Here is a 143541-nt window from a genome sequence, read left to right as displayed (position 1 = left end):
TGTTGCAAATTCACACCTGACCTCCAAGGACTGCAGTTGCAATGCATCACGTGTGGCTTCAGGTCTCTTTACTTGACCACTCCAATGTTCATGTCAGCAACCTTCCCTCCTCCTTCCTGCACGCACGTTCTACCCATCAAAACGTCTTCTTCCATACCACACCTCAAGTGTTTCGTTGTTATATTCTATTCCACACCTCCACGTGGCTTAGCATTTTCAATGAAATTCCTAGCATCGTCTGCATGAACATGATCTTTTTAAAATGCAAAGTATTTTCATTCATTTAACATTTTTAAATTGTTTTAATTGCACCGTAATTGCATTCTAATTGTTTTACAAAATGTACGCATTGAAATTGGTTGTTCTTCTTTACTTAATTAAGCCCTGGCATCTCTTGAAAGAAGAAGACTCCTGGTCTCAATGGACCCTTTCTTGCCTGGTTATATATCGAAGGCCATTTATCGATCGATCCCGATGTTATTTCCGCGTTGCTTTATGGAGGTCTCCTCCAGCAACAGCGTAAGTACGCTAAAGTTGGGACAAAAAAAATCGCGCTCTGCCGTGCCACGTACGCGCAATAGCATCGACGTACCGTGACAGGGACGCCGATGTCGGGCCACACCAACTCCTCGGAGGGCAGCTTGGGCGCATTCCAGACCACCACCACCTTGTTGAGGTAGGGCAGCCCGTTGAGACGTCGCACCGAGTCCATGAGCACCTCCTCGCGCTCGTACGTGAGCATCACCACCGTGAACTGCTCCCTCGGCAGGTTCCCGCCCAGCGCCTCCTGAAACTCCTTGCCCGTGCCGCCGGCGCCGCCGCCGATCGGCCGGAAGCCCGCGCCGGAGCCGAGGAACTGAGCCTCGGACGGCAAAACGGGGTCGAGCGGCGTGAAGGGGAACAGGTAGAAGGGTCCCGGCGGGGAGTTCCAGCTGCGGTCGGCGTCCAGCATGACGAGCGTGTAATTGCGCTTGTATCGCTCCGAGGCATAGGGCGGCTCGTTCTCCGCGGGCCCCAGCTCTAGGTCGCCCATCTCGGACGGCGGGTTGAGGCCGTCGGTGGGCACCCTGGCGGAGCGGTGCGGGATCTCGGGCGACGGCTCCTCGGGGACAGGTGCCGGCGGGATGTGGGCGCGCGCCCGCACGGTGGCCAGCGCGGCGCCCAGCGCGCTCTCGGCCGACGCCAGGTACGTCTCCCACAGGAAGCGGCCCTGGCGGCGCATGGCGAGCAGGTCGTTGTCGGGCACGCTGCGCAGCAGGAAGTGCAGCTCCGTGACGCGCGCCTTGGGCAGCAGCACGGCCGCGCGCTCCCAGCGAATCGTCTCGGCGAAGGGGAGGCGGGCGCGGTCGCCGCCCAGCACCACCGGTACGGCGCCGGCCTCCAGCGCCTCGTACACGCGCGTCGACGCGAGCTGCGACGCGGAGAGGCGCGGGTCGCCGGCGGCCACCACCAGCGCGAACGTGGAGCGGCGCAGCACCTCGATGCGCGACGTGTGGTCACCGCACAGCGCCCACTCCGATGGGGAGCCGCCGCCACCGGCTGCGGGGCCGTCGCACGTCAAGTCGACCAGAACGCTCTCCTGGCCGCCGGCGACGATCGCCTTGAGCACGGACACGATGTGGATGTCGTAGAGGTCGATTTTCCTGCCATCGCCGCCTCCTGAAAGGCGATTTAACAAAAAAAGAAGTGTTTTTCGTTTCCTCGGATCGCGCTGGAAATTGAAGCTTGTTTATTAAATACATGTGTGTATTTTTCTGAAAGAATTTTCACACTATATACTTGGCACGTAACAATGCATCAATTTAAATTATTTCTAATGCTCGCATCGATGTTCATACAAATTATTTTTCAATGTTAAAATTGGTTGAATATTCGCAAAGACTGTAAAATAAATCAATAACCATAAGATGACAAAGAGTAGAGAAAATTTTTGATTCAAGAATCCAATGGTAATCCTGATAGTCCATGGACCAGAACAGGAATTGGTACCGCTTTTAGTACCGAATTATTTCCATGGCTCAAAAGAGTAGATTATTTTATAACCCAGTAATGTCAAATGGTTAACTTTTAATAAACTGTTGTTAGCCACACAACGAAATTGGAACCACTCAAGCGATGCCATTTTGGGTGGTAGCAACAAGTGAAATATCTGGTCTGAGCTCATGAACTGTGAATAGTAAAACCCCTAACCAAAACAAATCATCAAATTGCTGGTGGCGTAAAGAATTAAGCCAACTGTGAAGTAGAAATACAGCACAGCCAACAATAGAGTGGGTATTAAATTCATACCCTTCCTATCCTTAACAACTTTAACACACGTGTTTTATGGAATTGTAAAAAAAATGTTGCAAAAAACGAACTCGCAAAGCACAAAACAACTTTACGAGGGACGGTAAAAGTTAATTGAGGCTATTCCATGCCGTTAATTCATCTGACTTTAATGTTCCTACCTCGACTCGGGTAGCATCGGAGTGGCCATTACAACACAATCAAACAACCGATAGGGCGCTTTGATGAGAAAAACGCGACACCACGCTAAAACTGCGCTCTAGATCAATGTCCCATTTAGTGCCCGCTCCTTCAAGATGGGCATTGATTCACACTTGGAAACAATCTCGTGGAACCTAGGGCAGCACCAGGGTTATAGTTCGAGTTCGAATTCAGGCGAGGGGTAAGTATCAGCGCCAGAGTTCGGCTTCAGTGTCCGCAAGACGATCGCTAACAACGGGGATGTATACGTTTTACCCCCTCTACGAATCGAAGCAATTCGGGGTCGCACTGCAATTCACGCACACATTCTATGTCTGCCATTGCGGTGCATGTAGAATGTACGGTGTTGTGAAGCTATAAAAGCTATATATCACAAGGACAGAAATAAATCCAAATATAATTATCGGGTCTCTATGGTGGGCTGCATTTGGTAGGACACCATAATCCATTTAACATGTAGGCTTTCGTGACCAATATCATCCATAATACAGGTTTTTTTGGGTTAGATCGTGTAAATATAAATGTATCGTTAAACCTGCCACCACCCGGCAGACAATTAGTAAGGTTTGTCTTAAACAGAACATGCCAATTCGTTACTAGTACAAATCTGGCTGTCGCCTGAGGAAACTAGTTGCAATTACTGGCGAAACGTCGTACTCAGATTGTAAATGTTTATGAGTTTACTCTCCAACACACCGGTGTGCTGTACTAGTAATGAATCGGCATGTTCTTTTTACGTGACAAACATTAATAATTGGCTGTGTCGGGTAGTGGCAGGTTTAACGACACCATTTATATTTACTCGAGCTAACCCAGAAAAATTCTATTATGGACAAAAATCCATCATTGTACATTACTTAGATGCCACATCTATGCACCTTACCTTCATTCACCAGCGTAGCAAATATACGTTCAAATAACCCTCAAGACCCGCACGACGTGGGGAGACCCTCATTCATTAGTGTATTGACAAATTGGCTGCACATACACAATCGAAAATAATAGATTCTTACATGCAAGTAGAATGGGTATAAAAATCCATCCGAAGCAATGAATAGATGAATTGTTGCATGCCTAGCTAATAAGGGTCTGCTTGGCATTTCATCGTGCGTTCATATTCAGCTAAGATGGAATCCAAAAAATCTCGTATTTTGGGTTGTCCAATACAAGCTTGCTATTATGGCGTGGAGCGGTAGCACAGTATGCTAACCCCTGTTTTAATGAACCCGGCAAATCTGACATCCTTTGCCAGCCACAGCTAACATCGTTGTGATATGTGAACGGGCTCCGAGCACCCCCTTTCACCAACCTGCGCTGAACAGCATGGTGAAATATGATCACACAACCCAAATGACCGGCACAGCATGCGGAGGCCTTCATCCAGTAGCGGATTAACAAAGGGCTGTATATCATAACAAGTCATTCGTATTATTATTGTAGTGACGACAATATATTTGAAATATACATCTCGGCGACTAAAAAAAAACCCTAGCAATTCAGCCCTGAAATACTCGACACTATTCCGGTGGTCGAGACTGGAAGACACGTACAGGGAGTAATGTATAGTTGCTCCCAAAAGATGAATTATTTATCCCTGTATATAAGATGCTAAATGTCTTGTATAAGGGTCGTGCAAAGAGACTGTAACACCTACATACCAAAGACATCTCACTGAGTCTCTTGGACCCAGCAAAACACAAATAGAATACCCACCACATAAAACACGTTTACATGCCATGCATCACAATGAAAAGTACATAGCCAGTCCCTTTGTTGGTTGAGGGCCTCCCCATGCCATACAGGTCGTGGGGGTGATTTGACCACTCTGAAGGCGGGGTAGTAATAGACGTGGTGCCATAGAAGTACAGTACAACGTGTTTCGCTGCACTGCCTTCTGCTGACCCCATTCCCGCGTTGTGGCTTCCCCCATACAAGCACTCTCGAGGATCGAGCCCGCTCCGCTTACGAGACCGTACAAAGGTCGGGCGCAGGCCGGAGCGCCGCGTGCGAAATCGGTCACCTGCTTCCTCGCCCTCTCCGCCCTCCTCGCCGACACGGCCCCGCGACACGCTCAGCTCGCTCTCGCCCTGGAAGCTGAACAGGTACTTGCGCTTGGCCGGAACCTGCGGCGGCAGCTGCAGGAAGTTGGGCTCGGCCATGGCGTTGACGAGCGGCGGCATGACGACGTCGAAGCCCGGCCGGTACTGCGCCTCGGCGAACACGGGCTGCGCCAGCATCGCCCGGCCCGTGCTCACGCCGTCCAGCAGGTTCCGCGTGGCGCTCGCCCGCCGCGACAGGCTCAGCAGCAGGTGGTTGCGTCCGTCCGACCGCCAGTGCGGCAGCGCGTGGAGGTGGCGCTCGAGGTCGGCGGCGGGCAGCGCCGACCCATCCTGCACGTCGCCGACCAGCACGACGTAGAGGCACGCCACCTTGGGGTCCTGCGTCGCGTACACGCTGGCCCGCAGCGCCGACTGCACGGCCTGCCGCACCAACGGGTCCAGCGCATCTCCCAGGAGACCCTCCGAGGGGTACAGGTAGACGGGAAAGCCCGACGTGAGCGGGCAGCGGGAGAAGTCGAAGCAGCTGTAAAAGCGGCACTGCTGCGCGGATTTCGGCAGCGGCAGCATGGGGTCCGAGTCGTCGGGGAGAAGGCGGATGGGCAGCGAGAGCTTGGGCTGGTTCTGCGCCAGCATCTCGCGGTAAGAGCGCTCCGTTTGGCTGATGGTGTTCTTCAGCTGCTGCAGCTCCTGCTTGGCACCTTCGACGCCGCGCCGCGCCACCTCCAGCCGCGCCCCCAGCTTCGCGATCTCCCCGTTCAGCTCTTGGCGCCGCGCCTCCAGCTGCAGCAGCTCCTCGCTCACCGATTCGCGGATCCGGCACAGGTCCTCCACGTGCCGGCCCTGGCAAAGGCTGGCGCCGCTCGCGCCAGGGTGCCAGGGCCCCACAGGTGGCCTGCCGGGGTCACGGTTCTGCACGTGGTTCCCCTTTCCGCCGGTGCTGTCCAGGTCGACGGCCAGGTAGTAGTGGGCCACCAGCGGGATCGTCACCAGGATGACGAGCAGCAGGCATATCAGCCGCGTCAGGCGCATGCCGTTGGTCCACCACTGGATACAACCAATGCATCCAGCGCGTGACATGGTAACGGTTCTGTTAGGCTTCCTCTCTGTGCTGCGGACAGTCGGCGACTGATTCCATTGCGAGGGCTCAATGCGCGACGAGTGACTCGATCAATACGCGTCCACGGGCATCTTTACAGGCAAATTATTGGGGATGCGGCGACGGCCGTCATTGATACGTCAACTTGACTGGCAGATCAATCGCCCGCGGCAATAAAAAGGGAGAATTTCATTTCCATTATCCAAAGCCGCACGTGGCTGCTGGAAATGATGAGGTCAAACCTCGCTCATAAATGTTTGCTTAGCCGTGGTTGAAAAACGCAATATTTATCGCCTGCCTGCATGACAAAACATTTCATCGGGACGTGGCAGGATGTGCAGCACCATTCATCTCAGTTCTTGGTGACATGCCGCTCTCCCATCAGGAAGCATTTTCACAGCCTGAAAAACAAGCAATTCAGTGTTGTTTAACAGACATAAATGAAATCGCTTAATGTCCAAAACATCTGTCAAGAAGACAATGTCAGAGCCCAACATATGGGTTCCACACCCGAGCATGAAGGCATACAAAATGCCAAGTGATTGTTTTACAATCCGACTGCAGTCGTGTGATATCAAAGTGCCCCTTCAGCAGTAAAAATTGCAGACTTGTAGCAAAAGTTCTATTTGGTTCACGACACTCGCCTGTTGTTTTCCTGTGTTATGCATGAGAGCGATTTTGGTAATTACTGTGGAACTACCGCAACAGATTGAAATCTCTTCCCACGAGGATGTCAAGAGATTGTTAACATGGCACTTTCATATGCATCCCCAAGTGAGTGCTGGAAAGCTGCCAAGTCTTAGAGGCAAGATGCAACCTGAAACCCTGAAGGTGCACATACTATTTATTCCAAAGCAGCATCTCAAAATAGCAGCATCAATGACTGCACAAAGGTGACCTCTCAATATGTGAAACCGTCAAGAGCACTGAGGCAGTACTGATAAAAATGTAAGTTTGAATATGGGGCTCAGTCACCCATGATTAAAACTGGGTTATCATGTGTAGTGAGTGAATGGTCTCAGCCCAGTTACCAATGATTGCACAAACGAAAGCATAATGTAAAATTTGGCATATTCCACCTCTAAGGATTAGGAATTGTGATTTTAATAACGTGCGGCAAACACTATTTGAAGGGGCAATGAAAGGTATTGCCTTTAGTGTGATAAAAAAAAAGCCTCTTGAAAAGAATTCAGAAGTTCTGGGACATCATTTACTGGCAAGGTGGTACACTTCTCACCTTGAGATCTCCGCATGTAAATGTCACAATCTAATGACAGCATGACACCTACGGCACAATTGGAATTCAACCCGGAGAAGAGGGGGAAAAAATACCCCAAAAAGGGTATTGTACATAACGACCCGTCGACTGGCAAATCAACAGATAAGCGACTTCAGATGGCGATAGTAAACGCTCGCCGCTCGGGTAGATTGAGCCATGGTGCTATCCAGGCGGTCGGGTTTGCGCTCCTGTGCGCGCATCTACTGGGACAGCTGAGCCACTGCCTCAAACGTTGGAGGCTTAGAGATTCATTTCCCAGACAGCGCGGCATTCCATGGCGCCCATCCATCACTGGGAGCATCTAACCCGCAGTGCCGCCTGTTATCGCTCCTGCCCCGCCATCGGCGACGTGCACCTTGATATTCAACTTTGCAAAGCACGCTCCAAAAATATTGCACCGTTGGCGTTTGTCAGTAAAACCACCGTGTATGTATGGCAATTCTGAAAAAATATTATATAGCTTGCCAAAACTTTAATATTCTCATTGCAACCACAAAGACTGACGTTTACAGGAGAGAATGGACAATTTCCTAAGGCAGATTGAAATAAAGATATTTCCTAGATTGCAATTGTGTAAAATCTACTTAAGGGTTTGCTTTATCCGGCTGTAAGCACAATAGAAAATAATTTCATCAAGTAATACTCCATGCGGTATTACATTTTTGATCAGCTTTTGCACACGTATAGCTTTTCGAATTTCAATTACTTATACGGATGGCAGAGTTCTAAAAAACGGATACACTGGCTGACTTAGGACAAAAGAAACAATGTAAATCCTAACTCTGTTAATAAGCTGAGCTCTCGCAATCAGAGGAGGAGCACACGCTGCACACACACAATGTGCTAAAAATGCATTTAGTTATTTGCACATTTGGTTTGCATTCAAAAACGACCGAGCACAAACTCACCCAATCGACGCAAATACATGCATACAAATTAAATTCGGCCCACACACAACAGGCGGGCAACATGAGATGACACAGACATAGACAGCAAACAGAACTGTCAGTCAGTCACAGCACAGACCCAACACTTTAAAATATCCCCCCCCCCATACCCCCTCGTTTTCTGCACAAACACTGGCCGGGGCGGGCGGCAAACAGGATTGCCACCCAAGTACGTGCCAGGAAATGCTCTTTCATCACAGACTCGTGCCAACTCGAGTGAAGAGGTCAAGCTCTGTGTGTAACCACCACCAAAAACCAGCAGCAGCACCGCCGTGCTCAAATGTCGTGCGAATCCAAGAAGAGCTACGCTAGTGCCACAAAGGCCTTACACACAGCTGCTAACTTCTGCACGATTTGTCTGTCGGAAGGAAAACGTAATCCCTTAGAACAAGAGAAGGACGTGGTTGAAATCCGAATGCATCCAAAAGCCTTGCCACCAAGCATTATAAGGCTACGTATAACAGAAGCCTTTAAAAAAACTATCAAAATAGCTGTTTAAGAACCATGCCAAAGCTATATTTTGACTGCCGATGGTGTAATGAAAATAATGCAAGGATTTTCCTGATGCTACGTTTACTAAGATAGCTTAGGTGTACTCAGCGGAGCCCTGCTGCGAATTCAAAATGCCACTCGATTCATTTTAAAGCTCCACGCTCGCAGGTTCGCGTTACTGTGTAATGCAACGTGTGAAAACGTAAAGGACATAGGAAAGTGGTTAGCACAATGCACACAATATGCCTGATAACCCAAGTTTGATTGCCAGCCACGGACGAACATCTGTGGCGACAGATAGATTCGAACCATTCCCGAGCCTCGCCCTCCGTTTGCCAAGTGACACAGGCTAGCATGGAAAAGCACGATCAAACCGCATGACCGTAACGGCATGGGAAGGGTGACCTTTATCCAGCAGTGAGTGAACAAAGGACCGTGAATTATTACTGTAATTACACAAAGGCCATCACTCGGAAAGATTTTGAACTTGCACTGGTAAATGCTGCCATGAGACCTTAAGTTCCTTTGGATGACATATGCAAGAGGTCAAGGCAGAGAGGCACACAGAACTGCCTTTATTTCTTTCCCACTACATTCAGGCGCTGGCCACTTATTTCAAGCCACAGGGAGACTTGTGGGGGGAGGGTGGGGGAGCCAATTGCTGCACATAAGAGTGTGGACTCAAACAGAGAACCCCAGGATAAGCCCAGAGCACACCATCTTCAATCACTTGCATAACGTACAACTATTGAATTCAATCCGGTAGCGGAACAAAAGGCAACAGGGGCAGCTCATTAACAAGCACGTACACACATCCTCACACCAAATTAAGCAGTGGGTATGTACAGTAGAGTAATACATGAGGTATTAATACAATCAGTGTGAAGACAAGATAATTGTTTTTTAATCACATCCACCAGCATACCTGCTAGAAAGAGGAAAGACCATTTAGGGCAATTAGTCAGTCCGAAGCATGGTCATCATTTTAGGTCGAGTCACAAATGGTGATGAAAGGACTTGAGCATGCAACCGTGTTAAAGCGACGACGCTGTCACCTGGCAAGACATCACACTTTGGCAATGACAGACGAGAAGTGCTCAGACATAATCTCATGCGGGCTTGGCTACGTCGAGCGGTAAAGAACGTGCACAAGATCAGTCTCTAATGTCCATGTTAAGCGGAACAGCCAAAAAATATATCTTGGAAAATGAACAAACATTTTTGGGCCATGGGCCATGGAACTTGTTCAGAATTGGACGATAACAACCAGGCCACGTGGACGTCATCCGTATCTGCAACTACAGACGGAGAATAAATGACAACGCACCTCTTGTAAATGCCATAAAAGGTGAATGCGTGTGCCGACTGCTGCAAGTGTGGGTTCCCACAAATGTACCCCACCACAACATATATTTTTGTTAAAATCCACATTTTGACCACACTACAAACCATTTCGTCGTGGGACCACCCGTGATCAAGAGTTTTGTAGAACATCGGATTCGTCCGGCGGAAAGATTCCGATGATGGGGGGCGCGCGTTGTTGGCTCGGTGGCAAGGACCCTGCACTACTGCCCCAGAGAATTCGTCGATTCACTGCTACGTCTAGAGAGCATCGGCGGTGTTATCTAAACACATGCTGGCTTGCCCCCCTTCACCAACCCTCACTGACCACTGCTGACCATCAACAACAACAAGAACCCGCCAAATTTAGATTTAAAGCTTTCGTGACTGCAGGGATTCATATTCTTGGTTCTTTCGGTAAAGTCACGTAGAAGGGAAATAATAAAATAATATAAATATAAAACAATAATAGATTCTCACGACGTTTCGACTGCAACACAAGCAATCATCATCAGGTGTGAAATCCACAGCAAGAAAATTTTCTTCCTGTGGAAATCCACAGCAAGAAAATTTCACAGCAAGAAAATTTCGTTCCTGTGGAATTTTCTTGCTGTGGATTTCACACCTGATGATGATTGCTTGTGTTGCAGTCGAAACGTCGTGAGAATTTTGTATTGTTTTATAGTTATATTATTTTATTATTTCCCTTCTACGTGACTTTACCGAAAGAACCAAGAATCAGAACCCGCCAGTGACAGGGCATGGGGGAAGAAAGCCTTGGTCCATCAGTGGACTTTGACGAAGGGCCTGCACGATTCATCATCACCGGGTTCACAAAGCAGTGGGTCTTACTTAGAATAAGGTCGCCAAATGTGTTTTTTGGCCACCACCTAATCTAGGAGTTAAGGTGGTTTCTCCTCTGTATCGGCAAAAGAGAACCCTTACATTATCATCTTAATTTTTATTATTTGGTTCTTTCGGTTACATTATCAACAAATACAGGGGTGTTTCTTCCTTTTCATTATTTTAACTATTTGTGGAAAATCTACCCTCGGCCTCGAGTCACTGGGCACAGATGCTTCCGTTCTGGATCGATACGAATTATTTTATATTTTACACACACAGACTGAGTAATGAACTTAACATCTGTTTTTAGACCTTGCGTGGTCATAAAAAAAACTGTGACTACACACACTGTACGGTCCTTCCTCCCCAGCTGCGCGTTAATAATTAACAGCTTATTAAAATTAGCTTATTAGAACATCAAAAGGACGACGCTGATACAAGCTGCTGAACTTTTAAACAACAAAATAAGCCACCGCTGAACTGTTTAGACGCTTAAAGCTGCGTGTCCAGGCCCTCATAATATAACAGCACCCATTAACTTCAACTTCCCAAGACGATATTTAGAATTTCATGAGGGAAAAAACCCCATATAGTTCAAACTCCAAAGTCTGTGGCACATTTCTCTGCACACTAAACATGAGTAACAGCAATCTCGTCAGTTTCATAATACATTTGGCAGAGTATGATACGACGGGTCACACACATTCCTGTAAACGTTGCCCGCCTTGTTCATGTGGATACCGAGCACTAGCAAATAATATACACAGTAGTGTACACACACAAATTCAACACACACACACGTGTGTGTGTGTTGAATTTCTTTCGCACCGTACGTAGGACAACAAACAAACAAGACACCAAAAATCAGTCTGAAATAGACAAATACACAGGGTAGTGGACAAAAACAGCAGAGTTATTGCATCAACACACACACACATTACGTTACACAACACAGCACACATAGTGGTGATAACACACAACACAGTGCATAAGAAGTGTGCACAATACATGTGTGCACAGCCGATGTAGTGGTGGTGAGTCTTATAAAATACTGAAACAGTATAAGCAATGCATCTTCCTCAATAACAGACGCGGTACAAATAAACCTCACGGTACAGAACACACCATGAAGTACACACAACACAGTACACACATCACAGTACAGACACACACACCTTGTCCGCTAACAAGTCGTGTATTCAGTCGTGGGAACTGGATATCTGTAAACAAAACAAACGCTTAGTAGCTCATCGGATTTCGTCAGGCTAAAGATTCCGATTTAAAGCAGGCACGTTTTTAGCGATGTAATATGTTGAACACGATTAATATGAAGCTGGTATATACACTCGCATAGCTATAAGCAAACACAGTACACACAGCAACATACACAAAGCAAGAGACAAACTCAACCACGAATGGCAAGTTGTGAATACGGTCGTGAGTGTACAGCAAGAATTACCTTCACAAAGTCACATTTTAACGCAAACTATTACACATTGGACACCGTGACAGGGACGTGTAGGCAGGCGAGGTGGCACACCACGATGCACTACAATTAATTTGCACAATTGCGTTAGTTTAATTGGTAAACATTAGAGGCTTTCGAAAGAAACCCACGTTGTAAAATGTGAGGGCTTGCAAGGCGCCACAGCGATTATCACACTCGAAAATATTTAATCTTAAAATCAAGCCACCGATTTAACACGTTGCACAACTTTTACTCAACGTCCTCAATCGTTTACCATAATCGCCCCCCGCGTTATCATCACAATCGAACGTTAAACAACCATCGATAGCAGGCAGCGAACACCGATAAAGACAAATTAACAGTGACCGCGAATCCGGTAGGCCGCAACCGGCGCGCACGAAGCCTAGCGGCTTTCCTGCAAGCCCTGCCGGCCAGGTCGCACCGGACACGGCAGCGGTGGTGCTATGGGGGGGGGGACGGGCGACATCCTCGACCGGTCCCGTCTTTTAGTCACCTGTGAACGAAACTAACACACACGCCTTGGTGTGAAGTCTTCTCTCCCACCTTGATGTGAAGTCTCCTCTCTCACCTGGTCGCCTCCAAGCTGTTTTTTCTCTCTCTCTCTCTTCGTTTTAACCCGAGAAGACGCGACTCAGCCGAAGGGCGGGAGGAGCGTGGCCACGATGATGGTCACCGCGGGGCGGAGCAACGCGCAATACGTGTTAACAGTCTAGAAATGCAGTCTATAAGTACATTGTTTTAATATTCTTTCGCGATTTTTAGTTCGTTTGTTAGCTACACACTTTCTATCGAACTCGACTGGATTTTTTTTACGGACTGCATTCTGTAGAAGTTGGTGGTCGCCCACCTCGCGTTAGCATTTAAAGTAGGTACGGCCTATGCATGCAGTAAGGGCCAAATGTTGTGTCTTGTGTTGTGTTTTGTGTGGTAAGTTAAATGCAGCCTTAGCTGAAATATGTTAACAGTTGTATAAATGCAAGAATGTGTAGTAGCACTGCGATGTTTAGTGGCGATAGAGGCTTGTAAAATTAAAAGCGCGGCCCTGCAATTTCCTACACACGCCACTTGCTGACGGTAGAGCCGTCCACAAGAGGGTGTTTTTGGCCTCCTCTTCCACACTGGACAAGACGTTTCAGACTATAAATGCAGTCTATACTGTATGGTAATGTTATTCCTTTGCGCACTGAAGTGTGGTCTAACTACAATGCTATACCTACTTGCTGTACTCCATGTATTATCTATTTAGTCCTTAAATGAAGTCTATGCTTTTCTGCACAGGTCTATATTGTTTAAGTATACTTTGGAGCACAGATGGCTAATGATGCCCTCGTGTATATAATCTATATACAGTACTATCACTACAATATATATTCCACTCCTTCCCACCTAGCATTCAAAATAAATATATATTTTACATACATATATAGCATCAGGATATATACCTGATTTGTATTCCCTGTGTATTACCATGCTTCATGTGGTTTTTTTTAGACCACTCAAATCATTCGAATAACCCTATCATTAAATCCACGTGAGATAGTGTTAAAGTGTCACCATCGCAGAGGCTGCGATTCAATGCATCTAATTGTCATCAATTCGCAGATATCAGATGCACAGAAAGGTCTACAATTAAACCCCAAAGATTGGGTTTAAAGTTCTGGGTGAATACATCATTATTACTTGAGTCTCAAGACAATTGTTGTACATTGGGAGGCGGCGTTGCTGTATGTAATCCAAATAGAGTCAAATTTTAAGGTAAAAATTGTCCAGATATTTGGGCCAATGCCAGTTACAGCTTATGGTAGGTTTTTTTAATATATGGGAGGAGGAAATCCAGACATTTCAGGGTGGGAGAACATTCACACTCCACAATTGAAAGGGGCCCGAATTGGGAATTGAACCCAGGTCTTTCTTGCTGTGATGCACTAGTGCAGTGGTTATTCTTCTTAGCCTGGGGGTGCACGCCCTGGGGGTGCAAGATGCCCTTTCTGGGGGTACAAGATGCCCTTTCTGGGGGTACAAGATGCCCTTTCTGGGGGTACAAGATGCCCTTTCTGGGGGTGCGAGACATGGCCAGATTTTTTTAGAAGGTAATACATCGAAAACACAAATTCAGCATGGGAACATAAATACAACTACTTTGTTTCATCAAACCTCTATGTATTTATTAACATACTTTTTTTATGATTAGAGAACCAAGGAACGGGGGTGCAAGGTCTGTAGTAAAGATTTAGAACCACTGCACAAGTGTCACCACTGCCACCACCTTGCCCACCCTATTCGCGATATGGTCATCATTTTCATTCTGAAATCTCACGTGTGACGTTAACTATCATCTGCCGGCCGCATGGAGCTTGTTAATGGTTGTATACTCTGTGGGCACCAATAAGTGTGGTGATTTAACGACGAGCGTAACATAGGGGACATTTTATTTTCGCCGTGTGCCTCATGGCTACACTTTTACTGGTTTCGCAGACAATATTCCCGCTCAGAAATTATGGTTTCAGCAAAACCATTGCCGCCTTCCGCCAATTCTACAAGAGTCATCATTTTTAGCTGCCTTTCGGTGGGATGCAAAATAAGCCCCTCCATAAACCGAATATTAACACAACAATATATAATTAACCATTAAAATACAGAACTCTTCCATTTGCAAATGGCAGCAATTGCTCAAACTATTACACGAATGGCTTTCTTTGTCTGTTTTTCAGGTGCAAAACAATCTGAGGCCGTAAGATTCGCAAAGGTGTGGAGAGACGTGCACTATTTCTTACACTAACATTAAACAAGAATAATGGCCCTTTGCTAATCTACAACTGGGTGAAGGCCTCACAATATGTATGTGAATTTTGATTTAAAGCTTTCGTGACTGCAGGGATTCATATTCTTGGTTCTTTCGGTAAAGTCACGTAGAAGGGAAATAATAAAATAAGAAAAATATAAAACAAAATTCTAACGACGTTTCGACTGCAACACAAGCAATCATCATCAGCTGTGGATTTCACACCTGTGGATTTCACACCTGATGATGATTGCTTGTGTTGTAGTCGAAACGTCGTGAGAATTTAATTGTTTGATATTTTTATTATTTTATTATTTCCCTTCTACGTGACTTTACCGAAAGAACCAAGAATATGAATATAATATGTATGTGATCGGGGTTCCTATATAGGATGGCCACCTTTTCCGCTGACAAAACATAAACACGTCTCAGCATAAGTATCAAAACGGCAGTACTCGCATAGTACGTATATGCCAGCAGTAGACGAGGCATAAATAATGCAGTGTGGTTAAATTGCAATGCCAGGAATTGCCGTTTTCATGTTAATCATCTGATGTGATGTACTCTGTGTTGCATTTCTCTGGCAGTAACACTCAAGCTTATCGCCAACGGAGAACAGCGGGGAGGGATCATGGAACTCGGCGAGATCGGCTCCGTTAGTGCTACATTTGAGAACATTCCTCTGCACCCAACTCTCAATCGGGCATTTCTTGCTGAGTTCGCGAAGCAAGAGACAGATCCTGCCGAGCAGAAGGTTAGGCGTTCACTCTGCGTGCTATGTAAACCATCACGCTGTACTCCGGTCATCTTCGCAGCGGCTTTTGGATAGCCATTGAACAAAGACGGTCACTGCATCGCGCGCTTTCTGGATGTGCTTCTGTGGCTATCTGGAACGATTTTTCTTCCGATATTAGAAAGCCACTGTAGCTATGCACTTTTAAATCTAGATTGAAAGCTAATTTCTTTAGAAATGCTTTTTGGGTTTAGTTTGTTGTCCTTCCCCGCACCTCCGATTAGCACGGTTGGCTACTTACGATGTGGTTGTGCTGTGTACATTTCTCTGATGTGTTTTCGGGCTGTGCCGCGTGTTGTTGGAGGAATAGGTAAACCCTGAGGAGGGAGAAGCTCCCCAGCACACGGATCGAAACGTCGGACTTTGTGCCGAACAACAACGCGACAAAACCTGAAAACACAACGGAGAGAGCCTCACAGCAGAGCTCCCTGGAATGTCCAACCACTCAAACCTGTCTTGACCAGAAGTGCAGTGGGCTGATGCAGTCAATCATCACCCTTGACAAAGGCATTTTATGATCTGCTGAAGCTCCCAGAATTGATGCTGGAAGGCAAACCCAATCGATGCCAGTTGACCGTCTGCTTTTATTGCAGTGAGCTGAGGTTGTGTAGACAGCTAATTCACTACAGCATGTGCTTTATTTAAATTGGCCCCCCTCCACCCATTACTAATTTAAGGACCTAAAGACTTGAAGGAGAAAAAAAACTGCTGCATTCGCCCAGACTCAGCAGTCCAATCTTGACACATTAAATAAAACATGAAGATGACGCGACTGACCCTCTTAACTAGAAATGCCACACTCTCCTGCTTACGCATCTAGAAAATAAGCAATAATATGAAATAATTTATACCGTGAGCCACCCGATATATACGAACACCCAGCGACACTGCCGCAATGGCTCTCCTTGTTTTCAATACAGGGCTCCGGTCCCGTATTGTTTTTTAAATAATATTTCACTGGACTGTGGGGAGTTGATGTGTCTATTAAAAAAGCTGTCAGAAATTATGAAAGTTGTATTTTACCCCTTTCGTTGACAAGTAATGTTTACTCTGTCCACACAGTTGCCCTGTTTGTTGTGCTTTTTTCGTGTAATTGCAACGTGCATGGATAATGAAATGCTGTAAACAGTTTAGTCATGTGCCGGCTGAACAAATGAATACTCACTCGGCCGCCTAGTCGTGACATTTCTGCTGTTGAAATAACCAATGTGTATTTTCCGTGATTAATTTCACATCGGTTTATTAAAAAGGGTCACTTCACTGTCTCTGAACGTGACGCTTATGCAATGCCAAGAATCTGACATTTTGTTTTAATCTTTTGTCAATAAAATGCAAGCAAAGGTTTCATCTTGACCATATGCGTGGATAATTAGTATTTTTCAGTGTTGTACTTGAAATCGAGATATTTCTTTTTAACAGTTGGATTTGCTCGCTCTTGAGAAAATGCTGGACGATGGAGCGGATATCAATTGCTCTCATGAACATGGTCAAACTGCATTGCATCAGGTTGGCAACACGCCATTCATTAACATTTAATATTGCAACATGACTTAAAATACGCACGTGTACAGTCATTTTGTCAATCCACTGCTGGATGAAGGCCTCCATATGTTCTGCGGGTCGTGGACTATCTTACCATACTTCACCATGCTGGTCAATGCAAGTTGGTTAAGGTGGGTGCGTAGATGTGGGAGCTCAGAGAACAACAGTGTGCTTTGCTGCATGACTGTCTGCTGCCCACAATGCAGGCCTCGCAGCAGCTGATAATACATGTACTTATGTATGGTAGTCGCCCAATCAAGCACTACCAAAGCCAAAAATCCTGCTTAGCTTCTGAGATCTGACGACATTGGAACATTCTTGGTGATTTGATCGTGCGCCACCTTACCCGACCTTAAATATTTTTACCAAACATCCTAAGCAGCACCCTCGTTAATAAGCCTGGAGTTTCGCTGAGAATGTCATGGTTAAAAAGGCCAAAGCATCACGATAAAACAAAATAGCATTGTGTTCACATTACCAACGGACATTGTTGCTAATCACGACAATTTGTTTTGACGTTTCCGTAGCTGACACGGCGATTATCATCATCATGGCCAACTCCCGTCTTGATTCCTCCCCTGCCAGGTCGCACTCATTCACAGCGCCAAGGTTGCTAAGTTTCTGCTGGCGAAGGGAGCGGACGCCAACGGGGTTGACGCTCTCGGCTGCACGCCACTGCACGTAGCGGCCACTGCCAACAGCGTCGAGGTGCTGCGAGTTCTGGTGCACAGCGGCGGTAGGTGGCTCGCAGCGGACCGCACAAACGTCACCGCTTTCGCTCAATCAAGAATTAGAAATGAGAATATTTATTTTATACTGGAGGAATTTGATGAGCTAGAAAGCTCTCTTTCACGGATGTCCACTCGGGTCACGGGGTCGGAACGTTACAACAAGAAACAATATGCAAACACGATAAGAGTGCAAAATAGTAATGCCATATGTTGCGATAACTTTTGTTGTTGTTTGTGCTTTTTTATTTTGGTGCCATTTCTTAATTTGTTTATTAATTTTAGATTTTGCTTGGTAGTAGGGTTTTCATTTACTTGGCTGTATATATAATTAATGGACAGCGTTACGGGATGCTATGAGCATGAATGACGCTGAGTATTATTATTTATCCATGATCATGACGGCAGAGATAAAAAAAAAAGAAAGAGCTGCGGTGCGACATCAACAGGGCCCAATCCTTCTCCCCAGAACCACCTGCCGTGTCTGCAATCGAGGCACGTGGGTCTCAAATCAGCCAGTTCGGCCATCTCCTGGCATATTGACGATTCCACCGACTGTGGAAGACATTCTGCCCTCATGCTCGAGGGACCACTGACAAATGCAGTCGTAATTTCCCGCCTTTTGTCAATCCACTGCTGGATTAAGGCCTCCCTACGCTGTGCCCATAATGGGAGTTGTTGGGTTGTAGTTCATAATTCTGTGCAGTGCACGTTGGTATTCAATGGACATAACTCGCACCTGAGTGATGTCAGGTTACCAGGTTTGTAGCTAAACACTCTAAAGCTATAAACAATCTTTTTGTTATTTTATCAGGTAAGGTCCACTGAGCTATACAGCTCTTTTTCAGAAGCGACCTGCCCACAAATTGCAGCCAAATACTCTAAAACGCATGTTTATAAATGTGGCGGGGGAAAACCGGAGGACCGGGAGAAAAATCCACGCGGCCACGGAGAGAACATGCAAGCTCTAAATATACAGGCATCAGGGTCGGGATCGAACACACGACCTCCTGTATACCAGGCGAGGTAGCTAACATCTGGCCACCATGGCACCAACTCTACCATAGCGCCACCCACTGTTGTAGCATTACACTGTGTAAGAAAAAAAATGTTCCTGGGTAGTAAGTGTTATTTCCTAATTGCTTATGCCTTAAAAGTACAGAAAATGTCTATTATTCCACACAAACTTTGCTTTTGTGACCAGGACAGTGATATTTTTTTATTTACCTATTTTCAATGAGAAAACGCGGTGTGCATTTGTGTCATTCCTTCACATGAAGTCCTGGTCACAAAAGCAAAGTTTGTAGGGAATAATAGCCATTTTCTATACTTTTTAGGCATAAGCAAATAAAAAATAACACTTACTACCCAGGGACAAAAATCGTGTTACATAGTGAATTATCATTTATATACCAGGGTAAAACGTCAGTTTGTGTCAAGACTCTTTTTTTTCAAGAGCGGCTTACATTTGGGATGTTTAGCTGTTTCCAATTTGAATGAGTACTTTGTATAACGGAGGACACCAGAGTACCCGGAGCAAACCCCCAACCTTTGAGGAAATATCACCAAAAGCTACGCGAACTCATTTACTGACACTGGATCTCCTTGGCCACCTTACAACCCAGAGAATTCTGGAGGTTCGCAAATCCACGTCATCCACCAAGCCTTTCCTTCAAAACTCTGGATTCCAGGCATCTGCCGCCGCAGCAGGTAAGATATTGGAATTAGAAATGTATTGCTATAGAAGGAAACTGCATCTAAACTGGACCCAGAGAGTGACCGACGTAGATCGTAAGAAAACGGTTGCACATAGAAGAAGACGACCTGATGATGATAATGATGTTGCAGGCAGTGATGAGAAGGAAACTGGCACGATTTGGACACCACATGTAGCACGGACAACAAGACGAATATTTAAAGCGTGTTGTTGTTGTTCAGATAAATGGAAGGAACCGGAAAGTGAGGAAGACTTCACAGAGAACGGCTTGACGACGACATCACGGGAGATTGGTGCCCGAAATATGTGGCCACTACTTGAGCTCATTAGCACAAGACAGAGAGGAAAGTGGAAACAACAAATGACTAAATGTGCAGAGGACACCTACCCCGGAATACCTGCCCATGTATCGTGATGATGATGATGATGCCACCACAGCCCCTGACAGTTTTTTTTTTTGCCAGAGGCAGCGCAGTGATAAGCAACGCCTCTGTAAACCCGTTGGCTCTGCTTTGTTGTACATACCACAGGGTCTGTTTTGTTTATTTATAAAATTGACGTGTGCGTCCCGAAGGCCTTACTGTATCTTTTTTTCCAAATATAAGTGTCATAGCCAGAAATCCAAATGTCTTAATCCTCCACAAAATTGTATTTTAAAGACTAAACCACAAGACAAGGAAGGGAACCCACGATACTGTCCTTACTGAAGCACACACAACGACTTTAAGCCAGGTCCAAATGACAATATCAGGTCGCACCATAATGAAAAGACGTTCTCTGTCCATGACAATACTTTTGTGCTTCCCCCCCACCTTTTCACCAACCCGCACTGACCGGCGTGATGTATAACCACGACGCGCCACGTGGCCTGGGTAGAGGCCCTCATCCAGCAGTGGATCGTCAGAATGGCCCCGTACGTTACGCGTTGTCATTATTGCTGCTGTTACTGAAGTCTCGAACGTCGTCATCGATGCAGCCAGCATGGAGGCGAGAACGACGGGAGAGCTGCAGACGCCCTTGCACCACGCGGCCAAGCACGGCGCGACCGCCGCGGTGAAGGCCATGGAATTGCACGGGGCGGACGTGCACGCCAGGGACCGCCAGGGCCGCACGCCTCTACACATAGCCGTGATGCATGGTATGAAATACACACACACACACTGCTGGTGAGGTTCACCTTGGTGTTGATTGGCTCATGGTCTCGTGGCATTGATGATCTCATGGTGTTGATGGTCTCATGGTGTTTAGGGCCATGGTGTTGAGGTGGTCTCGTAAGGTTAATGGTCTCAAGGTGTTTATGGTCATGGTGTTGGTTGTTAATACTGCACCTCCCATAAAGTACATTTGCAGACACCCTGCGGCATTCCAGCTATTTACCAAATAACACTACAGATATGATGACAATGTATCAACGATTCAAAAAATAAAATTAGTAGACAATACACCTCCTTCACGTATCCATCCCTGTATCTAAAAGTATATTTTACACATCCCACGAGCCAAACAGCCTTCTTGGAGCACGTCAACATTTCAGCAGCATTTTGTTCAACACAAAACTCTGGATCGGTTTTGACTTGTAGTGTCTCATCAGCAGAGTCAGGCTTGCTTCAACCAATCTCTGTTGAACTGCCTGATGTTTATAGGCAAGGACTCTGGAAAAAAAGGTTTGATTCTTCAACTGAATTACAATTCCAAATTGTGGCAATCCATTAAATCGCTGGGGAAATCATTGTTTTACTTGCCTGCCCATCACTACTCGGAAACAAAAAGCCACCACGAAGAATTGACATCTTCTGATTGCGTACAATGAACCACACCGCACCCCTCTTAATTCTCACTAAATGTGGTTATCCACCAAACGTTCACAAAGATAGCATCTTGGCACTTTGACATAACAGAATTTGTACAAAACAGACATGCTGACTGGGTGGAGAGTTACGGACGAATGCAATATCTTGTTACAAAAAAATGACACACGTCTGAAATAGATATTCATTTCAAGAACAGTGTTGGCAAAGAACACTGGTTTTCTTTTTTACCGAGAGTGTGTGGTACAACCCTCACAGCTTTGGAGGAAAAACTGCGAGCGTAAAAAAACCTGCCTGCGATAACATCATGCGATGTTGGCACAACTCATTCCTTGCACGCTCACCCATGGCCCGACTTCTCAGCTTTAATGAAATGGAATTCTGTCGATGGCTATTATGCGGCGCTCTTGTGCACGCATAATAAATAATACAGACGTACAACCCGTTGTCAATCTACTGCTTGAATGTATGTACGCGTGTTGAACTTCTTTCGCACCGTACGTAGCCAACCGTGCTAGTCGGAGGAGCGGGTGAACGACAACAATCTAAACACAAAAGGCAGTTCTCAAGAAACGTGTTTTCAAGCTAGATTTAATCTAGAATGAAGGCCACGTCGCTCATGGGGGTTGTTTGACCATATTTCACCACGCTGGTCAATGTGGGTTTAGGAAGTTGAGTCTATGATCGTTTCAGATATCAATCGCCACTGATGTTAGCCATTGACGGGAATCGAACTCGTGTCATCAAGTTCATGGCACAGTGCTTTCTAATCGCTGCACCACCGCTCCACCTTTATTGTCTTCATGCATGGCACATGCACATATACTGCACACGTGTAATAAATGGACTCAGACACTTCTTGCTGACTCCGTGTCCTTTATTTGGGGTTCGCGTTCTCCTTCCCACACGGCACTCCTCCTGAGACTCTCTCCCTGGCAGCCCCACATCTGCCTTCGCTCCCGTAGCCTTCCACGCTCCTGCAGCTCCGCTGCAGGCTCTTGGTACAGCCCTCTGGCTGCTCCCCCAGCAGCTCCATCTCTGCTCCCTGTTCCTCCGTGCGTGGCGATCTCGCCACCTCCCAATGTCAGCCCTTCGTGGCCTCTATGGCTATCTCGCCATTTCCTACCTCAGCCCTTCGTGGCCTCTGTGGCTATCTCGCCATTTCCTACCTCAGCCCTTCGTGGCCTCTGTGGCTATCTCGCCACTTCCTACCTCAATCCTCCACTCTCTCTTCCACCCCGCTGGCTGGCGCCGTCATGAGCCCCTCAGCCACCAGGCTGAGGCACGGCGACCACCCAACGTGTTCACCACCCTTCACTCCCCCGACTGACCCAGATAGCTTCCTGTCTCCCCGCTATAACTTCTCCCCCACGTCACCCTGACTCCTCCCTCTTGGATCGTCATATCCGCCCCGCCCATTTACGCCCGCATTACACACGTACAGTAGTGTATATTCAATAACAACCACGTTTAAAATAAACTCACAAGTCATCTTCTTGGTTCTTTCGGTAAAGTCACGTAGAAGGGAAGTAATAAAATAATAAAAATAAAACATAATAAAACAATTCTCATGACGTTTCGGCCACAACGCAAGCAGCCGTCCTCAGGTGAAAACCAGGTCCGTCGAGGCGACAGAGTCTGAATGAAACAGCACACGAGCTTGGAACATATATATAAGCTGGGCGCATTGACAAATGAATTTGCATATCAAAAGGAATTTAGCATATTTATGGGAAATCCCATAAATATGCTAAATATGCTAAATTCCTGTTGATATGCAAATTCCTTTGTCAATGCGCCCAGCTTATATATATGTTCCAAGCTCGTGTGCTGTTTCATTCAGACTCTGTCGCCTCGACGGACCTGGTTTTCACCTGAGGACGGCTGCTTGCGTTGTGGCCGAAACGTCGTGAGAATTGTTTTATTATGTTTTATTTTTATTATTTTATTACTTCCCTTCTACGTGACTTTACCGAAAGAACCAAGAAGATGAATCCCTGCAGTCACGAAAGCTTTAAATCGAAAAATTAAACTCACAAGGTTCGTCATTAACACTGCCTTTCAGCAGAAAGATATATAATGGGCTGACGTTTCAGGCAATGGATCTCATTCAGAATACAGCGATGGTATAGAGAGATTGAGTCACTTAAGGTTGAAGATTGCACTTTAAACTCTGTTGCCTTTACTGTGAATAATAATGCCGTTTGGTTCAACACGTAGGCTTTCGTGCCAATATTATCCGTGAGAGGTTTTTTTTTTGGGTAGATCAGGTAAATATAAATGTGTCGTTAAACCCGCCACCACCCGACACAGCCAATTAGTAAGGTTTGTGACGTAGGCAAAGCATGCCAATTAGTTACTAGTTCAGTACTAATCTGTTGTGCATTGGAGAGTAAACCCACTACAACGTTTACAATTTGAGACATTTCGTACGGTAATTACAACAACCAGCCTCATCAGGCAACAGCCAGATTTGTGGAGAAATCCTCTTGTTTCGTTCTTAAATAGAGGGATAATAATGGCCTTTATTTACCCAGGAAAGCCTTACTGGGTCTCAAGGATGTTTTTTTTTTCAGGAAGGGTTCCGTTCGTGAGTGTTTTGCGTGTGGAAGAAGACCAAAAAAATGTACCCAAAAAAAAAACCTTTTGCATTTTAGGGAACATGCGACGTTTCACACAGATGGTATTCGATATCATTATCCAGGGTCATCTCCTGGCCACGTAGCAGGCCGAGCCAACGTTCCACAGTAATCTCAGTCAGTCTCGCATCCGTGTACTCGCCAGGCTTAATCCGGCTTACCTTAAATAGTTTATAATTTGCATATTAGCTCATATAGTTGGTGGGTTTTGTTTAATATAGTGCTGTATTAATTGATCATCTTAATAAGACTCAGCAAATGGCAGATGTTCAAGTAATGTCAAATCATATACTTTCCTTTAAATATAGACATGTATATTATAATTTTTAACGATTGAAATAAATGAGAAACTCCTTGCTGATAATAAAGGCCTCACCGTTCTCATTACGATGATGTTCAGTGTGAAAAGGGAATTTCAGTGTTGAAAGGAACGGTGGCTGGGAGGCATTGAGTTGGCACCCATCTAATAATCGTTAAAAAACAGGGTCATGGTGAAGAACGTTAGACTATAAGTAATAACGTACATGTGTATATGTACAGTCCTTTGTCAATCCACTGCTGGATGAGGGCCTCCCCACGCCGTATGGGTTGTTGGGGTTAGGTGACGATGCTTCACAGTGCTGGTCTGTGTGGGTTGGTGAAGGCGGGGAGCATAGATGTGCGAGTATAGTACTAACCAACAATGTATTTTGCTGCACTTCCCTCTGCTGCTCACAGAGTAATACAATAAATGAATGTCCTTTGCCCAGAAAAGCTTCACATGACTCTCATGGCTCTTTACCAGGAGGGTCCTGCCATGTTTTCCACAGCAGGGCCGATGCCTTGCTCCGTAATTTAAGGGCAGTTTTTTCACAATGGGACCGAGTGTGTTACGGTTAATACACACCACGTGATAAACCAAGAGGGCTGGCGGCGGCCGTCGGAATTCGAACGGTGAACCTCTGCAACGAGTGTCGAACGGGCCGCGGCTTGGCGATGCCACCGTGGCGGGCCACGCCGCCGTGTGAAATGCACCGTGTGAAATGTGCCGTGTGCGAGTGGCCTGCTGCCCTCTCTCGTCCCTCCGTGCTCAGGCCACAGGGAAACGGCCCAGCTGCTTCTCGACCTGGGGGCCGACTCGAGTGCAGAGGATGACTTGGGCCAGTCGTGCCTCTCACTTATTCTGCTCAAGATGCCCCCCGTGGTGAGCTTTCTTCTGCAACCGTCTTGGTGTAGAGAAACAAAAAACATTGCATTTAATATTTTTCTCGTTTTCTCCCCAATTAGACGAAGTACCTATTTGGTTCTCTCAATGAGCAGTGCACCCCCCCCCCCCACCCAACCCCGTGTTTGAGAATGGCCCATGGAAGCAGACACCGCAGAGCTACCGCTGAGATCCCTTTAAGTTACCTTTGGTCCACAGGACTTTCCAACGTGCCCTATCGCACAGCGTAATATTTGTCGCATGCCACTCGAACTGATATTTTTAAGACTCGCAGAGCTGCAATTTAGCAGATTTTTGCAAAATTAAGAGCAGAACCAAATTTAATGTTTAGGGGTGTTTTTTTGTTTGCATCCATTGCTGTCTGGACTGAAGCCATCAACTTACTCCACTTGAGAACCCAGTTTAATTAAAAAAGACAGCTTGAGGACGTTTTCAAATTCCAGTTGATGAGTTAGGCCACATTAAACAACAGGACGGACCAAAGCCACGGGTGGAGTTTTCCCCCAAAATATATTGAACGGTCCGACACCGCGGTGTTTTTATGGCAGTCAAGTCGCTGACAATATTAGTTCCTTTGTTGTTACAGCGTTGATCCGATTGGCACTCAGGCTCCAGAAAGCTGGGGAGACGTTTCATCTCGTGGAGTCGTGACAAAATAAATCTGGGAGATGAACCCAATTGACCTTTGCTAGGGGGGAAAGGACGGGAGGGGGGGGGCTGAGATCCACAAAAAAAGAGAGAGACGTGCCAGAAAATACCCACGCACACACGGGCAACCCAGCGATCATACCCCCCTCCATACTCTTAGGTTTTTTCGGTAAAGTCACGTAGGTAAAAATAAATAATAAAAATCAAATAATAGAAATAATTATAGAAATAAAATAATAAATCACGACGTTTCGGAGGCAACACAAGTCTCCGTCATCAGGTGGGAGGGTCACAGCCAGATTTACTGTATCAAGTGACGGTGCCACCTGATGACGGAGACTTGTGTTGCCTCCGAAACGTCGTGATTTATTATTTTATTTCTATAATTTTTATCATTTATTTTTACCTACGTGACTTTACCAAAATAACCTAAGAGTATGAATCCTTGCAGTCACGAAAGCTTTAAATCTAAAATTAATACCCCCCTCCGTCGGTTGGATATCTCGCACGGCGGCATAAAATTTTAGTCACGGGAATATATTCGCCAACCGCCAAAAGACGTGCAATCCCCCGTGTGTGAACGCGAACCGTGAACGCTTACTTTAAGTCGAGCCCATGCGTTACGAAGCATGCCCGGGGTTTTTGTGATACACCGCGCGTGCACACTCATTCAATCTCCCCATCCCCGTCTCCCCGCTTCCAGGCTTATAAGGCTTTAGGTCGGTTCTACGACTGTGACCCCATTCGCCGGCACCAAAGCTTCAACCTGACATGCCTGGAGCCAAAGCCTAACGCAGGTATTGCTACAGAAGCCGATGTTGTCCTTGTGTTACAGTACTAAGCTTTGTATGTGTGTTGAACTTGATTTGAAGCTTTTGTCACTGCAGGAATCCATACTCTTTGGTTCTTTCGGTAAAGTCACATAGTTAGAAATAAATAAAATAAAGACGTGATTTGTTTCATTTAGAGTATGTGTTGAACTTCTTTCGCACCGCATGTAGCCAAGTGCTAATAGTGGTTACGTTTGTGACCGATAAACATTTTGGCCAACATGCACTACGCTGCAACTTTCACTCATTCAAAAACACCTGCCTTGGACCCTGGAGGCTCGCACTTACAACACCTGGCATGTATTGGTGGTCACCCATCCAATTGCGCCATGGTGGCTAGGAGATGTTAACTCCCAACGTCTGGTATGCAGGAGGTCGCGGGTTCGATCCCGACCCTGGCGCCTGTCCATTTGGAGTTTGCATATCTCTCTCCACGTGGTCGCGTGGATTTTACTCGGGGTCTTCTCGTTTTTCTCTCCACATTTAGAAACGGGCGTTTAGAGTATTTGGCTGCTATAAATTTCCACATGATAAGCCACTTCATTGAGATATCATTTGTGGCCAGGTCGCTTCTGAAAAAGGAACTACATAGCTCAGTGAGCCTTACCTGGTAAAATAAAAAAATAGCTTAGTTTTACCATTGGAACCTCATTTGCCAGTAGAAACATATGATAATTGTTTTTTTTATCCTTGTTATCTGGCAACAAAACTGACACTTTTTTTTTTACAAGGAGTCATGTTTGCATATACTACAATACCTGCAGTCGTAATGCAAACAAAAAACATAACCAGATGACGCCAAAAGGCGCTCAATTCAAATGAGGTTCCAATGGTGTAAATGCTTACCCCGAGCTCTCATACTCTGATGGTGCATTGTCTTTGAGTTGTGCGCCTTTTGGCGTCATCTGGTCCAACACCATGTGAGACTAGGCTTTAAGGAAAGCTGTCTCGGGTGTGGACCAATCAACTTCAAGGACGGTGCATACATTATCAGAGTTATGTTTTTTGTTTGCATTACGACTGCAGGTATTGTGGTCTATGCAAACATGACTCCTTGTAAAAAAGGTGTCAGTTTTGTTGCCAGATAAAAAGGGTAAAAAAACAATTATCAGCTGAGTTTTAGTTTAATTACTGATCAGGCTCGGCTCTGCTTAGCTTGCGAGAGCCGATGAGATGAGACACGGTAAGTCACTCTACACACATTGGCCTGTCCCATCCACCCTTCCCCCTCCCATCCTCTCTCTCCCACTCCGTCACCCTGAGAGCAATGCAACACCTGTTTGCATTGCTTGAAACGAGGAACATTTAATACGTTCAGGCATTCCACCGCGCTGTTGTGCGCACTGTACACGCTATTCAAACACCTCTAAATATAAACCCCTGGCAGTCGAGGAGAGTGTCACAATGCTCCGGGTCGTGGGACACGTTGATCCGCTGTGGGAATCTGTGAATACCGTGCACTGGGCGTGGATTATGAGAGCACCCTCCGATTATCACGGTTGGCTACGTGCGGTGCGAAACAGGTTCAACGTACACACCTACATTCGGAATTTAAATGAAGTCATTCAGATTTCGAAAAGTCCAATTTTATGGATAATAAACACAAAAGCGCACCGTGTCACTTATTTGTGTCGTCAGTAGCGCCGTGTGGTTGGCATGAACCCTGCCTCCTGGGTCCCTTCAGCCCACGGAACCCGGCGCAGTTGCACCGTCTGCACATTCCATAGTTGCACCGCTCGAACCTCACCCATTGTTCAGTGTTCAGTTAGAGGGGAAATCTGTAAGACTCTGTAATGGATCGATCGTTCTGTGCACTGGAATGGATTCTTGCTCAAAGACAATCTGCCTTTTGTACACATTTTTTTTCGTGGAATTATAGTATGCTTATTTTAGGAATTAAGTCTCATAGGGCCTTGAACTACATTTCTGTCCAGATTAATTTGTACAATGTTTCGTACAATTTTTTTAGATTGCCCACGGACGTTGATTGTCAGTTCCTAACAAAGTCCAGTCAAAAATTAAAAATTGTTTCTCTCTCTGCCTAAATGAGCAATGCAATGGCAGTTGCTGTATATCCAGTATTAATCCCGAATCAGTGGTGGAAATTCTGTATTCCCTCGACGGACCAGTGTATCCACGGGATGGCCATTGTATGTTGAATTACGTACGTTAAACCTCTTTCGCGCCATACGTTGTTGCCTTTCCACCGTGCGGTACTGATTTTATCGATCCCAAGGGATGACCCCTCAAAGTCTTTACCATTTGTGGAGGACTCCTTGTCAATCCACTGCTGGATGAGGGCCTCCCAACACCGTGTACGTAATGGGGGCAATTTAACCAAATTTCACAACACTGGTCGGTTTGGATTGGTGAAAGCTGGGATTATAGACATAGGAGCACAGAAGTACTGTACAATTACTGTGGATTTTGCTGAATCGCACCCTCTGCTGTCCACCGTGCAGCCCTGTAGTCTACAGCCGGCAACGCCTCTCATAAAACCGTGTACAGCTCTCGCGTGAGTGTTTTCGGGAAACTTGAATTCAGTTCCGGGGAGCAAATTTTGCCAAACGGCACGCAGACGACACATCGGAAATCTGCGCCACACAATCCGCGAAAAAAACGCCTGCGCGGTAATGCTCCCAAAACCGTTGGCAACGTTCCTGACATCTTTGCGTTTGTATTTTTTCAGAACACAAGGAGACGTACAGAACCCCGGTGAGCGGAGGCAGTAGTGACCACACTCTGACTCGGCATGTTAAATTTGACCTGAGGATCTGCGCCGTTTGAGAAATATGACATTGGCCTCGGTTGTGCGGACTTCTTTTTTGTCCCTTCTTTTCAGCTGAAGGTCATCGTCTCGAACCAACTGTTTGACGTCATTAAACATCCCTTGGTCAAGAAGTTCATCGACTTGAAGTGGAACAGCTATGGATAGTAAGAGCAATGCAAAGGCCCTGTTTCTAACAAAACACATGTTCTCATTTCCCCACCAACACACCCCCCCCCACCCCCTTGCTCTCAACCAAACTCGTCATTATTTTTAGATTTGTGGCGGCCACGATTGTGGGCCAAACTTTGCCGCGAGGGTAGGTGGGGCCCCTCCGGTGTTTCATCGCCGAGTTGAAACGTGACGGTAACGCGCGCCGTGCAGTCACCGTAGCGTTCATTGCGGCCGTGAAAGCAAAATCATTAATTCTGTCGGTCGATCTTCACGATCTGGCCGGGTGGACGCAGGTGCCGGAGCGTTGCAGATCGCGTTTGGAGCGTCGCGAGCTCAAATCCCCGGTCGCAGGTCGACTCGGCGTTACATCTCGCCGGGGGGAGGAGGGAGAGTTGTTAAAACTGAATGCCACTTTGTGGAGAGACTTGCCCCTGCCATAGGAATGTGGTATTTCCATACTTGGCTCAGTGCTAGTAAATAGATGAGCACCATCCCATGCATCCAATAATTGTGTTACATCATCCTGAAGTTATCTGTGTATATAAGAGCAGATGCAGCACATTGAGTGACCGCAGCCACTCCCTTGCCATGTGTTCATCTGATATTGCGTTCTGCGACACAGCTGCCATCTGCCAGCAAAAATATATTTATCTATAAAAATAATAAACAATTCCTACTCCCTTCTAAGATGTCTTTGTGCACGGCTTCTTATTGGCCCTTTGCCTTGAGACGTGGGCACATTTAGACACTTAAAAATATAATTAACTTTGTGTTGTGAAGTACCCGGCATCATGATGCTGATGCTTTTGGCGATGAACGTAGCCGTCTGGTACACGTAGTGTTCTTGACAATAACAATCTCGCAGCCCGGCAGTATCTGTTCAACAGGCCTGACTGCTGATGAGACCCTGACAGTCGACGCAGTCTTGAGAGTTTTCTTGTTAAACCGGATTTGCTGCTGGATATTTTTTGTCCAGAAAGCCAATCGGCTGACGGACTCATCGCATTTCATCTCCAAAGCGGGGGAGACGAACGACAGTGAAATACTTACTCATTCACCTTCATATTTCTTCACTCAAAACGCCGATGCTGTCGTCTCTGCCTTCCGGCACCGTGCCATCGTTTGATGTTGGCCGGTGCTTCACGCGAGCGCTCTATTTACCGGCTCGCCTCTGTCACCGCGCGCCTTTGTCGTCCTGTCTTGCAGTGCAGCGACCTGGTTCCACCTGGTGTTGGAGCTTGTTTACATCTCACTTTGGACCGTGCTCTGCCTGTCTCTTCCCCTGAGGAGCTCCCACATGGCTCCCAAGTCCAGAAAGGCGAGCTGTGACGCACGCCACTTCTCGACAACCCCGCCAGGGACAGAATGAGACACCACCGCAAGCCTGGCGAAACAGGATATCTTACTTAAGGAGATAGCAATGGATTAAATCTATCTACGCAGAGCTTTCAGTGTTATCCCACATATGAGTGGGTTATATTCAGATACTGTACTCCAGTTTCTATGCACACGCCATCAATAATTGAACTGGCCAAATATCTCAGTTGACCAAAATAACCCTCGTCTGGATGTGTTACATCTTTAGAAAAAAATATTCAGCATACTTGAAACATCTTTGAACAACATCCTTCGTAAGCGTGACGATCTTGTCGGGAGGTGGAGAGTTATTGACGAGAATTTCACCACAAACCACCACCACCACGTGGCCTAACCCACAAGACAAAAATTGATCTGTATTTGAACAGATTTGATGGAACCCATGTCGCCCTCGCTGCACCGTGGCGCCTAGTGGGCGGCGAGATGTTAACTACCTCGCCTGGTATGCAGCAGGTCATGGGTTCGATCCCGACCCTGATGCCTGTATATTTAGAGCTTGCATGTTCTCTCCGTGGTCGCATGGATTTTTGTCCCGGTCCTCCGGTTTTCCCCTGCCACATTAGAAACATGCGTTTTAGAGTATTTGGGCTGCTATACATTTCCACGTGCCAAGCCACTTTGTTGAGCTATCATTTGTGGCCAGATCGCTTCTGAAAAATAGCTTTATAGCTCAGTGGGCTTTACCTGCCAAAATAAAAAAAAGTTTAGTAGTTTAGTCTGTGTCTCAATGAGATTATTTCATCTCCTGGTCACGTAACTTTTTGTATGACCCCAGGTGAAACTTGGTATGGCTCATATAGGTCGTGGAATGATTCGCTATTGCAATTAAAAATGTGAATGGATTATAACTCCTTCCTGGTATCTAAACTCTTCCTATTGACCGTGTCACAGCACTGAGCCAGTACAACTGAGATCCTGAGTTTGAATCCAGCTTGCAGCTACCCATGAATAAACCACATTCTCACGTCTACTGAGATGATGATCTCAGCCTGACCTCAGCATTCACGATGACTGCACCGGATGATGTCTGCGTCCTGTTGGACTCGCAGGATGCGTGGAAGTGGGTGCTGCTGATGGTGTGCGGGGTGTGGCTGCTCTACAAGGTGGCGCGCGAAATCTTGGACTTCTTCAAGTCCCGGGCTCAGTTGGCTCGCTGGCGCTGCAAATACCAGCGCGCCCTGGAGGAAGATCTGAGCTTCTGCAACCCCAAGTGGCCCCAGGTCTGTCATGTTGCTGCTGTGGGTGTGACCAGGTACCGGATTAATAAGGCCCTCAGTTTTTCATAGGCCTTTGTTTCCACGTTGAAGGTACAGCGGAGCGACGGTGTTTCAGTTTCAGTTTATTTATTAGGTATAGCCCTGTGAGCCATTCGGCTCTTGAATCGGGTGCAACCGCAACAAACAAAAACGTGAACAAGAAAACATTCTAAAGTGACTACACGCAAACAGAAAAATCCTGGAAAAACAGCAAAGTCTTCCAGAAAAAGCCACCGCATTTCAACGCTGTGTGCAAAAATCCCGGTGGGATGCAAGTCAAACAATAACAACCATAAGACATTTTAGATTAAAGTTATCTGTCTAACTCTGTACTACAACAAACAAATATGGCAAAAGCAAAACGTTTTCGAAATCACCAAATTTAAGCTATAAAATCAATGTTACAGTGATCATAGGAATTGTGATTCAAATTTAACAATAAACGATATACATAACATATACGGTGGTGCAGCCATCGGAAAAAAGTTTGTCCTTGAATGACGATGACAGTGTTCGTGATGGCTAAAGCTGTAAAAAAAATTAGTTTGAAGCAATGAGTCTAGCGAGTGATTTATGTTTGTTGGGTTTACCTTGAGTTGTATAAATGTGTTAATTTTGCATCGGTAAATAAATACACTTTGGACGACTTAAAAAAAAGTTTTGCAATAATATGTAATATGTACTCCGGACCTTCACATCTCATTAGCATTAGGCCCCTCATGACCTGAATCTGGCCCTGGGTGTGACGTGTGTTCACCTGGTCAAAGGGAGAAGCAAAATAAACAATAAATGGCCCTTGTTGACTTCCTGCCACCAATTCACCAGAAATTCACCTGTGGTTTCCAAATCCTTCATCTCATTCCACCATGCCAGTGATAAACTATCGGAATAATTTGGTGGGAAAACATTTAAAAGCCGAGTTACAGGGTCCTCATACTCAATGAGCGTGCTTGTGTGCAGTGACCTGCAGCCAGAAGTGGAAATTCCACATTGCCTATGGCAGGGTCAAGTCGTTTCATAAGTCAATCACTGCTAACGTCTCACAAAGCGGGTACCTAATTTATCAATCCCGTGGGGATGATGGGCCAAATCAGATTATTGTGCAGCGTTTGACATTGTGCGTGTGTCTCTTTTTTCATTTTCAGGAAGTAGTTTACATCAGGAGGGAAATGGAAGAACTAAGTAATATGAAATCATATTATTTGAATGATTATTGGTATGTATCTTACACCGTTTGTGCTTTCAATTGTCTAGTGCCCAAGCGTCCCTGATTTACAATTCGTTCGTGGGATTTTTTGTTGTTGCCGTCAGCGAACATTGAGTTTGAGTGACAAATAACCAAAAAATCAATGTCCCTATTTATAACCACATCTAAACGCTGTCAGATACAATAAACGTCCTGGCATTAGTGACCATCTATTGGATCAATAGTGCAATCAATCTGCAATGCCTTGACATGTCTTAAATGTTGCCAAATGCAGTGGGTAATAGCTAAATCTTTGGTTTAGAATTTACACTTTCGTAAGACCCCCTGTCAACTCATTGTCTTTCTCTGACACTTTCCTGTTATCCTGTTGCAGGTACCAAAAATATCCACCACTGGCTTATGAACCACTAATAATAATTCACAACAAGTTTACTTATTTACCTATCCAGGAAAGCCACACTGAGTTGTAGGAATTCTTTTTGTCGGATGGGTCCTGCACTGGGTCGAATTTTGTATATTTATTTTTCAGCAAATGAACGATGAGTGTTCATTGTACACTTAGGAGGAAACCGCAGCGCCCGGGGAAAACCCAAACGAGCGAGGGGGGGGGGGGGGGAGAGCAACGCTCTATCCCCGTACAGATGGAAACAGATGGCTATTAGTCCACTCGCTATACTGCCTTCTGGCGAGCCAGGGTGCGGCACCTCCTCGACGTCCACGGGAAGGGAGTTTCGCACCGTCTGTGCGCTGTGTGTGCGGTGATCCACCAGCCCCTCGCTGCTGCCTCCACAGTGCTGGATTACAGGCGGCCACGTGCAGCAGCAGCAGCAGCGGCAGCGTAGCCACCACGAACAATGAGTGCCGCCCAACGCCTGTTGTAATGCAAAGGAACATACTCCTAAATTAAAGTGGCCCATAACATTTACAGTGACAATCTCTTCTGAGGTGGCCCCGCTGGCTCGGGTCACGGCACTAAGGTGGTACCACTGAGGCCCCTGGGTTTAAATCCAGGTCACAGCAGTCACCCGCGATTAAACCGAGTTCTCAAGTGCGGCGAGTTGCTGGTCGCAGGCCAGTCACCAGCGGCTGCGCAAGCGAATCACACAAACGTAGCTTCGCACCTCCGACTAGCACGGTTGGCTACGTACGGTGTGAAAGAAGTTCAGCATACATGAATAATTGAGCTAAATTCCAGCTCCATGCTGTGCTGTAAAGGGTTCTGTGTGCCTGAGTATGTGCATGTAAGCGTGTGCATGCGTGCGCGTTCAATTCCCGCTCACTCCTAACAGCGTCAAATATCTGACCCAATCCTGGGCTTCCCCCCTAGTTCGACTCGGCCTCAAATGAGTACCCGGTGCGGTTCGTAGACATCGCCACTGGGGAGACGAAGGCGGCCCGGGCGTTCCGCTGGCCACACCGCTCTCGGGTGCGCCGTGCCGGCCTTCACAGGTGCTCGCGAACACCACATGTAGGCTACCGGGGGGAGGATCTTTGTCTTTGTCTTCGCGTGCACGCTGGCAGGAACATACACGACTGGCTGGTGAACCTGCTGCTGCTGGCGCTGCTGGGGGTGCATGCGGTGCACGCGATCCGCCCGGGCGACGCGGTGGCGCTGCTGCACGTGCGTGTGGCTGCGGTCGCCCTCGTCCCACTTTGGCTGAGCAACCTCAAGCACATGCGTGCATTCAGGTCTCCAGCCTCTCCGCCGCCAAACCCATGCCCGCTTATCTGCCTGCCTAACTGCCTAACCACATACCGATATACCTGCCCATGCATCCACCTACCTACCCACCCCCCCATCCACCGGGCCCACTCATCCACCCACCTAACCAACAACCAACCACCCACCAACTCGCCAACCCACCTGCCTGCCCACTCACCCACCTGCCCACCCACACACCCACCCGCTCACCGAATCAACCAACCACCCACCAACTCACCAACCCATCTGCCTGCCCACTCACCCACCTGCGCACCCACACACCCACCCGCTCACTCACACACCCACCCGCTCACCCACACACCCACCCGCTCACCTAACCAACTAACCACCCGCCAACTCACCAACACACCCACCAGCCCACCTACCCACCTGCCCACACACCCACCAACCCGCCCACCCACCAACCCAATCACCTAACCACCCACCAACCCAATCACCTAACCACCCACCCTCTCGCCTACCCGTCCGCTCGCCCACTAATTGTGACTTTTTCCACTGCAGCTTCTTGGGCCCCTTCGTGGTGATGCTGGGCAAGATCGTGCGCTACACCTTCAAGTTCATCTTCCTCTCGGCGCAGTTCTTCATCCCCTTCTTCTTCTCCTTCTGGATCATCTTTGGCAGTGAGCGAGATCCCACGCGAGACGACAGCGAGCGGGCAGGGCTGCGTCACGTGCTCGCGCGCACGACGCGAGCTCTGCGCTTACAGCAAAGGGAGGTCCAAAGGCCAAGTGGTTATCCATGCCCGCGAGAAATACGGCGAGGCAGCTCATCTCATTCTTAAAGCCCTGAACCATTGATGCACATTCCTCCATATTCCTATGGGCTTTGTCTGGTAGGTTGGGGATGGTTGAGTGTTGTATTTGTACGTGTTTGTTTTATTGTTTGTTGTTGTAACGTTCTGACCCCGTGCCCCGACTTGAAATCTGTGAAAAAGAGCTTCATAGCTCATCGGATTCCTCCAGTAATAAATAAAGATTCTGATTCCATCGGACAATCGCCATTGACTTCCCACAACGTGGCACTTATTTTATCAACCCCCCCCCCGCCGCCCCCCAGAGGGATGATGGGCTGAGTTAATTGCTGACGATGAGTTGAATTCAACATTACTGACATATCCCCAGGCACATTACTAATACCTCCCATAACTTTTTCTTATTTTTCATACGTTGATACTGGCAAAAAAGGTCCCATAGATACTGCTCAACCTGAGCTATGAATGCTCTGATATGTGTGGCATTGTCTCTGTGCTGTTCGCCTTTTGGCGTTCTCTGGTCTGACACTGGTAGTGAGACGAGGCCCTAACGAAGGCTGTTGGCTCTGGTGTAGGCCAATCGGTTTCAAAGACAATGCATAAGTTATCAAAGCCACGTGTTCGTTCGCGTGTTTTGCCACAAGTACGTGTGGTTAATGCAGAATTGATTCCTTGCAAAAGTTTCTATCTGGTGTTTGAACATCTTAACTCCTGTTTTATTGCCAGAAAGGGTAAAACCTATTTTTATTTTTCATAAATATATTATTATTCCTACTTCAGGATGACCACGGACAATGTCGCCAGGTGTCTGGCCGGCGTGCAAGAGGTGAACAAATCACTCTCCAGAGCGCCTTTTAGCGGCGACTCTTCCGCCGGCAGTGGCGCGAGCGAGCGATTGCAGGGCTGCGCCTTTGCCCTCTTGCCCTAGACAACGAGAGCATACCCTGGATGCAGACGGTGGACACCATGCTGTTCACCATGTTCCGCATGAGTGTCATCGACCATTACCCCTACATGGAGATGTGCGCCGTCGACACGCCAATGACCTACATCCTGGTGGCCTCCTTCCTGCTCTTCACCGCCATCCTCTGCAACAACATCTTCATCGCTATGCTCAACTACGCCTTCGCCACGTAAGGGCACGCACGCACGCACGTGGGCACGCACGCACGTGGGCACGCACGCACGTGGGCACGCACGCACATGGGCACGCAGGCATGTAGGCAGGCACGCAGGTACACACACACGGCCGGTGGATTCCTCATCAACACCATAAGAGCCACCGGTGCCGATCTCAGCTTCAGTTCGAGCGACGCGTCTGAACACGAGCGTGCATTGATGAGTGCGACGGCTGTCCGTACGTGGGTGGCATTTCTGTCGTTGCCATGGTCGGATAGGAGCAGCAGCAGCAATAGAATCATCAGCAGATCCAACAATAGTAGAAATAACTCATCAGCAACAGAATGATCATCAGAAAATCCAACAGCGGCAGAAACAAAACTCATCAGCAGCAGCAACAGAATCATCATTCTTGGCTTTCTGCAGCATCATTGTGGTCATTATTATCATGAATCGACATCAGTAGATATAGATTTTGTACATGTATATGTACAGTGTGCATGCTCGATCTAGCCACTCACCAATCTAACACATGCCTGTCGACCCATACGGTGTACCCGTATTCTTGTACAGGGAAATTGAGTTTTCAGGTCCATACGTCATACAGCCGTTTCAATACGGGCAACAAAAATTGTGTCTATTTGTTTGTGTTTATCCCTTGTGATGGAACTTTGTAGGATGAACGTTGACCAATAAGGTCTGAATTGGTCTGTAATAAGGTAGGGCACTGACAAGGGGTTAACAGGTGATGGTAACATAATCTCCCTGATGACAGATTCCTCGTGGACACCAGCTGCTATTTGCCAGCAAGTGGCATAAACATCAGCACAAAACTCGTGCCAGGCTAGGTGCACTTTGAATGATGGAGGCTCTCTGGCAAGAGGCTGAAGGGACCTATCCAGTTCTGGACGCCACGGTGGCTTGATGTTAATTATCTCGCCGAGTATATAGGAGGTCGTGGGTTTGATCCCGACCCTGACGCCTGTTGTATATTTGGAGCTTGCATGTTCTCCCCATGCCACGGTGGCTTGATGTTAATTATGTCGCCGAGTATACAGGAGGTCGTGGGTTTGATCCCGACCCTGACACCTGCTGTATATTTGGAGCTTGCATGTTCTCCCCATGCCACGGTGGCTTGATGTTAATTATCTCACCGAGTATACAGGAGGTCGTGGGTTTGATCCCGACCCTGACGCCTGCTGTATATTTGGAGCTTGCGTGTTCTCTCCAGGCCACGGTGGCTTGATGTTAATTATCTCGCCGAGTATACAGGAGGTCGTGGGTTTGATCCCGACCCTGACGCCTGTTGTATATTTGGAGCTTCCGTGTTCTCCCCATGGACCGTGCTGTTCCTGACTCTTCCCCTGAGGAGCTCCCACATCGCTCCCGAGTCCAGCAAGGCGAGCTGTGACGCACGTCACTTCTCGACAACCCCGCCAGGGACAGAATGAGACACCACCGCAGGCCTGGCGAAACAGGATATCTTACTTAAGGAGATAGCAATGGATTAAATCTATCTACGCAGAGCTTTCAGTGTTATCCCACATATGAGTGGGTTATATTCAGATACTGTACTCCAGTTTCTACGCACACGCCATCAATAATTGAACTGGCCAAATATCTCAGTTGACCAAATAACCCTCGTCTGGATGTGTTACATCTTTAGAAAAAATTATTCAGCATACTTGAAACATCTTTGAACAACATCCTTCGTAAGCGTGACGATCTTGTCGGGAGGTGGAGGGTTATTGACGAGACTTTCACCACAAACCACCACCACCACCACGTGGCCTAACCCACAAGACAAAAGTGGATCTGTATTTAAACAGATTTGATGGATCCCATGTCGCCCTCGCTGCACCGTGGCGCCTAGTGGGCGCCAAGGTGACGAGATGTTAACTACCTCGCCTGGTATACAGGAGGTACTGGATTCGATCCCGACACTGATGCCTGTGTATTTGGAGTTTGCATATCTCTCTTCCCGTGGTCGTGTGGATTTTTTTTACCAGGTCCTCCGGTTTTTCCCTCCACATTTAGAATCAACATCACGCGTTTAGAGTATGGGGCTACTATGAAAGTCCACATAAATGGACTATCATTTGTGGCCAGGTTGCTTCTGAAAAAAAGCTATGCAGCTCAGCGGGCCTTACCTGGTAAAATAAAAATAGTAAAAGAAATTGTTCTAGGTCAAAATATATTTTTAGAATTCAATAAAGTACTATTTCAAGAGCCAACATGGTATCTTTCTTGCCAGTATCAAAGTATAAGAATAGGTTTTACCCTTTCTGGCAATAAAACAGTTGTGTTAAGATGTTCAAACACCAAAGAGAAAACCTTTGCAAGGAATTAAGTACTGCATTAACCGCACGTACCTGTGGTGAACATGCAAACAATAACATGCTCTGGTAATATTTGCATTGTCTTTGAAACTGATTGGTCTCCACCAGAGACAGCTTTCTTTAGGGCCTAGTCTCAGCCAGTGTTGTTCGCCTTTTGGCGTTCTCAGTTTCAAAGACAATGCATATATTACCAGAGCATGTTTTTGTTTGCATGTTCACCACGGGTACATGTGATTAATGTAGACATGATTCCTTGGAAAAGGTTTCTGTTTGATGTTTGAACATCTTAACACAGCTGTTTTATTGCCGGAAAGGGTAAAACCTATTGCTATATTTCAAGAACCGCAATTCCCGTGAATACGAGACGGTGGCCCTCGATAAATAACGTCACCAAGCGGTCCTTAGAGAAGAGCCAGCAAGCACCGCGGCTCCAGAGCCGCGGGTGGCCGACCCCTGTTGCTCAGGTTGAGAGACCGGAGTGACTGGCAGACGCGCCACCTACACCGCCTTCACGCACACTCACACACATTCACCCCCCTCGCTTTGGCGCAGGGTGTACCACGACATGGAGGGGAACGTGTACATGCAGCGTGCGAGCATCCTGCTGGAGACGGAGGACGAGGGGGCCCTGCGGGGGCTGCGTGAGAAGGCGCGTCGCCGCGTGCACGGGGAGGGGGCGGCACTGGTCACTCCGTGGGACCCCACGGCCACCGCCGCGGAAAAGGGTCGCGGGGCGGCGTTCGGGATCAAGGTGACCGCCGCCGCCACCATCTCCGCCACCGTCCTCATGTTGCCCTCATTGCGGTCGCCCTCATCGTCGCCTTCATCGCGATCGCCCTCATTGTCGTTTTCATTGCGATCGTCCTCGCCCTCATCGTCGTTTTCATCGCGATCGTCCTCGCCCTCATCATCGCCTTCATTGCGATCATCTTTGCCCTCATCGTCGTTTTCATCGCGATCGTCCTCGCCCTCATCATCGCCTTCATTGCGATCGTCCTCGCCCTCATCGTCGCTTTCATCGCGATCGTCATCGCCCTCATCATCGCCTTCATTGCGATCATCTTTGCCCTCATCGTCGTTTTCATCGCGATTGCCATCGCCCTCATCGTCGTTTTCATCACGATCGTCATCGCCCTCATCGTCGCCCTCATCACGATCGTCATCGCCCTCATCGTCGCCTTCATCGCGATCATCTTCACCCTCATCGTCGTTTTCATCACGATCGTCATCGCCCTCATCGTCGTTTTCATCGCGATCATCTTCGCCCTCATCATCGCCCTTGTCGCGATCGTCATCGCCCTCATCGAAGTTATCAGTGGTCGTAATTATCCTTGCCGATGACCAAAATGCCACGACCCGCACGGCACGGTGCGGGCCGTGGCTTGTTTTTTAATCCAAAGACCAAATCAATCGTGACGCAGCTGAGCTCGTCAGAAATTGTCATCTCTTTAAGCTAAGCAGGTATGAGCCTGGATAGTGCTTGGATGGGCGACCACCATGCATAAACAACAGGTGCAGTCGGGTACACGTTGGGCAGCGGATGGCAGTGCAGCAAGATATATTGTAGCACTGTGCTTCTATGCTTCCAACATCTGTGCTCCCAGCTTCATAAAGCCTCAGTGACAAAGCGTGGTGAAGTATGTTCAAACAACCCCCATCACCCAGCAGTGAATGGTTGCACGTGTACGTAATTATCTTAATTTGATTTGCGTTTGACATTTCTCAACGCTGGTAACGTAATTATCATCATCATATTTATCTTGTGTACACTGCCATCACCGGCGACAGCACCTGCGAACATCATCATCATATGATTATCAGCATCATCAATTCAAATCAGAGACGTTGGCGTAAGCGCTGCTTTCAATACGTATGAACGCTATAGTCATAATCATTATCATCATCGCCAATACGTGCGTAGCGGCAGTATCAATGCTGGTTAACATGTGCCAGACATGTGGTACCGTATCTGCAAATGCAGTTTAAAACCTCACGGTGGCACTACTTCCACGCTGCAGTGGCAAATTGAGCTCTCGCCTGCCTATGCCTAAAGTGCAAGGAATAATGAAAACGCGTGCGACTGTCCACTCGCTCGTGCCGTGTGTCCACTGGAAAGTGAGCCGGCTTGATTCACGAACTGAGCTAGCGGGCTCCACACGGATCCCCGCACAGCAGCCTCGCTATGCCGACCAACTCACCGCTTCCCCTTGCAAATAGTCAAGAGCTCAAGTTCAATTTCATAAAGAGACCAAGGTGGTCTCAAATTGCAAAGGGGACCTGGGTCAGTTGCAAGAGGGCCGGAGTGAACGACCTCCTGCCCATTGACCCCAGGCCACGTCCATGTGGAAGACTCGCGGTCGCTGAACTGAGGTGCCACGGCAGTGAGATGTCAACTGCCTCGCCTGGTATACAGGAGGTTGTGGGTTCGATCCCGACCCTGGCACCGCTATATTTTGAGTTTGCATGTCTCTCCCCGTGATCATGTAATTTTTCTCCGGGTCCTCCGGTTTTTCCCTCCACCTTTAGAAACGTGCGTTTAAGGGTACAGTAAAAACTTGGATTGCGAGTTACTTGGTCTGCGAGTGTTTTGCAAGACGAGCAAAATTTTTTAATAAATATTAATTTGATTAACGAGCGAGGTCTTGCAATACGAGTAGTACGTGTATACGCTTTGTCTGCCGAGCGTCACGTGATCACAACTGATATACGAGTGCTTTGGATTACAAACACGTTTCCGGAACGAATTATGCTCGCAATCCAGGGTTTTACTGTATTTGGCTGCTATAATTTCCACGTGATAAGCCACTTCGTTGAGCTATCATTTGTGGCCAGGTCGCTTCTGAAAAAGAGCTATACAGCTCAGTGGGCCTTACCTGTTAAAATAAAAATTGTTTAGTTCATAGTTTGAACTTGCATCTGTTCATCGCTCAGAAAAACCATAGCCCCTGTCGGGCCGTGGCTCAGCGGGCCACCCCAAGGGCCTTTTACTCTCCACATTAGGCCTGCAAGCTAAAAAAATAAAAAAACATCTGTTATAACCAAACGAATGTTTGATGCCAGGAGGAGCTGGACGACTTTCTCGATTCCGTGAGAGTCCGGGATGATCGCGAGCCGAGTCAGCCGGACGTCAAGAGCATCGGGCGGCCGCAGAAAAGGTAATGAGGGCACCTTAGAGTGCCATTCGATCAGAAACCCCGAACCCCGGTAATTAGGAGGTGTGTGATCGGTCGTAATTTGCGTCCCAGTTTGGCAGGGACTGGTTTCCTCTGGGGACAGTTTCCGCAAGAACAGGGCGCTCTGGGTTTGACGTGCGACTGAAAATTTCCATCCTTTACCCCACGCTTGATAAAAATATAGCTCTTACAAACAAATTTAGCCCAAGGGCTGTTGTCACCTGCAGTGACTCATATATTTCCTGGACGTTGACTGCCAGAAAACTCCACGATAAAATTCTGAAAAGCATCATTAAATGTGCGAACGTGCAGGTACGCACATGTGTGTACACAATTCTAAAGCAACGTTACACATTGCAGATTGTGTTTTGTTTATACTTCATGAGCTAGATTCACATCAATGTGACAAAATGACCGAAGCATATGGCCTTGGTGATTTGCCCCATTGCTGGTAAACATGCCTTAAACCTGGCCCTAAACACAAGCGCGTTCATATGTACCACCACCACATTCGCATATGCACGTACAAATATAACGATGTCATTTGTTTGTCTAGGAAAGCCTCACCGAGTCTCGAGACGCTTGCACGGAGGGTCATGCAATGGGATGTTCGGCAACACTAAAACTTACACATTCGGGCATGAACGTACAAACAGACACACACAATTGTGGTTTCCGTCCCACACACCGAGCACTCATGAATGGAATCGGCCAAACATCGCAATGCGTGGACCATCCTGACAGAGAGCCTTGAGACCCGGTCAGGGTTTACAGGGTAAATAAAGGGCATTACCAATATCAATGATTAGAACACTCTGTTCTTTAGATAATTACCTGCAATGCACTTTGATCAATAGAACGAAAGCTAAAACGTTCCTGTACAAGGGCAGAGATGCGTACGCTTGGAAACACTGAGAGACAGAGAAACACATGGCTTAGAGAACATCATCAACATCATCATCATCCATGGGCAGACAGCCCGCAGGTGTCCACTGCACATTTCGTCATTTGTTGTTTCCACTTTCTGTGTCTTGGTGCCGAAGAGCTCAAGTAGTGGCCACATATTTCTGGCACCAATCTCCCGTGATGTCGTCGTCATCGTCAAGCCGTTCTCTGTGAGGTCTTCCTCTCTTTCCAGTTCTTTACATTTTTCCGAACAACAACAACACGCTTTTAATATTCCTGTTGTTGTCCATGCTACGCGTGTCCAAATCGTGCCAGTTTCCTTCTCATCACTGCCTGCAACATCATCGTCATCAGGTCGTCTTCTCCTCTGTGCAACCTTCTTACTTTCTACGTCGGTCACCCATTGGGTCTAGTTTAGATGCAGCATCTTTCGTCAAGCCATTCTCTGTAAGGGAACATGCGCACGTCGAAGGCGTCACGTGAACTTTGAGAAAATCAAGTTGGTCCTGATAAGGACTCGTCGCGAGACGGGATGGGGTAGCCGATGCCCAAGCCTAAGCGACAGGGTGGCAGCCGAAAGGAGAAAACTCCGAGAGGGAAAACGATCGCCGCGGAGACGGAGCGGCGAAATCGGCGTGCGTGCAGGCGCCGCACGGACCGTCGCGGCGAGAGATCGTGGCCGTGGATAGTTCAGGACTGCTCATGATGTTTATGGGCATTCAGGGCATTTCGAACCTCCGATTAGCATGGTCATCTATGCACTGTGCGAAAGAAGTTCCGCGTACATGCGTTAACACGCTCGATCTGCCAGTACAGATGTGTGCACGTGCGTTGAACTTTTTTCGCACCGTCCGTAGCCAACCACGCTAATCGGAGGCGCGGGGGAAGGACCACAAATAAGCACAAAAAAGCAGTTCTCAAGAAATGAGTTTTCGATCCAGGTGATTTCAAAGTGCACAGCTCCAGTGCGGTTTCCTAACATCGGCAGGAGGACGATGCTGTCGTGACGCCCGCGCCGTGCTTCCCGCAGGGCCGTGTTGCGCTTCCGACGCGAACTCGAGATCCTGCGCCGGGAGGTGACCAAGCAGCGGCGGGCGCTGGACCGACACTTCCACCACGCGCACCTCGGCCTGCACTCGGCCGTCGACGCGCTGAAGCCGCCCCACGACGCCACGGCATGAAGGCGCAGTCGCCGTGGGTTGGCGTCGACGAGCGTGCTCGTCGCCCCGTCGTCCCCGTTGAGTGAGTCGCCCCCGTTTGGTGAGTCGTCCCCGTTGAGTGAGTCGCCCCCGTTGGGTGCGTCGCCCCCGTTAGGTGAGTCGCCCCCGTTGAGTTGCGTCGCTCCCGTTGAGTGAGTCAGCCCCGTTGGGTGAGTCGTCCCCGTTGGGTGAGTCGCCCCCGTTGAGTGAATCGCCCCCGTTGGGTGAGTCGCCCCCGTTGAGTGAGTCGCCCCCTTTGGGTGCGTCGCCCGTGCTCCAAGAGGGCTATGGAGCCGAGCGAGCTTGGCTGGCATGATGGGCCCTCGTGCAAGGAATGAAGTGGCCCACTCCCCGTCTCCACCCCCCATCCAAACTAGTCTCCAGGTTCCCATCTAATTATAGCCCGGCACCTGGATCCCTCTAACCGGTAGGCCGCCTGCTTAGTTGCACCGCCTGCACACTCGATAGCTACGCCACCGTCGTAACCGCTGCTTGCGTTTAGTTTGTCGTCCTTCCCCCCGCTCCTGCGATTAGCGCGGTTGGCTACGTACGGTGCGAAAGAAGTTCAACGTACATACACACAGACGTAATGGGCAATGATTGAACAGGCGTGGCCGAGATGTCACTCCCTTGGTAGAATGGTAGGGGTCCGCATCGCGAAATTTTGAGTTAAAATCCAGGCCAGGGTTTGGCTGAACCATCCATTGCCATGAGCACCGCCTGATGAACAATCGCTGCGTAAACGTCGACAGAGGTCGTCCCGTGAATGGAATGGTCCTGGTATTGTGCAACTTCATCACTGCCAACAGAGATGGGCACGAGGGACGTTTTTACAACCGGCATGGAACTTTCCTACTTCTACTCACAGTAAACGGTTAGATGCGGCACGCCCCGGTGCCTCGGGGTTGAGCGGTAGTGCTGCGGGTTGCACTATACACCTGGTGACCCGAGTTCAATTCCAGGCCCATGAATAACATCGGCGGTGAGCGATATCTAAGTCCTGGCCACGGCCCCTCACCACCAAGCCACACAACCCACCTGAGTGTGCTTGTTTTAATTGCACACTGCTGCCAACGCGGTGTTTTTGTTACGTGAACACACGCGGCTGTGCGTGTGTACATGTGCCGTACACACACGCAGTCGCGCTGGCGAGTATGCACGAGGTCGTGGGTTCGATCCGACCCTGACAATGCCTGCTGTGTATTTGGAGTCTGCATGTTCTCTCCGTGGTTGCGTGGATTTTTCTCCGGGTCCTCCGGTTTTCCCCTCTAGATTTAGAATCAACATCACGCGTTTTGAGAGTATTTTACTACTTTACATTTCCACGTGATAGGCCACATTGGTTGAGCGATAATTTGTAATTGCCAGGTCGCTGCTGAAAAAGAGCTATATAGCTCAGTGGGCCTTTATTTGGTAAAATAAAAAAATATTTGCATAGTTTATAGTACATATGTGTGCCATGTGGGGAGAGCAGCGGAGCAGCGGTAAGAGCACTGCACTACGAACTCCGCGAGTTACATTTTTGTGTGCACGGCTAACATCGGTGGTGGGTGATTTTCTGAACGAGTCTATGCTCTCACCACCCCCTTCACACCCACGCTGACCAGCATGGCGAGGTATGGCTCAAACAATCCCCACGTGGCCGAAACGGCGTGCGGGAGGGCTTTCAATCCAGAAGCGGATCGACGCAAAGGGGTGTAAATGATGAAGATCAAAGGGGGTGCTGCGGTGCGACTGCCCGCGCGAACGCAGAGGGAAGGCGGTGATGGCGCTGCAAATGCGGCCGTGCTGCAATTGCTTCAATATTAAAAAAGATCTCACTACTCGGAGGGTTAACGCTGGAGGCCAAATGTCCTAATTCCCCTTCATCGCCGTTAGCCGCTCGCGACGCGCGCGCTTGGTTCGAAACCCGCCGTTGTTGTTGTTGCTGCTGCTGTTTGAGCTAAAGAAATAAAACAGCTCTGTTGTTTATCCTCGCATGCCTGAAATCAAAGGGTGACCACCGTGAAAAGGATCGTTAATTCACCATCAACACGCACGCAACACACAACACTATCACGGACACCGCCCCCCCCGGTCAGCATTTAAAATATTTTAGCAACGCGCGCGTAACGGAATTGCTACCGATAAAAAACAACGCATTAAAACCCCGTTGCAGAAATCGACGGCGCGCTGTGCCCAGTTGCTGTGTACATTGCCAACAATGGCCTTACAAGTGGTGTTCGAGTGGACGGGGCGGGCGAGCGGCGCAGAAAAAAAACCTAAACATTAAATCGGCAATTCAAACAATGAAAAGTGCCTCTCCCCCCCCCCCTCTTTATCGGCTGGGTGCAAACGTGAACAAACCAAAGAACAACAAGCGGCTGATTAAAACCCCGCGGGGACAGCTGCCTCGTCTCCTCTCTCTTTCGCAACGTCGACATCGTCGTCCGCGCGCGTAACCAAAACAGAGAGACGTCCGTGCCGTCTCCACGCTGTGGCTTCACGGCGCGTGGTGGCCGTGCAGTGGCTGGTGAGCGTGCAGGCGGCATGCAACTGGCCCACTTGCTGGACTGGGGCCCAGGTGCTGAGCTGCGAAGAGGGATGATGTTGAAGGGGGCCCATGCCAACCCCCCACCGCCTACTGCTACTGAGACCCATATGCTTACATAATGACCCACTGATTTAGAAAGAGACTCATCGACTCGCATGTAGACCCATAGACTCGCATAGAGACCCATGGGACTTACGTAGAGACCCATTGGCCTAACATAGGACCCAGTGGCATAGCTATGGACCATGCAGGTGTTGCTACTGCACTGGGGTCTATGGGCCAGAGAGTCAAGCCACCAGGCTACAAAGAGAGAGGAAAATGAACAGGAGCGGGCCCATCTGATGCCTTGTATGTGTGTATGTTGAACTTAATGCCATGTATGTGTGTATGTTGAACTTAATGCCATGTATGTGTGTATGTTGAACTTATTTTTCACCGTACATAGCCAACTATTCTAATCGGCACCGGGTTCCAATGGCAAACACTCAACCTTGCAAGTGTCAGGGGCATGCTCAACCTTGCAAAATGTGAATACAAAATTTCCACCGCTGTGGTGGAGGACATTTAAGGGCGAGTACTGTACATGTGCGCATACACAAACTTTATTTCCAATCGAGTGTGGTCCCATTGAGAGAACAATCTCCTTCACAAAGGAGAGCTGGGGGTGTGAAGAACACAGAGTGCCGTGTTAAAAAACACACCGATCAACAAACAGAAAATACATTTCCAGGAAAAATAAATAGAAAAAATATGCAAAATGCAGTATAAACAGGCCTTCGTTTTTCAATGTTTCCTGGAAACCCAACCCTCCATCCCCTAACAGCATGGGCATAGGGGAAGGATTGGGCGGTGACAGGGATATATTTTCTGGAGCTCAGCCTTGGACAGCTCCTGCTGAAATGAAGCCCCGAGTATAAATGCTAGGAACAAACATTTTGGAGCTCTTAACATTTTACATAAAAGTCACGTAGGTATAAAATAAAATAAATCACGACGTTTCGGGCGCAACACAAGCGCCCATCATCAGGTGGGAAAGCATGGTCTGCTGCTGAGGCAGACTGAAAGAACCAAAGAGTATGGATTCCTGCAGTCACGAAAGCTTCAAATCAAGATTTTACATTAAACTTGCCACACGATAGGATGTTCTGACATTGCCACCAGCCACCCGGAGCCAATCGGCCACCCGAGTCGCCCAGTGTGCAGGCTGTGCAATTGCTCGGGGAACCACACGGGCCAGAGACGCACACACACACACACACCGTCGACTCGGGGATGTCATAGTCACAGATATTCAGCCTTCGAGGACTTTTAAAAAGTGGTGCGAAAAACAAGCATGTCGCATACACGTTTATATCACGATGGAGTATTTATATAAAGTCGTGCTTAACCTCTTTTGTGAGTGGCGATAATTGCACAGTTTAAAGTTAAATTGTTGCTGCTTTGGCGATCATACAACAGGTCAACAGATTTTAAATAAGTGCTTATGTTTGTATTCCTCAACGAGTAACTAGGCCGGCAGGATTGTTAATCACAATACAACAGACGCGTTATCGCTTTGTGCACCCCCCTTTTTTTTTGGAAAGCATCTACTACCACTGGATCGAGCGAGGGAATCCTGTATCAGCAGCTGCAATTCACCGTGTGGTGCTTGTGCCAGAACTGTGCCAAATCATTGACTTGTTTACCCAGGAATACTCCTTTTCACGAGGGTCCTGCTACATTTTGGGATTTTTCGCCAGCACCAATGACGCCACTATGTGTGTGTGTGTTTACCTATGGGAGGAAAACTGAAGAAACCCAGGAGAAATCCATGCAAAACAGGGGGAGAACACACAGACTCTACACACTTTACATGCTGCTTTCGACTGCGATAAATTCTCACAATTGCGATTGCATTGCGTCTCTCGTGAGTGTCGGCAGATATTTTAATCGGTTAATCGTTAAGTTGTTTGCTGCATGTGTAGAGGGATAGTAGCCAGTTGGCTGTAACAAGTACATATTGTTTCTGCTGAGCAAATTCCTTTCTAAATAATTTTTTATAATTGTGTGGTCATTAAAGCAGCAACTGCATACACACATACAATAAACCAATGATACACTTGCATGCAATTATAATCAGTTGTTTCCCAAAAAAAACAACTCCAATTGGCTTCGGACCGGATTTGTAGCTGGGGAAAAAACGCCGTCACGTAACTGAAGGTTCCAGATGTGAACTCGTGTTCGAGAGGTGGATGGTTTGATTCTCGACGGTCAACGTGCCAAATGGGCAATCGCCGAGATTCTCGGTTCGGATCTAGCTTTCAGCCACCTGCGATTGAACCGCGTTGATGCCTCCCAAAACGAGTGCGCAACAAACAAATACCCATCACGTGATTTGAAAAAAAAAATCATGACCGAAGAGGTTTTTAATTCGTAACTCGAGGTTAAAAGCACGACTTCCAATGGCTCATTCATTTCCACATTTTGCGAGTCCCTTTCACCAAATGAGCCCAGCCCCGCGGTTGTGTGTACGTATATATTCCGATGCATACTAACACGCGCAGCACGGCAAACGATCAAAACGTTTTGAGAACAAGATGTTGAAAGTAATGCATTGCACTTGCTATATTATTTCTCATTATACTATACATCAGCAAACTGTTGACGCCAATTTTCTTGGCCTATTGTACACTTGTTACGCGAAGGCTTCAGAATAAGCCGAACGTTAGAATCCCAGTAAAACACGAAACGTTGCGCCCAAAGTTGGTCCAGAATTTCCAATCGCATGCCAACGTGGGGGCCACCTTTACCATGTTTTTCCGGGTTTCTGCGACTTACTTTTTTTTTACAATCTCATTCGCAAAACCTTTCAACCCTCCCTCATATGTACAAGTACACGGATCTCAAGACATACATTTTTTGTTGTTGTATCTATTGCAGATAACAGTCGGCTCCGTTAAAAAAAACGCCACCGGCTCAGGGTGCAACAACGATTCACGGGCCTGGGCCACCCCACAATCTCCACGGCAAAATTTCGACGAATTTCCACGATTCAAGGTTTTGATTCGATTCCAACACCTTTTTTTATTTTTTTACAATCGTTGCGGTAAAGCGAAGCAGCCTCCAGCGATAACAGGGATCGCGCGAACCCATAACGTACAACATATGCGAATCAAAAGGCTTAGTCCGGCCAATCTAGATTTGAAGTTTTCGTGACTGCAAAATGTTTCTTGCTGTGGTTTTACCACCTGATGATTATTGTTTGTGTCGCGATCGAAACGTCGTGATTTAATAGATTTTATTTTATACCTACATGGCTTTACCGAAAGATACTCTTTGGTTTTTTCTGTAAAGTCACGTAGGTTAAAAGAAAACAAATAAATAAAATCACGACGTTTCGGAGGCAACACAAGCTTCCGTCTTCAGCAAAATTACTTGATACAGCAATTTTGCTGTGACGGTTTCACCTGAAGACGGAAGCTTGTGTTGCCTCCGAAACGTCGTGATTTAATTTATTTGTTTTCTTTTAACCTACATGACTTTACCGAAAAAACCAAAGAGCATGAATCCTTGCAGTCACGAAAGCTTCAAATCTAGAATTTACCGAAAGAACCAAAGAGTATTTAGTCCGGCCAGTTGTTCACTAGCGAGATGTAACAACGTCTTGCTCCCGTTCTCGTGTGACTTGCCTCACGAGCCTCCGCTGAGGCCCCGGGTTTATTGCGCTCGCCCATCGCCCATCGTCTCAATGGTTTATCGCAACGTTGCGACAAAACCGTGATCGGCCAGAGAGAGGAAGAGAGCGTTGATTCTCACAGCGCGCGATTCGGTGCACGCATAAAGAACTATTGATGGAGTTGGCCAAACATCCCAGTGTTGGACCACGGAGTTTGGTCATTTGTTGGGAGCGCTGCTTCTGGCTGCCTTCCCGCTCGTCTCCGCGGCGGCGTTCCCACGCGCCTCGGCGCGCGAGCTGTGCGCAACGCGCAATCCAACGGCGTTTTGAGAGCGCAACTTTTACGAACGACGATATGTGAAGGTAGAGAATGGATTTTAATCGGTGGACCGATGCATCGTCACACCCCTACTAATGGCGTTAAGGCAAAGGTGTTCAGCTTAGGCACTAGAGTAAAGCACTAACAGCAGACCAGGTGAGGCCCAATGGTTATTGGCGGTAATTGACAAGTGCGTGGGGTATTACTTGCAGTGTTGTTGGGATAACTGCACTTGGATAGAGCAGAGGTCGGAGATTGATTATACAAATGATTCAGCAATCGGCCGTCACTCAACAATATATATTGACACGAAGGGCCGTGCGTGTGCCCGTCGGATGAATTTGTCTGCGTCGAGAGATCGCGAGGGTTGGCGATGACTCGGGGAGGAGGCCTTCATCCCATTATGCAGCATAAACCATCATCACGCAAACTCCGGTCGTCATCTTCGCAGTGGCTCTTGGCTGACCATCGAACAAAGACGACGGTCATCGCATCGTGCTGCACTTCCTTCCAATATTCGGAAACCACTTTTTAATCGTCCAGAATGACAGACTCATTTCTTGAGAACTGCTTTTTGTGTTTAGTTTGTTGTCCTTCCCCCGCAACCTCCGATTAGCGCGGTTGGCTACGTACGGTGCGGAAGAAGGTCAACGTACACACGTACATCCCCACAGTGAATATACCATGGCTGATGCTGGTGGTGATGGTGATGATGGCGATGATGGCCACAATACAGGTTGTGCTGACGCTACCTCCCATAACAAATGTTTTTTTTTATAAATTTGACCGGACCAAGGCTCACTCTGCAGCCCTGCACTATTTATACTGCGTCATTAATACGGCTGCAGCAGTTTGCGTGCGCATTCGGCCAAGGAGCGACGACTTGCCACGCGTGCCCTAAGTCTAACTATGTTCTAAGTCGTAGATGAATGGTATAGAGCTCGGGGAAAGTCACAGACGGAGAAACACTGCTAAAACCCTGTACAGAAACACATATCGGACGTACGTACGTACATGTTCAAGTTCAGAATACATTATTACATTTGCTAGATTTGATCTATTAGATAAATTAATTCCTCTCGTATAATGTCGTTAGAATAATATACACATAATCAGCTGAGAGCCCGTTGAGCTAGAGTGCTTTTTGTAAAAGAGTGCAGATATGCCGCTGCCGTTGCGACGTCATTCTTGCCGGCAATGTAACGGTCGAAGTTTTGAGTGGGAAAAAATAAAACCTTTGAAACTGACGCGCGCTCTAAACGGCATGCAAATTGGGCACGTAACATTCCAAACGCAACTGCTGCCCTCCACGCCTACCGCGTCCGAAAGCCATCGCTCACGGACACCACGGAGAATGAAAGGCTCATATTCTTAGGTTTTTTTCGGTAAAGTCACGTAGGTAAAAATTAAAATTGATAAAGTAAAATAAAAAATCACGGAGGCAACACAAGCTTTCGTCTTCAGGTGGAACTGTCACAGCGCGATTGTTGTATCAAGTAAGAGTCACAGAAAGGGACTTGATACAGCAATCGTGCTGTGATGGTTCCACCTGAAGACGGAAGCTTGTGTTGCCTCCGAAACATCGTGATTTTTTATTTTACATTTATTAATTTTAATTTTTACCTACGTGACTTTACCGAAAAAACCTAAGAATATGAATCCTTGCAGTCACGAAAGCTTCAAATCTAGAATGAGAAAGGCTCTCTGGCAGTGCGTGCATGTGGATCCGTGGCCACCACCCGGAATAGAAACCGTGGCTGGAACTCAATTCCGCGATTCACAAATAAACCCGAAGGAGGAGGATGATGCGGAGGAGGAGGAGGCATCATCACCGGAGCGGTGATTCATCACTCCGCCGCTAACCCCTGGACGCAATCATCCGGCTCATCAACCGCCTCCGTGTAAAATTATAAAAAAATTGGGTTTTGCCCGTCCTGCGGCCGATGGGCGTCAAAGCGAAACCACCGCACTCGTTACAAAGGGGTCCGGACGCCAGCTCAATGGGGCTTCTCAGCAGCACGGGCGACCCACCCCCCCCGCGCACCGACGACCTAATTGGTTCCATGGACGACGATCGCATGCCGAGCCCGTCGTAAGTCGGGGGTCACCTGTACTTTTGTTTCTGTTGTGGTCAGCGGTGTGGGGGGGGGGGGGGGGCGGGGGGTTGAGGGGGGGGCTCTGGTGGGGGCTATGTACACGGGAGACGTCGGAACGCTGCGTGGAGTAAGGCACTACTACTACTACTACCGCCTTGTTGCACGGTCCACTGGAATAGACAGACTTCACCGGCAGCGAGTGCACTTAATACCTTCCTACCTTTCGTGCGTGGTGTGTCTCTGTGTGTGGGTGCGGGCGCAACCGCTGTGAGCTTAGCCGCCGGCGACCGTGTTGACGTTGCCGTGGCCGGCTGTCTGTGTTCCGCGCCGTAAGACTTAACAAATGAAAGCGGCATGATCTTGTTTCACCGGTTATTTTTTTTTAAACTTACGATCGCACTCCGTGGCGATCGTGAAGCGCTAGAAAGATTTCACTCCGAAGTATCCACGCGCACGTAGAGCGTGGGGAGCGGTCAGCGCACTGCCGTTACGAATCCGGCGACCCCGAGTTCAATTCACGCTCGTAACCAATAACAGCGGCGGGCATCTGAGCCGGTACAGCGTGAAGACTTAGTGATGTATCAGCAGCCGATCATCAATCATCCCCGCCCCGCATCTTCTGCTTTTAATTTAATATTCCCATATAAGCCTCAGCCAGGCGGCAATGACGGTAAAAAACAAAAAGCGATTAGGTTTCATCCTTGTCCAATTTATTATTATTATTAGATACCTCATCGTGTCCCGTACCCCCTGTAAATATTCTTGAGATATGGATGCATTCAGGCGTCACATGGATTAAATCGTTGTTATTGCTGCTGTGTGCAAGCACTTACTGCACGCAACGTGAAGATTAATTTACAAGTGCCTGACAGTCGTTTAAGGCTCCAGTTTTCCCACTCGCTCTCTGGGAAGCAGGCGAGGCAAGCCGTACGTGGTTCCCGCACCGCGGCGGTCATTCAAAAACGGGAATGTCGCGAGGCTCCACGCTCTAGCACATCGCGAGCGAGCGCAACGCGCCGGACAAATCTACGTCATTTATTTTCTTCCTTTCACGGTCATTGAGCACAGGCCCAAAGGTCCAAAGTGCCAACCGGCCAGCAACAAACGCCACGATTAACATTGTAACAGATCAAGAGTTAATACGTTTGTCGAAGCGAGCAAGGTTGTTTACGGGAACCTTGGTAAAACTGACGACGTGGAGGGAAATCCACAGCCGGGCAGTGCGGGGGAAGAAGCAGAAAAAAAAGCGCTGTGACCTGCCGTGTGGTGAGCGGGTGAGGTGGTGAGTGGGTGAGGTGGTGAGTGGGTGAGGTGGTGAGTGGGTGAGTGAGGGGGATGAGCGAGCGCGTTGTTGAGACCTGGAGAGCGGTGGTTCAGCGCAGTGAAGTTCACGGCAACCGTAACCGTGTTCGTAGCGACAGATGAGTGATAGGGAGGACCACCGACCATGGCTCAAGTTGGTGACGGGAGCGAATCGATGAGTGCTGGTTATAATCGGGTCCACGCGACAGTTTGCCCGACCGGCCCAACACGTGACCAAGCGCGCGGGCGACCTGGCGAGGGGACGTCAGTCGGCCGTGAACTCGAACACCTCCTCGCTGACCTGGTGGGGCAAACCGTTGGATGGCTTCTCCCGGCCCTTGAGGAAGTAGGTGATGAGTTCGCCCTTGCCCTTGACGAACACGGCGCCGCGGCGCACGAACCGGAAGCCGTAGTCCTTGAGGACCAGGTACGTCTCCTCCACCACCTGTCGACAGACGATACGAATACTTCACGTTCACCATGCCGGCCCGCTCGTTTGCTCGGCGATCGCAAACGCTCTTGGTCGAGAACGTCGCCACCTCTCCGACGATCCTGCGATGTGCCGCTCTCCGTATGGCTCGTCGGGCCCGTGCCGATTTCACCGCTCCCCCGTCGGTAGTCTCGACCGACACCCCTGCCGTCCCCTCGAGCGACGGGGCGTCTCCCGAGAGAACGCCCGACCGTGTCCACGGAAAAGAGGTCAAATCGGCTCGCGCGCTGGAGCCGGAGCTTTGCACATCGCTCAGCCGCAAGAGATGGCGATGGAGGCCTTCATCCAGCAGTGGATAGATCGCCGCGACGGTGGCTATGAGATGTTAACTATCTCGCCTGGTATGCAGGAGGTCGTGGGTTCGATCCAGACCCTCACGCCTGTAGATTTGGAGTTTGCGTGTCTCTCTCCCCGTGGCCGCGTGGATTTTTCTCCGGGCCCTCCGGTTTTTCCCCTCCACATTTAGAATCAACGTCACGCAATTAGAGTATTCGGGCTGCTATAAATTAACGTGTGATAATGATGACAAGCCAATTGGTTGAGCGATCGTTTGTGACAGCCAGGATCGCTTCTGATTAAAAAAAAAGCTACGTAGAGCTTAGCGGGGCATTTACCTGGTACAAATAAAACATTGTTTGATACTCTTTGGTTCTTTCGGTAAAGTCACGTAGTTAGAAATAAAACAAATCACGACGTTTCGATCGCAACACAAGCGGCCGTCATCAGGAAAAGGGGGGACACTGCTCTTGTCAAAGACGGCGGTCACCACATTGCGCGCTCGCGGGTGCGTTTCTGCGGCCGTCTGGAACGCGCTCCCTTCCGATATTTCTAACTACGTGACTTTACCGAAAGAACCAACGAGTATGGATTCCTGCAGTCACGAAAGCTTCAAATCAAGGTAGTTTAATCGTTTTTAGTTTTACTTGGAAAGCTTGCAGAGCAATGTGTCCCTGCGTGCAACAGAATGGCAGTGCTCGCACTTTCTCACATACTGTGCCGTGAGGTCGTCTCGTCAGGACATTCCGTCAAAAAACCGTCACGTTCCACTTTCCGAGATGAAATCTGGCCGAGCTAAGGCGAGGGTGCCGATGAGCGCAAACCTGCACGTTGCCCAGCTGTCCCGTGGACTCCATGCGGCTCGCCACGTTGACCGTGTTCCCCCAGATGTCGTAGTGAGGCTTGCGGGCGCCGATCACTCCGGCAAGCACCGGACCTTTGTTCAAACCTGCGCAGTCATCGACGCGAAAGAGGTGGTGGGGGCGGGGGGGCAGGCAATTGGGAGTTTATGAGACACGTGCTGATTCTACCACCTCCAACTCTTGCCATTCTGTGAGTACTTTACAAGCTGCATAAAAAAAAATGTTGACAACTCATTAGACGCACGACCATCAGGCAGAAGTGCCCAATCCCAGCAGCATTGGTTCAACACATGCAAACTCTTCAACCGGTTTCAACCTTCAGTGTCTCATCAGCAGTCAGGATTGCTTGCCATAGTTCTAGATTTGAAGCTTTCGTGACTGCAAGGATTCATATTCTTAAGTTTTTTCGGTAAAGTCACGTAGGTAAAAAATTAATAATCACTTGATACAGCTATCATGCTGTGACTGTTCCACCTGAAGACGGAGGCTTGTGTTGCCTCCGAAACGTCGTGATTTATTTTTATTTTTTTATTTTATTAATTTTAATTTTTTTCCTACGTGACTTTACCGAAAAAACCTAAGAATATGAATTGCTTGCCATAGTCTTGGCGAACTGCCCCAGACATTCAAAAGCAAAGCACTGTGACTCGACGGAAGATGCAAGGCGTTGTGACCCCATGCTGCCCATGCTGGCCGTTAACAAACGCGCGCGGGGGGAGGGCCTGCAGCGCTGCACGTTCACAAGAACTCTCGGCCTTATCCAGACCACCAGCTCGAAAGAACTGACCGCCGGCCCAACGGGCGTGTCATCAAAGCGAATGATTCCGCCGCAGCGGGGTTTCCCACGTCGTTCACGGGGCCGAAGGGCCGCGCTACCTATGCGCAGAATGAAGTTGTTGAAGGACTGGCAGTTGATGTTCATGAGCGTCATCTTGAGCGCCAGGCAGAAGTCCGCCAGGTCCGCCACGTGCTGCCACCGCACGCGGGTGCCTGGATCCTGCACGTGCGCACAAAGACAAAGATCCCCCGTACAGCCTGATCAGACTACTGGGCCAAGGGCTGTTACCGGCACGGTACAACGAAGGGGTGGGTGGCCAATCACCACGCCCAGCCTCATTTGTCTCCCGAGCGCTGTTTACACCAAGTGCTCATTTGAGGCTGAGTCGACCTAGGGGAGGCCCAGGACTGGTTCAGATAATCGTCACTGGCGTTGGCAGTAAGTGGCAATGGAGCTCGGGTCACCGGGGTTTGTAAGCGCCAGAGCGCTAACCGCTGCTCCAACGCTCCCCACGCACAGCAAGTTCCAGGCGTGAACTCAAGGCGCCAAAGCAGTCTCATTTGCAAGAGTGAGTGAATGGGTGAGCGGGTGAGTGAGTGAATGGGTGAGTGGGTGAGTGAATGAGTGAATGGGTGAGTGAGTGAATGAGTGAATGGGTGAGTGGGTGAGTGAGTGAATGAGTGAATGGGTGAGTGGGTGAGTGGGTGAGTGAGTGAGTGGGTGAGTGAGTGAATGAATGGGTGAATGGGTGAGTGAGTGAATGAGTGAATGGGTGAGTGGGTGAGTGAGTGAATGAGTGAATGGGTGAGTGGGTGAGTGAGTGAGTGAGTGGGTGAGTGAGTGAATGAATGGGTGAATGGGTGAGTGAGTGAATGAATGAGTGGGTGAGTGAATGAGTGAATGAGTAAGTGAGTGAATGAGTGAATAGGTGAGTGAGTGAATGGGTAAGTGGGTGAGTGAGTGAATGAGTGAATGGGTGAGTGAGTGAATGAATGGGTGAGTGGATGAGTGAGTGAATGAATGGGTGAGTGGGTGAGTGAGTGAATTGGTAAGTGGGTGAGTGAGTGAGTGGGTGAATGATTTGAGCAAGGAAATCACTTTGACTTTATTTGTGGCTGTCCGTGCACGCTGGCACGAAAATCCAGCAATGTCGAGAATCGTTTTTTTTTACGTGTGTACGTGCATGCGTGTGCACGTGCGTGTGTGTGTGCACGTGTGCCCGTGCGTGTGTGTGCGTGTGCCCGTGCGTGCGCGTGTGTGTGTGCATGTGTGTGCACGTGCGTGTGTGTGCGTGTGCCCGTGCGTGCACGTGTGTGTGTGCATGTGCCCGTGCGTGCGCGTGTGTGTGTGCGTGTGTGCGTGTGCACGTGCGTGTGTGTGTGCGTGTGTGTGTGCGTGTGCCCGTGCGTGCGCGTGTGTGTGCGCGTGTGTGCGTCAGCCCTCGCCTTCTCATTGCTGTTGTACTCCACGGTGTTTTCGTTCTCGTTGAGTCCAGACGCCGCCATGTAAGTGCTGCCGATCGTCTTGATCTTTGTGATGCAGCGGAAGCGAGTCTCATCCAGCAGCTGGACCGGCACGGTCCATCACACCCGGTCGGTGGGTGGGGGGGGAGGGTAGGAAGGAGGAGAAGAAGACCAAGGGTGAGGAACCCATCTCCTTACAGAAGGCCGAACTGGACTTTAAAATACCCTTGAAGGGGAGAAAAAACTAAGATGCCCCTTATACTCTTTATTTATTGGGTGCAATTGTGACCAATGGCCATATCCAGCATTAGTACATCAAATTGGCATAATCGCTGCAACTCAAACACTCAAAACGGTGAAGTTAGGAGATGCCCCATGGGTGCGAGCTCGGCACTTGAAGGCCTGAAGACGGGAATCGGTGATCTCACCCACGATGTGTTCATCAGGGAGGTGGCCCCACATGCGGACGGCAGAGTGAAGGAGGCAGCTCGTCTCCAGGGAGAAATGTTCTGGCAACTTTTAATAGGCTGTCGGGCCGAGTTCTGTTAGCGAGCACCTATTAAGGCCGGCGCAGCACACCAAGGGGTGGCCAGCACCCACGCCCGCCCGCCTTTATCTCCCCAATGCTGATGTTTATGCACTGCACCGGGGTACTCGTTTGAGGCTGAACCGACCTAGAGGAGGCCCGGGACCGGTTCAGATATTCGTCAACTGAATTCGCGACCCCGCTCCGCGCTCAGAGGCCCTGGCAGTGACAGAAGTGGCTGACACCCGAGATAAATAACAGAGAACATTGAAAAAAAAACTACGCGTGAAAAGAGACCGCCAAAGAGACTTACATTTAGACAGCCAGAGAGACATGTGGGTGGGCAGGAAGGGAGACAGACGGGCAGATAGAAAGACAGACTTGTGAAGAGCATGAATGGGGCAAGGCATATGGGCATACAGGCAGACGTAGACCCAGACAGACAGAGATAAAAACAGGCAGACAAAAGACAAGAATGCAGGCGGACAGACAAGCAGGGGCTGAAATCTGCCACGGAGACGCAGGCTGCAAGGTAGACAAACGATACAGGCACGCACGCCAAGAGAGACCCACGGGCACACGGGCAGACATGATGCCAGGCGGATACTGTAGATACACGTATGTGTGTGTGCGTATGTGTGTGCGCGAATGTGTGTGTGCGCATGTACGTGTGTATGAGTGTGTGTGCGTGTGTGTGGCCATGTGCGTGCGTGTATGTGTGTACGTGTGGCCGTGTGTGTGTGTGTGTACGTGTGTGAGTACGCGTGTGTACGTGTTTGTGTACTGTGTGTGTACGTGTGTGCGTTATGTATACGTGTGTGTGCGTGCGCGCGTGTGTGTACGTGTTTGTGTACGTGTGTGTGTACGTGTGTGAGTACGTGTGTGTGTGCGCGCGTGCTGGCAGGCCCCGTCGCACCGAGTCGAAGTCGGAGATGATCTCGTTGAGGAAGCGCAGGCACTCGATGCCCCCGTTGTTGATGCCCTCCTCCGTGTAGAAGTCGGAGAAGTTGGCGATGGAGGCGAACATGACGCCCACCTCATCGTACGACTGGCTGTACAGCTCCTGTGGGACAGCGCAAACGAAGCAAATGTCACTTTTAATTTTTCAAACGTCCTTAGGGGCCGTCCATAAATGACGTCACGCACCTAGGAGGTGGGGGGGGGTCAGACATTTGTGACGATGTGTGACGAGGTGGGGGAGGGTTGAGAAATGTGACGTCACGTAAAAATGCGCAATTTTAAATAAATAGACAACACGTTCTACTTAATTAAATAGGCTTTTTAATAAACGTTTTCTCCTGCAACATCAGAGTGCAGCGCCACATTAAATACGCACGACAATGACAATAGACAATAGTTTAAAGTGATTTGAAAGGACCAAGAAGATGAATCCCTGCAGTCACGAAAGCTTTAAATCGAGATTTGAAGCATGTTTTATTTTTTTTGGGGGGAGCAGAGCTTTGTGACGTCATATTTGAGGGGGGGGGGTCTGACATTTTGTGACGCCGTGTGACGATAGGGGTGGGTCAAAAATCGTCCAAAATCGCGTGACGTCATTTATGGACGGCCCCTTAACCGCGAGCCGGACCGTGACGGCACTGACCGAGGTCCGCTGGGCAGCGCGTGTGCATCACCCACGTGCGCACACGCAGCCCGTGACACGGTGGGTCCCATCGCGCTCCACGCAGCAGATTACGAAACAGGGGGATGAATGAGCTTTGTTGTACGGAGCAATGGTCAACAGAAGAAGCCGGACGCTGGAGTGAGAGGCGTCGGCGGCCGGGGAGACCTTCATCTAGCAGTGGATCGACCACGGCCGATGATGACGACGTTGCCACTCATAGACTCAACACTGCCACCCATAGACTCAACACTCCACCCATAGACTCAACACTCCACCCATAGACTCAACACTGCCCATAGACTCAACACTGCCACCCATAGACTCAACACTGCCACCCATAGACTCAACACTGCCCAAAGACTCAACACTGCCCATACACTCAACACTGCCACCCATAGACTCAACACTGCCACCCATAGACTCAACACTGCACCATAGACCCAACACTGCCACCCATAGACTCAACACTGCCACCCATAGACTCAACACTGCCCATAGACTCAACACTGCCACCCATAGACTCAACACTGCCCATCGACTCAACACTGCTATCCATAGACTCAACACTGCCCATAGACTCAACACTGCCACCCATAGACTCAACAATGCCCATAGACTCAACACTGCCCATAGACTCAATACTGCACATAAACTCAACACTGCCCATAGACTAAATACTGCCCATATACTCAACACTGCCCATAGACTCAACACTGCCCAAAGACTCAACACTGCCACCCATAGACTCAACACTGCCCATAGACTCAACACTGCTACCCATAGACTCAACACTGCCACCCATAGACTCAACACTGCCCAAAGACTCAACATTGCCACCCATAGACTCAACACTGCACCATCGACTCAACACTGCCCATAGACTCAACACTGCCCATGGACTCAACACTGCCACCCATAGACTCAACACTGCCACCCATAGACTCAACACTGCCCAAAGACTCAACACTGCCACCCAAAGACTCAACACTGCACCATAGACTCAACACTGCCCATAGACTCAACACTGCCCAAAGACTCAACACTGCCCAAAGACTCAACACTGCCACCCATAGATTCAACACTGCACCATAGACTCAACACTGCCCATAGACTCAACACTGCCCATAGATTCAACACTGCCCATAGACTCAACACTGCCCATAGACTCAACACTGCACCTCCGATTAGCACGGTCGGTGCGAGAGGGAAACTGTTGATGTACGTACACACCTCCTGCAGCCACGATGTGCCGCCGCAACCTGGCCCAGCGAGGCCTAACGAAGACGGTGACTAATTATAGAGAGGTGGGGGGGGGCAACGTCGGCACGGTAACGGTGCCCCCCCCCTCCCTTGGGGACGGGAGCGACAGCCGGGAGCCTCGGATGAGGCACGTGGCCAACCGATGAGCACGGTCGGCTACGCGCGGTGCGAAAAAAGTTCATCATCATTCGTATGTACGACAGCCGCGGGTCAAAGGTCAGGGGGCACGGTTGGCACCTGGCAGAAATTTCGTACGGGCTCAGCACCGACGACGAGACCCCGGCTGGCGCTGGGCAAGGGTTGTCGGTGCTGAGGCACACGCGGTATCCGCTCTCTCCTCCACGTTTCCCTTCCCCTTGGTCGCCAACCCCCCCCCCCCCCACCCGCTTTTACCCTCCTCTCGTTTTTTGTTTCATTTTTTTGCGGAGACCAAATCACACCGGCGATGCACGTGGTGAGATGTTAACTACCTCGCCTGGTATACAGGAGGTCGTGGGTTCTTTACCGACCGTGACGCCTGCTGTATATTTCGAGTCTGCATGTCTCTCTCTCTCTCCCCGTGGTCGCGTGGATTTTTTTTCCGGGTCCTCCAGTTTTTCCCTCCACATTTAGAATCAACATCACACGTTCAGAGTATTTGGCTGCAATACATTTCCACGTGAGAGATAAGCCACTTCGTTGGGCTATCACTTGTGGCCAGGTTGCTTCTGAAAAAGAGGTAAGCAGCTCAGTGGGCCTTACTTCGTAAACGAAAAAAATAGTTCACAGTTTAGTTTTATATGATTCAAAACGTTTGTTGCTGTTATTGTTGTTAATATCGCGATCATTATCTGTGCCCCCCCCCCTGGCCCCCCCGGCCCGGGTCCCGCAGTCCATTCTCACGTCGTCGCGCTTGTCGGGGCTGAGGAAGTGGGCGGCCACGTGGTCGGGCAGGATGTTGGCCACCAGGGCGTCGTTGTACCTCCTCATCGTCCCCACCTCCTCCTTCTGCGCCGCCAGGTCCAGCTTCCACAGGAAGAGAGTGCGGGCCGTCTGTTCGACCTAGGCGGAAAGCCAAATGGTCAGTTCGGTCAGATCGTCGGTCAGTCGGTTGGTCAATCGGAACAACCGTTCGGTCATTGAGCGAAAAAGTCAATCAAATAGTCGCCGAACCAGCAATTGGTCAATAGTTACATCAGTTATTAATGAAATGGTGAATTGACCAATCAAATGGTTAATTGACCAATCGGTCAATCAGTCAACGGGTAAATGAAATGGTCAATGAATCAGTCAATTGGGCAATGGGGCAATTAGTCAAGGACCGGTTCATGGTCAGGAAACCAAATCAGGTCACCGGATTGATAGCACAGTGCACTAATCGCTGCACCACCACTCCACCCCGTGCCAAATGCAATTAGCCTCGATACTAAATGCGAATTGCATTCGTGTGGAGTTTGTGCCTGGGGGAAGTGTTTTGCAGATGATCAATTGGGTTAACTCGCGAGCTAGTGAAGCATATGCTCAATTAATCAATCAATTTGCCAATCAGACAAAAGGTCAACTAGGTCAGAGAGCCAGTAAGTGAATGAAATGCAATCATCTCACCAGTCAATCGGTTGACTGGTCAATCGGTAAATATGTAAACAAGCTAATCCAGCGACTGACTTAACATTGTCGACATCGAATGCCCTTCAATTGTGACGAGGTGGGGGGGGGGCACGGATTCGGCGGCGTCTCAAAGGAGGCGCGGGGGGCACCAACGCCGGCGTTGTTGCACGCGACGGGAGGGGCGGCGAGGACTCGTCGAGACTCGCCACGTGTAGCGAGGGAAACCTCGGCGGCCAGTCACGTGGGAACGGTGTCAAAAAACAAGTAAAAGGTGCAGCCCTGCAATCGCTGGCTCAGGCCGCTGCAGGCTGTAGTTGGGCCTCCACTAGAGGGAGCTCTGGAGCGGCCCCGTCGAAGGGGGAATGTTGGCCTACTCTTTCACGCTGGCCTCACGTCTTGGAAGAGGTACCCACAATTTACTCCACCACCATACGCGACCTGCCAATCATAGACTGACTGTGATGACACCCATCTCCACTGCTGGAGTGGACAGTGGCGGTGGCGGTGTTTGAGACACTCGCACCGTTGTTTCAGCTCTGCCACGCCGGGAGATCAAACCGGCGGCCTCCGGATTGCAACTCCAGTGCGGCTGTGCACTGCACCACGGCGGCTATCGCTCTTGAAGTGCAGCCGTTCATTCATGACTCTTGACCGGTGACCAACGTTATTGACTTGCCCGGTTTACTGAACGTCGGCAGCGGCCACGTTTCGGTCTACGCAAGCGGCCCTCGAACCCACTGCACCGGCCCTGCGGGTGGCGGAGACAACCATAAGCACGGCGCTGCCGCCACGCCGCGGGGAGGGGGGTGTTTTGGAAAAGAAGAAACGCAATCGCCAGCGAAACGGCAATTAGCCGCGCGGGCAGCGCAGAGACGGGGAGGAGGAGACGTTCGAATCGCCGAAACCGTGAAGACATCAGTGCGACCGGCGCCTCTGGCTGCCCCCCTGCTGCGGAGTGAAATGTTTGTGAAAATGAATTTGGACGGATTCACGGGAACTTGCGGGCCTCTGGACGGGCCCCTGGATGGGCCCCCTGTACGGGCCCCCCAGACGGGCCTCCCGGACGGGCCGATCGAACTCCGGGGAGACGTCGTCACCAATCGGCGTGGCGCCGACACCCACTGCACGAAGCAACAGCTGCCGTTCTCTCCCCGGCTGAAGAGAAACTCCAACTACTTCGCGTGGGACGCAGGAGGTCGCGGGTTCGATCCCGACCCTGACACCCGTAGATTTGGAGTTTGCGGTGTCTCTCTCTCTCCACGCGGTCGCGTGGATTTTTCTCCGGGTCCTCCGGTTCTTCCTTCCACATTTTTAAACATGCATTTCGAGTGCTTGGCTACTATACATTTCCACGTGATAAGCCACTTTGTTGAGGTATCATTTGTGGCCAGGTCGTTTCTGAAAAAACAAGTTAATACCGTAGTGGGATTTGCCTGGTAGTATGGGGATGGTTTAGTTGTATTTGTTTGGGTGATATGTTTTCCTTTCCTGTACTTTGCACTGCTATCGTGTGTTTGTCTTGTTTGTTTTGGTAACGTTCTTACCCGCTCCTACGGGACATCTGAGAAAAAGAGCTTTGCAGCTCATCGGATTCCTCCGGTAAAAATATTCTTATTCTGAAAAAATATTGTCCAGGCAAAACAAAAAGTAACGCGCGCACTGGTATGATTTTTTTTGTTACAAAGTGTTATTATAAAATGTAATAAAAAAAATTAGGGGGTTAGAGGTCGGTTAGAGGTCACTTACGTGCCGGTTAAAGAAGTGAAAGCAGAGCAGCACGAGCAGCAGCGTGACGCACGACGAGTATTTGGTTGGGACCAAGTCGAGTCTGCACGGGCGGAAAAAACAACAAAAATACAGCCCACTGGCATCGATCAGGGAGAGTAATAATAACGATGTAACTTGTAGCTCTGTGTAACGACGACCGGCACACGTTCTCTTTACTTCGAGCCTCCGTAGTTGGACCCTTTGCTCCAACAGCTCCCAGGTCAACCAATGCTGATTCCCGCAACCCTGAACGTATGCTGGTGGTGGTGGGTGAATGAAGATAAAGCCCCGAGCCTGTCTCAAAACCCGCCCGCCAGCCCGTCGGAGCTCACCGGTCACGCTCGCTGTCGTGCGCGTCGAACAGCGAGCCCCACGCGGCGAGGTGCAGGGCGGTCCAGCTCCCCGTGGCGGCCACCATGAGCGCCAGCTTGAGCAGGTGGTCGGCCTGCACCAGCATGGCGGCCGCCACCAGCGCCAGCACGCCGGCCGTGGTGTGGTAGGCCGGCTGCCCGCCGCAGCTCAGGTAGCCCTGCGTCACCCACGACGCGTTGCCCGTGCCCGCGTAGCAGGACAGCTGTCCCGGGGGTGGGCGGGGGGGTAGACGGTGGGTGGATAGATATTAAACATCCTGCAGTGGATCGGGCGTGGCTGATGATGGCGGTGGCTGGTACATCAACATTCAGCACAGATTTTGACATCCTGCAATGGATCAAGCGTGGTTGATGATGGTGGTGGCTGGTACATCAACACTCGGCACAGATTTTGACATCCTGCAATGGATCAAGCGTGGTTGATGATGGTGGTGGCTGGTACATCAACACTCGGCACAGATTTTGACATCCTGCAATGGATCAAGCGTGGTTGATGATGGTGGTGGCTGGTACATCAACACTCGGGACAGATTTTGACATCCTGCAATGGATCAAGCGTGGTTGATGATGGTGGTGGCTGGTACATCAACACTCGGCACAGATTTTGACATCCTGCAGTGGATCAAGCGTGGTTGATGATGGTGGTGGCTGGTACATCAACACTCGGCACAGATTTTGACATCCTGCAATGGATCAAGCGTGGCTGATGATGGTGGTGGCTGGTACATCAACACTCAGCACAGATTTTGACATCCTGCAATGGATCAAGCGTGGTTGATGATGGTGGTGGCTGGTACATCAACACTCAGCACAGATTTTTACATCCTGCAATGGATCAAGCGTGGTTGAGGATGGTGGTGGCTGGTACATCAACACTCAGTACACATTTGACAACCAGCAGTGGATCAAGCATAGCTGATGGTGGATAGTACATGAACACTCAGCACGCGTTGTTATGAATTCTAACAGTATCACAGCCCGAGTCAAACCGCAACCATCAATATGAAATAAAACATTATAATCATTATCCATTTAACTAGTATCATTATAACCACCGCGGTTAAGATAATAATTACGATAAATCGGCTTCCACGTTGATAATAACTCAACGACTGCCATCATAAATCGGTGTCAAATCCCTGAATCACTCCACGAGTGAAATTTTCAACGTTGCTTGGCAGCGCTGCCATTAAGCAGCGTCAATTAAAAAAAACACACCGCTGCAGCCACCTTCAGATTGTACAACTCTTAGATTCCAAAAACCAAAAAAACCCCCAACACTTCAGTGGCACAAGCAACGAGCGCCAAGACAAACAACAACCGCCACCACACCTGCGATCATTCGGAAGCGACAACTGTACAGAACGGGGGCAAATCAATCCCTGTTTAGCGTCGATTTTTGGCTCTCTGTGGCTCATTAGCGGGAGCGCTAATGAGCACCCAGGCGGCCTCATTTAATATCCAGTCGAGGGGAATGGGAGGGGGCCTTGTGGAAGGTTCTGTCTCGTCGGAAGGTGAATGGCCTCGGTCTCTGGGACGACCAAGCGGCCAATCGGAGCAAAGTTTTCAAGGCCACGCCTGCCGGCATTTTGACGTCATTGACGTCCGCAGGGTGCACCCCGCCCCCCCAACTCAGTCGGTTAAAATGGCCGCCTCCGTTTTTTTGGCGGCGGCGTCGAAATAACGACGGTGGCAGGCGGCAAGGACAACGACGACGACAACGTTGGTGGCGATGACTACGACGATGGTGGTCGCGGAATTCGTAGGCCGGGGGTGCTTAACACCGCGCCGTAATCCAATTCAAGTTCAAGTTCATTTATTCATTGCGGAGTAACAAGCGTGAGCGCTTAAGTGGCTTACGTTGGGCAATAGTCACATGACCCCGGTGATTTGATCATTATAATCTGGTAAAGTGCACGTGCCGTTGTGTACGTGCGTACGTAGCGGTTCGCGCTACGCTGCACCCAGAACCCGGTAACACCGGTGACGATTATCTGACCCGGTCCTGGGCATCCACTAAGTCGACTCAGCCTCAAATGAGTACCTGGTGCGGTGTGTAAACATCGCCACTGGGGAGACAAAGGCGGCCGGGCGTGGTGCTGGCCACCCACCCCCTCGTGTGCCCTGCCGGCTTTCATAGGTGCTGCTCGTTAACAGCATTTGCCCTATAGCCTGTCGGGGATCTTGCATGCCTCCGATCCCACCGCTTTGCATGAGACTGTTTGGTGGATCACGGAAATTTGTCACATTCTCAAACCTCTTGGGCTGAGAGGTGGCCAGATGATGGCAGAGCGGCGAGTGGGTTCACAGAACCCATCTCCACCGGCCCTTGAGTGTAAATCCCCATTCATGCGTGGGATCTCTCACGTTACTCCGCTGTGCTTCCACGCAATGCAAAACGCTCCCAAGACACGAACTGGCCGGTCATTCCGATTGAAGACCCGACTGAAAAAGAGCCTTCGAACATTATCGCCGAGGTGCGCAGTGCAGTTGCACGGGCCTGCGCCCTCCGCAATTCGACAGCCACGCCACCACGAGGCCCAACAACTGTCACGATAAAACAAAATTCCAGCCATTACCCGAACGAGCGAGGACCTTTAACACCCCACCACCATCACTACCACCATCATCATCCCCCTTGCCCCCAAGAGCCGTCAAATTAAAACGTCACGGCCGGAGAGTTGAGAGTTTGACACGGCCGTCACCACTGCGGAGGCGAGACGCGTAGCCTGACGCAGGGCGCCCCCCCCCCCTCACCCCCCCCCCCGCGCTCTCCCCCACGGCGGACTCGTAAAAATAGCGAGCTCGCCCCGGCGTTCGCCGTCGAGTGTGCAGGCGGTGCAACCAACTGCACGCGGAAGTCAGCCTACAAACGAAGAGAGGGTAACTGGACGGGGCGGGCGGGGGGGGGGGGTTACACCGGAGCCCACGCCACGCACGCTACGCCACTGCCTAAGTAGCCCGGTGGCTTGGCGGACTGAGTCGCCGCTGCTGAGGTCGTGGGTTCAAATCCAGGTTTCGGGCGCCCATGATGAACACCGGGGTTTCGAGTGTCACGAGTTAATGCTTGCGGCCCGGTCGCTAAATGGCTGAATTTGTTGGGCACTTAAATTGGCAAAATTTCAGCTCTGAAAGTGAAAAAACATCGGCCCGACTGTCACGTGGCGAGCATCGCTCCGAGTGGGTGGGAACGTGCTGCCCCCCTTCTGTGTGGACCACAGACCCCTTGAAGGCATCTCAGATGTAGCTCTGTGATGTCCGCTTCTGTGTAGAAATAAACTAAACTATAAACTAAACATTTTTTATTTTACCGGATATAAGGCCACACTGAGCTATGTAGCTCCTTTTCAGAAGCGACCTGGCCACAGATGATAGCTCAGCTAAGTGGCTTATCATGTAGACATTTATAGCAGCCAAATACTCGAAACGCGTGATGTTGATTCTGAATGTGGAGCGAAAAGCCGGAGGATGCAGCCACGCGGAGAACACGCACACTCCAAATATACAGCAGGCGTCAAGGTGAGGATCGAACCCACGACATCCTGTATAGCAGGCGAGGTAGTTAACATTTCGCCACCGCGGCACCCGAAGCTTAATAGGTCGGAAGGGTTGCACTGATCTGCGAGAAATCCCATGACATGGCATCGATGGCACAACAACAGCTTAACATCGGGGAAGAAGATAAATATATTATTTAAGTCCGTTACGTTTGGCACAACATTGTGGGGAAAACAAGATCACGCTAAGCCGCCGGAGATGAAGGGGAAATTATTCGGTTGAGCGGGCGCGATGAGACGGAGCCAGGAGGCCTCGCTAATGAAACGGTGCGAACTTAACCGCTGGGCGTTGGCTCCGGGTCGTTAGCGAGGTTTGATTTTTTTTCCCCCGTAAGAAATACAAGCGGGTGAGCACGGGCGATATCGATCGCGGTCTCAGCTGGCGAGCGTCGCGGATCGTTGCGCGATACCGGCCATGCGAGAGCTTAGATAACGATGGCGGCAAAGTGTTACTCACGGACACAAGATCACCCGGGTTTCCAGTTCACAGTTTTATCCAAATAAAATCCAATTTATCGGCACGACGGTTCTTTCGACGGCTCTTCCGGTCGAACCGCTCGCTGTTCTTCGGCAAGACGTCCGACGTCTCGCCCCATGCACGCCGGGAGCTCCCTCGTCGGGAAACTGAAGGAGCCGCTTCCGGCACGTGGGAGCCAAACGTCGGACATTTGGGAGCCGTCGGAGGAGTAGCAGAACGTTACCGACGCTCGCCTGTAGCTTTATAACGTGACCGTTGAAAAGCCGACAGGGCAGCGGCCGTGAGAGTTTACCGCGTGCGACGAATCGGCGTGTTGGGGGCGAGGGGGTGGGATGTGACGCACGCACGCACTCACCATGTTCGCGATCTCCACCACGATGAGCACCAGCACGGCGGTGACGGCGCACGAGTTGCGCGCCCACCGCGTCGAGTCGACCCACGCCGACAGCCGCGCCAGCTTCCTCTTGAAGAGCTGCGCACTCGCGCGGGGGGGACGGGGGCGGGGGGGGGACAGGCGGAATGAGGGGGGGCAGAACAGGTGGAACGAGCGGATTGGGGGGACGGGCAGAATGGGGGGACGGGTGGACGCGCGTCAACGCGGTGCAAGACAACCGTCGGTTCTCAAATTCAGCGGTTCGCGTCCGGTCGTGCGTGCTCGAGGTGGCCGTGTGGCTCGTCAGGGGTCAGAGGGCAGCGGAGTCCTCGAGATGACGTGGTGGCGGAGGTTACCCTGTTCAGCATACAACGGGGATGTTTTTTGGAGGAGCCCCTGAACATTTCAAAGTTGTGAAGATTTGGAAATCGCACTCTGGAAGCTCAAGAAATGGAACAGTGTGCGGAGTTCTAGTTCATTTATTAGGTATAGCCGTGTGAGCCACTCGGCTCTTTAATCGGATGCAACCGCAACAAACAGAAAACAAAAACATGAACAAGAAAACATCGTAAAGTGACTAAGTGCAAACAGAAAATCCAAGAAAAGACAGCAAAATATTGCAGAAAAAGCACCGTACACCAACACTGTGTGCAAAAATCCCAGTGGGATGGAAGTCAAACAACAACAACCACAAGACAACTTAGATTAAGGCCATCAGTCTAACTCTGTACTACAACAAACAAACATGGCCAAACCAAAAAACTTTTCGAAAATCACCAAAATAAAGCCATGAAAGCTATGAAACAGTGAGCAGCCTAGGACCTAATATACAATCATCGCTGATGTTAGCCATGGCCAGGAACCAAACTCGGGACACCAGGTTCGTAGTGCAGTGCAATAACGACGACGCGAACACCACAGAAAATAAGCAGACATTTACGCCTACACATGCACCACCCACAACAAATACAAAGATCCCCGTGTAGACTTCACAGACTGTTGGGGCAAGTGCTGTTAGCGAGTAGCGCCTATGAAGGCTGGCACGGCACACGGGGGGGGGGGGGGGGGGAGAGTGGCCAGCAACACGCCCGACCGCCTTTGTCTCCCCAGTGGAGATGTTTACACACCGCACCAGGTACTCATTTGAAGCTGACTCGACCTAGGGGAGGCCCAGGGCCGGTTCAGATAATCGCCACTGATTTTGACCGTGAGCGGGTATTGAACCCGCGTCACCAGCTTCGTAGCGCAGCACGCTAACCGCTCCACTACCGCTCCCCATCCATACACACACGCACACACGTACACACGCACCACCCAGACACACAAGAACAAAGATCCCCCGTATAACGTTCACAGATTATCAGGGCAAGTGCCGTTCGCGGGCACCTATGAAGGCCGGCACGTCGCACGGGGGAGTGGGTGGCCACCACAATGCCCATCCGCCGTTTGCATACAAGGCTGAGTCGACCTAGGGGAAGCCCAGGACTGGTTCAGACATTCACCACTATTTTTGGTCGGGCGAGGGAATCCAACTCAGGTCATGGGGGTTCACAGCACAGTGAGCCAACCACTGTACCACCACTCTCCATAGCCACACACACGTACACGAACACACACACGTGCTAAATATAAAGCGATGCAGGGAGGCGTTATACACAGGCAAGGCGCTCGACACATCGTCCCAGCGGTGCCTCGCGTCTGTACACACATTTTCCATCGGTCCTCAACTGAAAAGACGCCTCCGCTGGGAGGGCAGAGCGGACCGAGGGACACCGAGAGCTACCACGCTAAACCCACCTTTCCCAGATTTCGTATTAACAATGATAATGATAAGCAAGTCATCATTTGTTGTTGTATCGGGCGCCCAATCCGCTGGCGGCGTCCTCAGTGCGCTTGACACGTGACGCGCGGCACGCAGCAGCGCCCCCATCTCAAAGGGCCCCCCCCGCCCCCCAGTGGCAGCTGTCTCTGCGCGGCACGAGGCAGGTTCACCGGGCGCTGCGGCTCGCGTAGCGGAGGACACCAGATCGGCGGCTCCAAACCGACACTTGGGGGGTGGGGGGGTGGCAAGCTGCTCACCTTGGGAAAGACGGCGGCGAGTAGCAGCGCCGTCAGCGACACCAGCACCGTCTCCCCCAGCACGAAGGTGCACGTAGTTGGCGATCAGCCTTCAAACGTACGGGGGGGGGGGGGTCATCGGAGGTGAGGGAGAGGCTGCGTGTGTGCGCCGTACGTAGCCAACCTCGCTAATCGGCGGTGCAGTGGGGGGGGGGGGGGGAGGGAAGGACAACAAACTAAACACAAAAGAGCAGTTCTAAAGAAATTAGTTTTCAAAGTAGATTCAAAAGCGCACGGCTCCAGTGGCTCTCCTAAGGGTGCTCCGGACGGCCGCGGAAGTGCATCTGGCAGCAGTGCGATGCGGTGACCGTCTTTGATTGGGGATAGGCAGGTAGGCAGGGGCCCCCAAGGGTGAGGTCACCCGGTTTTTAGGCCAAATAAATGTCAATTTAACACGTAGCAGGCTTTCGCGACCAATATTATTCATAATATAGGGTTTTGGGTCAGATCGCGTTATTTATAAATGTGTCGTAACCCTCCACCACCCGACACGGCCAAACAGTAAAAAATAAATGTGTCTGAGAGTCCGTGGAAGATGAAAGATACAAGCCACAGTCGTGTGATTGTGACTATGCCTCCCAAGCTACGGGGACATATAGTAAAGCCATAGACACATACAGAGACTAATCTAGATACACAGAGACCCATGGAGATGCACTAAACAGAAGCCACAGTGCAACTGTGGCCATTCAACCCAAGCCACGAACCGCACAGTAAACCCACCGTGGGTCTGTTCTCCTTCAACAGAGGAGGAGGAACAGCGACACGACACGAACTCGCTCTCTCTGCTGCTGAAGCCCTCTCGTTGTGGCAGGCAGCAGACCTCGGCATTAGCATCGAGCTGCTGAAGAACGCATTGCTGCTGCTGCCATCACGGGACAGTGCTGGCAGATCCCCCGCCCCTTGAGACCCCGAACATTGTTCAGGTTTTTATATTTACCCCCAATTTTATTATTATTATTAATTACTGTAGGACCATGGTTGAAAGTCTTAAAATTTTGGGATGGGCCCCCTCCCTCCCTCCACCCCCCCGACCCCCTCCCGACCCCCTCCCCCAACCCCCTTTCTTTGGGAAGTTTCTAAATCTGCCTCTCCGCCTCTCTGTGTCCGAAGGCACAAAGCCAGAACGCAGCACCTGGAACGGAGCGGTGCGATCGAGGCGGCCGGGTCACGTGCGCGGTCCCCCGCTCCGGCAAGGCAGCGTTTACGGTTAATTTAGAGCGCGATTGCTAATTATTATCGGTGACATTAACTAAGCCGTGTTCTTAATGTGCGCATGCTTCCTGGAGCGTGCTCGCGTAATGGCCTAATGATTTTAATTCTCTCTGCGGATGTCGCTATTACGGCCCACACCACATTGTCGGTTAATTCGGATTTTTTAATGTTTTATTTGACTCCCAATCAATATTTTTTTTTGTTACCAAAACATTGAAACGAACCACGCACTCCAAGGGCACAACCGGCGGAAGACGCGAACAGACATTAGAAACGTTCATTCGGACGCATTGCGTCGTCAATGTAAATGCTAATCTCGGAACGGAGGAGGCAAGGGGAGCGAGTAAATTGTGGGAATTATCTGCGAAGAGTCGACGGGGTGAAGCCAACGGAGCGAGTCGATAGAAAAACTTCATCCGCGAGTTCAAACTCCGCGCCCGACTTTGGCAGAAGCGCGACAAAATTCCCCTCTCGCGTCTCAGTCGCCAACGTCAAGGCAAAGCGCCAGGGACGGTGAGCCTCGGCCAGACCTGAATCTCCCTTGGAGATGCGAATCTTAAAGATGTGAATCTCTCTCTCTCTAGCCGGGGCGCGTGATTATTCGCGCGACGCGGAGCGAGTGGATTGCTCGCTCGCTTGCTCGCCATCGGAGGTGAGCAGACCGTGAGTGGTCGTGTCCGTCCCTCTCCTTCGCTCATTGCCCCCCGTGATTTATCAGCAGTGAGGGGGGTGGAGTGGGGGGTGGGCGGTGTAGTCAGGAGGGGGCACACTGGGGGGCTGGATGCTCATTAGCCCGCAGGATGGAGCCGAGGAGGAGGTGAGTGGGTTGTGGCTGGGTCGGTGAGCGACTCTCCTGGGTGAGGTGGGAGGGAGGGCGAGGGAGGGAGAGGGAAGGGGGGAGGGGGGGAGGGAGGGCGAGGGGGGGAGGGAGGGGGAGGGCGGTCACAGGGGAAGGTGCGGTTGACATCATCACGGGCTGCAGCGAGAGCGGCGAGCAACCTTGGAGCAGAGGCCCCCCACTCGTACCTCGTTGCGTAGCGACGCTCTTCCCTCACGTTCCTGCACTGCCGGCGAGTGGCCACTGCACAGCGCTCTGTGCAGTGCACGGGCCATGGCAAGCAACAACCACCGGGGCAGTAAACACTGCAGGCGGTTGACCCACCACCCACCGCTCGCTTCAAGTGGCTATCGCCTGAGTCGCTTCGTCGTGAAATTGGCACCGTTAGAAGGACGACGTCGCCCCGGGTGGTGCCAACGGGTGGAATATCTGGCCTGGGCTCATGGACGAATGCCAGTCTTCTCCTTCTTTGTGACGGCGTGCTGTACTAGTGACGAATTGGCACGTTCTGTTTACGTGACAAACCTTACTAATTGGCTGTGTCGGCTGGTGGCGGGTTTTAATGCCACATTTATAAATAACGCGATCTAACCCAAAAAGGTTTACTATGAATAATATTGGTCGCGAAAGCCTAGGTGCTAAAGCAGTTCAACATACACACATACGTACATTTAGTTCCAGGACAAAAACATGGAATTTTGGTTCGGCTCTTCCGTTCTCGACTCAACAAAGAAAGCGGTTCGTTCTGGTGTCCGGTTTGGTCAGACCCCTGCGATGACGTGGCCAGGCCCGGACAGGCCACAGAGGGCAGCAGTGCGGAGGGCAAATGCCCGGTGGGGTCGGCCCATTCCGAGGGCCGGTGGGCCACGTCTGTGTGGGGAAATTGCTAGATGTGATCAGAGTGACATTTTTTTTTCAACCAAATATTTTATTACCTTTAATGTGTACGCTTAATTGCTTATTTACGCTCTCAGTTGCCATTAAGTCCCAATATTCTGCAGCCCCAAAGATCCTTCCTCACCGGCGCACATTTTTTTTTGGTACCAGCACCAAATGGGGCCTCGGTGTGTGTTCACAAAATCCTGGGGCCGATTTCCAGTCCCGGTCCGCGCGGGGTTACTCACTGCGGCGGGGTTACTCACTGCGGCGGGGTTACTCACTGCGGCGGGGTTACTCACTTGCGGCGGGGTTACTCACTGCGGCGGGGTTACTCACTGCGGCGGGGTTACTCACTGCGCCGGGGTTACTCACTGCGGCGGGGTTACTCACTGCGGCGGGGTTACTCACTGCGGCGGGGTTACTCACTGCGCCGGGGTTACTCACTGCGGCGGGGTTACTCACTGCGGCGGGGTTACTCACTGCGGCGGGGTTACTCACTGCGGCGGGGTTACTCACTGCGGCGGGGTTACTCACTGCGGCGGGGTTACTCACTGCGCCGGGGTTACTCACTGCGGCGGGGTTACTCACTGCGCCGGGGTTACTCACTGCGGCGGGGTTACTCACTGCGGTGGGGTTACTCACTGCGGCGGGGTTACTCACTGCGGCGGGGTTACTCACTGTGGCGGGGTTACTCACTGCGGCGGGGTTACTCACCGCGGCGGGGTTACTCACTGCGGCGGGGTTACTCACTGCGGCGGGGTTACTCACTGTGGCGGGGTTACTCACCGCGGCGGGGTTACTCACCGCGGCGGGGTTACTCACTGCGGCGGGGTTACTCACCGCGGCGGGGTTACTCACCGCGGCGGGGTTACTCACTGCGCCGGGGTTACTCACTGCGGCGGGGTTACTCACTGCGCCGGGGTTACTCACTGCGGCGGGGTTACTCACTGCGGTGGGGTTACTCACTGCGGCGGGGTTACTCACTGCGGCGGGGTTACTCACCGCGGCGGGGTTACTCACCGCGGCGGGGTTACTCACCGCGGCGGGGTTACTCACTGCGGCGGGGTTACTCACTGCGGCGGGGTTACTCACTGCGGCGGGGTTACTCACTGCGGCGGGGTTACTCACCGCGGCGGGGTTACTCACCGCGGCGGGGTTACTCACCGCGGCGGGGTTACTCACCGCGGCGGGGTTACTCACCGCGGCGGGGTTACTCACCGCGGCGGGGTTACTCACCGCGGCGGGGTTACTCACCGCGGCGGGGTTACTCACCGCGGCGGGGTTACTCACTGCGGCGGGGTTACTCACTGCGGCGGGGTTACTCACTGCGGCGGGGTTACTCACTGCGGCGGGGTTACTCACTGCGGCGGGGTTACTCACTGCGGCGGGGTTACTCACTGCGGCGGGGTTACTCACTGCGGCGGGGTTACTCACTGCGGCGAGATGAGGATGTTGGCGAGGAAGGTGAGCAGGAGGATGAGCACCGAGCATCCCACGGCCACTCCGCTCTGTGGCTCCCGCTCGCACGCGAAGCGAGACTCCAGCTCCGAGTCCACGAAGCGCAGGGTCACCTTGCTCGTCTGCCGCCCCTCCGCCCTGCGGGACAAGCCGGAGGTTTAGACGCCGCACGTCCACACGCGTTTGCCTTGGCACCGCCCGTACACCCCGTGGTAAAAGTCACCGGGAATCAGAATATTTATTGACGCTGGAGGAATTCTGTGAGCTATGAAGTTTTTTTTCCACAGATGGTCCGCTCGTCCAGTAGAATACGCTCGCTCTCATCGCCCTGTTTCTCGCGTTACGATCGCGGGAAGGAGAGAGACAAGAACGGACCGGGTACACTCAGATGCAGGGTTGAGCCTGGATAACGCTTGCATGGGCAACGTATATCGCTGTACCACTGCTGTTGTGTGAAACACGAGCGGGCACGGTGCCGGAGTGCGTGGGGCCATCTCCTCCTCGTGTGCTGTGCCGGCCTTCACAGGTGCTGCTGCTGCTGGCTAACAGCACTTGCCCCAACGGCGTGTGAAGGCTACACGAGGGGTGGGTGGACCTTTGTCTTTGTGCTGTACGTACGTCCTGGCCGTCTCTCTGGCCGCCAGGGCCGCGTCGAGGAGGCCGCTCAGGTCGGGCTCCACTGACGAGGAGGAGGCGGGCGCAGCGTCGGGGCCCGGGCCCTCGGGGTGAACGCGGCCGCGACGGTTCAGCACCAGCGCGTCGGCGCCCTGCGGCGCACGGGGACAGCACGGGGAGAACACAAAGACAAAGATCCCCCGTATAGCGTTAACAGACTGTTGGGGCAGGTGCGGTTAGCGAGCTGCACCTGTGAAGGCCGGCGCTGTGGCACACGAGGTGGTGGGTGGACAGCACCACTCCCCAGTAGCGATGTTTTTTTTTTTACACATCACACTAGGCATTAATTTGAGGCTGAGTCGACCTAGGGGAGGCCCAGGACCGGGTTCAGATAACCATCACAGGTGTTGGAGTCAGTGAGCGGGAATCAAATTTGGCCCGCCGGGTTCACAGCCCAGCGCGCTAACCGCTGCACTACCACTCCGGATGGCACGCACACACGCACACACGCACGCACACACACACGTACCTACACACACGCACGCACACACACACGTACACACACGCATACATGCACACGCACACACACACACGCACACACACACACACGCACACACACACACACACACACGCACACGCACACACACACACGTACACACACGCACACATGCACACGCACACACACACACGCGCACACACACACACGCACACACACGCACGCACACACATGCACACACACACACGTAGTTACAGTGCTTGCAAGATGTGGTGCGTCGGGTGGCAACATTTGACCGGCTGGTATTTAAAGACTCTCGCGCGCGCGTGGGGGGATGAGTGGGGAGAGTGACGAGACGGCAATACGTGGGGGGGGGGGGGGGGGACGTGGAACGGACGGGGGGTGGGGGGGTACACGCAGGTAAACATGACGGGGATTCTGGATGAAACGACAGGAGGTGTGCGGGGTGGATGGGAATGTATCACAGGGGCATGTAAATAGGGAACTCGGGAATGGAGGCTGTACGGGGGACGCAAAGACGACGACTGATTGGGGAACACGCTGGGGAAGCAACACGGCTGACGTGACCCCGCTCGCGACGCCACCGCCAAGTTCAACCGGGAAAGAGAAACCGGCGATGGCATCGGCGAATGAGTCGACGCGATCCGAGTGGCCGCTGCGTTCGCATTAACAAGACGCACGTGTCAGTGTCGCCTCCTCCTATGATGGTGTTACAGCCCTCCCCCCCCCCCCAATCTGTGTATGCCCCCCACTGTTTGCCTATGCAGGAGGGCTGGCTAGGAGCGACGGACCGCGACACCCGGAGGACGAACTACCGATTCAATGAGGTCACCCGACAGGGCTTCACGTAGGAACTCGCGGCCATCAGCCAGAACGTCAGCTGTCCACGTGCTCATTTATTGACGTTCGTTATGAAGACTGCAGCATGTGTGTACGTTGAACTTCTTTCGCACCGTACGTAGCCAACCGGCGGCACGACTAGAGGCGCGCGGTTCGAATCGGGTCAGTCGCTCTGACCGCAGGGCCCAGCGTTTTCTGTTCGCGACAAACGCGGCACTGCGACGGACAGCGGTTGCGAAACAGCGGACACAACTGGCGTTGAACTGAGCGAAGGGTTTTTTCAGGAACGTGCCAAGGGAGACGGTTGCGGGCAAGGGGAAGCTTCGGAGGCAAACGGCGCAAGGACAACGGGGAGGAGGAGGATAAATCTTGCGTCCTGCGATGGGACGGCTTTGAACGCGGCTCGAGAACACGGTTTGAGCGAGAGAAAAAAATGGTAAATCTCGTCTGGCGACTCCTTTTGGGAGGGCGTTTGAAAGCGTCAAATCGGTGGTGATAAATGTCCGCGACAGTAGCGATAAATGAGCGGCGAGCAAGTGACTGGCCAGTGATGAGAGAGTTGGGGGGGGGGGGGTGGTGAATCAATACGTGATGAACAAATCAATCAACCGATCCCCCATACTGCTTTAAGTGATTTTGTACTGTTGTAACTTTCTGACCCTCCCCTCCTGGACATCTGTGAACTAAGAGCTTCATAGCTCATCGGATTTCTCACAGGATAAAAACAAAGATTATGATTCCGATTGGCTTCTATCGATCCGAGTCAGGAAGCCATCATCCCCGCTGGAGTTGAGATTGGTCTAACACTTATGCTTTCGCGACCAATATCATCCACAATAGAGGTTTTTTGGGTTAGATCACGTAAACAAATACGTGTCAGTAAAACTCGCCACCACCCGACACAGCCAACGAGTAAGGGTTGTGACGTAAACAGAACGTGGCCAATTCGTCACTCGTACAGCAACACCGGTGTGTTGGAGAGCCAAGCCACAACTTTCACAATCTGAGTACGACGTTTCGCCAGTAATTACAACCAGCTTCATCAGGCGACAGCCAGATTTGTGGCGAGGTTGGTCATCTGGTGCACCTTAACAGCGCCCCTCACGGGCGCGGCCACCACGAAATCTCCTAGCTCTGTCTGGTGGCCCATTCCCTGAGCCTGGCCTCTTTGTCTCAGCGATCCGGTGGATTCACCCCTTGGCCTGCAGCGGAAGGGGTTGCAGCGCGGGGTCCAGGCGGTCCGTCCCGGGTTTTGATGAGCTCCGATGACTTGTCACTGAGGGTCGTGATCTGTGTCTCCTGCGTGTTAAAGGACAAAGATCCTCGCTCATTGCTTCGTAACAGACGTTTGGGGCATGTGCTGTCACAGCAAGCACCTCCTGTGTACAAAGACAGACACGTAAAGACAAAGATCCCCCGTATAGCCTGATTATACTGCTGGGGCAAGTGCTGTTAGCGAGCACCTATGAAGGCCGGCGCGGCGCACGAGGGGGTGGGTGGCCAGCGCCACGCCCGAAACGCCTTTGTCTTCCCAGTGGCGATGTTTACACACCACACCAGATACCGTACTCATTTGAGGCTGAGTCGACCTAGGGGAGGCCCAGGACCGGTTCAGATAATGGGCACTGCTGTTGGCCGTGAGCGGGAATCGAACTCGGGTCCCCGGGTTTGTAGCGCTAACCGCTGCACCACCGCTCCCCGCTACGGCGAAGACATCCACACAGACACACGCACAGCGCGACAGATGCACACGCGAACGCAATGAAACCCAGCAATGATTCAATACTATAGCTGTACAGGGAAGTGACTGCACAATTGTTTTTCGAGCACCCATTAAGGCTGGCACGGCGCAACGAGGGCTCGGTGTGGCTAACACCACACCTGGCTGCCTTGTCTCATTGCTGATGTTAACCAACTCGGCAGTCAGCCACTAGTACTAACTAACTAGGCAGTCAGCCACTCATACTAACCAACTCGCCAGCCACGAGTGCTCACCCTTCCATTGACCGGTCACTTCCCCTACGCCTCCGCTCGAGGACTGCCCAGACGCTCTTGGGAGGCCCGGCACAGAATACCCAGCCCCCCAACCCCCCCAGCACCCCCAGCCCCCTAATTCTACCATCCACGAGCCCCCCGTTATGGGGGGGCCCTCTTTTGTGCGAGACCCCCCGCGGGAAAATTACCACTTTACCCCCTCCAAACCCCCCACCCCCCCCCCCTCTCGCCACCCTCACCCCCTCGGCCGGAGGCACCACGAGGTAGGTGATGATGGACTTGTTGCGGAGGTAGTCGCTCCGCTCGCCGCCGTTGCCGACCTCCAGGGCGAACTCCCCGTGCAGGCACTGGCACGTGGACTGGGAGATGTGCACGCGCCTACGGGGGGGCAGTGCGGTCACGAGCAACGCAGGCACATGCACTTTCAAATCTATATTGAAAACTAATTTTTTTAAGAATTGCTTTTTGTGGTGTTTAGCACAGTTGGCTACGTACGGCGCGAAGGAAGTTGAACGCAGATACGCACGGATGCGGAGGGAAGGACAACAAACTAAACACTGGAAGCAGTGATAAATTAAATACGTTTTCAATCTAGAACTCGATCCCGTACAGATTTACACACATACATCGACTTCGAGATGTCATGATACAAAGCTTAGAGGCCACACTAGGCACTGTGCCTAGAGCCTACTCACCCATACACTTACCCAGCCACTCATTCACCCACTCACTCACTCACCCATTCACTCACTCACCCACTCACTCACCCAGCCACTCATTTACCCACTCACTCACTCACCCATTCACTCACTCACCCATTCACTCACTCACCCACTCACTCACCCATTCACTCACTCATCCACTTACTCACCAACTCATCGACTCACTCACTCACCCACTCACTCATTCACCCACTCACTCATTAATCCACTCATTCACCCACCCACTCATCCATTCACTCACCCAGCCACTCATTCACCCACTCACCCACTTACTCACCAACTCATCGACTCACTCACCTACTCACTCATTCACCCACTCACTCATTAATCCACTCATTCACCCACCCACTCATCCATTCACTCATTCAATCACTCATTCACCCACCCACTTACCCACCCACTCACTCACCCACCCACCAGGGCCGTATTATCCAAAAGGCCACAGTTGCCACCGTGCCTAGGGCAAACGAGAACCAAAGTGTGAGCTCACACGAGAGAGTTGAAATTAAAACGTTCAGGAGGTTCCTAACCCTGGGATTCCGGCCGATTCCATCTTGTTGGCGAGCGTCACATCCGTGGACCAGACGTCGTACTGCCAGTTCTTCTGGCCCAGCACTCCGCCCAGCACGCAGCCCGTGTGGATGCCCACTCGCATGTTCACGTCCGTGTTGGTCATCTTGCGCACGTAGCTGTAATGACAGGGGAGTCAGCCTGCGGTGCGAATGGACTGGTGGCCACGGGAGGTAATGACAGGGGAGTCAGCCTGCAGTGCGAATGGACTGGTGGCCACGGGAGGTAATGACAGGGGAGTCAGCCTGCGGTGCGAGTGGACTGGTGGCCACGGGAGGTAATGACAGGGGAGTCAGCCTGCGGTGCGAATGGACTGGTGGCTACGGGAGGTAATGACAGGGGAGTCAGCCTGCGGTGCGAATGGACTGGTGGCTACGGGAGGTAATGACAGGGGAGTCAGCCTGCAGTGCGAATGGACTGGTGGCTACGGGAGGTAATGACAGGGGAGTCAGCCTGCGGTGCGAATGGAGTGGTGGCCACGGGAGGTAATGACAGGGGAATGCCGTGATTTATTATTTTATTTATATAAATATTTATTTATTTTTATTATTTATTTTAATTTTTTACCTACGTGACTTTACCGAAAAAACCTAAGAGTAGTGATTCAACAAACTAACCGTTTTAAGTGAGATGATGACATTGCAGAACGTCGCTTCTAGTCGTTCTGTTTTAATGCAAAGCACTTGGCGAGTTAATTCTAAGTCCAGTGGGTGGCCAGCTTCAGCCAATTAGGGAGCACAAAGGTTAATGAACCAATTGAGACTGCACCTTGCAAAGTAATCAAATGCGCAACGCCATTTTTATAATGCGCCCATATTCAGAATACCGTTGAGTCTGAGACCTTAATGAGTAATTACGGCGCTAATGAATCGTCGCGTATGCACCTGGGTGCAAGTGCAAATCCGTGACGTTATTAATTGGTTTTCACTGCTTCCTTGTGCCTGCCTGCTCTGTTTCTCTGCCTTCTCGTCTCTGAGCCTAACCGCCACCTCTATGCCATGGCAGTCCTTGCTTGTCAAATAACACTGCTCAACACACTTTTTCTGGCATAAGGTATTCCAACGGTTTTAAAGTAATTTTGGGGTGCTGATTCCAAATCTGTCTATCACATCAGGTTTTTGAGATATCAAATATTGCATTTTCAATAAAAACTGCAGAAGAAAAATATTAAATGAATGTTGATATCTACATAAAAAGATATTATAAACACACTATCCTAAAAATACAGCACCATATTTTAACACTAAAGCAGTCACTGACTCGCAACAACTTGCAATCATAAGTGACAGAGTTAATTTCGGGTAAAATCAATGAAAATGGGGTATGCCGATAGCATAAAAATGAGATGTGATAGAGCAAATCTGAGATCAGATTTGGAATCAGCACCCTGACATTAGTCTAAAACAGCTGTAAAAGTCCAGGCCAGAAAAAAAAGTTTTTTTTTGTTGACCAGTGTAATCATCTGCCTACCTGCATGCCTCTCTTCTTTGTCTGCCTTTCTGCTTTCGTATCTGCCTTCCTGTGCCTGCGACTTCAATGTCTTCCCTCGAATCGCATCCTGCGTCTGTGCCTCTGTGCTTTCTTCCCTTCACATCTGCCTCTCTTGCTTGTCTGCCTTGTTCCCTTCTTGTCTGCCTCTCGCTCTATCCCTCTGCGTTCCTCTCTGCCCGTGTCTCTCTGCCTTTCCATCTGTCTCTCCCCTCTTGTCTGCCTCTCTCGCTTTCTCTCTGCCTCTCTCTCTCTCTGTGTCTGTCCCTCTGCCCCATCCCCTCCCTCCCCTTGTCTGTCTGTCTGTGTGTATCTCACGAGATCGCCTCCACCATGTCGAGGCCCATCTTGATGCAGCACACCGCGTGGTCCGGGATGAATTCGGGCACTCCGCACACGCAGTAGTAGCAGTCGCCCAGGATCTTGATGCGCAGCTGCTTGTGATTCTGTCCACAGATTCCTCATCACCATCAGCATCATCGTCGTCGTCGTCGTCACCATAACCATCATCAACAATCATAATTCGAGACCCAAACATCATCGCATCAGAACATGAACAGGGCCCATGCGCAGCTTCTCCTTCATGAATGGAAAATTAAAGACACGAGTCGCATATTCTTTGTATTCTTTGGTTCTTTCGGTAAAGTCACGTAGATAGAAAAATAAAAATAAAGTTAATACAAAAATAAAACAAAAAAAACGAATGTAGACTTTAGCCTGGTTCTTAATCGGAGTGAGTGTACTGGCAGTCTATAATGTCGACTGTAGCCTGGTTATTACGTTTGGTGAGTGTACTGGTAGTCTAAAATGTAGACTGTAGCCTGGTTTCGATTTAAAGCTTTCGTGACTACAGGGATTCATCTTCTCGGTTCTTTCGGTAAAGTCACGTAGAAGGGAGATAATAAAATAATAAAAATAAAACATAATAAAATAATACAATTCTCACGACGTTTCGGCCACAACGCAAGCAGACGTCCTCGGGTGAAGAACAGGACGGCTACTTGCGTTGTGGCCGAAACGTCGTGAGAATTGTATTATTTTATTATGTTTTATTGCCGTGTGAATCTTCACCGTACGCGCCACCTGATTCGCTCATTCACTCAGAGTGGACGCTCAAGGCCCCGTGACGTCTTTCAAAAGGAGTAGGAAACCATGTGTGTTCAAGCGTCACCACCCAAACTTATCCTAAGTTAAAATATTTACAATTTAATATAATTGGGTACAACCACATAGCAACATCGTTCCCTCTGCACAGACTATACTCGGCTGTGAGAATACCCCCTCGCCCCCTATTGTGAAACTACTGCAGACCATGTGAAACATAACACTGCAAAGCGATGGCATGAGTCTGTCAAATATGGAGGTCTAAATTAAGACAAGATAAAGTACATGTCACATGCCCACATATGGTTATTCTGAACCATGTGCTTGCCCATATACGAAGTTATGGAACAAGAATCTATAAAATAGCGATTTCCAATCCATGCTCGATCTCATGCTAAATTTCGATTTAAAGCTTTCGTGACTGCAGGGATTCATCTTCTTGGTTCTTTCGGAAAGTCACGTAAAATGGATATAAAAAAATAATAAAAATAAAACATAATAAAATAATCCCATACTAAATCCCATGCTCGATCCCATTTTAAAATTATGCAAATATAAAGTTTACTAATAGCAGCACTTGCCCCGAGAGTCTGCTCTGAAAGTGTGTTGTGTGTAGTGTGTGAGAGTGAGTGTGTGAGCTCACGTCGGACAGCTGATCGAACCTCGCGAAGAGTTCGTTGAGCAGACGCACGAGTTCGTTCGCACTGCACGCGGAGGCGAGCTGCGTGAAGCCCACGATGTCCGCGAACAGAATACTACCCCAGCCACACCACCATCATCATAAACATCATCAACATCATCATCATCATCAACATCATCATCATCATCAACATCATCATCAACATCATCATCATCAACATCATCATCATCATCAACATCATCATCAACATCATCATCAACATCATCATCATCAACACCAGCGAACAGAATACTACCCCAGCCACACCACCATCATCATCATCAACACCATCATCATCAACACCATCATCATCATCAACATCATCGACATCATCAACATCATCATCATCAACATCAACACCAGCGAACAGAATACTACCACACCACCACCACCATAAACATCATCATCAACATCAACACCAGCGAACAGAATACTACCACACCACCACCACCATCAACATCATCGACATCGACATCATCAACATCAACACCAGCGAACAGAATACTACCACACCACCATCATCATCAACATCATCATCATCAACACCAGCGAACAGAATACTACCACACCACCACCACCATCATCATCAACATCATCGACATCATCAACATCAACACCAGCGAACAGAATACTACCATACCATCACCACCATCATCATCAACATCATCATCATCACCAGCGAACAGAATACTACCCCACCATCACCACCACCATCATCATCAACATCATCATCATCACCAGCGAACAGAATACTACCCCACCATCACCACCACCATCATCATCAACACCATCATCAACAGCAAACAGAATACTACCCCAGCCACACCACCATCATAAACATCATCAACATCATCATCATCAACACCAGCGAACATTATACTACCCCGGTCACACCACCACCATCGACATAATCATCAACACCAGCGGACAGAATACCATCATTGTCTTAAGATGCAATCATCACCATTGCTTTATCAGCATCATGCTCATAATATTACTATATCAGCTTCATCACTCAACCTCATTACACACGGAAACCATCGCATCCCGACTGACACAAGTTGGCAGGACCCTCCTGAAAAAAGAGTCACATGACTCGGTGATGCCTTCCTGGGTAAACGCGCATAGACACATCAATTATAATAACAACAATACAACATAAACCACGACTAATAATCGTTGCCATCATCGCTACTGCGGAAGTTACCCATCATCACCACCACCATCACCGCAGTTGGCTACGTACGGCGCGAAATAAGTTCAGCATACACATGACGACCACTCGCCCATCATCTCTCTCGCCCCCCCCAGAGCCCCCCCCCCCAGCCCCACGCACCTCACGTTCTCGTGGCGGTACATGTAGAGGCTGCTGAACTGCTGCGTGTCGTTCTGACTCTTGTCCTTCCTGATGTCCGTCAGCATCTCGTCCGCGATGTGATGCGGCAGTATGGACAGCAGCAGTCGTTCCTGGCGTCACAGACGTCGTTCATTCGCTCGCTGGTTCATTTACGAATTCGCTTGTTCGCTGAGTGCAATCATCTTTCATTCATTCGGGACAGAGAGCAGACGTTGAGCCTGAGGTCACAGCCGTCATTCATTCGCGCATTCGTTTGATCACTCGCTTATTCGTTCATTGATCATTCACTCACTCACCAATTCATCAATTCGCCCCAAGGAACAGAGCCTTGACCTCACAACTTCAAAAGTGCTGTTTGTTACTGGGCCACTTGGCGATCCGGGCCGTTGTAATAAAAAAAGAAACCCCGATAAGATCTGCTTGTGGTTGCGTCTGTAGCGTGCGGGGTGCCTAGGATCGCTCTCATCCCTCGTTGACACCACCGAGGGAGGCGCTGGGAGTTCAATTCCCTACCCTGGCTCCGGTGACATCCACCCCGCCTCCACTCACCCCACACAGCCCCCCCAACAGCACAGAGGACGCCCATCTCCAGTGTACAGTCACAGGATTCAATAACAAGCTGGCAAGCCAGGGAAATAAGGGAGCCTAAATGTTGTGAGGATATTCGGCGGCACGCGTGTACAAATACGTGAACGGAAACACTCAAACGGGCACATACAAGAAGACGCAGCAGATTGTTTAAACCGCGCAATATTACTGGTAGGGTCTTAATTTTGGAGCTTTCGTGACTGCAGGAATTATTCTTTGGTTCTTTCGGTAAAGTCACGTATAAAGATAAAATAATAAATTAAATAATAGCATACTACGACGTTTCGATTGCAACACAAGCAATCATCATCAGGTATAAAAGAAATAGCAACACAAATCTAACCAGAAAACTATAGACAGACATACAAGCAGACAGACATCACAAGGACACACAGAGAGAGAACACATATCGGCACAAAGAGAGAGGTCGTATCTATGACGGGGCCTTAAATATAGAGAGGGGGCGGGCGCGGAGAGAGGGAGGGGGCAGAGAAAAAATTAGCATGTCAATGAGTGGACAACGACGTGGCACGCAAGCTTGAAAATTAGGAGAAAGACACACTAAAATTAAATAACCTAGTAAAATATCTAAATGTAATGTAATGCAACACAGAGAGTCGGTCAACACGCAACGCATAGCCCGGTTGATTACGTATTTCAAAGATTGCTAAGTTAGAATTTAAGTGTGAAAATTCCAAAGAGAGGACACAGGCAGAGGAACCACCTGGTTCCACCAGCCCACAGGGGATTATTGTGTCCGTCCGTCCGTCGTGCATCCAAAAATGGGAGGGGTGGGGCTGGGTGGAGAGGGGAGGGTGAGGAGGGGCTGGGTGGGGAGGGTGGGGCTGGGTGGGGCTGGGTGGGGAGGGGCTGGTCACCCCGTGGTGCCCTTATAAAACTCAACGTTGAACCTACTCACGCCGGCTTGTGCCCGCCCTCACAGTCGGGCATATTTGCGGAATACACCACGCCGCCGTTGACCCTGGCCATTGACCGAGCAACCCAACGTTCCTACCAGCTCCCTCCGCAGGACAATGTGTTATTGTTATTATTATCATTTTGTAACTTATTTAGCTGCCAATCGTGCCCCAAACATAAACGGATCTGGACCCTGATCTCTAGGCGAAGGCGCCTGCTCCGCTTTGTTAAACACCCGGCGGGGCGCGCAATGCGACACGGACGAATCACGACAAATCGACGCCTCGCCGGGCTCCGTCTGAAAGCATCATACACCCAGTTTGAACATCGGTTCAGGAGGAGACGCGTCTCGCGAACGATGATCCGGAGGAGGCAGAAGAATGCGGATGAGGCACATCCTGGGGTGGTGAAAGGCCGATGGAGGAGGACGGAAGGATGCGAGGCGATGGCGCTGTGTGCACGCTGAACTTTTTTTCGCACCGTACGTAGCCGACTGCGCTAATCGGAGGTGCCGGTGGGGGGGGGGGGGGTGAAGAACAACAAACTAAAGACAAAGCAGTTCTAAAGAAATGAGTTTGGCAATCTAAATGATGATTTAAAAGTGCGTAGCTCCAGTGGCTTGCTAATATCGGAAGGAAGAACGTTCCAGACGGCCGCGGAAGCGCATCTAAAAGCGCCGCGCGATGCGGTGACCGCCGTCTTTGTTCGACGGTGAGCCAAGAGCCACCGCTGCCGCTGCTGCTGCGAGGATGATCGGAGTTTGCGTGATTGATGGTTTAATACTCCTTGACGAGGTCAGCGAGGTGGTATTGTGGCTGTGTGCGCGATGGTGGTGCCGCGTGTTGATGACGAGCCAGACAAGACAGAAGACGTGGATAGATCGGGCACGTCCTACGGTGGAGATTGCGTGACGAAGGAGCTTCCGGGAAGATGTTGAGAGAGAGAGAGACAGGTGAAGGCAGGTGTCTAGAGATACACAATCTGCGTGACAACGTCAAGGAGGCGGAGGCGACGGATGGATGAGTGGGGGGTGAGTGGTTGGTTCGGGGGTGGTTGAGTGCGTGAGTAAATCGCCCAGGGCGTTCGTGAATTGGTTGAGCAAGCAATGAAGTGGATGGACGAGTAGGTGAGTGAATGAGCGCGTTGAATAAGGGGAAGAGATGGCGAGTTAATCGGCGAACGAGTAGGTGAGTGCATTGGTGAGCAAGAGAGGGAGGGAGGCCAGTGAGTGAGTGATATTAACAACAATTATAATAAGACAGACACCATCACATCCGTAGAGGCAGCATTTCCTGCCCGTGCAGCGTTGTGCATCATCTAGCGCACCTGAGAGTCACACCTGCCCCAACACACTCGCTCCCTGCGCGCAAGGCCCTAGGGCATCACCACCAGGATGCACAGCATCGGGTGCAGGCTGCGCATGGCGGCGCAGAAGAGTTGAAGGGATTGCAGGTGGGAGCATGCAGGAAGAGGGGGAGCAGGTGGTGCAGGTGGTCACAGGGTGGTGACAGGGGGGTGCAGGTGGTGACAGGGTGGTGCAGGTGGTGCAGGTGGTGCAGGTGGTCACAGGGTGGTGCAGGTGGTGACAGGTGGTGCAAGTGGTCACAGGTGGTGCAGGTGGTCACAGGTGGTTACAGGGTGATACAGGTGGTGCAGGTGGTTACAGGGTGGTGCAGGTGGTGACAGGGTGGTGCAGGTGGTACAGGTGGTGCAGGTGGTGACAGGGTGGTGCAGGTGGTGACAGGGTGGTGCAGGTGGTGACAGGTGGTGCAAGTGGTCACAGGTGGTGCAGGTGGTCACAGGTGGTTACAGGGTGATACAGGTGGTGCAGGTGGTTACAGGGTGGTGCAGGTGGTGACAGGGTGGTGCAGGTGGTACAGGTGGTGCAGGTGGTGACAGGGTGGTACAGGTGGTCACAATGTGGTGCAGGTGGTCACAGGAGGTGCAAGTGGTTACAGGTGGTGCAGGTGGTGACAGGGTGGTGCAGGTGGTCACAGGGAGGTGCAGGAGGTCACAGGGTGGTGTAGGTGGTCACTGGTGGTTCAGGTGGTGTAGGTGGTGCAGGTGGTGCAGGTGGTGTAGGAGGTGCAGGTGGTGCAGGTGGTCACAGGTAGTGCAGGTGGTGATAGGGAGGTGCAGGTGGTGCAGGTGGTGTAGGTGGTGCAGGTGGTGCAGGTGATGCGGGTGGTGCAGGTGGTGCAGGTGGTGCAAGTGGTACAGGTGGTACAGGTGGTGCAGGTGGTGTAGGTGGTGCAGGTGGTCACAGGTGGTGCAGGTGGTTACAGGGTGGTGCAGGTAGTCACAGGTGGTGCAGATGGTGACAGGATGGTGCAGGTGTTCACAGGGTGGTGCAGGTGGTCACAGGGTGGTGCAGGTGGTTACAGGGTGGTACAGGTGGTGACAGGGTGCTACAGGTGGTGACAGGGAGGTGCAGGTGATGCAGGTGGTGCAGGTGGTGTAGGTGGTGACAGGGTGGTGCAGGTGGTCACAAGGGAGCAGGTGGTGTAGGTGGTGCAGGTGGTGCAGGTGGTGTAGGTGGTGCAGGTGGTGTAGGTGGTGCAGGTGGTGCAGGTGGTGACAAGGTGGTGCAGGTGGTCACAGGTGGTGCAGGTGGTCACAGGGTGGTGCAGGTGTTTACAGGGTGGTGCAGGTGTTTACAGGGTGGTTACAGGTGGTGACAGGGTAGTGCAGGTGGTCACAGGTGGTTACAGGTGGTGACAGGGTGGTGCAGGTGGTCACAGGGAAGTGCAGGTGTTCACAGGTGGTGGCAGGGATGTTGCGTGAGCCCTCACCTGCTGCAGCCTCTGCTCGTCGAGGCTGAGTTTCACCTCGAGGGACTGCCTCGCCTCCACGAAGGCTCGCCGCTGCTTGCGGTCCGCCATCAGGTAGGCGAGCAGCCCGGCCAGAGCCCCGCACAGCAGCACCAGGGCGTCTGCCACCAGCTGCGCCGGAGGGACCACGGTTAGAGTCACGGTCACGGTCACGGGAGTCGGGGTTCGATCATAGAGTTGGAGGGGGACAGGTGAAGAGTTTGGTTCTCTTTGAGGGTTGGAGGGTTGAGGTCAGGGGAGGTGGTCGTGAGTTGGCTAGCAAAATGTGGATGCGGTGTTTTGTTTAGATGGAAAATTCGTGTTTGGTTGGGCTCCTTAATGGCTCGCACGTGCTATGTCCAGTCACCACTGTGTGTTACTCAACTTTATCGACCCACCCCCCCAAGGGACGACGATGATGCTGAGTTGATGACGAAGGTTTTCTGTAACTGCCTCCCAACATTATCAGTCACTAACACCATCAGTCACTAACACCATCAGCCACTAACACCATCAGTCACTAACACCATCAGTCACTAACACCATCAGTCACTAACACCATCAGTCACTAACACCATCAGCCACTAACACCATCAGTCACTAACACCATCAGTCACTAACACCATCAGCCACTAACACCATCAGCCACTAACACCATCAGTCACTAACACCATCAGTCACTAACACCATCAGTCACTAACACCATCAATCACTAACACCATCAGCCACTAACACCATCAGTCACTAACACCATCAGTCACTAACACCATCAGTCACTAACACCATCAGTCACTAACACTATCAATCACTAACACCATCAGCCACTAACACCATCAATCACTAACACCATCATCCACTAACACCATCAGTCACTAACACCACTAACACCATCAGTCACTAACACCATCAGTCACTAACACTATCAATCACTAACACCATCAGCCACTAACACCATCAGTCACTAACACCATCAGTCACTAACACCATCAGTCACTAACACCATCTGTTACTAACACTATCAATCACTAACACCATCATCCACTAACACTATCAGTCACTAACACCACTAACACCATCAGTCACTAACACCGTCAGTCACTAACACTATCAGTCACTAACACCATCAGTCACTAACACTATCAGTCACTAACACCATCAGTCACTAACACCGTCAGTCACTAACACCATCAGTCACTAACACCATCAGTCACTAACACCATCAGTCACTAACACCATCAGTCACTAACACTATCAGTCACTAACACTACTAACACCATCATTCACGAACACCATCAGTCACTAACACCATCAGTCACTAACACCATCAGTCACTAACACCATCATTCACTAACACCACTAACACCATCAGTCACTAACACCATCAGTCACTAACACCATCAGCCACTAACACCATCAGCCACTAACACCATCAGTCACTAACACCGTCAGTCACTAACACCATCAGCCACTAACACCATCAGCCACTAACACCATCAATCACTAACACCATCAGTCACTAACACCATCAGCCACTAACACCATCAATCACTAACACCATCAGTCACTAACACCATCAGTCACTAACACCATCAATCACTAACACCATCAGGGGGTGCGGCAATAGGTGAGGTGGGGCCCCGCAATAGTCGACAACAAATTTCAAGGTGGTGATCAAGGGGGGGAGGGGGGGGTCCCAACTCGTAGCTTTGGCCACCAGGGGGGTGGGTGGGGGGGGGGCAAGGCACCCCCTTGCCCCCCCTCGCCCCCACTGCCCCCCACGCTACTGCCTGGGATGTATTTAATTGGCACGAGTGGCGGTGGCGTGCGCGCAAAGGCGCGCGTTCAAAGCAGCAGTGTCCAACGCGAATTCTGCGATGGACAACTTGGGGGGGCTCGGAGACAAAGGGGTCCAGGCAAGCGAGCGTTAGAGAGGGGTTCAGGGTTGCGGGCAATGAGTTTCCTTTGATGGATTCGGCCACGCAGTTTCCTGTCGGGCGAAGTCGCGGAATGGGTAGAGAAGTCGGCACCGACGTTTCATTTGAATTGGATAGACTTGTCGCGACTAATCATAACCCACTCCCCACTTACCCCACCGACACCCTCACGGTCCCCGTTACAGTCAGACAGACAGACGGATCAACAGACAGACAGACGGACAGCCAGTCAGACGGACGAACTGACAGACGGACGGACAGATGGACAGACAGACAAACAAAGTGACAAACCAACAGACGGACACCCAGGCCGACAGTCAGTCAGACAGACAGACGTACCGACAGACAGACGGATCAACAGACAGACAGACGGACCAACAGACGGACAGCCAGACAGACAGACGGACCAACAGACAGACGCATAGCCAAATAGACGCACAGTCAGCCAGCCAGACAGACAGACGGATCAACAGACAGACAGACGGACCAACAGCCAGACGCACAGCCAGACCGACAAACGGACCGACGGACGAACGTGCAGAGGGACACCGGGGTGGGTGGATGGTGGGGAGGGGGTCTCGCGCGCGCGCCGCGGGGCCACCTGGAGCACGAGGGTGGCGGGCTCCGTGTCTGCGCGCGGCTCGTGCAGCGAGGCGGCGAGTGCCACGACGACGATGTAGAGGGCGTTGGGCAGCAGCGCGAGCAGCGACAGCGCGGGCAGAGCGAGGGGCATCGAGATGAAGAGGGCGAACGTGAAGAAGACGCGCCACGCGAGCGCGTCGGCCGGCTGCGCGCCCTTGCCGCCGGACGCGTACGAGGCGAGGTATGCGTAGAGGAGCACCTCGGAGTGGAGCCACGCCACGTAGGGTGCCGCACGCTCGGCCACGATTCCTCGACGCGCCAGGGCGAGCAGCGGAGCGCCCGCGCTCACGCCCAGCGCGGCCACCACGAGCGAGGGGAGTTTCTCGCGCGAGTAGAGCGCTGCGCACGTGGCCAGGACGTAGGCGCCGAAGAGGGCGACGAAGGCGACGAGAACGGTGAGGGTGGCGGCGCGCTGGCGTCGGAAGTAGCCCTGGTAGAGCGACTCCACGGCCGCCGGCTCGAAGGTGAGACGCACGAAGGGCACGAGGCGCGAGCAGCACGCGAAGACGCCGCGGTGCGACGCGGAGCGCTCGGCCGAGTACTCGAGCGAGTACTCGGTGGCGAACTCGTTCTCCGACATGAGGCGCTTCTTGGCCATCGTGCTCGGTTGGCGTGGGGCGGGGGGGGGGGTGCTGGTGGTGGTGCTGGTGGAGGTGGTGCTGGTGGTGATGAGTGGTGCTGGAGGTGGTGGTGATGCTGTTACTTGTGCAGCTGGTGCTACTGGTGGTGCTGGTGGTGGTACTGGTGGTGCTGGAGGTGGTGGTGGTGGTGGTACTGGTGGAGGTGGTGATAGTGATGCTGAGTGGTGCTGGTGGTGATGTTGTTACTGGTGCTGCTGGTGCTACTGGTGGAGGTGGTACTCGTGGTAGTGCTGGCGGTATTGGTGGTGGTTTGTGTGTGGATTTTGGAGTTGTAAATGATGACGACTGCTTTGAGTGGACGCGAGATGTAAGTTGAACTTCTTTCACACCGTACGTAGCCAACCGCGCCAATCAGTGGTTAGTTTTCTGGATCGCGATGATTATGCGAATAGAGGGTGATGACGAGTGTGATGATGATGATGGTGACGAAAATAAAAGATGACAATGAGGCTGATTAAAAATAATATATGATGATGAAAAACAGCGAAGATCTTTAAAAAAAATAGAGGAAAACCAATAGCAAGAGATGACAATGATGATGAAAGAAACGAACACAGTTGAAAGGATTTCTAACAGCCGAATAAATCAATAACAACAATAAAGTATGAAGAACAATAACACGATTGAACGAAACTATATTTACGTTAAACAATAAAGGGAAATCAAAGGTAAGACAATCACAGCAACGAAGGCGATGAAGATGATGATGGAGGCGGCAAAGATGAAGACTACGCAGATTTTATGAGCAGCCGACGATGATGATGGTGGTCACGATGGGACCTCTCACCCACTAGCTCCTCCAGGACCCTGGCTGCTTGCTGGAGTAGGTTCCAATGCGATCCCGGCCCTCCACACGCAGTCTCAAACCACTGCCCATAGAATCTCGACACTCCAGCGCTGTCCACGCGCTCAGCAGCCGGAATAGCGAACGCTCCTTCCCCCGAATCGTCGGACCAATTGTCAGACGATCCAGGGGCAGGCGGTGTACGGAATCAATCGGCCTGGCAATAGCTCCCCGGTGCCAGCGATGTGTTCGTAAGCCTCTTTCAATCCAAGTCTTGCAATCCCCGTCTCGCAATCAGTCTCTTGAAATCCACGTCTCGCAATCAGTCTCTCGAAAAAGCCAGTTTTGAAACGAGGCTTTTTGCAATTGCCAAACCCTTGCAGTCTTACAACGCCACTGTTGCAATCTCAATCTCTTTAAATCCCCGCCATCCCATCCCAATCTTGCAATCCCAGCTTTGCGGTTTGACCAAAAAAGAACACACCACCTTCAATTCTGCGCGTCCTCTCATTTGAGACACCACCCACACCACCACCACCACCACCCACAACAGCCCCACCCCGTGGCCCCACCTGGGTGTGATGATCATCGCGGGGAAGGTTGCGGCGTGGTGGTAACGCGAAGCTGTCACCCAGCAACCACGAGGCCAACCTTCCAAGCGAACAAAATTAAATATAAAGAGACGTGAGCCCGGAGTTGTGGCTCGTGGGGCTGATGTTGTGTCATGCGGGCAAGCACCGAGCCCAGCAACGCCCCTGAAAAAAAATCCTCGGTTCGAATCCGAGTGTCCTCCACCCGCTGTGGTTTACAGCGGGGTTCTCGGGTGTTAGCGATACGATGGCCTCGTGGTTTATGAACATTAACTCTTGAAATTGGTTCATCCCATCGGTGAGAATGATCAAATCGCGATTACCACGTGACACTCGTTGGAAGGATGATGACGCGGCCAACGGGTTCGTAGCGCAGCACGCTGACCGCAACGCGACCCGCTCCCCACAACCGCACGCGGCACACACTCGGATAAACACAGGGAAGAGCTCCGCTGTCTTGAGCACGGAGATTTATTTAACCGTTAGCGATGTGGCGTCGGGTAGCAGACACCTGGGGAGCGTGCACACTCGCACACAACGCGACACAAGCAAGGACTTGATGACCATCGCTGCGATGAAACGCGCAAGTGAACGCTACCATGTGACCTCAGAAGTTGACGGGTAAAAGGTGGATAAGAAAGTCCGCACCACAACAGAGTCAAACCATCCACGTATTTAGGAATACAAAGGTCAAACGCACGTCGTCACGAAGGCTTTTTTGTTTGTACGTTACACATTTAAAGTTCTATGTATGTACATTTGCGTGTATATATGAAGACATATTTAGGTCCAGTGTAAGGTCTTATTGCAGAGCTTAAGCGCAGTGTATTTAGGTTAGACAGATGTTATTCAATCGAGAAAGGACCAGATCAGGCCCGAGAAAACAACGATGTCAGATGCCACACTTGTGGCTCAGGAATAATTGAAAGAGGAAGAGTAGTCGTATTCTCCGCACTAATACGCTCTTTTCTCCCGTGTTTAAAAATAAAAGGTGCGTCAGTTGTGTTGTTAGCAAGTTGGCACAGTAGGGGGCACAGGTGGTGCATCAGCCAGTCGTCTCGGTCAGTCGACCTGTGGCATCTGGGTCTGCCCCGTGACCCTGCGAGCGGGCGTTCGACACTTCACGTGGCCTCAAGGTGCACGTAGCCTGGCACAAGCATCGTGGTGACGTCACCGCCACTTAGGGGTGAATGGCGGTTGTTGTGATCGGCCTCTGTTGAGGAGGCTCGTGAAGGACGCTACTGGGCAGTTGGAGGCAGTCGTCCTCCAACAACCGAGGGTGGAGGAACGACACTCACAACAACGAGCCGAGCACCGGGTGGCTAAAGCACAGCAAATTGGCACAGTAGGGGGCACAGGTGGCGCATCAGCCAGTCATCTCAGTCAGTCGACCTGTGGCACCTGGGCCTGCCCCGTGACCTCCTGCCAGCGAGCGTTCGACACTTCACGTGGCCTCAACGTGCACGTAGCCTGGCACAAGCGCTGTGGTGACGTCACCGCCACTTAGTGGCGAATGGAGGATCTTGTGTTGTTGTCTGTGACGGGATTTGTAGAACGTCATTGGCACCGTGGCACAGGTTTGGGGTAACCATTGTTAGACGAGTCAGTGGTTAATTGCATACTGATAATTAGACGGTTCACACACGTAGAAAGATAAATACACAAATTCCCCCATATAGCCTTAACAGACTGTTGGAACAAGTGCTGTTAACGAGCACCTATGAAGTTGACACGACACACGAGGGGGTGGGTGGCCAGCACAATGCCCGGCCGCCTTTGTCTCCTTGGTGGCAATGTTTACACATCGCACCAGGTACACATTTGAGGCCGAGTCAATCTAGGGGAGGCCCAGGACCGGTTCCAATAATCATCACCGGTGTTGGGCGTGAGCGGGAACCGAACACTGGTTGCGGGTTCGTAGTGCCACACGCTCACCGCTCCACCACCACTCCCCACCGCCGCACGCACACGCAGGCGCACACGCAGGCGCACACGCAGGCGCACGCAGAAAATGACGAAATGTGGTATCATGTATTTCGGCATGGAAGAAGAGGCAACACAAACAAGGCGATGCATCAACTGAAATATAACGGCAGGTCACCGACCGTGACGTCTCATTTGGCCGATGAACGACGCTCTCCAACAAAAGAAAGTTTTACATATATATTAAAAAAACAAAAACTAACAAACGGCAATGAGTGGAAGAAATCCTACGACGCCCTCGATGCCAACGCAAAGTAACATCCCGACGCAGCGGCAGCGTTACATCCAGCGTCCCCTTTATGACAAACATACGTGTGCTCAAACTGTCCCCCCCCCCCCTCTCGCGTCTCGCATTTGGTCCGAAACAACGCACGCTCTCTTGAGAAAGATGAGGCACTGCAGGGCAAGCTGCACGAGAAAATCTTGACGCGCCGATTTCGATCGAACCGCAACGGCCTCGGCCTTTAACGGCGACCCGTTCCGAAAGTCGTTAAAACTAAAAGCTAAACAAAGCTCCTACATTGCACACGTGGGCACATACGTGCCAACATTTTCCAGTGAGGTCGAGGGTCAGTAGTGACTGCATCACAAAGCTGCTGCTGCTGCCCCTGCGATGTGCCGATGACCTTAGTGCAGGCGGTCGGCAACCTACGGCTCTTTTCAAGAACCTGCTTCGTGACACCGTTATTCAAAGAGGACTCACCGTCTCGTAATTCAAGTGCATAGCAGCTCTTGAAATTGTACCGAATTCGACTCCTTTTTTGCCTCTTTTTTAGTTACAGTATTTTCATTGCCGACCCCTCCCTCCCCACCCCCCGTCTTAGTGTGTCATTTCCGACGTGGGTGCAGTTAGCCGTAGGCCAAAGTTAACATCGATAAATGTCGATTCTGAAACTCGCGGTGCCCGCACTGAATCGTCATCACGTGCGTTCTTACGAAAGGATGTTTTTTTTTTCAATTCGCATTTGTTGTAATTATTTCACAGGACACCGTCCAGCCACCATGGGTGCCACCGAAGAATCGACTCTTCAACCGTGACCCCGAAACCCAAGGATTCATCGCGACGAATCGACGCGTCCGACGAATTGTTCCACCCCTTGTGAGCATCGATTCACCTCCCTTTCCCCCCCCCCCTCCCGTTTGCTAAATTATTAGGATTCAGGGTCACGATTTTAAGTCAAATTTTCTTGGACTCATTCGTATTGTTTGCACTGTACATTAACGATTAGTCATGGAAAGTTGTTCTCACCATTCTAATAGCGCAAGGCGATGAGGGTAGCGCTACCTCTCACACGCGAGTATAGTCGGCCAGTAGCGGGCGACGTTGCAATGTGGTTTTACACAATTCGGTAACTTTGAAAGTAATAAAAAAATATTGCCAAATTCGGACCCTCAAGCGGGCACACGAAGGCCCTACCCTCGCTAACGTCCCGGGATCTTTGCAATGTCCGCGGTGGAGCTGGCGTGCGCGTGCGAGAGTATTTATATGGGTAATGCACACCGCGGCAGCGTCGACCAGGGCGGTCCGCTCGATTCGAACCGCAAACCTCCGCAACGACAACAAGCGGCGACGCGCTCGACTCGATTGAGTTCTCATTGCTTGCGTCTGTTGGCTGTTACCATGTTACCCTGTGCTTTGCTGTTACCTGTATTGCTCAATTACTGTTGTTACCGGGCGAGCGTGGGGGGAGGCCCTGCAGCGGACTGACAAAAGGTCCCCCACCCCCGCCCCCCGCCTAGCCTTTACCAGTTAGCGAGCACCTGTTAAGGCCAGAACGGCGCAGGAAGGGGCGGTGTAGCCAGCACCATGGCCCGGCCGCCTTCCTTTCCCCATTGCCGATGTTTTTCAACAATGCAGCAGGTGCTTATTTTTAAGGCGGAGTTGACCTAGGGGAGGGCCGGGGTCGTGGGGGAGGGGGAACACCTGTCCGGATATCGCTCGCCACCGCTCTTAGCCGCTGGCGAATCGGACTCGAGAGTTCGCTGGCGGCATCACAAGCCGGCGCTGCCCCCCCCCCCCCCCACCGCTCACGTACACGCATGGTTGGGAGGGGGGTGGAGGGGGTGGGGTGTTTTTGGGGTTCCGCCGTCACGGTTCCTCGGGCGGTGGGCACTCCGGGAGGCAATCGTGAATGGGCTCCCGCCAGAAGGTGAAGTCGCTGTAGCGCTCGGCGCACGGGAAAGCGGCGGTGGACTCGCGGTGGCGGAGCGGGAACACGTGCTCCACCAGCTCGCCCAGGCGGGTGTACCTGCAAGAAAGATAAAGATCCCCCGTGTAGCCTTAACCGACTGTAGGGGCAAGTGCTGTTAGCGAGCACCTATGAAGGCCGGAACGGTACACGAACGAGGGGGTGGGTGGCCAGCATCACGCCCGACCGCCTTTGTTTCCCCAGTGGCGATGTTTACACACCGCAACGGGTACTCATTTAAGGCTGAGTCGACCTAGGGGAGGCCCAGGACCGGTTCAGATAATCGTCACTAGTGTTAGCCGTGGGAATTGAACCCGGTTCGCCAGGTTCATAGCGCAGCGCGCTAACCGCTACACTACCGCTCCCCATTGTACCTGCAACGCACGCACGCACACACGCGCACGCGACAAAAACTATTTTTATTTTCCAGGTGAAGCCCACGGAGCTATATGGCTCTGGCGGTCGCAAATGATGGCTCAGCGAAGTGGCTTATCGTCGTGTGGAAATGTATAGCAACCTGACGTTGATTCTAAATGTGGAGGGGAAAAACTGGAGGACCCGGAAAAAAATCTACGTGACCATGGGGAAAGGCATGCAAACTCTAAATATACAGGTGTCAGGGTGGGGCTCAAACCCACGACCTCCTGTCCACCTTGGTTGATGAATGTCGGCTTTGCAACAACTAAACGGCCTTAGCAGAAGCAATGCACCGACTCTAGATGTGAAAAAACTAAAAATTACTGACGTTTGAATCGAGTCGCCCCTATCAACATCACCGTGCCCCCCCCCCCCCCGTCACCAACTCACGAGGATTTGTGGCCCTTGCTGTGCTCCTGGATGAGCTCCCCCTTTGGGTTGACGGTGAAGATGTGGTTCTCTGGAACACCCACCTGCTTGTACGCGAACACGTCCTGCGTCGTGCAGAAACACACGCGCACACACATACACACGCGTGAGCACAAAGAAAAACATCCCCTGCTATAGCCTGTAACAGACTGTTGGGGCAAGCGCTGTTCGCGAGCGCCTATGAAGGCCGGCACAGCACACAAGGGGATGGGTGGCCAACGCCACACACATTTGAGGTTGAGTCGACTTAGGGGAGCCCCATGACCAGTTCAGATAATCGTCACTGGTGTTGGCCACAAGCGGGAATCGAACCTCGGTCGCCGGGTTCGTAGTGCAGCGCGCTAACCGTTGCACTACCACTCCCCATACACACACAAATATCGCCAGTGGAGCGTCGTTTGAATTTGCAGGACGTATCGCTAGAGAGGCACCGACGATACTGGCGATGGTCACTCGGCCATCGTCATGTGCAAACCGCCGTGCGGGAGCCGGGCACTTACGTTGGTCTTGTTGCCGAACGCGGCGTAGAACGGTTCGGAGTGCGGGCTGAAGAGGTGCTTGATGTCCGCCAGACACTGGATCTTGAACTTCTCTGGTTTCTTCTCGATGACCTCTCTGCAGGGGAAGCCAGGCACAACGAGTGCACGGTGCATATATGCGAGCGAGTGGACGCCCCGAGCGTGCGAGCGGTCGATGAGCCATCGGGAAAGGGGGCGAGTGGACGGGTGGGTGAAAAGGTTAGCGGGCGAGCGGGTGGGCGAATGATCGAGTGAGCGGGCAATTGGGTAGGCGAGCGGACGAGCGAGTGAGAAGGTGAGTGGATGGGTGAGTGATTGAGTAAGCAGTCGAGCAGGCGAGCGAGCGAGTGGGCAGTTGATTCAATGGATTAACAGACGAGCGTGTGGGCGAGCGGTTTACCGAACAGACATATGACTGAGCGGTTGATCGAATATGTGAACAGGTAAGTGGGTAGGTGAGCTATTAAGTGAATGGGTGAATAAATGGGCGAGCAGATGACTGCGTGGGTGAGCTGTTCAGCGGGTGGACGACCCCTGGAATGAACGCGCGAGAGAACGAGCCCACGAGCGGGCGAGAGTTTGAGCGAGCGAACGGTTGAGTGCTCACCGGTGGAAGGCGAGAAGCAGGCTGCTGGGCGCAAGCAGCAGCGGGCCGCGGGGCAGCTCCGTGCCCTTCTCCTTCACCCAGTTGAGGTAGCCGCGCGTCATTCCCGCCATGCCGATCGCGCGCGCAGAGCAGTACAGGAACTTGTACCCGTTCCTGCGGAGGCGACGGAGCCATAAAACATGAGGGCATACGAAGATACGGAATGGGAAATAACATTCCCGAATATCGGTTCCTAGGCGGAATGAACGGTTAATCGTTGCCGGCGGGGGACAGATTATTCGTCTGGTCTGGTGCGCGAGTCGGCTGATGTGACGCTCGCGCTGGGAACTCGGTGGTGTGAGAATCGAGGGTGTGGGTGTGCGCGGCAGTCCGCGTACTTGTGGATTTCGTGGTAGAGTTTGGCGATTCCCTGCTGCGTCCAGTCTTTGCCGAGCGTCGGTAGGATCTGCCCCAGCGCGTCCGACCTGCGGAAGAAAAGCAACTCTTGTAAATTACCACATTTTCGAGTTCCCCTGACTTAGGGGCAGGATTGTCGTTCAAGATCCTTCTACCCTGTCCAGTGCACAGGCCTCTTCTCCGATTGCAGACGAGGTCTCGATAACTGTAAACGATTTAACTGACATCATCAGAGATTTGTTATTTTGTATGGCTGATGTAGATTTTGAGCAACAACTACAATTTCATATTCAGGTGCTCAAGGCAGACAACCGCGTTAGGAGCAGCGGAGCGAATGGCTGCGATGTCTCCTTCGTATTTGTGGATCGGAGCATTGCGTCACGAAACGTTGTACGGTCTTTGTTCTGGATGAGCACGGTCGCACACTGAATGATACAACGAGGCCTTTAACATTCTCTCTCATACACCAGATGGAGGGGGCTTTGGAAATTCCCTGCAGAAATTTACCCTAAGACAAATGTAAGAGGGCCGCGAGGTACAGGCTGATGAGAGTGGTGAAGCACGCCGGCTGCCACCAGCGCACAGTCTCCTGTAAGGGAAAGTGTTGCCCCCTACGGTGGCACTTAGGAATGTAAACTCTGCCTTGTCCGCTTCCGTGGGCCATTCCCGAACGTGATTGTTTAATCCCGGAAAGGTGGAGTATTCACAGCAGGAGCGATGAATGATGTGTCTAATCAAAAGTTAATAATTTGCAGGTAAAATTTTAAATGTGGAAAATTTGGACCATGACACAGGCACATAACGTCCACTGTGAGGCAGATAACGTGTAGGATGTTTACGGTTAATACGACCGCAGAGAATTAACCAGGGCAAACGCTGGATTCGAACTGTAAACCTGTGCAACAAGTGGCCAACACGCTACCACTGGGCCGTGTCACCACCCCCAAGACGGCGGGTGACACTGCTGTGGGCCACCCAAATGGAAACTCCATCTCGTAACGACAGCGCGACCAGAATAACTACGGGCGGAAAATGTTAAAAACATTTTATTTTTAAATCAAAAAATCCACGGCGGGCAATGCACACGCGTCGCTCACTTGGTGATGGTGCCGTCGATGTCGGAGATGATGATCTTGTCGTTCCAATTCCACAGGTAGATGGTTCCCTCGCAGCGGCAGGTGCCCTGGTACTGCGTGGTGACGCTGAAGCTCACCGTGTTGGGGCCTTCCTTCAGCTGCAGCTGAGCCTGCACACGCCGGCCGGCCGGTCAGCCGTGGGCTAGGGTCAAGAGGTCGGTGCACTGTTCCATCGCTGCCTCGCTGCTGTTAGAGCTGCCCCGTGTCCTAACTCCCCAGATGTAGCTCCTCTTCATGGTAGCCACCGACTGTCTCCTACTCGTAACGCCTGCGCTGCCGCATCAGCCCTCATCCTGGCACCGACTCCCCCACCCGCCGCACTCCTCGCCCCCCCACAGACCCCCAAGTCAGTTAAGGGCCCCCACATTCGCCCACAATAGTAAAACAGCAGCACCCCTCCTGTCGTGCTAGCCGACACTTGGGGCAACCACCGCCAACAGGGCATTCATTTCTGCCACGTTTGCCCGCGCGGCCTACCCGGAAACAATTTCCGCAGCCTGGCACACCACATCCGATAAAGCTCCTCGCTATGGCTGTGGATACTACCGGTGGGGTGCCATCCTTCTGCGGCCTAACAGTGGCGACCTGGAAGACGCTCGAGGTAGCCAATCGAGCTCCGGTTGTGACAACGACCATGGGGGGGAGGGGGGGGGGGCACACACGGTGGGGGGGGGGGGGGAGTGCGGGGAGGGACCCACGTACAATTTGCTCAGAGGAGAGGCGCAGGGACTTGCGGAACGCGGTCACGTGAGGCTCCCTTTCCAGCAGCGGCACGGCGCGCGGCACCGGGCACAGCTCCTCGTCTTCACTCGACGACGATGACGACTCGTCGTCCTGCAGCCTGAGGTGGGGGACGAAGAGGTGAGAAGATGAGAAGCGGCGAGTCACTGCAGCGCGGCGCTTTCAGATGTGCTTCTGCGGCCGTCGAGAACGCTCTGCCTTCCGATATTATTAGGAAGCCGCTGGAGCTGTGCAATTTTAAATCATCATCTAGATTTCTGTAGAACTGGTTTGCGTGTTTAGTTTGTTTTCCTTCCTCCGATTAGCACCGTTGGCTATGTACGGTGCTAAAGAAGTTCAACATACATCCGTACATAGTCGAGGGGTGTCAAGATGAGAGGCGATGACTCCGGCGGGGGTGGTTGGATGAGGTAGTGAAGTAACAGCGGGTTCGACGAGGGGGGGTGAGATGATGAGAGGGTTAGACGGGGGGGGGGGGGGGTTAGACGAGGGGGCGGGTTATACGAGGGGGAGGGGTCAGAAGAGGGGGGGGGGACAGACGAGGGGGGGTTAGTCGAGGGGGGGTTAGAGGGGGGGTTAGAGGGGGGGTTAGAGGGGGGGTTAGAGGGGGCGGGGGTTAGAGGGGGGGGTTAAAGGGGGGGTTAAAGGGGGGGGTGAAACGAGGGGGCGGGGAGAGCGTGGATGCCGTTGTTCCGTGACGGGCCAGGGCCTCACCGGATCCCCGTGTCAGACTGTCCCGACTGCTCTCCGCTCAGTCCGCTATCCGGCTGCAGCTGCTCCCTCTTCCCTTCCTGCGAGGGGGGGGGGGCAGGAAGCACCGAGGGTTTGTCAAAAAGATTGAACATTTGTTTATTCCTTCATTCATTCGTTAAAATGTCACCACTGGTAGTAAATCATTTTCTAAGTGGGTAAGCGGCGGTGTAGTTATTTGCGCGTCGCACTACAAACCCAGAGACCAGAGGTCGATGCCCAACCACGGCTACGACTATTATCTTGCCACCACCACCACCACGCCCCCCAATTTAACCAACACTGACCAGCACGGTGTACGGTCTAGTGCAACTCCAACGATCGACACGGCGTGGCGAAGCATTCATCCAGAAGCGGATTAGAAACATGCATTTGTCCACGTGACAAGCGACTTCGTTGAGATCTCATTTGTGATAGCCGAGTCACTTCCGAAAAAGAGCTACTACATAGGTCAGTGGGCCCTTACCTGGTGAAATAAAAAAAAACAATTTGACGAAGGTGTCATCGTCATTTATCGTCGTTACGGTTACGATTTGACTGGGGGGGGCGTGATCACACCACCGATAAGCCGGCCGTCTTTTTTTATAATCTCATCAACATCAAACCGACGGCTTCTAAACGAGCCGACTGTGCCGTGGAGGGTCGGGGCGTGAGCGCGTGCGGCCTCACCGCCTTGGCCGAGTTGTCTCTGCGACGCCACGAGAACCACCACCGGTTGCTCTTCTTGGGCATCTTCTCCTTCATCAGGGCCTCCACCGCCAGCTGCAGGCAAACGACAGCGCCAAACCACCCGCGCCGTCACATCGGTTGAAGTCGGCCACGGCGCCAGCGCGGCGGAACCTGCTGCCGCGTCGTTATTAGGCTCCGGAAGTCGTGCCGACTGACCGGCGTGGTCAAGTACGGTCAAGTAAACCCCACGAGCCGCACGGAGTGGAGAGGCCCTCATCCAGCAGTGGATTTGCGAAAGGGATGTCCATGTACAAATCGGTTTACGTCGATGCGTTCGACTGCCTGAGGACACACTTGGTGCTTGATGCTTACGAAGAAAAAAGTTAACTTTCGTCGATTGTCAATTCACCGAGGGTCATGATTTTCTAACGTTCTTCAAATGTCCTAATTTTCGCAGGGCCCCAGATTCAAATACATTATAATCCACAAGTTTTTGTTGTTGTTTTTACCCGATCCTCCTGCATCCTGCACCCACGTCTCCCACCCTTCTCTGGCTGTGTTCTATTCCGAACCTCCCAAGCTGTTAACCCAAAAATAACTGAGCAGGACCCTCCTGAAAAGTGAGTCATGAGACTCGGCAAGGCTTTAGAGGGTAATCTAGCGTAATCGTTAAATAACTGAAATTTCTAGGGTTCTCCACGCGTGCCCGTGTTCACCGATCATGGAAACCCAGCGACGCAACGCCTACCGCCTCTTGAGGCCTGGTACCTTTGGCAGGGGCTTGTGGAACGCCTGCATGGACAAGAGCATCGGTGCAGCCACTGCCCAGTTGTAATACCTACAGACACGGGGACACATCCGTTACGCACAGGCTGGGGCTCGTAGAAACACAGGCGCACGCCACTGGTGTGCCACCTTGTACGACGGTGGATTGTAAAACACGGGACGCTTGCGAAATAAAACGCCGTGCTCGGCCTACTTGTTTCCAATGAGCACCACGAGGTTGAGGTCGTCGATGAGAGCCGGGTTCTCGAGGAACTGCTGGAAGGAGACCCTGTGAGCCTCGAACTTCTCTGCAAGGGAGGCGCACGGGTACCACGACACCCCGCCCCACACAACTTCAACGGCGAATCTTCACCCGGTCACTTTAGGTCCAACAAACATCCTCGCTGTCAAACGCCTGCCCCCATTCAAGTCCAGCCTCAAGGCCTTTTCGCCTCTGCCGATGACCGACTTGGCTTTGTATCTCCCACGCATAACATCCACTGTGTGAACACAGGATCTTGAGACGCGGTCGCATTTAGATGCTATGTACAGCTCGGCCACTACGAAGTGCCATGCGCCACGCACCTAAGAGCTCCCGTATAACCTACACAGGCTCTTGGAGCAAGTGCTGCTAGCGAGCACCTATGAAGGCCGGTACAGTACGAGGGGGTGGGTGGCGAGCACCACGCCGGCCGTCTTTGTTTCCCCAGTGAAGATGTTTATAAGACCGAAGGTCAGGACTGGTTCATATGTCACCTATGTTGACAGTGAGTGGGAATCTAATTCTTGTTGCTGGGGTCATAGCACAATGCGCTATGTCGGCCACACACCACGACCAGCACCACCGCCACTACTGCCACTACCTCTGCCACGACTCACAGCACCATCAGCACCACCATCACCACCAACGCCACCACCAGCAACACCTTGATCACCACCACCAGCACCACCAGTACCAATAGCACTAGCACCACCGGCACTGCCAGCACCACCATGACCACAAGCACCAACGCCCCGACCGAAACTGCCTCTGCCATGACTCGCACCACTGCCAGCACCACCATCATCGTCAGCAACGCCACCATCAGTAACACCTTGATCACCACCAGCACCGCCACCACCAGCACCACCAGCACCACCAGCACCACCACCAGCCGTGTGTCCGTCACGTGCCTCACCCTGCGAGATGTTGCAGGACTCGGCGAGACCCCCGCACAGCGACAGGGCGACTGTGGAGGCGTCTCCCTGGGCCGAGTCCGACAGGCACTCCGTGCCGCTGTCGGCTGCACCGCTGCCCACCGACTGCGGCGAGTGGGAGGGCGAGCGGGCCGGCACGGCGGCCACCTCGCCAGGTCGACCTGGGGGGCACGGCTCTCCCTCGCTGGTGGTCGGAACGACGGACACGGGGAGGGAGGTGATAATTGTGATGAGTAAGATGATGATAGCGATAAGATGATGACAATGACGACATTGATCTTTACAATGAATAGGATGACGATGGGTGGTGGCGGCGAGGATGACTGATAAGATAATGGTGATGAAAACTTAAGATGACAGTGAAGATGATAATGATGATGATAATAACACTTAGCAACATGAAGGGAAAGATAATGATTACGATATGACGAAGTCAGTTTACCTCTTGGGAAAGTACATGGCAGCTTCCACTGGATCCAATCTCGACAGCTCATCCAGGTAAATATCGCTCTGCCCCAGGTATTGGCTGCGTTTTCCCACCTCTTTTCAAACACAAACGAGCAAAACACGGTCACAAACACGATCACGGCATTCCAAGCACGCTCAACAAATGTCGGGGGGGGGGGGGGGCACGAGAAGTTGACACAAAACGGAGAGAAGGGGCCGTGCCTTTTTTCCGGACGGGCGACTCGGCCTTGGAGAGGGCTTTGGTCTCGTTGGCGTCCATCGACTCGGGCTGGAGCGGCGCCGCCAATTCCGGGTGTTCGCCGGGTGCCACGTCTGGCCCCACCGATCCGGCTGGGTCCGATAGTGCCATGAAGCCAGCTTCTGATCGCCAAAAACAGCATCATGAAAAAAAATGTAATGCAAAAAAATTGATTATTTCCACCCCCGGAAGCCCCCAAACTTACTTCAATGTCACGAGCCGGAAAATCGATTCAGATTTCTCGCAGAGCAGTGCAACCCTTCGTGATGGAGAATGGCCCACGGAAGCAGATGTCACAGAACTACCTCCGAGAACCTTCAATTGGCCTCTGAGCCACCAGGCCACCGTTTGTTACGAGTTTATCGAGACGCACAAAATGATGAAGAGTGCAGCGGTGCTGGCCTTGCACTGCTAACATGAACCATCAGTTTTATCAATACAGGTAACCGCCGACTTGCGACCCTCCGCTTTTATGGCCTTTCTTATAGTAAGACCCCCACAGTAACGACCAAAACGCGTATCTACGACCGCCTAATGACTGCTACCGACGCCGAGTCTATTGGCACTGAGTCTGCGCATGTTATGCGCTGACTCAGTGCCAGTTGGCGCTGGTTTGCTCTTCTGCCGTATGGGTATGTTGAGTCTAGCCCGACAGCCTGCAGCTGCATCTAGAGGGAACGCATCTCTTTCGCAACGCAAATTTAGCCTTTCGCTATGTCTGAGAAGAGGAAATGTGATGCACATGCAGAAAAGTACTTGAGGATTTTCAAATGTGTTTGTTTTTATTTAATGTGTGTAAAAGTCATGTTCAGTTACAATAAATGTTTGTTAGGGTTATTTTCATGTATTTTCGTGGTAGATTTTGGTATTTTTACGTTATGTAATGGGTTTCAAGGAACGGAACCCCAATGTATAATGTTGCGCCTCTGGGAATCGAGGGTTCGACTTACGACAGCTCGACTTGCGCCCGTCGTCCAGGAACCAATTAGGTCGTAGGTGCGAGGGTCGCCTGTGTCTTCACTACCGTAGAAGTCACGTAATATACCAGTCGTCCGTGAAAGTAGCATCCATGATAGCAGGGGTGGGGAACCTTGTTTCTGCCAAGGGCCATTTGGATATTTATAACATCATTCGCGGGCCATACAAATTTATCAACTTAAAAATTTGCCCGTTATATATTGTTCAAACATTTAATTAACTCGCCCCTAATGTGATGGCTGGCACTGCTTCTCTTTGGCGAGGCGTGACTGTTAGCTGGTATTGATGATGTTGCTACTCGCAACTGCTTTTCCAGGTTTGCTCCTAGATTTATTGAATTTCGAGTCTCGCCTGCGGTTGCCTTGGCAGGGCCAGACTAAATGATTTTGCAGGCCTTATACGGCCCGCGGGCCGGACGTTCCACATCCCTGCATTATAGAAAAATTATAATATGTCCTCCCACATCTGCGCTTCCCGCCTTCACCAACCCACACAAGCAACTCATCATCAGTAGATTGCTAAAGGGGGCCATACATGTCTATGTATGAATACAGGATGTAAGTTTATATTCCCGTATGCGTGCATATGCAATCTTGGCACGGCGGGCACACACACACGTCCGCCCACACACACGTCCGCCCGCCCACACCGCCCGCCCGCCCGCCCGCACCGCCCGCACCGTTCTCTGCCGTGCGTCCGCCCGGCTGTGCCGTGGCCGGCTCCTGGGGACGCCCGTCGCCGCACTCCCTCCGCCCCGGCGGCGAGGCCTTGGGCTTGAGCAGCGTCTCGGGCCGCACGGTGGGCCGGCTGGTGAGCTGCGGCGGCGGCGACGAGCACAGCACGTTCCAGCACGACGCGTCCCCCTCCGCCTCGCCCGCCGACATCGCGCCGCCGCCGTAATCTCCGCCTCCGCCGCCGCCGCCGCCACCGTCGTCCTCCTCGCGGTCGTCGTCGTCGGGCGAGGAGGAGGGATGGAAGGCGGGAGGCTCGGCACGTGGCGGTGGCGCGAAGATGTCGTCGTCGGTGTCGCCCGAGGAGTTTGGCGGCTCGAAGATGACGCGGAAGTGGGTGGTGTCGCGCGGGGCGATGATGTCGACCACAAGGGGTTCATCGTCCTCCATGTCCAAGCTCATCAGCTGCGGACGGGCAGGCGGAGCGTGAACGATAATCAGCAGCAGCGGTGGCTATAGCAGCAGCCGCCACGGATCTATCCACTGCTGCTGGGTGAAGGCCTTGCATGCATATACACATGCTCACACAAACTCACGTACACACAAAGGCATAAAAGATCCCCCGTGTAACATTTTAACTGACTGTAAGGGCATGTGCTGCGAGCACCTATGAAGACCGGCACAGCACACAACGGGTTGGGTGGCCAGCATCACGAAAGGCATAAACACACACCCAGGCGCACACACACTCACACAAAGTCTCCCAGCCCTGCTGCCTCTAAGCAACGTAGATTCTAGAGACTGCTGGGACAAAAGCAGCAGCAGAAGCAGAAACAACCGCAAGTCACCTGCGCTCTCTCGGGCAGCTGCCCCCAGGACCACTGCATGTTGCGGAGGAGGTCGTTCTCCGACCCCTTAGACACGAGCTCCGAGTCGCTCTTGGGTGACATGGGGCGCAGCGAGGATGGGCTGTGTGGGGTGGGGGGTGCGGTAGGTATCACACAGTGTGACGGAGGACAGACCGCCAAGACTGAGTATCCAGAGACACAGCCCTGGATCTAAACCGACGCCAGTCATTACACCGAACCTTATCTTTGTTCCTGCCATGAATCCTGTCACTCATCAAAGACTATCAATTAACTACCATTATCACCATAATGCTAGCCTTGTCCATAAACCTAAAATAACCATGTCTCAAACTCTAAGCCTGTCACTAACCCTAATGCAACTCTAGTCTGTCCCTGACACTAAGCCTGTCGTAAACCCAAGGCCAACCTTACGCTTAACTCTACACCTGTCACTAACCCTCACCCTAACCCTAAGCTGGCCAATAGCCCTATTCCTAAGTCAAAATTCATAGGTGTTACTCGCTAACAGCAATTGCCCCCAACAGTCTGTTAAGGCTATAGGGGGGATCTTTATCTTTACCTCTGCAGTGGGGACCAGTCGCCGTCGGAATGCGGGTGAACTGGGACACCTGAGAAGAACGCAGCCTCCATGCCGCTATTCACTTGGAAGGAGTTGTTTCTGCAGCGCGTGGTGAGAGAACATTTGTACAAAAATCATAATAAATCAGCAACACGCAATCACAGAACAAATCAACGGCAACGTTAGCAATCACTAAGTTCAACCGGAAACAACAGTTACAAGTGGAAACAAGAGCTAAAGCTGCCCGTGGGAAATCTCTGAGTCTTCCCAGGAGATTAAAAAGTCCTGTGTTTCACCAGTGAACTGGTTTGGACAAGGTCTGCGCTTTGGCTCATGTTTCTGGTTTAACTGGGTGACCGCAAACGTTGCCGCTGAATTGTTCTGCGATTTATCTACTTCCGCACCCTTCTGCATCACACGGCCGGCCGAGGGGAAAGGGGGAACGTCACGAAGCGGCAACAAAAGTTGGTGACGCGCCGGCAACACTTTATTCAAATGTGCTCTTCGGGGTGGTGTTCGCATCTCTGCGACACCGCATCAGCCTAAATGCACGCGGCCGCTAAGCGTTGGAAGGATTCAGGGGGTGGAGGGGGTGGGGGGGCTGGGGTGGGGGGCGTGGGGAGGACGGGGGGTGGGGCGGCAGTATCGACATGGCAGGCACTGCGCACACACGAGCGCAGCAAGACCTGAGCGCAGGAGAGGTGGCCGCTGCCTCCTCGTCCGAGTTCATCTCCATCGCAAAGATGTCGCCGTCGTGCGAGGCGGTGGTGGACGACTCCCTGCGGCCCCCGCCCGTGTCCATCTTCGACTTGCGCCGCCGCTTGCGCCGTTTCTTGGAAGCCGAGGGCGGCGATAGGAGCGGCACCGGCACGCTCGCGCAGGACGCCGCCTCTCCGGTCAGCAGCTGATGAAGGGGGAGGGGTGGAGGGAGGAACAAACACAACAGCGGGTGTTGTTCCTTGCCAGTGAACGTCATGCGATGCGTGTACATCAGCACCGGGGAGAATAAGGTGGTTGGGCGTGCTGTAATGTAAACAAACTCTACGTTTAAATTTCGATTTCCGTCCTCAGGTGAAGAACAGGTCTGTCGGAAAGACAGCGTCTGAATGAACAGGTCTGTCTTTCCGACAGACCTGTTCTTCACCTGAGGACGGCCGCTTGCGTTGTGGCCGAAACGTCGTGAGAATGATTTTATTATGTTTAATTTTTATTATTTTATTATTTCCCTTCTACGTGATTTTACCGAAAGAACCAAGAAAAAAAACTCTACGTTTGATATAGTTACATACGTTTCGAATGTTTTTCCTTTTAACTCCACCAAGCTTAAATGACCTTTTGTCAACACGAGCCAAAAATCTATTCGCTCCTATCTCGTGGGTGCACGCATAGTCCACGTAAGTCTAAAGTCGAAGATGACGTGGAAGACTATAAGTGAATGTCAGGGGTGGAATCGTAGCTCTAGCTGAAGTCACTTTAAAATCTCTTGTTGTCATTGACAAAGCTTCAAGCCCGTGTCAGACAGCCTGGGACACACTGCCTCGATATCTAGCTACGAGATAAGAGATGTTTGTTAAGCGTGTCACAACTTCCATTGTGCTCTGCTCATGCGAGACTCACAATAGTAAGAGTTCATATGTACGTTGGATGAGGCGGAGTTTCAAGTTTATTTTGTTTCATGAGATAAGAACTCAAGTGACCACGATGAGTCTCACTTGCATGGGTGGCCTGGGTCACCAAAACGTGCAAAAGCAGGACAAAGTGCAGCAACGAAGCAAACAAAAATAACAACAAAAACTGCGTCACAAGAGAAATCGAAAATATTACGCAAACATGGATATATATAGCAATGTTAAATAATACATTTCCGGTGGCGTAAGTCAGCTCGGGCTGATTGCAGTCGTGTCGCCGTGTCACTCACCTCCGGCAAGTCTCGGACTTTGCCAATGTCTTCATCATCCTCGTCTCCCAGGATCGGCTCCATCTCCATGTCGTCGGAATCATCCTCACCCTCGTCCCGGTCCGAACAGGGGATCGGGGACGTGACGAGACGAGCTGGCACCATGTTCTGCGGGAGAAAGCACAGCAGAGGACGGTTTTCACCGAGGAGGGCCAGAAAAAAAAAACTGCACAAGGCCCAACAACTAAAACCGCAACGTGAGGACGGGAAGACCAGAACCGCGATGACCCGACACGCGAGCGTTGGATAACAAACTTGAGAACAGCCAGCCACGTCGTGTGAGCAACCCAAAACACGAGCACAAACCAAAATGTACGAATAGATAAGAATAACCAACCCAAGTGAAAACAACAAGTACAATGGCAACGGGCAATGACGTGAGGACAAACCGTTATTTAAGGGTATCCCCGTGCCTCGTGGGTCGTGGGGGTTATTTGACCATACTTCCCCACGCTGGTCAGTGGCGGGTTGGTGAAGGTGGGAAGCAGAGATGTGGGAGCATATACGTACAGTACAACAATCTAGCTTTGCTGCAGTGCCCTCTTCTGCCTAGCCCACTAATACATGAATATATGATTTAATAACACTGTATGGGCAAAAGATTGATTAGTCCATCTCTCCTCCATGGTTAATATTTTGTTCATGTTCAGACAATGTTTATCTTTGGGCAATGTTTAGAAAAGCTCAAAAGCGTGTCCTCTCATTTCCCACTCGATATCAAAACAAAAATAAAAATAGTTGGCCAAATATTCCAATGCAGAGACAGGAAGTTTGCCCAATCTCTGGTTCTGGTTTTGGCTGCCTTTCCGCTTGTCCGTAGATTCCCACGCCTCTGAATGCACGGAAACTGTGCAGCTAGTTACAAACTTGGAATTTGCAATGCCCTCTACCAATGCCCTCTGCTCCGCATGCACCGTCAGTCTTGGGCATTATTTAACGATACTTCACCAGACTAGTCGGTGCAGGTCGATCAAGGGGTGGGCAAGACTGGTCAGATATTACTTGCCACTGATGTCAACCATCGTTGGGAATCCAAATCAAGTGGCCGGGTGGTTGGCAGCGCTGTGCACTTACCACTATGCCTCCGATGCTCCCACATACTATAACAAAACCAATGCATGTAATATTGTTTACATCTGTATACTGTCACTCACTGGCATTGATAAAAATAAAAATAACACGGCAAAGAGACACTATGCATATGGCCGGATCCCGTAATGTTTTCCAAGTATTTACAGATAATAGCGATAGTGCTTGCGCCAAAGACACAGGAGCAGCATGTCCATGGGTCATGACGAGACATGGGGTGAGGACGGTGGCTTTGCCAGCTGAGATGCCGTGGCGGGCCCTTTGATTAGCGTCTCCATGTTTTGATCGATTTGGCCGATTTTCTGAAAAATACATCCGAATGTGAACACAATTTAACAGTAAAGTTTCACTCGTGTTGGATGAGATTTACGCGCGAAACTATGCCTCCCAACAACCCCCCTCTGCCCAACCTCTGTATTAACAGACAGATGGACAGCGCTTCCTTTGAACCTCAGTTGGAAAGCGTTAAAATTAATGTTTAGAAAGGTTTACTTGCCTCTTGCATTTGAGTCTCCTCGACGAAAAACGCCTCTCCATTGTCCCCGAGTTTCATGTGCAAGTTCACGGGACGCCCGTTAATCTCAATGTCCACCTGAAACGCAAAAAGGCAAAAAGTATCTACAAAGGCCAGCTCTCGGCAACACTGGAGCATTTCAATTTTGATTTAAAGCTTTCGTGACTGCAGGGATTCATATTCTTGGTTCTTTCGGTAAAGTCACGTAGAAGGGAAATAATAAAATAATATACACAAGCAATCATCATCAGGTGTGAAATCCACAGCAAGAAAATTTTCTTGCTGTGGATTTCACAAGAAAAATGTTCTTGCTGTGGATTTCACACCTGATGATGATTGCTTGTGTTGCAGTCGAAACGTCGTGAGAATTTTTATTGTTTTATATTTATATTATTTTATTATTTCCCTTCTACGTGACTTTACCGAAAAAAACAAGAACACTGCAGCGTTTTCCAAACTCCACTCCTCGTGACCCACCGTGCGTGGTGTCACTTTGATGTGTATCGATCCCCTCCTTTAACTACGAATTGTGACGAGTGCATTTTTGGAGTCACGCTATTCTTAAAGCACGAGGCTATATAACGAAGGCGCTGTATCTCAAGACGTTTAAAAAGTTTCCCCGTAGTTTCAGATGTCACGTTCGGGAGATAGCACCGAAGCGGTGACCTCTTCCTGTGCTGAAAATCAATTGGCGATGCTGCTGCTACTGCATTGTCAGTGGTGCATAAAGCACAATTAACAAACTCGATACATTCGTTAATAACGCTGCCTTGAAAGGAAAAATATATAATAGGCGACGATAAAAAAATGCAATGAAGCAGGGCATTAACCGGAACATTACCTTATTTGTATTATTTGAAAAAATTCAATGCCGTTTGAGGCATTGCTATTGACGAATATGTTGCGTTTCCTGCACTGCAAGTCCAGCGTTCGAATCATTAAGCCGTGGCGGCAGCAGCAGCATCCCCAAACACGAATGAATGTAAACGTACACCATCCGCCATTCGTCACTCAGTGGCGGTGACGTCACCACGGGGCCTGTGCCAGGCCAGGTGCACTTTGTAAACGCACACGCACCACTTTCTCCCTGGAGCGTAGCACGCCGAGCTTGCCAAACCGCACGTGGAAAGGCGAGCACAGCAACGAGCCGTCTGGCTGGCGCACCACGATCACATCGATGCAGCCACTCAGTGTGGCTGGGTTCAAGCCCCGGTAAAGCTCCTTGACCGTCACGAACACCTGCCCCGCCAGCTGCCCCACGTAATTCATCCTCTCTCCCCCTCGCCGGGTGGATTTCTGCGTGGAAACAAACACACACACACGCACGCAAGGGCAGTGAGTGTCAAGTGTAATGGTCACCACGCCTGTAATCCAGCACTGTGTAAGGCAGCGAAGGTTGGTGGATCACCGCACAAAACACATTTTGTAAAACTCCCTTTCCGTAGGCGTCCAGGAGATGCCATACTCTGGCTTTCCAGGAGAAAGCAAAACAGCGAGTAAAATGATCGCAGTTTGTTACCATCTGTACGGGGATAGAGTGTTGCCCCCTCGCACACGTAGGTTTTCTACAAGTGCTCCGGTTTCCTCCCACTCGACGAAATAAACATCATGAATTGGCCGAAAACATATTTAAAACCCCAACGCACGACATTCCTAAGACTTACCTGGATAAGTGGATTTCCTGGATAATTAAATACATGTCATAAATACTATCAACAACACCATTATCATCAACACCATCATCGGTAAGGCTTTGCTTTTGTTTACTCTAACACGTGTATGCGATGTTACGACAAATGAGCCCTCTCCCCCACCTCCCACATGCTATTTGAACCATACTTCACCACGCTGGTCATTGTGGGTTGGTGAAGGTGTGGAGCATAGCATGGTACAATTCATGTTTATGAAGTGATCTCTGCTTTCCCCGCGGCAGCCTATGCCAACCGCTGCACGATAATTATCTTAAAACACAAGTTGCTCAACACAGAACCAAATGTGAAGCGGTCAGCAACAAACATCACTGTCGAGGTTGTAATAGGTGAGAGTTGAATCGAGAAATGCTGTTGTCACTATTGTACCAGCTTTGGTTGAAGGGAAGATGGGAATTCCATAGTCGAGCAGTGTTTCTAAAAATATACTTTTTGATTATTTGACCAGGTAAGGTCCACCGAGCGATATGGCTCTTTTCAGAAGCGACCTGGCCACAAATGATTGCTCAACAAAGTGGCTCATCGTGTGTAAATTTATAGCAGCCAAATAGTCTAAAACGCATGCTTCTAAGTATGGATGCAAAAACCGGAGGACCCGGAGAAAAATCCACGCGACCACGGAGTGAAGAGACAGACACGCAAACTCCGAATATACAGCAGCAGCTGCAGCAGGCGAGGTAGTTAACATCTCATAGCCACCGTGATGATGATGAGAGAGACACACACACAAACTCCAAATATACAGCAGCAGGCGTCAGGGGTCGGGATCGAACCCACGACCTCCTGCACACTAGGCGAGGTAGTTAACATCTCATAGCCACCGTGATGATGATGAGAGAGACACACACACAAACTCCAAATATACAGCAGCAGGCGTCGTGGGTCGGGATCGAACCCACGACCTCCTGCACACTAGGCGAGGTAGTTAACGTCTCATAGCCACAGTGATGATGAGAGACACACACAAACTCCAAATATACAGCAGCAGGCGTCAGGGGTCGGGATCGAACCCACGACCTCCTGCACACCAGGCGAGGTAGTTAACATCTCCTAGCCACCGTGATGGTGATGAGAGACACACACAAACTCCAAATATACAGCAGCAGGCGTCAGAGCCGGGATCGAACCCACGACCTCCTGCACACCAGGCGAGGTAGTTAACATTTCATAGCCACCGTGACACCCCCTCATCGATCCAAGCACACGTGAGCACTGTCCAGGCTCATGTCCCGCTTAGCTTGCGAGTTCAAACGAGATCTGGCGCATTCCAAACTTGTCAACACACGACATTGTGTGCAGCCCACAGTGTGCCAGGCTGTGTGTATAAGACACAGACACACACATAACCCAAAAACCTTTATCATGAATATCGGTCGTGAAAGCCTACGCTGTTACACACAACAATGTGCTATATATCCAAACATACGTACGCGTGACACGCTTAACACACAAACCACGCAGCACGTCTTGAACTGGGCCCGGCGGAATGTAATGAGCAAGTCTGCAGGCAAAACCACAACAACGACACGAGGCCTCCACGCGTTTCAATGGCACTTGGAATAGGGCAGAGAGCGAGCATCCCTCTTGCGTTCGGTAGCACGTACCTCAACGTCGCATGTGGATCGTCAAGAAAATGTGGCGGTGATGAGGGTGGTGGTGGTGTGGGGGGGGGGGGGTGGTGGTGGTGTGGGGGTGGTGAGGGTGGTGGTGGTGTTGTGGTGGGGGTGGTGGGGCGTGGTGGTGAGGGTGGTGGTGTGGGGGTGATGGTGGGGGTGATGGTGAGGGTGGTGGTGTGGGGGTGATGTGGTGGGGGTGGTGGGGCGGTGTGTTGGTGGTGGTGTGGTGGGGGGGGGGGGTGGTGGTGGTGAGGGTGGTGTGGGTGGTGGTGTTGTGGGGGTGGTGGGGCGGTGTGTTGGTGGTGGGGGTGGTGTTGTGGTGGGGGTGAGGGTGGTGGTGTGGGGGGGGTGGTGGTGGTAATGTGGTGGGGGTGGTGGTGAGGGTGGTGGGGGGGCGGTGTGGTGAGGGTGGCGGTGTGGTGTGGGTGTTGGTCACCGTTCGCGAACTCGAGGGCCGCCGCCGCCGTGCGACTGAAGGGCGATCAACAACTGGCGGGCCGGGTCCTACAACGTCCACGCCCCCGCTGCTCCAAGGGGGTTCGTGTGACGCGTGCGTTCACGTGTCACGTCGAGAGGAGGGCAAGGAGAGGCTTCGAACATCGAAGTGGAGAGCATCGTCGGTTTCGTTGTTGCGTGTCTGGTGGTTTGTTCGTGGCACGAGAGGCGAGTTTAGAAAGTCACGGCAAGCGGCGGCGGCGGGGGAAACTCGGGCAGTGAGATTTTTCGCATTGAGCCTGATGACGTCACCCACCGGAAGTTCTGACCCCCCCCTCTCGCCCCTCCCCTATCGGCCCTCCCAACTCCTCTTGCGCCCCCCCCCCTCTCGGCCCCCTCCCCCCCACCCTCTCGCGCCCCCCCCCCACCCTCTCGCGCCCCCCCCCCACCCTCTCGCGCCCCCCCACCCTCTCGCGCCCCCCCCACCCTCTCGGCACCCTCCCACCCTCTCGGCACCCCCCCCACCCTCTCGGCCCCCTCCCCCCCACTCTCTCGGCCCCCTCCCCCCCACCCTCTCGGCCCCCTCCCCCCCACCCTCTCGGCCCCCTCCCCCCCACCCTCTCGGCCCCCTCCCCCCCACCCTCTCGGCCCCCTCCCACCCTCTCGACCCCCTCCCACCCTCTCGGCCCCCTCCCCCCCACCCCCTCGGCGGTCTCCCCCACCACCAAGTTTATTTATTTAATTATGTTTAAACCAATCGCGAACGAGGATATGAATCCACCATGTTGGCTAAGGTTGATGTTCCCCCCCCTACCCCCTTAACAACCGCCCGATGGCAATGAGCGGGTGCGGTGACGTCACCCAGGGTTGTCTCCCCCTCCACCTGAAGCCGCGTATAGGCGCCATATTGGATAGGGAAAATTGTGAGAAGGGCGGGGGGGCCATCTTGGATAGGGAAGAGTTGTGAGAAGGGTTTCGTCCGCGCTTGACAACAACTTCCCTATCCAAGATGGCGCCGATACGCCGCTTGTGACGTCACGCGCCTGCGGGGCTTGGAGGCGGAGTCGCGGCTTCAGAGGGCTCCAAATTTAAAAGGCTCCGAGTTGCCCGCGGATTTCTCCCGCGCGCAGCTGTGCTCTGGGCTTGCCCGGTGTTGAATTATCTTCCAACACTTGAGGGGTTATTTTTTTAACTTAAATCAATGGCCTGCAGCGAATGATTTGCAACCCCACGGGTCACGTTGAGAAGTTTGTGCAGAAAGATCGCCTCGTTACGTCGACTTCGGAGACCGACCCCTCGAGCCCGACATTTCCCGGGGAAACCTCGCCCCGAAACCGGTAAGGGCCGCTAGGATAAACGTAAGGCTTGCTCGCGGCCTTGGTGCCACATTCTTTCATTATATACAGTAGCAGATCGTTGAATATTGGTCGTGGTGGATTAAACGTGAGGTAAAACATTATTATTGAATGCATTATACATTGATTGTAAATGTAACGCACATTAATTGATTAGGTATATACATTGACACCGGTTTCAATGTCTAGCTATTGTGAAATTGACTGCTGCTCCCGCGCTCCCACTTGTAACCCTCTTACCGTGAACCACACTTGATATTTAGTTGTTTTTAAGTGCACAAAGTGAGATGTGCGTTTCGGTGACCGTCGTTAAGCTGTGAATACTTTGGCGTCGTGGTGTTGAATTAAATAAAAAGGAGGAGAGGTGAGCGCTGCGTGACGGACGAACAGTCCAGGTTTTTTGGCGGGTCAACAACAAAAAGGCGCTCATTTTCTTGACGCCTTCGCTCGCGAAATCAAATGAAAATTCAGCAACGCGTATTGTTTTAGCATGTCTACGTATTTAGTACGTATTGCTGACATTGTTACCTTTCGTTTGTGCCGTCTGTGAGTGAATGCGAGTGTGTATTTGTTTTTAAAAAATACGAATAAAAAGAGGGGGCTCGTCCGTGTAAAGGCGGCAAGCCTGTTCCTCCATTTCGCGATTTGGATTTACGTTTAACTTTGCTGCTTTGCGGGTGGTTTAATCTATCGATTAAACACCGAATATCAGCTCTATATCGGTAAATAGCAATCTCTCGCCTGCATTCTCCCTAGTTTCGTGTGATGGTTGGGTTAATAATGGTAACGTTGTGAAATGTACGAGTTTGCGCTTGCTGAGAAGAAACTGCCTTTGTGTCGCGTTTTAGGTTCTTCTCCAATTGGACGGTAACTTTCACAAACGGGTACTGTAATGAAAACATACTTAAATTTAGGTAATGTGTCGTTTTGTTGTTATTTTACCCAGAATTTCTCCAACCATAGTATATTTTGAGTCATGTTTAGCAGCACAAGAATTAGCAGTTGTGCATCCATTCGTCTGTCATGGATGTGGACGATCGTGACTGAGGGAACACATTCTGATATTCTAGAGGGGACAAAGTTGAACTTGGCACGTACTGTATATAATAGAGTCTGTATTTAAAAAAATATACATTTTAGAATATCCGCACATAAGTTTGACGGGTTTCAGTCGGGAAAGAGTCAAACTAAATGTTCTTAATTCGTTTAAGCCTCTTGCGAAACACAATTGTACCATCCGCTATCAATGAAGCAAGCAATTTGCCTTCCATTACGTGTGATGTTAAAGCTGATAAACAGGTACAAAATTAATTTCTGAATTTGTTGTTTTTATTGCCCTTCTACCTTCACAGATTTGCTCAGAGGAGGAAACCACGGCAGGTCAAGGAGAGACTGACATCCCGAGGCATCCTTTGCAATGCCTGCTGCAGTGCCGATCCTGTTTGTCGACACTTCCGAGCTGAGCACACTCAGCTCTGGTCCTCGTACACAACTAAGCAGCCATGAAGCTCTCTTTCCTTTCACAGAGGAGGTGTTTTTATCCTCCTCTGCCAGTATATTGATGCCTAAGATTGGAGCAGCGTCCCAGAGCAGAGATAGAGACTCAGGAATAGGGCTGGATGAGGACTATTTGCCACGCGAAGCCTCGTGTTCTTCCAGTAACGACAAACCTGAATTGACCACAGGAAATGAAAAGTTTATGGAATTGGATGATTGCTTTGAGCCAACATGTGACACTGCAGGTGCGGGCATCCGTGGTTGTCGCCGGAGTTTAAGGCATTATCCTGTCAGCCCTGCGAAGAAGACAGCCAAAATGCAACCGACCGCCACAGCTAGCCCCAACTTCCCAAAGCATCCGTACGTTGAATCTGCAGCAGCAGGCAGGGGGCACGAGCCGATGTGCGAACATTCGTTAATCGTGTACGACCACGTCACTTTCCCCAGAAGAGATTCCAACAAGCGCTCGCATTCGCGAAGACTAACTCGCGCTTCTTTGCAAGGGATTCCTCCAGGCTGTAGCACAGCCAGCGAGGGTGTTGAGCGTGTAGCCGCGGTGGGTGAAGCTGCTACAGATGGAAGCGCGTGTCGGGTTTTGACCAGATTCGCGCTCAAGTGCAGCCATGTTCGCGAATCGTCGGGCATTGGTGGAGTTGGCGGTGGCGACTGCGGAAGTGGAGCCAGGGTCTGCTCGCACTGTGTCCCTGTGCCTAATGCGGCGCACACGCCTGCCCTCAGGTGATTTTTGGGTTATTTTTAGCGATTTATTTTTTGTGCAATTGACCGAAATTATTTTGGCGGTGAAACGGTGCTGTATGACAAATTATTTAAAGTCTGATTGAAGGAGACTTTTTGTTTCATTGGGTGCATTTTGGGTGATTCTGTGTAATTTGGTTACTTTAAGTGGTGGTGGTGAGGATATTGTTGGTGGTGAGCATTGTGGTAATAGTTATGGTGGTGATGACAGTCACCAATTTGATTACATCTGACATTATTTTCGGTGCCACCGTCAGATTTGCCTGGGAGCTCGCCATCTGCGTTCACAAGTGCCTGAACGTCGACGCCACATGCAGCACTCCCAGCCACGGGAGGCAGGCGATGATGAACCCCTCGGCGCTCGTGAACCCTGAACTGAAAGCACGCCTCGTCCACCTCATCGGCCGCAAAATGGGCGAGGAGCACGTGGACATTCTCGGTCAGCTGGCAGCACGAGACCTCCGACACGTCATTCAAAAGGTCCTGCTGCACCTGCCAGCCCGCGATGTCGCCAGGTGAGCAAACTGCACATACGTTTGAGCTCAACCATCGCAATTGCTGTTCTCTCCTGTTCCAAGCCTTTCTGAAAATGTACTTTCGCCTGCTTGAGGCCATATCCTCCCATTACTCCAAACATTTTTCCCAATCATGTGGATTATGCCGTCCTGAATCTCTTTATTCACTCATTCATGTCCACTTGACAGTCCTTCATATCCTGGTTCACAATTTCAAACGACCTTTTTTTTCTAGGCCTGCCTCACGGTCTCTCCGCTAGTGCTTTCATGTTCCCATAATCTTTCTTTGAATGTGGTTTTCCTGTCCATGATAGACTTGGGTAGTTTTAGGGAATTCTTGTTTGAAATATTCACCTGAATATTTGCTGCACCATTTTCTGCTGTTATCTAGACAACTCCATCACTCCATGCCATTGCTGTACAACTGCCATAACATTGTCATGTTTTTAAGTACCGTGTAAATTGATTGAAGTGTGCTCTCTTGGCTTTGTAACCAGGGTGCTGGTGGTGAGCAAGCATTGGCAGGAGATCGTCACTGCTGAGAGGAAGACACTGCGCAAACACTGGCTCATTCAGAGTGCGGCCAGCAAGCAGGTGGGTGCAACTTATACTGGTCTCTCGTTATCATCATTAGCCATGATCTCGCGCCTTCTGGATAAAGGATTTCCCAAGCTGTCTATCATGTTCTCTCGATGCCAATAATCCATTTAGCCTCCTGTACATTAAATTATCTCTTCGCCCTTCCTTGTGGATATGCTGTGGCCCTGTTGTTGGTCTAGACCACTGGTCATCATTCCTTCTAAGTACATTAGACAGTTGAAGAAACTGGTTGTAAGAACACAACTGGAAAAACGCATACGAGTGTTCTTATCGCCTTTCTTTAATCAGAAGACGTTTACCCATTGGGACAAATGAAACATAATTGCATCGTTTTTCAAGTGTGATCTGGGTTCCATGAACAATTTAAGAACACAGTATTAAATTTGATTAGTGAATCATTCGACGCACAGTGGATTCACTAATAACTCGACACTAAAATTCTCTACGTGCGAAAGCCTTTTATTTCAGTGTAGAATCGGTCAAACCAACTTATAAATGGTTAAGACTTACTAGAGCATTGGTTCTCATGCTGACCATAATCATAACCACGTCTCATTGTGGGTTTTGGATGTTTTTGTTGAAATGTTTTTTCATCCCAATGTTCTTCATCCCCAATGTTCCCTATGTCACCTTTCTTTCGCTTAATAGACTCGCATGTCCCGCTGCCTCCATGACATGAAAGAGAATGGGAGTTTATCTACAACCAGGGTGTTGAAACGACAAAATCGCGCATCGCGGGGAAGCAAGTCTGTGGGTCCGGGGGCTACGGAAACAAAGAGTGGTGGTGCCGCAAGAGAGCCAGCTGACAGGGCCAGCCGCTTTTTTAAGGCAAGTTGGGAAATGAGACCGAATGAGACCCCACTCATCATATAGTCCAGTGTTGTTCACTAATTTTCAGAGGGCGGCTACTTTCACCAATAAGACATCAGTGTGAGGGCCGTTACACATTTGAAACCACTGTGTTTGAAAGCATGATGGGGTATTTTCATATTTGTATTGTCGGGGGCCACACTAAAGGCCACCAGGGGGCTGCCAATGGTCCGTTAGCCTTGCAATGAAGAACACTGATATAGTCTGTCTTGGATATAATGTGGCCATATATACCGTGTGCCCGATATAACAGGTTAATACTAATGTGCAGCTTATTTTTTAGGTTGTGCTCTTTGGCTTTCCGATGCGTTTTCACGTGTGGTTCGGCATGATGTCCCCAATGTTTTGCTTCCCATGGTGGGAGCTTCAAGAACAATTTCTTAAGATGTTCTTAGCACGTGGCATGAAACGTCGGACATCGTGCCGAAAACACACGTCGGAGAGCAATGGGGATTTTGGATGGAACCCAAAATAATTTAAATGTTAAATTTCGATTTAAAGCTTTGGTGACTGCAGGGATTCATCTTCTTGGTTCTTTCGGTAAAGTCACGTAGAAGGGCAATAATAAAAAATAAAACATAAAATAATTCTCACGATGTTTCGGCCACAACGCAAGCAGCTGTCCTCAGGTGAAGAACAGGTTTGTCGGAAAGACAGCGTCTGAATGAAATTAAATGTTGTTTGTTTTGTTTTCACAGGCAGCACGGGAGTTGTGTCAGGACGAGCAGCTCCGCGTGTGCCACCGCTGCAGCTGGCCGGCGCGCTGCACGCGCTCTCACACACGTGCTCTCTGCACAAATGGCTCCTGCGCATACGACTTCTGCACACGCTGTCTGTGTGCATACCGTGGCATGTGCAAATGCTGCGCCATGCCGTCAAACGGTGGCGCAGCCACAGCAGTGGGGAGCGGGTTGCCAGGCAGCAGGCGCAGCCGCCGCAACCTTCAACGGCTCTAATTTGCCGGCTCCGATTCTCTGGCTTTGATTCACTATGGCTGCTCGTAGAGTGAAGTTGATTCTATTGTTTTTCCAAGGACACTGGTGAATGAGATAGAGGTCTCGTTTGATGTCTGTTTTTCTGTGGCATACAGCAGGATTCTTCAACTAAATTAACCGACTGTCTACAATGTTCTTGTCTGTATATCGTGTTCATCATCTCACGAATCTTTATTGCTTGCTTACAGGTCATCCTTGTTAAGGTCTTTAGCAACTCGCTGTTCTGTATCTCTTTGCCTAGGCGAGATCTCTCTTACTGGGCCATAGTTTGGCAGGACACTCTAAAGCCTTCTTAGTTGAAGAACCCTGGTGTTCAGTATTACTTAATGTCACAGTTAATTTGTCACGTTGTTGTTCTCCTTAAACTCAGGTTTTAAAAAGGTCCTTGCAGTGCTTGCCGAATCATGTGTTCTAATGAAATTGCACTGAACTTACAACCAGCAAGGCGTGTGCAGGGTACACAGTTCATATATTTCTTCTTACATGCTACGTCTTGAAGACATTTGTTTGTGGAACAGTGTTGTGGTAAGAGTTGTCATGTAGTGTGTGATGCCACTTATTTAGACTGTGTAAAATGTGCAACTTGGTACGTGTGATATATCTGTAATGTGCAGCCAAAATAATATTCTTGCGGGGCTGTGTCCAAAAAAGCACTAACTATATAACAATTATCCTCCCAGAATGACATTTTGGATAAATATATTTTTATATCCCTTTTTTTAAAGATGGGGTATATTTTATTAAATCCTTATCACTTGACTAGTTATTTTTTAGGATTTCTGCTTTCCGTGCCATTTTCATGTCCAGGATTTTACTAAATTGTTTCCGATACATGTGCCTTAATCCCCACCCAGAGATTTACCAAGAAGAAAGACACTGGGCAATTATAGATTATTGTTCCACTTGCTAGGATTGAGGTTGGTTGACAGAATTTGAGACATTGTTTTTCTGTGTCAACGCAATCACGTGTGCAACAGTAGTAAACAGTGCATGAACATCTTATAGACTGCTTGTTCCAACGATTTACAGAGACCAAAGCTTCAATGCTGGAAGCTGTCTCACGTTTGTAGAACAATGTTGCCAACTGTGCCTTCTGAGATCCATATTTATAATATAAAACCCATCTGTGCCTTAACTGTTAAATGCCCTTATGAAATATTCAATTAATTTGAGTACTATTATGATTGCCAACTGAATTGACGAGACAATGTTTCTGGGGCAAAAGTGTTTTATATTTGCTTGTGCCCTGGTGGTTCGTGTAATGATTAACCATACCAATGTAAGAATGAATTAAGCTGTTTACAATGGGATGTGTGTGGACTTGTAAATTAAGCGTAAGAGATTAACCCACGCTCACATTTCAGATGTATTCGTACAGCTGTATTGTTTCCTGTTTAACAATGCAATAGCCATATACTTGAACTTTTACGAACAGTACATACAATTTTTTTAATGGTTTAATGCAAATCTGACATAAGTTGTATTATAATATTCTGGTGCGTGGTAAGTGGGCTTAATGCGTATTTAACTACAGATTCGTTTTTAAAGTTACTGATGCCTGTCGGCAACTTGCACACTTGCTGTTTTACACAAGGTTGCAAATATGCTGTGATGAATAGTGGATACCTGTTTACAGTCGTCTATGCGGGGTGCCTGCTGCTTAAATATATTTTTGAATGAAGACTTTCAGTGTAGCTTGCCTTGAAAAGAACGCGTTGCAAGCCACTGACTAAAATTTAATTGTCACAGATTAAAATGTTATTTTTTAAATGTGCTTTAAAATGTATTATATTGTACGAGTGCATTAAATGTAAATAAATTCCAATATTAAATCCTTATCGTACTTATTGTCCGGGTATGGTGTTAAAATGCATCTGATAGTGCCGTCGAAAAAACACTTGATTAATGCAACGAGAACTCAACTCTCCCCTTTTTATTTTACACACTTTCTTTTAACTCGCTGTTGTCGTTTCCTCAAATCTTGTAACTCAATTGTAACCCACTTCCCAATGTGGTATCGACTGCAAACTTGGTATACTTATTCTATCATACAAAATATATTTTTAAACATTTTTTTAGATGTTATGTTTCGGCTTGGGTCTAATTGTCCACGCTCAACTAACGTTGACTGTAATTGGCCACGGTCCCTTACGTTATGGCAAGCTTCGGGGCCACTTCCTGGAGTCATGGAGTTCTGCCATTACTAATACATTTCATAAAAGCGTGTTTAAAAAAGTTTTTTTTAATATTACTTATTGAGGCTAAAGAGGCTCTGTCATCGATCGCGGCGGAGTTGCTGCGAGGTGCAGAGAGACTGCAATTGTAATTTGATGGAGGGAATTCGGGCATGAAACGTGAAACTTCACCAAATCAACACGACTAATTGTATTTGATCGTATGACAATATTCTGACGGTTAACAGACAGCAGAGGCGGAGAGTAGTGGTGAAGTGGATTTGTGCACTGCTCTTGAGTAGCAGCGATCAGAGTTGTACTCGCCACGACTCCCAGAGGCAGACGAAGATGGATGGTACTCGACTGAATAAGAACAAAACCGGTCTACAGTTGCCTTCGTTTCACGCGTGCATGTTACGATGGTCACACTGTTTGTGGTGGTTGTGACAAAAATGCCTCCTTTAGTTATTTTGAGCTGGTGGGCTGGACAAAACTGAGCACTTTTGTAGATGTAATGTCCATAATTGAGTGCTGTAAGATATGTTTTCCGGCCTGCACAAATCTTTGTTAGTTTTCTTGTAATTTATAGATTTGATCGATCACTTTGCGTTAATATAGGGGGCAATATCGCGGAGGATAGACCACACAATCTGAGAATTTTGTCAAGAGGAGTCGTGCAATTCATTAACACGCGGAAGAATTTGTGGGTGACATGTCCGTCCGTCCGTAGTGCAGGGAGGGGCTGGGTGGGGGGTGGGAGGGGTGGGGCTGGGTGGGGAGGGGTGGGGCTGGGTGGGGAGGGGTGGGGCTGGGTGGAGAGGGGCTGGTCACCCCGTGGTGTCCTTATAAAACTCAACGTTTAACCTACTCACGCCGGCTTGTGCCCGCCCTCACAGTCGGGCATATTTGCGGAATACACCACGCCGCCGTTGACCCTGGCCATTGACCGAGCAACTCAACGTTCCTACCAGCTCCCTCCGCAGGACAATGTGTTCCGGGATAACTTCGCGAAATACGAATTTCGAGTTTTTTCTAACACAAATTGCGAAAATATGCTGTATGTGGGGGCTCATGGTACGTTAAAGGGGCTGTTTGTAGAATTGACATCCAAATAAAACCGTTGAAAAGACTCAACCTTTCTACTAAACAAATCGGCACAGATAAGTTCGTGCTGCATAAAACAAACAATTGCTAAATTAAGTTAAAAAAAACCTTAACCCCGTCGCTTTCCGGGCAGCGCTCCGTTACTCCGGCCCACGTTTACGCATCGTCGTTATTGCGAAAGCGTTTTCAATCCATCGATCCATCCTTAACGATCAATCTTTAGATAAAAAAAATCGATTTCCTATTTAAATTAGTTTATTTATCCATGTAAAAAAATATGTTTTTCTATTGTAAGTCAATTTAAACACGTGTACCGCCAGATATTCTAACTCACAATTGTATTCCCGCATTCTGAAATGAGAATCGATTCCCAAAAAGTCTACAATCGATACATTCCAAATCTCCCTCTTGGGGAGCGCTCATTGGTCGAGCCGCCGACCTTCACCTTTCGTAGCCAATCAGAAACGGCATTTCGTGCCCACGTGCCTTCACACTCCCCCAATCAGAGAGGGTCTTATTAATTGGTCGAGCAGCCAATCGGAACGCGTCTTCTATTGGAAGCTCGGCCTGACGTTCTAACCTTGAGCCGATCGTGACACCAAGTTCCGCGTTTCCTCACCGCTTTAAACAAACACCGTAAGTACTCATTTATTGGTGCTTTTAACGCTTTAGAATGTCTTATTCGTAAACGCCACTGCTTTAGGAACAACATTGGAGCTTTATTAAGTTGTCGAATGAATGAAATACGTTCGGGCCTAGTCGACGCACGCGACGCCTACGGACTTTCCTGAGCGACCAACCCCGGAGGTCGAGAGGATCTCGGGCCGAGCGAACGGCTCTTTAAAAGGGGGTTGAACACCACCTTTACGGGCTACGTTTACTGGCGGGCTAATGTTCAATTCAGGACGAATAACGCCGCTGGCTTTTAGCAATAGTCACTGAACACTGTAGATTAAATTCCTTACCAGCGATGCGTAAACTCGTACAGTTCCAACGTGATATTCATGAAACAGAACTAGCTACTTACAGACTACTCTGCTGGAATTTGTTCAGTATTTTCCACAAGCTGATGGACACGATGTTGTTGGAAAAGCTCGACCTTTATCTGCGTGCGGTGGTTAATTTAGGAAGGGTGATTTGCGAATAGGCAGACGCGAGTGAAGGTCATCCTAAGGCCTGATTTAAGATCTCGGCGGCCGGCGCATATCTTAAGTGGCTTCTGAGCTGTAAATTTAAATAAGAACACGTGCAATGAAACATGTATTTTTGCAACAAATACGACAGTCATGTATTCGGACGCTATATAATATGCAGGGTCCGAAACAGTGCGTCATTGTAGCACCGAAAGCTGAACGTGTTCACCACTGACGGTGATGAACCCAGCCCCTCGGAGTTCGCGGTTCCTCCTCACGGCTATAATACAAGTAGCGGGTGATGTCTCGGAAGCATTCTAGATTAGAAGTTTTCGTGACTGCAAGGATCCATACTCTTTGGTTCTTTCGGTAAAGTCACGTCGTGATTTAATTTAGTTTTTTTCATTTTTTAAATATTTTTTTATTTTTCATCTACGTGACTTTACCTAAAGAACCAAACAGTCTCTGAAGCAGTCCTGGGTCACCCACATTCACCAACCTCAACGTGAAGCATGGTCCAATGACCCAAGGGAGGAGGAGGGCTTCATCTAGCAGTGGATTGACAAAATGACTGAAAAGCGTTAGTTACAAAAAAGAAATGTCGCCCGATTGTGCTCTATGGTTTTTAAATAACCTTTAGCATAAAACTCTTTGGGGGGACCCCCCCTTATTATGATTCAAGAGTTGGAGCGAAATTAACTTAATGTTCCCAGCTGCTCATTGAGTGAGATGTATATTAAATGTAATTGAATCCATCGTAGTAATTTCTCAATCACTTTCTACATGATTCGGCAGAATTTAATTGATGAAGGAAGCCAACTGGGAAGACACTGAGTCATTGGTTTTACAAAATTTGCTTTCTATGACATTTTTCGTATGGCCGATGTAGATGCAGATCTACAACCTCAATTTCACATTCAGGTGGTCAAGCCAAATAACCGCGTCAGGAGCAGCGGAGTGGATCGCTGCGATGACTCCATCGTATTTGTGGATCGGACATTGCATCGTTATGCGTTGAATGGTCTCTTGCTGTATATTGCAGACTAACGTGGAAGGCACCGAGTCTTCCGAGTAGCGGAAAAGTAGAGGTCTTCTGATTAGTGGTATGTTGTTTATAAGGCAGTGTTCATCATTAGTATGCACTGCTATCAAGTGCTGTAAATCCGCAATGCAGGCAAAAAGAGTCCATATATGGGTGAGATGTACGTGTGTGTGTGTCATTTTACTTTAAACAAAACATTATTGCGCCAAATATACAATGCGCATCCCCGCGATTACGAATTCTGGTATATTTTTTAGCCAGATGCGGTTGTGTGGGTTAAATACCCTTTCCAGAGCACCCTCGAGTCGAGGCCATTCTAGCAGTAGCGTGAGCAATGGCTGCATTATATGTATATTTCTTGTTAAATAAGATTAATTACTCAACTAATTTATTTAAGAAATGTCCACAAACGAGAGAGTGCAAGCTCACCACTGGCAGACCACGTAAGTAGAACCTGTGGTCTAGAGCCTCTCTCGTGTCGAATGACAGCAGCTTGATTAGCATGTCAACGTTGTTTCAGCTGGACGTGTTTTTGTTTTATGTTTGTTGAGTGTTGTTTATTTTCAGGGAGCTTCTGCAGCATACCCAATATTCTGGGGCGAGTGCCTGGCTTTGAGTGGTTGTGTCGTGCGCGTTTGCTTCCTTTTAACGTAATTCCCCCTCGGGGCTTCTTATGCTGCAGTGCAAGATGTCGGGCATCGTGGCAAGACTGGCCAAGCCTCAGATGCGTGGTCATCTGGGCAAGCGGCTGCGTATACACCTCCCTATCGCCTTCGGCCTTTCCATTTTTACAGCTCTCGGATACAAGGTGCTTACACTTGCCATCCGCCATCACCACTTCTGTCCAAATAACGCATTTTTTTGTTTTGTCGTTGTGCTTTGACAGGGCCACAGAGAGGGGAAGGCAGATTGGGTTGTTTGTCCATGGCCTCAGATCTTAGGGGGGGGTCCTCATAAAAACAATAATGGGCCTCAGAGAGAGGCCAAGAATGGGCCCTCAGATCGGGCCTCATTTGTCATTCTGCCCCAGGCCTCCGAAAACATTTTGGCAGCTATGTACTTTGTATCCATTACCATTGTCATAGCCGTCCTCATCAGCGTCATCATGAGTATTGGCCATGTGGTGCTTATTTTTAGAATAGGTTTTGCCCAGGGATAACTCAACTAAGTACATGAAACAAATATTTTAACATATTGACTCAAGGCCCCATTAACCTGCATTTGGCTCATTCGAAATAAATAATTTTCACATTTCTCCCTGCTAGATTGATAGTCGAGGCAAATGATTTTTGTTTTGTTAACCTTTAGCTATGACTCCACTGTTGTCTTGTGTATGACTCCCTACAGTATTTAAAATTTTTTAAGTTGATCGATGGAGGCAATTAGGTTTTTATACAACGAGAATTATTTATAGATAACGGCAAAGCCGTAAAGTTAAATGATTTGGAGGAGGCATACCAATGTGACTTTTATTAACTTGTTTTATGAGCATTGCCTTTAGCCAGTTGTTAGTTATGGTCCACAAACCAACTTCAGCCCTTGAAGTAACATCGTTTATCTAGCAAAGTCTCACTAATTGCAACACTCTTTGTCATTTGGATCAAAGGAATCGTGCATTAGAGTGCGTTTCCATATCCATTTTAAGGAATATTTTGTATGCAGGGAGACAAGGTAGTTCCTGCAGAGAACATACCACTTATATGAAGAGATGACAACTGAAACCCATTTGCTGATATGAACAAACCTATTGTGTGTATTTGTGTTTTTGAAGTACGGTGTGATGGAGCCAAGGAAGCAAGCGTATGCCAACTTCTACAAGAACTACGATGCCCTGAAGGAGTTTGAGGCCATGCGGAATGCGGGGGTGTTTGAGAGCGCAAAGCCTGACAGCAAGTGAAATGGGGTACGCTCACGTTTTATTTCAATTCCTTAGACGGGTGACAGAGCCAGCCAACGTTGTATGGGAAGAGAGAGTTTGAGTTAGCAAATTGTATTTAATTGACTTGGTCTGCAAAGACAGTTTGCACTGAATGTGTTAAGCTATGCTTGGAAAGTCAGAGGCTGAAGACCTTGGCCAGGATGTCTAGCCAGCCAGCTGTTGTAAAAATTGAGCTCCAAAGAAGTGATCGAATTTTGTAGCTAGCTGTAAACGAGTCATCATTGACGTTGCATATCAGATGATTGAAAATGTGATGGTGAAATAAAAGATGCTTGTGTGTTTTTTTGTTTGTTTTCAGGCATTCAATAAAACTGCATCACAAATGACCACTCTGGGCATCACTGCTGCACACTGCTGGATTCACCGGTTATAAAATTGAAAAAAGTGGTCACAATCGTCAATGATATTTAAAAAGCATTCTTTTCCATGACTGTATATTGGTCTGAAATAAAGTACTGCTCTGCCCACCTATTTGAGTCTTGTGTATATTTTGATTGACGTGATTAGTCGATTGAGTGGATGAATTGACTGCCGTTTTCGTGGTTGATTACTTGAACCCCTTTAATAATGTTGGCCGCCATGCCATTATGTCGTCCGAAAGCAGGAAACAATATTGCTTCCAAGAAATGTTTAATTTCACAAGCCGTTTCCATAGGGCAATGCGGCTGATGATGCTGACATTATCCTCCGCACACCACCTGTTATTACTCGATACTTAGCAATGGAATCCGTTAAGATGAAATGACTGATGAGTGTACGGCCCATTAAATTGTGTTTTGGATCGATTTGGATTCCGAAGTCTGACGATCCAGACTGTGATCTGCCCCCATTCCGAGACACTAACCGGGCACGTCTAATTCTCAAGGTGACCTTCGGTGTGATGTCGTGCCCGGTTTGTACTGAGAAGGTGGAGGAATACAATAAAATAGATTTCCTTTTCGTTTCAGGTGAGTAACTTCCCATTTTTCAAAACTAAATTATTTCTCTTTAAGAGCCCTGTGGCGCAGACGTGCTGCGATTTGTTAGTTTTCAAGATAAATCTTAGTACGGCTGTAGAGTTTTGTCGGGCATAGCTTATGGATGCTTTTTTATTCTGACTCCAAAATGCATTTGATTGTAAAAATATGGAACGAACTTGCAACGTGTCTCCAGGTCATGATTGTGTTACGCTTTTGGATGGATGTATAAGAAATGTATCCATCTTATCATTGTATGCTGGGCCGTGAGGGTTGGTGAATGGAGTTGGGAGTCTGCGGGACCAGTTCAGATATTGCCACTGATGTTAGCCGTGGATGTGATTAAATCTTGAGTTGATGGTTTCAGAGCGCTCCACTCTAGAACAGAACTCGTCAAATCAGGAAACGGTGTCATTTCAACATGAGAAATCTATGACCCAGAGAGGCATTGGCATTCATAGTAAAAATGTTGCTTTCAATAAATGTTGAATTTCACGTTAGTTAATCCGTTGCAAAGCCAAGCATTAATTTAGTTTTCCTTAGGAGTATGCGTGCGCTCATAATATCATGGTAGAGTTATGAAGATACTGCCATAAAAAACAATTATTGCCATCGTACAATTGTCAGCGGTTTTAACGATGGCCAGCTGCAACCCTCGGCAAAATTATATTGTATACCGTTCACTTGCAAATGCTTCCATGAGCCAATGTTTTGTCGAGTGATTCCACTAAACTTAAACGTGTACATTCCCATGAGGGTCTGCTTTCCATTCTCTACAATGAGTATGCATCAAGTCGACTGGGACATTCATTTGCTCCTCATTTGTAAACACGTTTATTATTAGTCATTGATTTTTTTGGGTTAGGCCACGTAATGCGATGGTCAATATTTTGGTAATGTAGCACTCACTGTTTAAACAAAGACTAATTTACATTCGTAATGAGCATTTCATCCAAAGATCCCAATGCGCCGTGTATGGAAAGCAGAAAATAAGACGGAGCCAGTGTAAACGACCAAAACTATGGGGAGAATTCCATTTTAAAGAGGAGAGTTTTCAGGGCAGATTTAAATATCTCTAGATTCTAATTATATTATTGTCAGATGCAACGAGTCCCATCGCCAAGGCCCGATCGCCTCCAGGAACGGAGCCTTAGATATTCAATAGGCATTTACGAAAATCGTGAGACTTGTATCCTCTGAAACGATAACAAAAATGTACAGGTAAATGCCAGCAGAAATTTTGAAACATCGAGGGCAAGACTGAACTTGGCAGGAGTCTGCAGAATGTTTGGGGTGGTACCGATGGGACGACGTTGTGTCTAACCATAGGCTACTGCAGGAAATTTCGATTTAAAGCTTTCGTGACTGCAGGGATTCATCTTCTTGGTTCTTTCGGTAAAGTCACGTAGAAGAGAAATAAAATAAAACATAAAATACAATTCTCACGACGTTTCGGCCACAACGCAAGCAGCCGTCCTCAGGTGAAGAACATGTCTGTCGGAAAGACAGACCTGTTCATTCAAACGCTGTCTTTCCGACAAACCTGTTCTTCACCTGAGGACGGCTGCTTGCGTTGTGGCCGAAACGTCGTGAGAATTGTATTGAATTATATTAAAATTGTATTATTTTATTATTTCCCTTCTACGTGACTTTACCGAAAGAACCAAGAAGATACCGCAGGAAACTTAAGCTGGGACTTGCTAACTGCTTGATCCGCCAAGGCCAACTCCAGCAGTTCGCCACGTGGCACCCCGATCCCGTTTGACCAGGGGTCTGAAACCCGCGGCTCTTTTAAGGGCCGTCGGCAAATATTCTTATTCTAGATTTGAAGCTTTCGTGGCTGCAAGGATTCATACTCTTAGTTTTTTCGGTAAAGTCACGTATGTAAAAAATGTAAGTTAATAAAAATAAAATTATAATAAATCACGACGTTTCGGAGGCAACACAAGTCTCCGTCATCAGGTGGGACCGTCACAGCCAGATTTGCTGTATCAAGTGATATCAAGTGATGCAGCAAATCTGGCTGTGACGGTCCCACCTGATGACGGAGACTTTTATTGCCTCCGAAACGTCGTGATCTATTATTATTAAACTTGTATCAATTTGTATTTTTTACCTACGTGACTTTACCGAAAAAACTAAGAGTATGTATTCTTATTTCGGTTTCTCGACGCCGGTCTGAGACCCTGCCCCGTGAGGGTCTCTGCAAGAAGTCCTCGTGGGTGGAGGAGGGAGCTCGGTGGTTGGCCAACAAACCCGAATGGCTGCATCGAATCAATCGCTATTGTCGGAGACTCGGGGTTAGGAAGAAGGGGACTGACTAGCTTGGGGATTTCTCAGCAGGGATTTTTAAAGTCGGGTGGATACAATGAGGGCTGAGCCAGGAGGGATGATCCTACGGGGTGCGCCTGGAGGGTGGACACACCCATACTTGCTTTGAGTTCATAATGTCGTCCTTCGGAGTTGGAGGTTAAGTGTAACTTAGTTTTATCGTTTACGCACGTCGTTACGCACCGGACAAAGTGAACTGTCAATTTTTTTTAATTAAGAAAGCTCAATGGATAATTGCCACGGTGCGTAGTAACTTAGCACATTTCCTTATTAAAATGCATTGATGTGGAAGTATGACCGATCGCGCTGCCACGCAATTAGCTTAATTTCCATGCGAGAGACTCCCAGGGCAGCCTCCCCACGCAATAAACATACCACGTGGCACTGTGCCATTCTTCATCGGTGTCGTGGGGAACATTGCCCTCCCTGAGGGCCTCGAGGGCCTTTTTAAATCCTTTATATTAAGTTCACTTGCGTGCTTGCTTGCTTGCTTACAACCGTGCAAATCTTTCGGTCGTTTTTTAACCCACTTCCCGTGATCCAATCGAGCTGACATTTTGCACACAGACTCGTTGTGTGTGACAATTAAGTTCGTGAAAAAAATTCCAAAATTTTACACTGTTTAGGGAAAAAAATTAAATATTTAATTACCAATTGCTTAATGGTGGCAGACAATCATCTGACCCATAGGTGGCAGCCATCTCAAGCCAGATGACGAGAGGACTCTAGCCGCCACGCATAGAAAGGATTTAGAGTGAAAAACTTTGTTTTTACTGGTTATACTTGTTTCACCTTCGGTGGCTCACGCTCGAACACAAAGACAAAGGTCCCCCTTGCTATAGCCTCCACAGACTGTTGGGGCAAGAGCCGTTCGCGAGTAAGCAGCACCTGGGGGTGGGTGGACAGCGCCACATGCCGGCCGCCTTTGTCTCCCCAGTGGGCGATGTTGAACACACCGCACCAGGTACTCATTTAAGGGCTAAGTCGACCTAGGGGAGTCCCAGGAGCCGGTGCAGGTAATGTCATCGTTGGTAGCGAGCGGGAACCAGCTGCTGCACCAACCACCGCTCCCCCACAAATCTGATCCGCCTTAGCGTCTCATTGTCGTCGCTCCATCTCCACGTGGGGCGTACCCCCCCCCCCCCGCCGGATGCCTTTCATTCTCACCGAGTCATTCATAAATGACGGAGTGGTGGTGGTGGTGGTGACGATGTGTCACACACACAGCAGTGACCGCATGAGGGCGCTACTGACTTGCAATGTCTTTGTTCGCAATCTTCGCACTAATTGTTGGGAAACACATTGTCCTGCGGATGGAGCTGGTGGGAACGTTGGGTTGCTCGGTCAATGGCCAGGGTCAACGGCGGCGTGGTGTATTCCGTAAATATGCCCGACTGTGAGGGCGGGCACAAGCCGGCGTGAGTAGGTTAAACGTTGAGTTTTATAAGGGCACCACGGGGTGACCAGCCCCTCCCCACCCAGCCCCACCCCTCCCACCCCCCACCCAGCCCCACCCTCCCCACCCAGCCCCTCCCCACCCTCCCCTCCCCACCATTCCCCTCCCCACCCTCCCCTCTCCACCCAGCCCCACCCCTCCCATTTTTGGATGCACGACGGACGGACGGACACAATTATCCCCTGTGGGCTGGTGTAACTAGGGGGTTCCAACCAGTAAAACGCAGTTTCCTGTACAAGAATACGGGGTAAATCGTATGGGTTGACACGGTACGGTATTCCAAAGAGATTGGACCTGTTTACGACGATTAAACACAATGACCGCCTCAAGGTCAACCCCGTTGTGTGTGACTTTATCTGCACAAACTTGATAAGTTTCATCTCAATGTTGCCTGTTTACCCACAAGTGAACTATATTCGATTACGCGTTGTACGTGTGTGTGTTGGAGTTCTTTTGTAACGTCCGTAGTATCCAGCAGCGGGATTTCACGCGCTGTCTATCAGATTTCGTGTCGTTATAAAGATGTAGGGCTGTGGAATATCTGGGACGAGTGGATGGCCTTGAATGATTTGACCTCAAAACCACTCCATCATCATCTATTTGACTCGTAGCCAGCAATGGGCTCCGCTTGACTTCTATCAGCATTAGTCACGCTGGAGTTGAGCCAAAGTTCACTTTTTGTAAGTGTTGAGCATGAAACTGAAGCAATGTAGAACTTTGATTTGACCATGCTCTTTCCATATCTCATTTCGCTGCGTCTCTCTCTCTCTCTGGCTGTCCTTGATGTCTCTCTCTCTCTCTCCATATCTCTCCATCTCTCCTTTCTGTGTGTGCGTGTCTTCGTGTTTCTCTCCATATCTCTCCATGGCGTCTGTCTGTGTGTGCGTGTTTCTGTGGCTGTGTTTTTCTCGTTGTCTCTGTCTCTCCATACCTCTCCAAGTCTTCTTTCTGTGGCGTCTGTGGCGAGATGTTAACTACCTCGCCTAGAGCTCGTGGGTTCGATCCCGACTCTGACGCCTGTATATTTGTAGTTTGCGTGTTCTCTTCTCTCTCCCCGTGGTCCTGTGGATTTTTATCTTCCGGATCATCCGTTTTTTTCCCTCCATATTTAGAAATGTTCGTTTAGATTATCTGCCTGCTATAAACTTCCACGCGACAAGCCTCTGCGTTGAGCTATCATTTGTGATAGCCAGGTGGCGTCTTCTAAAGAGCTCTATACAGCTCAGTGGGCCTTACCCTGTAAAAAATTAACCCGTAAAAACAAAGTTTTTCACTATAAATCCTTTATATGCGTGGCATCGGTTTTATTTTATTATTCATTTCTGTTTTTCTTGAGTAAGAGTTTCATTTTTATCACATTGGAATTTTAAATTAAATATGAAAAACATTTTTCATAAAAAATGGAAAACTTTGAAAAAAAATTTTCACGAAAATAAATTATCACGCACAACGAGCATGTGTGCAAAATGTCAGCTCGATTGGATTACGGGAAGTGGGTTAAAAACGACCGAAAGATTTGCACTCGGACCCTTTCTCGCCTGAGCATCACAGGGGCCAACTTAGCGCGGAGAAGTTTCTGCTCGAACCTAGGCGCTACCCAACAGTGACATCGTTCGTTACAATTTTTTTGGTTCTTGAAATTTATTTTTTAAATCTCTCCCCCCCCCCACTACTCACTCGCCCATCCACCCCACCCACCCCCCCCCCCCCCCCAATGATGGTGAGCGCGCACCCGTGAAGGAAACGTGGTAACACGAAGCCTTTAAACTTTAATGACAACACCTTCCGCTCGCAGATTCATGGCGCCAGTAATTTCACGGATCCGCGACACAGGCACGAGGAGTTTTGAGGTCACATTTTTTTTTATTTTTTACAAAATAAATAAAACAAACGTCATCTTGGGTCTCAACATCGCTTGACACAGGCAATGTCAAACTGACAACAGGTATTAATTAAGAACTAAAGTTGAGCTTATACTGGTAGGTACCACCTGGTTCCACCAGCCCACAGGGGATTATTGTGTCCGTCCGTCGTGCAGCCAAAAATGGGAGGGGTGGGGCTGGGTGGAGAGAGGAGGGTGGGGAGGGGCTGGGTGGGGAGGGTGGGCTGGGTGGGGGGTGGGAGGGGTGGGGCTGGGTGGGGAGGGGCTGGTCACCCCGTGGTGCCCTTATAAAACTCAACGTTTAACCTACTCACGCCGGCTTGTGCCCACCCTCACAGTCAGGCATATTTTCGGAATACACCACGCCGCCGTTGACCCTGGCCATTGACCGAGCAACCCAACGTTCCTACCAGCTCCCTCCGCAGGACAATGTGTTTGTATACACATGAGCTGCTGTAACACTTGATGATGATGCTGGGTGTAATCTCCATCGAAACGTCGTGTAAAGCTCATAGCTGTCAACCCATACGGTTTACCCCGGAATCTGGTCCAGACGGCGTACAGCTGTTTCAATACGGGCAAAACAACGTTTGGTCTATTCGTTTGTGTTTTTCCCTTGTGATGGGACTTTGTAGGATGAACGTTGAGAATTATAAGGGGCATGGGGTGACCAATACGGTCTGAATTGGTCTGTAATAAGTTTGGGCACTGATAAGGGGTGACAGGTATGGTATAGTGTAGTGTATAATGTAGTGCATAGTGTAGTGTAGAAGATAAACGTTGAGATTTATAAGTGGCACGGGGTTGTCCAGTAAGGTTTGAATTGGTCTGTAATAAGGTAGGGCACCGAAAAAGAGTTGTCAAAACGTTGCTCGCTTCACAATATCCCACCAGGGTTAAGCTGAGAAAGCAACATCAATTCTAGATTTGAAGCTTTCGTGACTGCAAGGATTCATAATCTTTGTTCTTTCGGTAAAGTCACGTAGGTAAAAAATGAAATTAAAATTAATAAAAATAAAATTATGTAATAAAATATTATAATAATTTTTTTTATTAACTTTAATTTCATTTTTTACCTACGTCACTTTACCGAAAGAACTAAGAGTATGAAAGCAACATCAATTGGGCAACGCTCTGCCCGTGACGTTACCAGCAACTGGGTCGGATCGGCTGTGCCGGGATGGCGGAGGGCGCAGCTGCAAATCGGCACCGTAGCCACGCTACGATCTCGTCCAATAAAAACCACTAACTGACTGCGAAGCTCAAGTCGAGGCGTTCAACATCCGTTCTCGAGAACGAGTTAACGACGCTATCTGCTCCGTTGCCTATACCAGGGCGTTCCGCTGCGGATCTCGGGCCGTTTGTGGGTGAGGAGAGGCGGTGGTGTCGTCGCGGTTCACGCTGTGCTACGAACCCCTAGGTCGACTCAGCCTCAAATGAGTACCTGGTGCGATGTGTGAGCATCACTACTAGGGAGACAAAGGCGGTCGAGGGTGGTGTTGGCCACCCACCCCCTCGTGTGCCGTGCTGGCCTTCAGAGGTACAACTCGCGAACAGCACTTGCCCGCAACCGTCTGTGAAGGCTACACGGGGGACCTTTGTCTTTGCAGAGGCTGTGACGCCACCACAGGCGGAGTTTGACTTGTCGATGTGGTTGGGGGTGGACGCGCAAAGGGGTTCGCTTCGTTCCTTCTCATCAGTTTGTCTATCGTCAGTTTGTCTACCGTCGTAAGAAGTCTGCGATGTTAGAGGATAAGCCGGAAGATCCAAGTGCGGACTTCTTGATGAGAAAATAAACGCCACCTGTGCACAGTTTGCTCTCAGTATGAGTTGACATTTTTATTAATATATATAATATTTTTTTTACCAATTCCTAACTTTGTCATAACTAAGGTAGTGCATAACTTTAATCCTTGCCCAGAGCAAACGTCAGTGGATCAATTGTTTGCTGGTGGGAACACATATGTTTTACCCAGGAGAATATTTAGCAGAAGCAACATTCATTTATACCGGCCTAATTTGCAGTATTAGCCCCGAGGGCCAGCCGGTCACCTTTGAATATCAATTCTTATTCGGTACACGCGCGCCAGCCAGGAGTGAGCGACTCACAATCGGAAGGTTGCCGGTTCAATTCCTGGCCTGGGGATTGACTAAATCGTGGTCTAACTGGGTTATTTAAAATGTGACACTTTGTGCAGAAAGTCAACAGTGATTGTCATCCATAACAGAGGTTTGTTGTTGGGTCAGACCGCGTTAATATAAAGGCGTCGTTAAACCCAAACACACCACCCGACACAGCCAATTGATAAGGTTTGTCACGTAAACAAAACGTGCCAATTCGTCATTACATCAGCACACGCGTGTGTGTTGGACAGTAAACCCACAACAATCACATTTCGAGTACACACCGGTTGTGTGTTGGATATTGGCTGTCATATTTCATAGACTATCCCTCTTGCCCGCCCAGCCATAGGAATGTGGAATTTGCGACATTTTGCAGTGAGTGGGCTGTAAACGGGAGACCGAGCGCCGGACGAATTCGAGCACGAAGTGTGTTGCCCCTGTTGGCCCTGACGCCTTGACACGCACGGCACCCAGCGAGAACTTGACAACGCGACCCAAGATTGCAAAACCCTGCCGAAGGGCAATGTCCACTTGATCCGCGTTTCTTACCAGCGAATTAACATCTCACAAGGGAGCATCGAGGCGGCCTTGAGGTCAGAATACACGAGCATTGGCGGTGTGTGTAGAGGGCAGGGAGAGGCACTTTGCACTGAACGCATCCTCAACAGAACTTATTTTAAAAGTTAATGACAACCAAGGTTTAAAAAAAAAATCTAAACATGGTAACGAAGTACAGGCCCCAAGGCTCAAACCTCAAAGCGGCCAGCAACAATCAGCGCTATTGAAACGTGTGTTTGTACGTTGAACCTCTTTTGCACAGTACGTAGCGAACCGCGCTGATCGGAGGTGCGATGGTGTACGAGAGATCGGGTGACAATGTTTCTTGAATCGATCAAGGTTATACTGGTAGGAACCTCCTGGCTACACCAGCCCACAGGGGATTATTGTGTCCGTCGTGCAGGGAGGGGCTGGGTGGGGAGGGAGGGGCTGGGTGGGGAGGGTGGGGAGGGGCTGGGTGGGGAGGGTGGGGAGGGGCTAGGTGGGGAGGGTAGGGTGGGGAGGGGCTGGGTGGGGAGGGTGGGGAGGGGCTGGGTGGGGAGGGTGGGGCTGGGTGGGGGGTGGGAGGGGTGGGGCTGGGTGGGGAGGGGCTGGTCACCCCGTGGTGCCCTTATAAAACTCAACGTTTAACCTACTCACGCCGGCTTGTGCCCGCCCTCACAGTCGGGCATATTTGCGGAATACACCACGCCGCCGTTGACCCTGGCCATTGACCGAGCAACCCAACGTTCCTACCAGCTCCCTCCGCAGGAGAATGTGTTGGAAGAACTTGGGGACAGAGACGATGGGAGGGAATTCCAAAGCATAGCAGTGTGATTTGATTCGCGCATTCCGTGCATGTTGTATGCCACATTCTCTTGTCACCTTTCCCACAGCTGTATTCTCTATCTAATGCACAACGGTGCACTTCTTTGACAACATTTTTTTGTAAAGGTTTCCACGCTCATCCTGCTATCGTACATATTTGTGATGTAGAGACAGAATTATCTCATTAAAACAATGGTAGCATTTGCCACCCTGGTGGGAACCGATAAGTTATTATTGGACCAATTGCCTAATGACCATCAATCATGTGGTCAGTGTTAACATTTCCTTACAATAGGCTCTGCTCTGCATCCCCATGATGTTGGCAGATGTCCTACGCATGACCCAACACAGATAAACGCCACCACGTTCCGTGTTAACATAATGCATACATAATAATGACATTTATACATCGTTTTTCATCAAAGATCTCAAAGCGCTGTATAGGACACAGCAGCAGCGGACGCTCAGCATAAAAATAATATTATAAATATTAAGAATCATTTACTAAATGAAATGAACATTTAATAAGCGGAAGCGTATACACAGGGTTTAAGGCGAAATTCAAAAATGTCCACAGACTCCGAGATCGCTGATATTTCATGGAAGATCATTCCACAGCCTGGGGGCTACACGGGAAAAATTTTGGTCACCCATAGACCGAAACCTCGACCTGGGAATTCAGAGAAATTTAACACGCAGGAGGCTTTCGCGACCAATGTCATCCATAATCGAGGTGTTTTGGGTTAGATCGCGTAAATATATACATGTGTCGTTAAACCCGTCACTACCCGACACAGCCAACTAGTTGTTGATATGCAAATTCCTTTGTCAAGGCGCCTTCCTCCTCTAACCCAGCTTAAAATACGCTGCCAAGCTTGGTGGTGTTCATTCAGACGCTGTCTTTCCGACAGCCCTGTTCTTTACCTGAGGACGGCTGCTTGCGTTGTGGCCGAAACGTCGTGAGAATTGTATTTTATAATGTTTTATTTTTTATTATTTTATTATTTCCCTTCTACGTGACTTTACCGAAAGAACCAAGAAGATGAATTCCTGCAGTCACGAAAGCTTTAAATCGAAATTTAGTAAGGGTTGTCACGTAAACAGAACGTGGCAATTCGTCACTAGTACAGCACACCGGTGTGTTGGAGAGCAAAGCCACAACATTTTGTAAATGTTGTAAATGTTGTGGCTTAAGCTGTACTAAC

General features: G+C 50.1%; 6 protein-coding genes across 15 annotated transcripts in view; 3 read left to right on the top strand and 3 right to left on the bottom strand.

Moving 5' to 3' along the window:
• The window catches only part of EXTL3 (exostosin like glycosyltransferase 3), a 25442-nt gene extending 12714 nt beyond the window's left edge, over nucleotides 1–12728 (bottom strand). Inside the window, exons 1-3 of one of the 4 annotated variants that reach the window (XM_061569526.1) lie at nucleotides 12584–12728; nucleotides 4511–6047; nucleotides 593–1659 (exon numbers count right to left, since the gene is read on the bottom strand). In XM_061569526.1, coding sequence (XP_061425510.1) covers nucleotides 593–1659; nucleotides 4511–5627 — 2184 coding nt within the window. In that variant the 5' untranslated portion in view covers nucleotides 5628–6047; nucleotides 12584–12728. Of the gene's footprint in view, nucleotides 1–592; nucleotides 1660–4510; nucleotides 6048–12533 lie in introns of all 4 variants that reach the window. The other 3 variants (XM_061569528.1, XM_061569527.1, XM_061569529.1) reach the window with 3 other exon arrangements.
• LOC133353353 (transient receptor potential cation channel subfamily A member 1-like) lies at nucleotides 12342–46646 on the top strand. Of its 6 annotated transcripts, XM_061569532.1 has the most exons (20): nucleotides 12810–12909; nucleotides 13643–14130; nucleotides 14752–14786; nucleotides 15410–15576; nucleotides 17035–17121; nucleotides 17743–17893; nucleotides 20579–20740; nucleotides 25123–25232; nucleotides 26605–26698; nucleotides 29421–29446; nucleotides 29574–29665; nucleotides 30879–30990; nucleotides 32099–32269; nucleotides 33451–33521; nucleotides 35034–35201; nucleotides 35737–35855; nucleotides 36915–37119; nucleotides 39997–40195; nucleotides 42505–42599; nucleotides 44554–46646. In XM_061569532.1, the coding sequence occupies exons 4-20, from the start codon at nucleotides 15454–15456 to the stop codon at nucleotides 44702–44704; spliced, it is 2136 nt and encodes a 711-aa protein (XP_061425516.1). In that variant the 5' UTR covers nucleotides 12810–12909; nucleotides 13643–14130; nucleotides 14752–14786; nucleotides 15410–15453; the 3' UTR covers nucleotides 44705–46646. The 6 variants fall into 6 exon arrangements, with proteins under 6 accessions (XP_061425519.1, XP_061425520.1, XP_061425518.1 ...); XM_061569535.1 differs by lacking the exons at nucleotides 12810–12909; nucleotides 13643–14130 and adding an exon at nucleotides 12342–12395; XM_061569536.1 differs by lacking the exons at nucleotides 12810–12909; nucleotides 13643–14130 and adding an exon at nucleotides 12699–12768.
• Nucleotides 46647–53795: 7149 nt separating this feature from the next.
• Nucleotides 53796–93925, bottom strand: LOC133353274 (adenylate cyclase type 3-like). Its single transcript, XM_061569383.1, is given in 18 exon segments — nucleotides 53796–55072; nucleotides 56218–56342; nucleotides 57133–57253; nucleotides 58480–58599; nucleotides 62790–62948; nucleotides 70023–70139; nucleotides 72120–72188; nucleotides 72190–72208; nucleotides 76525–76686; nucleotides 77167–77315; nucleotides 79715–79819; nucleotides 80755–80893; nucleotides 81768–81926; nucleotides 83614–83741; nucleotides 85043–85154; nucleotides 86415–86545; nucleotides 90734–90883; nucleotides 93287–93925. Coding segments are annotated over 18 exon segments (2784 nt in total). The 3' UTR covers nucleotides 53796–54892.
• Nucleotides 93926–95795: 1870 nt separating this feature from the next.
• LOC133353207 (phosphatidate phosphatase LPIN1-like) lies at nucleotides 95796–118571 on the bottom strand. 2 transcript variants are annotated; one of them, XM_061569270.1, is made up of 22 exons: nucleotides 118244–118571; nucleotides 115560–115778; nucleotides 114465–114560; nucleotides 112841–112987; nucleotides 111609–111826; nucleotides 110923–111021; nucleotides 110343–110463; nucleotides 109503–109959; nucleotides 107809–107964; nucleotides 107582–107681; nucleotides 107121–107323; nucleotides 106157–106250; nucleotides 105946–106015; nucleotides 105178–105270; nucleotides 104473–104549; nucleotides 103720–103858; nucleotides 102979–103127; nucleotides 101863–101949; nucleotides 101486–101638; nucleotides 100861–100975; nucleotides 100322–100425; nucleotides 95796–99574 (listed from the first exon to the last, which is right to left on the bottom strand). In XM_061569270.1, exons 2-22 carry the CDS (start codon nucleotides 115749–115751, stop codon nucleotides 99415–99417), a joined length of 3030 nt encoding a protein of 1009 aa, XP_061425254.1. In that variant the 5' UTR covers nucleotides 115752–115778; nucleotides 118244–118571; the 3' UTR covers nucleotides 95796–99414. The 2 variants fall into 2 exon arrangements, with proteins under 2 accessions (XP_061425254.1, XP_061425253.1); XM_061569269.1 differs by having other exon boundaries at nucleotides 107809–107967; nucleotides 118244–118570.
• Nucleotides 118572–119329: 758 nt separating this feature from the next.
• LOC133353367 (uncharacterized) lies at nucleotides 119330–126605 on the top strand. The gene is made up of 6 exons (XM_061569559.1): nucleotides 119330–119579; nucleotides 120950–121832; nucleotides 122108–122365; nucleotides 122863–122959; nucleotides 123614–123797; nucleotides 124538–126605. The coding sequence occupies exons 2-6, from the start codon at nucleotides 121015–121017 to the stop codon at nucleotides 124789–124791; spliced, it is 1611 nt and encodes a 536-aa protein (XP_061425543.1). The 5' UTR covers nucleotides 119330–119579; nucleotides 120950–121014; the 3' UTR covers nucleotides 124792–126605.
• Nucleotides 126606–128592: 1987 nt separating this feature from the next.
• On the top strand, nucleotides 128593–132693 carry LOC133353361 (cytochrome c oxidase subunit 6C-1). Its single transcript, XM_061569550.1, has 4 exons — nucleotides 128593–128744; nucleotides 130966–131091; nucleotides 132055–132186; nucleotides 132521–132693. Exons 2-3 carry the CDS (start codon nucleotides 130972–130974, stop codon nucleotides 132178–132180), a joined length of 246 nt encoding a protein of 81 aa, XP_061425534.1. The 5' UTR covers nucleotides 128593–128744; nucleotides 130966–130971; the 3' UTR covers nucleotides 132181–132186; nucleotides 132521–132693.
• The last annotated feature ends 10848 nt before the right edge of the window (nucleotides 132694–143541 follow it).

Source organism: Lethenteron reissneri, chromosome 43 (assembly GCF_015708825.2).
Source record: "Lethenteron reissneri isolate LAM-NWPU_2019-01 chromosome 43, ASM1570882v1, whole genome shotgun sequence".
Classification (NCBI taxonomy): Eukaryota; Metazoa; Chordata; class Hyperoartia; order Petromyzontiformes; family Petromyzontidae; genus Lethenteron; species Lethenteron reissneri.
The sequence above is the reverse complement of the archived record's forward strand: the minus strand, read 5'-3'. Positions and strand labels throughout refer to the sequence as shown.

What these genes read in the sequence shown, in the direction of transcription:
- LOC133353353 (XM_061569535.1), top strand. Translation starts at nt 15,454, where the DNA reads ATGGAACTCGGCGAGATCGGCTCCGTTAGTGCTACATTTGAGAACATT. An exon ending in CTCAACTACGCCTTCGCCAC is followed by an intron (nt 37,120 to 39,996) that starts GTAAGGGCACGC and finishes GCTTTGGCGCAG; the next exon opens with GGTGTACCACGACATGGAGG. An exon ending in GGGCGGCGTTCGGGATCAAG is followed by an intron (nt 40,196 to 42,504) that starts GTGACCGCCGCC and finishes GTTTGATGCCAG; the next exon opens with GAGGAGCTGGACGACTTTCT.
- LOC133353207 (XM_061569269.1), bottom strand. Translation starts at nt 115,751, where the DNA reads ATGAATTACGTGGGGCAGCTGGCGGGGCAGGTGTTCGTGACGGTCAAG. An exon ending in GACTGGTCCCCACTGCAGAG is followed by an intron (nt 110,464 to 110,922) that starts GTAAAGATAAAG and finishes CACCCCACACAG; the next exon opens with CCCATCCTCGCTGCGCCCCA. An exon ending in AGCTGCCCGAGAGAGCGCAG is followed by an intron (nt 109,960 to 110,342) that starts GTGACTTGCGGT and finishes GCCCGTCCGCAG; the next exon opens with CTGATGAGCTTGGACATGGA.
- LOC133353367 (XM_061569559.1), top strand. Translation starts at nt 121,015, where the DNA reads ATGCCTGCTGCAGTGCCGATCCTGTTTGTCGACACTTCCGAGCTGAGC. An exon ending in GCGCACACGCCTGCCCTCAG is followed by an intron (nt 121,833 to 122,107) that starts GTGATTTTTGGG and finishes TGCCACCGTCAG; the next exon opens with ATTTGCCTGGGAGCTCGCCA. An exon ending in CCAGCCCGCGATGTCGCCAG is followed by an intron (nt 122,366 to 122,862) that starts GTGAGCAAACTG and finishes CTTTGTAACCAG; the next exon opens with GGTGCTGGTGGTGAGCAAGC.
- LOC133353361 (XM_061569550.1), top strand. Translation starts at nt 130,972, where the DNA reads ATGTCGGGCATCGTGGCAAGACTGGCCAAGCCTCAGATGCGTGGTCAT. An exon ending in TTACAGCTCTCGGATACAAG is followed by an intron (nt 131,092 to 132,054) that starts GTGCTTACACTT and finishes GTGTTTTTGAAG; the next exon opens with TACGGTGTGATGGAGCCAAG.